This window comes from Molossus molossus, unplaced genomic scaffold (assembly GCF_014108415.1).
Source record: "Molossus molossus isolate mMolMol1 unplaced genomic scaffold, mMolMol1.p scaffold_m16_p_9, whole genome shotgun sequence".
NCBI lineage: Eukaryota > Metazoa > Chordata > Mammalia > Chiroptera > Molossidae > Molossus > Molossus molossus.
The window spans coordinates 18,282,145-18,426,323 of record NW_023425403.1 but is presented as its reverse complement, the minus strand read 5'-3'; the positions used below and the strand labels follow the sequence as shown (position 1 = coordinate 18,426,323).

The 144,179-nt window shown below is 42.8% G+C and overlaps 1 pseudogene; it reads left to right on the top strand.

Annotated features, from left to right (window-relative positions):
- Positions 1-64,244: 64,244 nt before the first annotated feature.
- Positions 64,245-143,699, top strand: LOC118623027 (annotated as a pseudogene).
- Positions 143,700-144,179: the final 480 nt, after the last annotated feature.

Here is a 144,179-nt window from a genome sequence, read left to right as displayed (position 1 = left end):
GAGCGGGAGGGAGAGAGGGGTGAAGAGAGAGAGAGAAACATTGATGTGAGAGAGACGCATCAACTGGCCACCCACATAACCCCGGCCGGGGACAAACTGCAACCGAGGTACGTGCCCTTAGCAGGAACCGAACCCGGGACTCTCTGGTCCATGGGTTGATGCTCTAACTGCTGAGCCAAACCAGCCAGGGCTGTTATCATGTTCTTTATTCCTTTATTTTAACTGTTTTCCCAAAGTATGTATTCATGTGTCGGGAAGAAAAGAAATTTTACTTCTACCTTTCCAGGTTCTACTGGCTGGTTTAAGAATTAAAGTCATACTAGACAGATTAGTAGGAGAAAAAACAAAGTTAATTTTGTATATATGGAGGTTTCATAGATATGGTACTAAGAAGAAGCCAAAACAGGCAGCTTTTCTACTTTTTAGACAAAAAACATAACACAAAACATAAATTTGTAAGGAATTGATTAAGACAGAGAAACCTAGGCTTGGGCACTTAATTAGTGAAGAATCTAAGCAGAGTTTGCTTACATAGTCTTCTCAGCCCTGAATTTCCTATCCCTGGCATAAGGTGTCTCTTTACCTCCTGGTGCATATGGGAGATGTAGTTCCTGCTTTCAGGAGAAACAGATGAGGGTTGGAGAGTTCTTTTTGAACTGGCTATTTTTCAAGTAACTTTAATTTAAAATACTCAATATGCAACGTGGAATATTTTGGGGTGGCTGTCCTGAACCCGATTACATAGCTATAATGATATGTGAGATGAACTTGGGTAGTTCAGAGATGAATATTTTCTATCCACATAGTTATGTATTTTTATGTGTCCTTAAAAATGTTGAAAATAGGCATGTCAAAAGAGTGAATTTATAGAAATGTATACTCTAAGATAGTATAAAATTTTCCTTTAAAATAAATGAATTAAATTTAAAAGTAAGTCAGTTGAAATACAAATATCGGATAAACAATAGTATACTACTATGAGGATATTACAAAAAATCATGAAGTTGATAATAGAAAGACCAAAAATTAGGAAACATTAATTTCAGCAATATGAGAAAAATCAATGTGCAGGTCAGAGCATGTCATGGATTGTCTAAATTATTCTTTGTGGTGGCTCCCATGCATCCAGCACCTTTAAGATGAGAAAGAATTGAAGCTGACTCTATTCAGGTCCCTAAATGACCACTTGATTAGTGGGCATTTCGCTAGATGACCCAGTTGCCAAAAGCCAATTAACTGCATGATCACCTAACCAACTGACCAAGTGAATGCTAAGAGATGACTATCTTAATTTTTTTATCTTTTTAAATTGATTTTAGAGAGAGAAGAAGGGAGAGGGAGAGAGAGAGAGAGAAACATTGATGAGAGAGAACATCAATTGGCTGCCTCCTGCATGCCCCCACTGGGGATCAGGCCCATAACCTGGGCATGTGTCCTGACCAGGAATTGAAATGGTGACCTCTTGGTGCATGGGTCGAAGCTCAACCACTGAGTCACACTGGCTGGGCAAGAGATGACTATATTAAACCTGTTTTTTTGGGGTTTTGCCTTGGAAAGCAGAAGCAATTTGTAGGGGAAAGAAATTGGATAGTACATAAGCCTTCAAAAATAGAGAAGAATGTAAGTAGCCTGAAGTAAGACTCACTGTCTCCCATTACACAATGGAGAAGTATTCTCATATCTGAAATTGGAAACAATTCAGATTCACATTCAACTTAGCTGGACTCAGAAATTCATGATGATGTGACTACGGTGACACTGAGGAAAACCTAAAATAAAATAAAAAAATTTAAACCTTCAGTAACAGTTGAGCACAGTGAATTGGTTTTCTCTGAAATGGCTTTTAGTGAGTTAGCAGCTTGACAAACTGGCTTTCCACAAAACAGTTTTGCTTTAGAATAATAGTTACTTTCCTTATGGCGTACTGGAATACATTTTTTTTCTGGTAGTCTTTCTATCTTTCCTAGACTGCTCACGTTGGGAATGGCCCATGAAGGTGTGTCTGGGTACAGCGCCTGTTCTCACAACGCCACTCAGGGCACAATCTCTAGTTCAGGTGTCAACTGAGTCCAGTCAATGCAAATATCTGTCTGCCCATAAATAAAAATGATGAGTATGAGATCGAGTCATCTACCTATGAATAGATAAATTTAACTGGGATTTTATTTATTTTATTTTTTTAGTTTACTTTAATCCTCACCCAAGGATATTTGTCCATTGATTTTCAGATAGAGTGGGAGTGAGGGAGGGAGGGAATGAGAGAGAGAGAAACACTGACGTAAGAGAGACACATCGATTAGTTGCCTCCTGCACGACCCTGACCAGGGCCAGGGATCAAACTGCAACTGAAGTACATACCCTTGACTGGAATCTAACCCACGACTCCTTTGGTCCATGGGCCATCTTGGGCTGAACCACACTGGCCAGGGCTTAACTGGGATTAAAAAAACAACAACATCCCTGGCCGGTTTGGCTCAGCAGTTAGAGTGTCGGCCTGCGGTCCGGAGAGACCCGGGTTCGGTTCCCGCTAAGGGCACGTACTTCGGTTGCAGTTTGTCCCCAGCCCTGGTTGGTCGTGCGGGTGGCAGCCACTTGATGTGTCCCTTCACGTCGATGTTTCTCTCTCTCTCTCTTCCTCTCTCTCCCTCCCACTCTATCTGTACAAAAAATGGAAAAATATCCTCGAGTGAGGATAAAAAAATAAAAATAAAAATAAAAAAATAATTAATTGAAAAAGACTAATTCAACTATACATCATGAACTATATACACTTAATTAAAAAGTTTAATTAATAACTTTATTTTTTTAATATACATACCTCGGTTCTCGAACGCCTCGGTTTTCGACCAAATCGGTATTCGACCAGGAGATTCGAGAAACTTTTGTCTCGGAATCCGAACAAATATTTGGAACTCGAACTTCCGAGATGAGCCGAGTTGAGCCGAATGGCGTTCATTCGGCCCAGTGCGCCTTGCTTGCGTCATCAGTGTGAGTGCAGAGAGAGAGTCACGCTTTGTGGAGTCACGCTTTCCTATTGGGGTTTCATTGCTTCGGTTCTCGAACAATTCGGTTCTCGACCGTCCTCCTGGAACGAATTATGTTCGAGAACCGAGGTATCACTGTACAGTGAGAATACTCATAAAGATTTATATCCTTTTTTCTCCACCACCAAGTCTCGACTTGACTTATTCTTTTTTTTATTTAAAATAATCAAAATAATTTTTTAAAACTCTTTATTGTTGAATGTATTACAGATATTTCTCCCTTTTTTCCTCATTGACCACCTTCTCCCCGTTCCCGCCACCTCCTGCCTTCCCCACCCTATTGTTGGTGTCCATTGGTTGTGCATACATGCATAGAAGTTCTTTGGTTTATCTCATCCCTCCCTCGCTCCCTCCATCTTTCCCTTTGAGGTTCATCCGTCTAACAGCCAATTTGTACTTCTTAATTTCTTTATCGTTTTCCACTGATCCCCCAGCCCCTGCCCACCTGGCAAGCAACAAAAAGTTCTCAGTATCTATGAGTCTGTTTCTGTTCTGCTTGCTCATTTGTTTATGGATTCAATCGTTGACAGATATGTATTAATTGCATTTTATTGTTCATATTTTTGTTCTTTGCCTTCAAGAAGACCCTTCAACATTTCATATAATACTGGTTTGGTGGTGATGAATTCCTTTAGCTTTTTCTTGTCTGGGAAACTCTTGATATGGCCATCGATTCTAAATGATAGCTTTGCAGGATAGAATAATCTTGGTTTTAGGTCATTGTTTTTCATCACCTCGAATATCTCTTGCCACTCCTTTCTGGCCTGCAAAGTTTCTTTTGAGAAATCAGCTGACAGTCTTGCTCAGGAAACATGGTGAGACACACAAGGGACTTAAGGAGACCTCTGAGGAACTTAGTGAGAACATCAACAACATCAAAAGGGGCCAGTCAGAAATGAAGGTTGCACTAACTAAAATAAAGAATAATTTACAGGGAATCAATAATAGAGTAGGTAAAGCCAAGAAGCAAACCATCGATTTGGAATATAAGGAAGCAGAAAACACCCAATCATAATACCAAAAAGAAAAAAGAATCCAAAAAAATGAGGATAGTGTAAGGAGCCTCTGGGACAACTTCAAGCCTGTCAACATTCGCATCATAGGGGTGCCTGAAGGAGAAGAGAGAGAGCAGGAAATTGAAAAACTATTTGAAACAATAATGGCAGAAAACTTCCCTAACTGGGCGAAGGAAACAGACATACAAGCTCAGGAAGCACAGAGAGTCCCAAACAAGTTGAACCCAAAGAGGCCCACACCAAGACACATCATCATCAAAATGCCAAAGGTTAAATACAAAGAGATAATCTTAAAAGCAGCAAGAGAAAAGTAGTCTCTTACCTACAAAGGAGCTGTCAAAATAATTTTTTAATTAAAAATAGTCAAAAACTTTTAAAATTTAAAATAATCAAAATAATTTTTATTTAAAAAAATCAAAACAATTTTTATTTAAAATAATCAAAACAATTTTCATTTAAAATAATCAAAACAATTTTCATTTAAAATAATCAAAACAATTTTCATTTAAAATAATCAAAATAATTTTATTTAAAATAATCAAAATAATTATTTTTTATCTAAAATATTCAAAATTATTTATTTATTTATTTTTTACTTCCTTCCTTTCTTGATGTGACCAGTAGAATTGTTTCTTTTCAAATCTGGTCAGAATTCTCATTTTATATTGAGCCTCCAGTTTCTAGTGTTCTTTTTTTTTTTTTTAGCGAGAGAGGAAGGGAGAGGGAGAGAGAAATAGAAACATCGATGAGAGAGAAAATCTACTGGCCGCCTCCTGCATGCCCCTCACTGGGGATTTGGCCCACAACCTAGGCATGTGCCCTGATTGGGAACTGAACTGGTAACCTCCTGATGCATGGGTCGACACTCAACCACTGAGCCACACCAGCCGGGCTCTAGTGTTCTTTTCATGTATCTTCTTTGTGTTTCTAGTCCCAGGTTGTTTTGTACTGAGGTTGTCACTGTCATATATTAAAGGTCGACAATAGTCTCTTGTATTATAAATGTTCAAAGTGCTGGTTTTAGATACTGTCTTCACCAGCTATATTTAAAGGGGTTGCTTTCTTCCAAGGATCCCTTTTAAATGCCTACCACATAATGGGAATGTCTCCTCTCTTTGTTATGTGACTTCACATTTCTCCCTCTGATTCAAACTTCTGTATGGCAATAGAAACAGTTAAAACTTGGCCATTTCAAGCAGGAAGAGTAATTTCCTGATCTCACTGGACAGATATAAACCCTGTTCTGTTCTAAGTCAATTAACACCATGACACTTAAGGTCAAACATCATTAAGTGCTCTATTTGGCAGCAGAACTTCAAGGTTTTGTTGTTTAACCATTTCATACTCACTGTCATTAGCATTATGTGGCACACAGTATATGCAGAATCAGTTAAAAAAAACCTTCCCAGTGTATTATTTAAATATAATGCCATGTTTGTCTCTAAACATTTGATCTTTCTAAGAGATATTTCTTATTTTAATTTAGCCAGTCAGTGCAGTCAAGTAGAACCAGCTGTAGATATAGAAATATAGGGGGTCAGCATAGTTTTCAGAGTATAGGTTTATACCATACCCACATTTTCCTCCTGAAATTCTATAATGAACGATATTTCAATCATTACTTTGAATTTAAAAACAGATTTATTACTGTAAAAAGTCATATATTATGCTACCAAAGGTTAACTCTGAACTGGGTTTAGTAAACAGATACCTTGAAGAGAGAGAGGCTTCTTTTTTTTTTTTTTATCCTCACCCGAGGATATTCTTCCTTTTTTTGGTTCAGGTAGAGTGGGAGGGAGAGAGAGGAACAGAGAGAGAGAGAGAAACATCGATGTGAAAGGAACATCGAGTGGCTGCCACCTGCATAACCCACCAGGGCCGGGGACAAACTGCAACCGAGGTACATGCCCTTAGCGGAAACCGAACCCGAGTCTCTCTGGACCGCAGGCCGACGCTCTAACCGCTGAGCCAAACCGGCCAGGGCGAGAGAGAGTCTTCCAGTAGATGGCGTAAGAGTAGAAAAATGTGCCTGGTGCCTTGTGCAGTGGGGTAAGGGAGCCGGGACTGAGAAGCCAGTGGACATGGTGGAGAAGAGAAGCTACCAGCAGGCACTGTCCAGTTGCCAGCACTCTGAAGGGCTGTGCCACCCTAAGACGTTGCCTTTGACAGCAATAATAAAGCCTACGGAGAACCTCCGTGTCTGCACTGGTACTGACAATAGAACTTTCTGCAATGATGGAGATATTTTCTATCTGCGCTATCCAACGTGGTAGCCATTAACATCACGTGGTTATTGAGCATTGAAACTGTGGCTAGTGCACCTGAGGAACTGAATATTTAATTAAAACTTTTAAATATAAATAAGCACATGTGACTAACAGGTCTAGACCATGTTCCTTTGAGCACTCTGCTATGTGTTGCCAAGACCAAACAAAATTCTAATTCTTTAGGTTCCTCCTTCTTTATTTTCTTTATTGAAAAAACATTTCTAAATGAGATATATCAAATTAGTATTAATGCTATATACTATATCCATATACAGTTGACTTGAACAACAGAGGTTTGAACTGCACGGGTCCACTTGTATGTGCATTTTGCCAATAAATACTGTAAATGTATTTTCTCTTATGCTTTTCTTTCTTCCTTTTTTTTATCCCCACCTGAGGACATATTTGCATTTATCTTCAGATAGAGCGGGAGGGAGAAATGGGGGGAAGAGAGAGAGAGAAACATCAATGTGAGAGAGACACATCAACTGGTTGCCACCCACACGACCCCACCTGGGGCCGGGGACAAAATGCAACCGAGGTACGTGCCCTTAGCGGCAACCGAACCTGGGACTCTCTGGTCCACAGGCAGACGCTCTAACCGCTGAGCCAAACCAGCCAGGGCTCTTAAGCTTTTCTTAATAACATTTTCTATTCTCTAGCAGATATTTTGTATCTGCTCTATTCAATATGGTAGTCATAGTTACTTCTAAAGCTTGTTAGGTAGAGTAGTTGTGTATTTCTACTGCATACTGTATACTACTCGAGGTAACTATTCCTAGATGAACACTGGGATGGACTGACCCTGGTATGACTCAGTTCAACCCCCAAGTTCTTACAATAGACCATTAGCAGATTAAGGAATCAGAATTCAACATAGAACTCAGTTGTAATGTATTACTTCTCAAGCTTTATCTATCAATGTCATTATACAAAAATATTAACTGCCTGAAAATGTAAGAGCTATGAAAATCAAACATAAAAAAGTATTCAAAGAAATTCATAAGTGTAATATTAATTTTAGAGAAGGCAGAAAAGCATAATACAATTGACAACATAGTTCTAAAGAAAACCCCAATTAATGAATTTTTAAGTGTTCTTTTCAGCTGTCAAATTCAGTCTTTGCGAACCAAAGTTTAGATGGCAGTAAAATGAGCCAAAGAGGAGAGACTACGTACCCAATTAGAGCCACAGTGTCAAGAGAAAACCAGATTTCTGAACAAGCAAGCAAGGTCAAGGGTCAGCTATTTTAGGAGAAATGGTACCCAGAAATATGAGCTTGAAGGCAATTCAAAACTAACATTAGTCTTCAAGAGAATACCAGGTGATACACAAAGTCCAAGTCCGTGGTAACGGGCCAACTAAGTGTGTGGGCAGTGGCATTGACAATGGAAGGGTTGCTTAAGAGAAAATGAAGAAACAACAGAAAAATCCAGCCACTGGGGAGACTGCAGTACAAGAGAGGAAGTAAAGTCTCTGACGGGACAGTTTGTGCTATAATCTGAGTGTTTGTGTCCTCCCCAGATTCTTATGTTGAAATCTTTCTTCCCCCTCAGGGAGTTGATATTAGGAGGTAGGGTCTTTGAGAAGAGCAAGATCATAAGGGTGGGGCTCTCAATAATGGGATTAGTGTTATTATTATTTTTTCTTTATTGATGTTAGAGAGAGAGAAACATCAATGAGAGAGAACATTGATTGGCTGCCTCCTGCATGCCTCCCACTGGGGATCGGACCCACTACGTAGGCATGTGCCCTGCTCAGGAATCAAACTGGCTACCTCTTGGTACATGGGTGGATGCTCAACCACTGAGCCACACCAGCCAGCCTGGGACCAGTGTTCTCATAAGAGACCCCACCGAGTTCCCTAGCCCCTCCACCACGGGAGAACTCCGAGAAAGAGTGGGCTGTGAGCAGGGAGAGGGCCCTCACCAGAACCTGGCTCTTGGACTTGCTAGCATTCAGAACTCCGAGAAACAAATTTTGGTTGTTTATAAGCTATCCAGTCTGCTATTTTGTTAGACCACAGCCCGAACAGTACAGGAGACTAGCTGCTGAAGAACTAGGATTTTCAAAAGGAAGCCAACTGCAAGTCCTGACGATGCAGCTGGGATGAGCTAAACACAAGACTGACTCATTAATGAGCAAGTGAGCGCTCTTCCTTAGAATCAGAGAGTGAGAGCTTGGCTGGTGTGGGTGAGGACTTGGACCAAAAGAAGCCTCAGTTCAGACTTTTAAAATGAGGAAACCACCTGATCTGCAATCTTATTGAGAAGAAATAATGACCCTAGAAATGTGCATTGACATCTTTTCTGTGGCTGGCTGATATAAGGCAGAGGAGCCAGGGCCCTTACTTGTCCATGACTAGACATCGAGTGGGGCAGTGGTAGCTTGGCAGACAGCAAGGAGGACAGCTGCCTAATTTTCTCACCCTTCCATCCCTTTACCTAAAGGCATCATTCGGGTTAACCGGAGGTCATCGCTCTGGTCAGTACAGGGACATCCTTTGAAACCAGTGTTTTCTGATAGCAACAGCAGATGATCCTCTTTTCATTTCCATGTCCCCTTTCTTCCCTGTGAGAACCAAATGCTACAGTGTCCTAGGCACCATCAGTCTGCCCCCAGGAAGTTGCAGAGTATTCCCCGTGTTTGCTCCTGGGATGGGGTGGACTGTGAGTACAAAGGCCGCACTCCCACAGCGCGTGATGAAATGGCCCCGTTATCTCTGCTCATGAAGGGCATGCTTGGGAAAACTCTCCCGTTTGCTATGTATGGAATGTGTTCCCCCCTCCACATGTGTAAAAGTCACAGCAGTTGCACATAAGTGTTTATTTAGCTTGTGTTCTTTATGTGAAAGGAGCTTTGGCTGCTGACAGGAGTCAGGATGGGGAGTAAATGGGTGGGCGAGACATGTCTTGGTCCCACTGTCCAGAAGTCAACAGTAAATTCTGTTTAGTCCAGTTCCGCCTCAGTTTCCCACGTATGTTTGAATGTCCCTTGAAACTCTTGTAACTCGTCAGGTTTTAGTTTCTTTCTGAAACTATTAATTGGGGAAGAGTCATAGAACACTGGAGCTATTATTAATCTCATAATTATCATAAGAAAAGCTGCAAAACATTTTAAAGAATATGCCTGGAGAAGTTTATAGATATTTTCTGTAATAAAGAATGAAATTACATTCTGTCTAGGTGCATAACGTGCCCAGGGGGTGGCAAAGATGCTCCTGAACAGTAAAAACAGCATTGCAAAGACCTTTCCAGAGTCACGCTATTTTAAGAATTATGTTCTCAGATGGTGATAAATCTAACCATTGGAATAGTGTTTTCTCAGACCTAATTTAAAAAGTGTTAGCTTCTGGAAATCTCTTACTTTTTCCTTTGTTTATAATGATTTTGAACATTTATTTGTTATCTATGATGAGATTTGAAAAGAGCAGGTTTGGGCTAAGGGAGCGAACTGCCTTTGGTTAAATAAGCATTTGTTGGGTAAATCGATGCATGGCTTTAAAAAGTTATCAGAGGTGAGAAGCTTCCAGAACCAAGAAAAATTACAAAAGAAACTCATTTTTATAAATGGTATTTTCTTATATAACCCACTGGAAGACACCCAGTTCTCGCTTCTAAGAGCTCTTATGAGTCAATTTGTCATTTGATATTTTGTAGAGTTTGCAATACATTGGAAGAAGTGAATTCTCCTACTAAACTTCAATGATAAACTAAATTAACTTGATTTTATACTTTAGTTCCTTGAGGGAAACGATTTCATCTCTTCATTCTCCTTCCTCAACCCACTTCCAAGTTTCGTACACGTACTAAGTACTTAATAAGTATTTGTAGAATTAAATTGAATTTTGGAAACTTTTTTCTTCTTTTGGATATGGAACTAAAAAACTAGAAAGTCAGAAAACTTTGCCAGTACCCCGCTATTAACCCCGCAACCCCACAAGCATCTGCCCCTCCTTTCTCTCCTCCTTCCCTTCCAGCTCCTCCCTCTTTTCACCCACCTCCCTTCTCTTCCCCTCTTCCATAGAGATTCTAACCAAGAAGTCTATACTCACAAAGAACAAAAACCAACAGCTACCAATTTATTAATAACTAGGCAAGGAGTCAATAATGCCAATGCAAGGCAGAATTGTAGAGTAAGGTATAAGGAAGGAAGGCTTCTCCTTGTTTCCCTGTCCCTGAGTCTAAGATTGTCAGGGAGTTCACTTAGCATTCCAAACACATCAAGAGCCCTGGCTGGTGTGGTTCAGTAGCTGGAGCATCGGCCAGCTCACTGAAGAGTCTCAGGTTTGATTCCTGGTCAAGGACATATACCGGAGTTGCAGGTTCAATCCCTGGTCAGGGCTTGTGTAGGAGACAACCAGTTGATATGTCTCTCTCACATCAATGTTTCTCTCTCTCTCTTTCTCTCCCTCCCTCCTTTCCTTCCACTCTCTCTAAATGTCAGTGGGGCCCTGGCCGGTTTGGCTCAGTGGTTGGAGTGTCGGTCTGTGGACCAGAGAGTCTTGGGTTCGGTTCCCGCTAGGGGCACGTACCAAAAAAAATAAAAGTCAGTGGGAAAAATATCCTTGGGTGAGGATTAATAACAACAACAATTAAAAAAAAAAAAAAAAACATCAAGAAGAATATATAAGAAGATCTTACTGCGAGACAGCAGGCCCTATCAAAGCCCTGGGCCGGAAGCACAGAACCAACCATGTAGACACAGGAAACAGCAGTGGGCCACTCAGCTAGCCATTCTCACCACAGGTAAAAGTAGTGCAGGGAGAGCCTCATGTCCTCTCCAACCAGGAAACCATCGTTCCACTTTGTCTTTGTTTGTTTATTTGTTTGTTTTTTATCCTCACCCGAGGACATTTTTCCATTTTTTGTTCAGATAGAGTGGGAAGAAGAGAGGAGGGGGGAGAGGGCAAGAGAGAGAGAGAGAGAGAGAGAAACATCACTGTGAAAGGGACACATCGAGTGGCTGCCTTCCGCAGGGCCCAACCAGGGCCGGGGACAAACTGCAACCGAGGTACGTGCCCTTAGAGGGAACCGAACCCAGGTCTCTCTGGACCGCAGGCAGATATTCTAACCACTGAACAAAACCAGCGAGGGCTGGTTCCACATTGGACAGGAGCTAGTGGAGGACTGGGGATGGGCAGAAGAGAGAAGTGCTTGCTTCCCCCGGGGACAGAGACAGGAAGTGGGAAGCAAGGACTGAAGGTAACCAGACAGGGACACATAGACACAGAATTGAAAAGTGAGTTTAGGATTCTATTTGATCTCTCTTCTCCAGGGGAAACCAAGCCACAGAGCTGGGATTTCCCCCTGGGCACATTCAATACAAGAAATGTCACCACCGGACTTTTGCTGGACTCCCTCCCAGCTTCAACCTCTCCATTTTATCTCCCTCTACTCATCCCGCTGCCACCCAATTAGACTCCTTTTCAGTTCCTTAAATAGCCTCTGTACCTTTCTGTCTCCATGTCTTTGATTACTTCATTCCCTCCCATGACTCTGTTATGAACTTATATATCCTTCAAGACCTAACTCAGATACCATTTCCCTAAGACAGTCTGCAACTGCCCAAATCAAATAGTCAAGCCTTCACTGGTGGGTCCAAAGTACAACTTACAGAGCAAGGATCTAGCATCTGCATCTCAAAGCTTACTCCAAGCTCTTTAGCTTTGACCTTTAGCAAGTCACTTACCTCTTTCACTTACCTGGTTTTCTCATATGTCATATAAGGAGTTGTCATGTCACAGTAATACACATCAAGTAAATTATAATATAATGTCTGGCACACAGTAAGTCATCCATAAGGAGCTTACTCTTACTGCTTGTAGCCATATTTTAACATTGGTTATAAAACATGGTGAATTATACTTATTTGTGGACCCGAGTTACCTCCTCCTGCTGGATTATTCACTTGCTACAGCAGCAACAACACCTGCCTATTTTTGTGTCCTTCCAGCCCTACCTCAGTGTCCTGCATGATGCACACAAACAATATACATCTGATCAATGTGCAAAATAGACTTGACTCTTTATATCAGTTTATAGCACACTAAATCATTAATCCTTACTTACCTAGAAAGGGTACCATATAAATAACTAATCAGTATGATAGAGCACTACATGTATTAATTTATTCAAAATATCAGATGACCTAACTTTATATTTCTGTACACATCAAATGTATTTTTAAAAACAGTGCCTCGTTTGAATCAAGTATTATGTAACCCATTAATTATTTATTTTAACTTTTGCTTCACCACTGCCAGAAGGTCAGACCTTGCCAATTTTTTTCCTCCACTGGTTAAGAATTTCTTTAGATTTAATCTGATTTTTCTATTATAGAACACTTTTCTCACCAAGGAAGTTTAATGGACCCAGTAAGCTCGTGGAGTTTGTTGACATGTCATTCATAACTGAGGGAAGGATGGTTCTTCAGGGCCGTAGCCTGTGCCTTTCTGCCTCAGCAGGGCAGGCTTATTCCACATCCGGTCTGAAATTGCATCTAAACACCTCTGAGGAGTACACAGACCCCTTTTGTAAGTGCCTGTTAGTTTCAACCACACCACATGCCACTGAGGCTCAGTTTGAAAAAATATATAATTTGAAAAATTGTGAGTAGAGCCAAGTTTGCCTCCCACTATCTGCACCATCTTTAAAGGCTGGGATTTTTCCAGGACCTGGAAGTCACCGCCAGGGCTCCTTTGTTCCAGGGGTGCACTTCTAAAGGAGCGATTCCAACCCCAACAGGCTAGGGATGCACAGTGGGCCCCGGGCAAGCAAGGTTCCCGGAGTCTTCTGCAGCCGGCTGAGGCGGGGACAGGCTCTGGGGCACGAAGACCAGCCCACTACTCAGCAATCCGCCTCCTGCGATTTCTCAGACCCTCCTCCTCTTCTTTTCTCTCTTCCAAACAATCCACGTACAGACTTTTTTTTTTTAAAAACCTTCCTCTAGTTCTGTACGTTCCGTCTCCCCTCCACCCAGAAAAACATAAATAAAAGTTTTAAGGTTCTCTGAGCCAGCGGGAGTCCTTGCCCCTCCCTGCAGTCCCGTCCTCCTGGATGCCGGGTGGGGCGGAGGGCGGCAGCGGGCAGCAGCTCCCTCCCGGGTCGGGTCAGGTCGGGTCTGCCGTCAGCTCACCAGGCCTGTCCCTGCTGCGCACGGTCAGGTCCTCACAGGCCTCCAGGAAATAAACGGAACGTGTCTTCCTCACAAAGATCGTGGGGATCCGTGCAGTTCGTGGATCTTTTCTATTTTACTTTCTTCTAAAAGGCCTTTGATTTTTCAAAACACATACAGTATAAGCCTGTTTTGATGGTTTTAGGGACATCAGTGTCTGCGTGCACAAAATATTAATGCTCGAGAATCTGGCTCTGAGTTTGCACATTTAAAAATTAATGAGAGATCAATTATCCACAATAAAGCAGGGGTGGGCGGGAAGAATGCTGGCTGCCCTAACACCGATCTCCCTCTTCTTCAACAATAATAAAACCCTTGTCACTTACCTGAGGTACCTGACCCCCTGGAATAGAGACATCCTTTCTCAAGTTCCCCAGCAGCTAAAGGAGGCCATGTAACTAAATTCTGGCCACAGCGTTGTAAGAAGAAGCTCTAGATGCACTTTGCAGAGCATGTCCTTAGAGCCCAGGGCACGCCTGTTCTTTAGCCCTTCCTCCGTCCTGCTGCCTGGACCAGGGGCGTGGTGCCAGGGACAACATCCAGGGATGACCCGGTAACAACACGGGACCCTTGCGCAACACGGCCACAAACCATTCCTGGAGTGTCTATCGCTGGACGTGAGACAGAAATACCTTCCTACCCTGTTTATGCCGTTGTTGATTTCAGTTTCTATTTCATTTCACCGAGCCAACCATATTTTAAGCAGCGGTGGACTTCTGGAAGCTACTGAAGCATAAGCATCAGGAACTGTCACTTGCCTGGGACTTCTCCAAGGAGTGAGGAGGGAAAAGCCCTGTGTTCTCATGGTCATTTTGTAATCTTTTCCTTAAAAGCTTCTCCCCCATTACATAAAACCCATGACCCTGAATCTGCCCTCATTGTCGGTAATTCGACGAATCTCTTGTGTGCCTCTGCTGGTAAGCCAACCTCATACAGAGCACGGGAAATAGCTCCGAGTTCCCCCTGCATAGGTCAAGTTCAATGTACTTGGTAAAATTCAGGAATATCGGCCTATTACTTCTTAAAGCATATTCCTAGATATTAATGACTATTCTAAGGAAAAGGAGTTTCATGATCAAGCAATTTGGGGAATTACAATATTAACTAACACATTTTTGTCTAGGTTTTTTTTTTGTTTTTGTTTTTATCCTCACCCGAGGACACTTTCTTTTTCCCCATTTTTTGTTCAGATAAAGTGGGAGGGAGAAAGAGGAAGGGAGAGAGAGAGAAACATCAATGTGAAAGGGACACATCGAGTGGCTGCCACCCGCACGACCAACCAGGGCTGGGGACAAACTGCAACCGAGGCACATGCCCTTAACGGGAACCGCACCCCAGTCTCTCTGGACCACAGGCCGATGCTCCAACCGCTGAGCCAAACCGGCCAGGGCTTGTCTAGGTTTTTTGTTTTGTTTTGTTTTTTAAAGCCTCACTCGAGGACACTTTTCCATTTTTTGTTCAGATAGAGTGGGAGGGGGGAAGAGGAAGAGAGAGAGAGAAAAACATCAATGTGGAAGGGACACATGGAGTGGCTGCCACCCACACCACCCAACTAGGGCCACGGACAAACTGCAACCGAGGTACGTGCTCTTAGCGGGAACCGAACCCAGGTCTCTCCAGACCACAGGCCGACGCTCTAACTGCTGAGCCAAACCAGTCAGGGCTTGTCTAGGTTTTTAACTATAATATCTGAGGGGATTTAATATGCAAGTGTGCATGGAGAATCTCCCAGAGAAGAGAATGCTATTTCCTAAACTTACTGGACTACCTATCTCCTTTTACAGGAGTAGTTCATGGGTTAGTTTGCAGTGGAGCACGATTAGAAATACTCAGCAAGTCACAGCAGGAAATCCTTATAGAGCATTTCTTAGGGCAAACTATGTGTTTTATTTGTCTAACATTAGCGGAACAAGGTGTATTTTTCTTCCGCATTTTTAAGTTGCTCCCAATCATATATCTTTTTAAATAAAGGATTTACAATGTGCATTTTTTGGTATACAGAATCTGTTTAAAACATGGGAGATTGAGATTTTTAAGAAAGGATTTTCGATAGTTCAATGTTGAGGAAAGGGTAGATTACAGGGGGAATTCGGATCATACAACTGTCTCTTAATGACCACTGATGAAACAAGGCAGTTTTCCAAACTCTTTGTTCTATTTCTACTTAAACCCAAATGCCTTTTAACTACGACCTTCTAGAATTTCCTGTACAAATATAGTTGGCTGATTGACTTCTTTAACATTCCCAAATATTCTGTATCATTTTAATGATTACATAAAGTATGACTTTGTTCTCAGCACTAGAAAAGTAAACAGAGCCAAAACACTACAGAGGATAATTCATACATTAAACAAACAAACAAACAACTCAGATGGGGCAGAATGCTTTCAGGATACAGTACTTAAAGACAAAACCTGGGAGGGCAGAGTCACCACTCCTGAAAGATCTCACACCCCTGATCAGAATATTTTACACAAGGAGCCAAGAGTTCTCCGGTGCGTTTGATGAAGCAGCCTGCCCTTGTTCCGAGTGTGAGAAGCCCACATGGTTTTCCCACACTCTCTGGATCCCTGAGGACATCAAGAGAAATTACATCACTGACCCTTCCTTGGTGGTTTCTATCACCTTCTCTCAACTTTAATGTAATATGATCTTACTTATGACACATTTTTTTTTCCTGGAGCAGAACAAGTCCTTCTAACAACATTTTTCACTGTTGGGGAAGGATGGTCCCAGGCAAGGGCCGGATATGTCTCCCTTTCATCCAAAGACTCAGTGATAAGCAGTTCCCCGTCTTTACTTTCTCTAATAACCTGTCTTAAGCCAGCTCATTTCCTTGAAAGGAGGGGATAGCACATAATATTCTACATTGGAGGTCATGTAAAGCGAGAACAATCACTCCCTAGGGGATTTTTTAAATGTAAATTTTCTTATAAACTATAACATACATACATAGCATTAAAGGCATCGCTCAATGACAGTATACCCGGTGAACTCACTCGTTGGCCACAACTAGAATAAGAAATTGAGTTTTGCCGGCATTCCCAAAGACTCTCCAAGGCCACCTCCCAGTCACCCCGCACCTTATTCCACCCCAGAAAAGAACCATTTTTCTGACTTCTGTTACCATGGATTAATTTGGCCTTTTTAAATGACATACATCAGATAGTATATACTCTTTGTCCCTGGGTTAACATTCTGTTTGCTGAGGCTGCTGAAGCAGTGATTCGTTCATTTTCATTACTGACTCATACTCTGGGTATGAAAGTGCTACAATTTATTTTTCCATTCCATCTTGGATGGACCTTTGGGTTGTTTCTAATATTTGGCTAGTAAGAATGCTGCTGCAATAAAAATTACGGTGCATGTCCTTTAGAGAGCACATACATATCTCTGTGGATATGTATCAAGAAGTGCAATTTCTGGGTTATTAACAGTAGTGCTGGTGCAGACTTGCACAGGCTTATAAGAGCCTACTGTTAAATCTTTAGGAAATCGGTAACCCAGTTTTTAAACATAGGCATTATTAAAAGTTAAGTTATATAAATCTACAATTAAATTAATAATTTAAAAAATAGTAGTAAATACTCAAAACCTTTTATTTTCTAATTTCTTACTACCTTTTGTTTTTATCTTTGCTCTCAAAATTATTTACATTTATTATATCCGTGTAGTAGAAATTCTATATATTGGCATGCTACTATGATTCTCTTCTCAACTCTGCATTCAGGAACATCATGTTGCTAGCACTACATTGGTTGTGGTGGTAGTATTTACACCATGAACAATGGCAATCATTTAAAATCAGGATACGATTTAGTTTTTTTTTTTTATTGATTATTAAGACTTAAGGAAGATGGAGAAAATGTTAATAATGCAAATTAAATGTAAAATTGTATCACACCTATAGCCATTACATTGTAAATAGCATTAAAAATTTGAAAAAATATTTTTTTGAATATTTGTAAACTATTACCTAATTCAGCATAGAATTGTTCTCATAACTGACAAATAAATAAAGTTCCAAAATATATCCATTGGTTTCTTTTTTGTCTTATTCATTAATATAAACAAAAATACCATTCACCATTTATGTTGGAATTACACTTGGAGAGTGCTAAACCTTTAGCAGTAAACCACTGCTCACAAGGTAGAATCAGTTTTAGTAGAAAGGGCCAGTTTTCCAATTCACACTGCCATCAGCAGTATGTATATGAGAGATTTAGTTGCTCATCATTTAAGCTAATATTTTGATGCAAGTCCTATTATTTTCTTTTAATTTTAGTCATTATGGTTCATCTGCAGCTGTATCACTATTTTTTTTTTTTTTCATTTCCCGAATGATTAGTGATGATCATCTTGTTGAATGTTTATTAGCTATTTGGGTATCCTTTGGGAAGCATCTGTTTTTGGATCTTTGGGGCATTTTCTTATTGGATTGTCTGTGGGTTTTTTTATTGCTTTGTAGGATTTCCTTACACATTGTTTGTTAGATATACATCTTATGTCTGATGTCTTATATCTTCCATATAGTTTTGTCAAATATACATCTGTCCATTCTTTCCTTAATGGTGTCGTTTAGATCTTAACTTTAGTGTAGTCCCATTTATCAAACTTTCTCTTTATGATTTTAGTGTACCATTAAAAAATATTTGCCTATACCAAGGTCATGAAGATAGTTTCCTATATTATCTTCTAAAATCTTTATTATTCTCTCATTTTTAAATCTATGGTGCCTCTGGAATCAATTTTTGCATATGGTGTGACATGAGGGTCAAAATTAATTTTTTTTACATAGGTATCCAAATACCCTCTGATTTTTCTTATGGATATCCATATACCATTTGTTGAAGACTCTCCTATCTTATTGTAATGTAGCGTAACTGTTGCCATAAATCAAACTGTATATGCATGTGTTTCTTTCTGGGCTCCCTATTTTTTTTCATGTGCCAAGACCACAATGTTTAAAATAAGTGTTGATATAAGTTTCTATGAGTCCTCTAGCTTTGTTTATCCTCAAGATTGTCTTGGTTATTCTTGGCTCTTTGTATTTTCATAAAAATTTAGAATTAGTTACTTCTCAACTTGAGGGGAGGGGATGTCATATAACGTAATTTGTTGACATATAAATCAACAAATGTGTGCATGTTGGTGAAAAAAGTCTCTTGCAGATTTCATGATGCATTAGATTTGTGAACTGTATGACTTGGCTGAGAGTAACAGAAAACTCCAAACCAACTGGTTTAAATGCCAAAGAACTTTGTTGTCTTACTTAACAAGAATGTGTTTAAGAGAATATGGCTCCTTTTATGGTATGATCAGTATCTCTTGGTCCACTTAAGTATAAGTTTGCCCTCCATGTATTTTGTTTTTATCCAAAGGCTGGTAGGAGAAGTTCTAGGTAACATGTCCATAAACAACAATATCCAAAAGAAGAAGTATTATTCCTTTTTTGTGTTTTTCTCAAAAGTCCCCCCACCAGGCTTTCTGTCTTGCCATATTGGCCACCTTTGTATCCCATGTCTTTATCTCAATCAATCACTAGTTAAAAGACTGAACCACCATGATTGACTTAGATAGAACCTCAGACTAAGTTTATTTCCTGTTAGGTGCGTGATCTTGCAAAAATGGTGTTTACCTGGACCAAAACAAAATGGTAAATATAGGTACAGGGCAAGCATATAATAATTTCTGCTACAGACAGACCATCCCTTTGCTTACTCAACATCCAAACACATTCTTCTTCTTCCATCTACACTTGCAAAGATAACCATTGCTGTGTGGGTTACAATTATTGCTTTCTCAAAGGAAAACTAACCAATATCTCTTACAGTTAATATGTCCAACTCCAAATCTAGTGTCTCTGGATATTGTGAAGTCTTATCAGGTTCAGATATAGCTTCTCATGATATAGCAGCTTATACAGAGATTTAGTAGTGTGGACATTGCTAAAAAAGTTGAACAATCTCTGGCTATTGGGGGCAAATACTGGGGTTTCTCCAACAGAATAGTTCTCTTAAAAAATGTCATAAGAGCCCAGCCAGTGTGGCTCAGTGGATTGAGTATCATCCCATGGCCTGAGAGGTCCCAGTTTGATTTCTGGTCAGGGTACATGCCCGGGTTATGGGCTCAATCTGTAGTAGGGGGTGTGCAGGAGGCAGCTGATTGATGTTTCTCTTTCACTTTGATGTTTCTATCTTTCTCTCTCTAAAAAGTCAATAAAACATATTTTAAATAAATAAATAAATATGTCATAGGAATAGATTTGATTTGTTTCTTATCCATTTCATGAACTGATGACGACAGTCAGAGCATGTGCCTACATAATCTTTGAGTCAGAATTCATGCTCCATGGTCATGATCCTCTGTGATTTATTTATTTTCTTGGTCTGCAATCAATAGCCTCTGCCTTGGCTTTACTATAATAATAACAGCCTTGTGTAGGCAAAGCATTAGCCACAATCCAGCATTTGCCTACAATTTTTTTTTTCTTGTCTTGGTTAGAGAATAGTTAGTGCGCAGTATTTTGTCAGTGTGGGAGAGAAAAGCTTTAATCTCCCCTAAGTTTCCAGCCCCCCTCTCAGCTTTGAAATGGCCATCTTCAGCCTGAACTCATCTCTTTATTGTAGGGTTTTGTGAAAGCTAAAATGTAGAACATACTCGAAAGCATCCTGGATCATTTATACTAGTTCTTTTTTAAAAGATGTTTTTATTGATTTTAGAGAGAGAGAGAGAAGGAGAAAAACATTGATGAGAGAGAAACATCAATTGGCTCTTCCCTGCCTGATCCCTACTGGGGATCAATCCCATGACCCAGGCATGTACCCTGCCCAGGAATCAAACAAGACACCTATGGGTGCATGGGATGATGCTCAGCCAACTGAGCCACACCTGCCAGGGCCTGCTAGTTCTTTTGATACTACACTCTGTCCTTCCTGTAACCAAAGGCACAAAAGGTAACTAAAGGTTTGGCAACGGCAGAGCAAGAGTTATCCAACCAAAAATAATGGAGCCCTAGGTCCTCCACTCAATCAATTTCACATGCTAGGGTCTGGTCCCCCACAGAATCCCATTCCTTGTGTTATTTTATTATTTCACCACAGTTCATAGTAGCCAACAAGGAAAACCAGCTATATATTGTTTAAACAGAAAAGAAATATGATGTAAAGTTTCTGAGTAGGCACAGATCTCTATGTGAGCCAGAAAACTAAGCTTCTCTTAGGCAGAAACAGGAGCCAAAATCCTGCCTTGAAATGGGTCTGGTGGTGACAGCACTCTTGTCACTACTGAGCATAGAGGCTGCATAGGAGACTGTTCACACCAGTGGAGCTCGGCATCAGATGTCCTTTCCAACACTGCAGCTAATGTCGACCCTGGAGATCTGACTGACAATGTTTTAGGGACACATTGCATTGTGGTCTTTTCTTCCAGAGTTTCAAAAAGAGTGCAGGTCAGTCATACCAGTCTCTCCTGTTTTGGCTTTCCCCTCATCATATCTATTCCATCTCTTCCATATGCCACTTTGGCCAGAAGACGAAAGGTTAAAACTAAGGTGATGCCTCCTCTTTTCCTTTCCTTTGTCCCCTTCCCCATCCCAGAGCTCATCTGGTTTAGGAGTTGGCTTTCCCGTCATAGTTCTCTCTGTTTCTACACTTGCACATTTTACTTCAAGATACTTAGTCTCACTACTCAGCTAACATGTGGTAAGGGTATTTTTTCTTTCTTTTTTTTTTTTTTATCCTCACCCGAGGATATTTTTCCATTTTTTGTACAGATAGAGTGGGAGGGAGAGAGAGGAAGGGAGAGACAGACAGAAACATCGACGTGAAGGGACACATCGAGTGGCTGCCACCCGCACGACCAACCAGGGCCAGGGACAAACTGCAACCGAAGTACGTGCCCTTAGCGGGAACCGAACCCGGGTCTCTCCAGACCGCAGGCCAATGCTCTAACCGCTGAGCCAAACTGGCCAGGGCAAGGGTATTCTTTCTAAACCATGCTTGCAATACTATGGTCTGAGTTAGCCAGGAGTGACACTCAATTTTGGAACCATGAAGTAATCTAGGAACTAGTCATTTCAAATGATAAAAATATACAATGGTTTAATACCCCCAAATATAATACCCCAATATTCTGCATAGATTTGCTAATTGCAAAGAACATTCTTTAGAACATGGCCAACTACGTGACTTTTAGGTTCTTGTGTTGGATGGCCCCAGTTAGAGCTGATTAGATAGATCATCACAACCAGCATGGTTGGGGATTGTAAGAATACTGACATATATTAATTCCCATTGGTTATAAGCATAACAGTAACTGTGGTAAGAAACAAAACTAATCAGTAATATAAATCCAGCACATATAGATTGTCTTAGAAATGTCACATATAACAATTCTAATACATTTTTATGGGTTGAGCATTGGAGAGCAGAGTCAGCAACCTTGCTGAAGATATCCTGTTTCAGGTGCTGGAGAATTCTCTCCAGGTTTAAAATTACTGGGTGGGAGAGAATGGCCATGGAGCAAAACTGAGGAAGATCTTTCTGGGAAGCCCTCAAAACAATGCCTAACATTGTCTGAGGGGTGAAGAAGGATAAAGACTCAGGTAGCAACTGGGGAGCTGCTGGGCATAGCAGGTGCTTGTTTGGATTCCAACATCTCACCATGTAGCAGCCCCGCTTGTTTGACACCATCTGCTTGTCCATCAGTGAGTGTAACCACCCCTGGGCACCTTGAAGAGAAATGCAGGGAAGGCATCTACTTGGGACCTAACTAAACACTAATTAACCAAATGAGCTTCCCTCATGCCGGTCACCAACAGCAAGCTGCCAGGCAGAGGAGCCGTGTCGCTCCTTGGAAGACCCTTCTGTTTGCTCCTTCTCGAGGTAGACTGAGCCCCAACCAGAGCCCTCCTGTCTCTGGACAGTCCCAAAGCCTGCCTATTAGTAAATGACATTTGCATTTCTTTTTATCTCCTCCCTTTTCTTCCCCGTTCTATGTTATGCACTGTTTAGTACTGAGCTCAAACCTGATTATGAAAGTGTCATTATTGCTTCTTTTTTTTATTTTTTATCTTTTTTTGCATTTATCTTCAGATAGAGTGAGAGGGTCAGAGGGAGGAAGAGAGAGAGAGAAACATCGACATGAGAGAGACACATCGACTGGCTGCCTTCCACATGATCCCAATCGGGGCCGGGGACAAACTGCAACTGAGGTATGTGCCCTTAGGGGAACCGAACCCGGGTCTCTCTGGACCGCAGGCCAAAGCTCTAACTGCTGAGCCAAACCAGCCAGGGCTCATTATTGCTTCTTAATTTATGCTTATACATAAGATATTTTATGACTCCAGTTAATTAAAGACACCAATACAGAACAGAAATAATGAAAGAATTTTATCCCATAATAGATCCTTCCGATCTTGAGAGTCAGTGCTTCCCTATTGTGCCGGTCACCACAGAAAAGCTGAAAAGCAGGGCCTGGAAGAGGCTGAAGTATTAACTGGGCCTTGAAGGGACTGAGCACGTCTGCGGGGCTGAGCCCACAACGCACTCATGTGTATAAGCAGTGTTTTGCTTTGACTCATACCAGCAACTCTGTCCAATACTTGGTAAAGAAAGGAAAAGAAATGGGGAGGGTTGAAGGAGAGAAGATTGGCCTTGTCTGCAGATCACACACTGACTCAGCCTGCACACGTATTCTTGTACATGTTCCTCTGAATCAGAGAATGGGAGGGGTCAGGTACTGGAGTACTTGGTAAATGGGAAGGGCTCTTTCTATATCTGGTCAGTAAAATGAGGTGCCCAGCATAAATAATCCCTGAGTTTCCAATCAGTTCACATAATTGGCTGAGCGTTCAGTCACTGTGCCACGTATCAGAACAGTGCTTGTGGCATTTTTAGGAGCACTGGTCGTTGATGAGGCAACGGTGAGAACAATGGCTTAATCTTACACATGCAGACCTAGAAGAGTAAACTGGCTTAGAAACCTAAGTTCCCAACTCCCAGACACGTCCTCATTCCACTCGACCACTTCTGATGTCAATGGACCTCACCACTTTGATTTATCATTGATTTGGGATTGTAAGTCAATTTTGGGTTATAAGCGACAGAACCTAGCTTGGAGTGGTGGGGGCAGGGAAGAAGGCAAATCTATTGGATGGGGCAGAGATGGCCTCAGTACTGATTCGGACAGGGGACACAGTTTCCTCTCCATCTACTGCCTCTGCCCTTCTCTGCACGCTGGCTACCTGCTGTCACTCAGCCCCGTCTTCTCCGTGTTGCAGCAGGCTGGTGGAGGAGCGTATCCAGCTCACTGCCTTAGAGCTCAACAAGCCACAGGGGAAGGAGGCTGTCTTTCATGGCTCTTTTCCAAAAGAAATCTTTCAGGGCAAAATCTCTGATTGTCCTGACCTTGGACATAGGGCCACTTCCCCCAAAAATCGTGGTGATGGAGAAAATATATTATTATGATTGGCCATGCTGAGAAAGATGTCTACAGGCAGACAAATCATTCAGGTTGAAACAGTAAGGCAGGTATTTATTTATTTATTTAATCCTCACCCGAGGACATTTTTGCGTTTATCTTCAGATAGAGCAGGAAGGAGAAAGGGAGGAAGAGAGAGAGAGAAGCATTGATGTGAGAGAGACACATCCAGTGGTTGCCAGCCACATGACTCCACCTGGGGCGGGCGACAAACTGCAACTGAGGTACGTGCCCTTAGCAGGAACTGAACCGAGTCCACGGGCCAACACTCTAACCGCTGAGCCAAACCGTCCAGGGCAGTAAGGCAGGTATTTAATAAATCACTTGCACAAGGGTGTAGGGTTGGTAAAGACCAGTCCCCTAAGAGACAGGTGGGTACCATAGTCAAGGCCACTGAAAATATGAGAAGCCAAGAAACCATTTTTACCAAGAAAATGTCCTGACCTGGCCAGTGTGGCTCAATGGTTAGAGAGTCGGCCCACGAACCAAACTGTCACAGGTTCAATTTCTAGTCAAGGGCAGTACCTGGGTTGCAAGTTCTACCTCTGGCCCTGGTCAGGGCATGTGCAGAAGGCAATCAATCAATGTGTCTCTCTCACATTGATGCTTCTCCCCCCCCCCCCCACCTCCCTTCCACTCTCTCTGAAAACCTATGGAAAAAATATCCTCAGGTGAGAATTAAAAAAAGAAAAGGTCCTCGATATCAGAATATTAATTATTTGAATTACAAGGTTGTATAGTGAAGCAAAAGTCAACCAAATACTCATGAATAAACTGTTCACTCAGGTTGATTGTCTCTGATTTTCTTTTCTGACATTGCAAATAACTGACAGCACAATGAAGCATCGTGGAAATTAACTGCAAAGTAAAATCACGAATTCTGCAAAAGATGCCTTGATGGAAGAGCTCTTGGGAAACTGCTTGAATCATCTACATATCCATTGACAATGAGCATCTCACAGAGTGAGATCAACTTACAATGGAATAGGAGAAAGTCGTTGATGACACGATATGATTTTTATATGAAAGTATTAAGAGTGACCCATGAAATATTGATGAGGTCTTAGAATTTTTAAGCAAAATAATCCTCTTTATGATCACATTGCACGAATAGACACAGGATGCAAATAGTATCATCAGGCCAGCCTACATTTTTGTCAGAAAAGCAATATTTCAAAAACCTATAATGAACACTTTCTTTACTCTTTGTTCAAAGAATTGACACTAGCGATAATGAAAACAAAAATTTTGTTAAAGATAAAACAACCTTATATTTATTATTCCTCTGATTATTTTTCAATATTACATTTAAGAAAAAGCATTTTCAGTATTTACTATAACATTTCAGTCCTCCCTTTAAGTTGAGTCCCTGTGACTGATGTTTCCCCATTAGCAACACTAAGCCTTGCTTACCAGGTTGAAATAATTGCAGAATGTGGCTTAGGGCATTTTAAAGTATTTGTTTCTCTCCTTCCTCTAAGTAATTGTGCCATTTCAGCTTATACCACAATGGCTTCTTGGAGCAGTCCAGCTAACACACAATCTGTGTATTTTCAGCTGGGTGAGTTCAATTTTATTAATTTCAGTTAAATTTGATTATGACTTATTGAATTGTTTCGAAGCAGACAGGTCCGTGTTTAAGCATCGTACTTTTGGTGATATGTTTTTCATTGATTGTATGACCTCTGGGAAAGTCATGTAACCAATTTGAGGCTCTCCACTAACAACTATTCGGGACAGTTGGCTAATATCAAGTGATGCAGTCTACGTGATATCTGGTACATGGTGGAAAATCAGTGCTAGCTGACGTTAACTTTGTTTCCCTGATTACTGTAAGGATGGTGTATGCAGGACAACAATAACACTGCTCAAGAAGCTTTGGCAGACTCAGGTCTCATAACCACAAATAGTGTTAAATACAAGAAGAAAAGTTGAAGCCTATCTAAGTAACTGACAACACGATATAACATAATGGAAAACAATGGCCATATGAAACCACAAATCATTCGAAGAATGCCCTGACAAAAGTGACCTTGGGGGAACTGCTCAGGAAATACACAAACCTACTGATAACATTTGTTAGGCCAGAAGAAAATGTGTGATACGCATTTCCTGCTGGAAGTATCATGTGACTCCGCTCATAGGAATGTATGTGAATGGCACTCTGAACAAATTGTCACACAGCTCCAGTGCTTACCATTACTTCCAGTGGACCCTAACCTATGGTAAGTCTCACTCCATAAATCAATTTTTCCAGAACCTGACAGTCTTGGATTAATCATACTCTAAGTTTTGAACTGAGAGAACAAACAAAATATAAAGCTTAAAAGAACCATAAGTTTTTCTGGATCAGCAAACCTGATATCCATGCTTTTCAGGCCCTTTTAAAATTACTTTTTCATTGAAATAAAACTTACATCACATATTTGAGCATTTTAAAGTATACAATTTTATTGTTTTTAGTATATTTGTATTGTACAACCATGACCACTATCTAATTCCAGAAATTTTCCATTACCCCAAAAAGAAATCTCTCTTTTAAAGTAAATATAATTCTGGAGATGCAACACATAAAATCCCACTCTGTTTATACATTTGCAGATTTTGCAGTTGATTAATTGTATAATAAAGGGGAAACTTTTAAAATAAATAAATAACTTCTAAAACAATAAAAACTTTAATATAGTAGGAACAAAGAGGCCTTTAAAACAGGAAGACAGAAAATTGAAACAAGTATCAACAGTCCGTTATTTGGGGTGGTTACAGTGGTCTGCCTGCAACATAGCCTCCAGTGATCTCTGCCTCCTGGTAGTCGTACCCTGTTTGACTTTTCTCATATCACGTTGGATTGATCTGTGCACCCAACAGAATAGGTAGAAATGATGCTGTGTCACTTCTGAGGTTAGGTTATAAAGACAGTATGGTTTTGCCTTGCTGTCTCTCTCGGATCCCTCCCTCTGGGGGAAGCCAGCTAGCATGTCATGAAGACGCTCAAGCAGCCTATAGAGTGGCTTGTGTATCAAGGAACTAAGTCCTCCTACCAGCAGCCTTGGGAGGCAGGCAGCTTGGAAGCAGATCATCCAGCCCCAGTCAAGCCTTCAGATGATGGCAGCCCTGGCCAGCACCTTGATTAGAGCTTCTGAGAGACCCCAACACAGAACTACCCAGCTAAGCTGCTCCTTGGATTCTTGACCCTTATAAATGATATGTGATTTTAAAGATTTACGGTTTTACAATGCTAAGTTTTGAGGCAATTTGTTACAGAGTGACAGATAATGATTACAGTAATATTAGGGAAACAATTCAGAAAGCCACCAGCACAAGAAGAGGAAGTACCTGTGCTATGTAGAGCAAAGTACCTGAAGCTTATAGATGTATAATAAATGCATCAATCCTTTAACTGGCATTAAGTTCAAACAGGTCAGACTACATCTTCTTTACACAGTCCTTCCCTTGCCACCAGGATGCTTCGGTGCAATCTCTTTTCCCAGTTAAGACATTCTTGTTCAAATAAAACCTACCCTATGCAGAAATCAATAAAAAGGCCTATGTGGTGTTATTTTCTTTTTTTTTTTTTTAATCCTCACCTGAGGGCATTTTTACATTTTTGGTTCAGATAGAGTGGGAGGGAGAGAGAGAGAGAAACATCGACGTGAAAGGGACACATTGAGTGGTTGCCACCCTCACAACCCAACCAGGGCCAGGGACAAACTGCAACCTAGGTACGTGCCCTTAGCGGGAACAAACACAGGTCTCTCTGGACCGCAGGCAGACACTCTAACTGCTGAGCCAAACCAGCCAGGGTTTTGGTGTTATTTTCTCTGGGACCCATTTATTCCTACAGATGGGGGACTTGGATGCCCTCAGTCTCCATGGGGATGGCACTAAGAGAAGGTTGAGATAAATAGTTACCAAAAGGAGCTTCCAATTTTTCTGTTTGTTTTCAATGGATTTTTCTAAAAGGGGTAAAACAAAAACAAAACCATGAAAATTAAATGCAAATGAAATAGTAATTAAAAATAAGTAGGAGGGGTCCAGGAAGAGAGAGTTTGAAAATATTAAATGAGGTGTTAGTACCATCATTATTGTTTACTCTTCTAGGAAAGGGCTGGTTTCTCCTTCACTGCTTATAAATTTATTCAGACCCTCTATTCTTTGAGTTGCTTGAACTACTCTACAGTGTTTGCTCTTGGCATCAAAATATGTTTATATAATTCAAACCTCCAGTCTGTTCGGCTCTTGTTGAAACTTGCTACGCTTTCCTAACTCTTAGTAAAGTAAACGCGTTTTTAGAATTTGGGCCACGCACTTAATCCATGATTGACTAGATGTTTGTCTGATACCGTCAATTTCTGTCACCTTGTCAACAAGTTACTGGAGGTGGAGCTAATTTTCTTTTTGCTGGAATGTGACCAAAAATGTGTTTAATGATTGTGAGTCCTGGTTTTCTTAGATATGCAGTAGCTCTTAGATGGCAACTTTGAGAATAAGCCAGAGGCTGTCAAATTACTAACATCAGCACTTGGGAGCCAGAGAAACTCATCTCCTGTTTCACAAATAAAAGTACAACACGGATGCATTTTGTTAATTGGGCATGAAGGCCAGACATGGGATCCATGGGCCCACGGGTTTTTAAAACAGGCCAGAAAGTAATCAAGACAGTGCTCTGGGGCTCTCTGGACCAGGTGTGAGACAGAGCGATGATGCCTTTGAGCCCGGCCTCTATGCATCTTCCTCTCTTGTTTCTTTTCTGTTGGTCTTCTGAACTGCCCTTTTTTGGTGCTCTTGCTTATTATTATTTTTTAGATTTTGTTGCCTACATTTTGAACAATTTCAATGACAAAGAAAAGCCCACGTAAGATATCTTTATATGCAACATCAAGATTGAACAAGTGTTAAAATGTAGATTCTGTGTTTGAAGAGAGAACACATTCTAGACAAAGTCAACGCCCTAGCCCTGCTGTGGACACCCCCTAGGATTATACCCAATGACCTTCACTCTTGTATAGTCCCCTGCCCTTGAGTCACAGAACCTATGGCTTGTATCCAATTGACAGAATGTAGGGAAGATGATGGAGTATCTCTTGATAACGTTACATTATATGGCAAAGGTTAAGGGATTTTGTATATGTAATTACAGTCCTTAATCAGTTGAGTTTAAGTTTACTAAGAAGGAGCTTATCTCTTTGGGTCCCAATCTAATCAGGAAGCCCCTTCAAAAAGAATCTCTCCCCTCATTGTTGGCTTTGAAAAAACAAGCTTTATGAATCTTACAGGTGCCAGAGAATGAATTTTACCAATGTCCCAAGAGAGCTTGCAAGAGGAGTATTTTCCAGTGGCACTTCTGAATGAGAACATGGTCTAGCTGACACTCTGATTTCAGCCTGTGAGACCCGGATCAGAGAACCCAGCTAAGCTGTGCCTGGACTTCCAACCTACAGAAACTGTGAGACAATAAATGGGGATTGGTCGAAGCTATTAAGTTCATGGTAATAGTTATTCAGAAATAGAAAACTAATATAAATGTTGATCTCATTCCTCTCTATTTTTCCCTAGATATAACCATAGAAAGTGATGTCCAGCCTTACTAAAATGAAGGAAAATGAAAATTAAAACAAGGAGATGCCATTTCACACCCTACAAATTGACCAAAATTAAAATGCCTGAAAACCTCAAATGTTGGAGTAATAGGAGGTTTTATATACTGCAAGTGAAAAAATAAAATTGGACCACCATTTCAAAGAGAAATTTTATAATGCCTAGGTGACCTAGAAAATTCAATTTTAATGTCTTTTTATACTTTTACTACATGTAGTCTACATAGGTTTTATTATATATTATTCATAAACAGTATTTGGTATTTTGTGTGTTTTAAATTTTACCTAAATAGCACACTTTAGCAACTTGATTTTTTATTCGGTATTATGTTATCAAGATTCATCTAATCTTGATACATATAGATTATTCTGAGTAAATTATTCTATTCTATTATACTACTACAATTTACCCATTCCCCAAACTATACTAGGGTGAACACACTGGTATTCATCTTGGGGACAGTTTCTCTAGAGCATATACTTAGAAGTAAAATTGCTTAGGTCTATAGGTATTATAAAATTTCCCTCCAAAATGACCATACCAGTTTTCATTTCCTGCTTCCAGTGTGTAAGACTTCTGATTATCCCAACAGGTGGGGCATTTTCATTGTTGTCAGTTTGATGGGTGTGAAATGACATTTCATTGCTTTAATTTGTGTGGGAGGCCATTTGCATGGCATCCATCTTGTTCGAGTCTGCTCTGCTGTCTCCGGCCCCAGGGCGGGGTTTCTCTGAATACAGTGTCTGCATTCCTCTAGATAATTGTTTACTCCATTCTTTGCTTATCATTTGTTCCACTTGGGGTATTTACTGGAATTTGCTTCAGGTGGGATACTCATTAACTGTTTCATCTGTTTTTCCCCTCTATATTATGTGAACTCCCCCTGAATAAACGAGACTTGATCAGAACCCTGTCTTGTCTCCGTTTCTTGTGTCTCTTGTCCCTCCTCATCCTCACTCCCCCTCTAGAGTCCTCCTTGCTCGACCTGCGGGACGGGTCAAATTTGTATTTCCCTTCAATCTAGTAAGGCTGAGCCTCACTTTATTTCAGTTTGATCGTTCTGGTTTCTTGATGCTAAATTGTCTGTTCTTGTCTTTTGCCCATTCTCCTACAGGGTAGTTATTATTGTCCTTGTTTTCCTGTAGGCCACTTTGGTATATTTACTGGTTATATGCACTGCGCATGTATTCAGTTCTCTTTCAGAAAATATAATTATGGTGAGCCTTGCTTGATCTTCTCAATTACAAAATGTGGATTATACTGCACAACTCACAGATAAATGAGATAATATACATGGAAGTTTCTGTCCCAGTGCCAGGTACAGTGGCAGTGTTTAGTAAATGTGAATTTCTTCCATCTCTCTTTTGTTATTTATTTTTTTAATCCTCATTTGAGGATATTTTTCCATTTATTATCAGGTAGAGTGGGAAGGAAGGAGAGGGAGAGAAAGGAGAGAGAGAAACATCGACCTGAGAGGGACACAGTGACTGGTTGCGTCCGCACAACCCAACCAGGACCGGGAACGAACTGCTACCAAAGTACGTGCCCTTGACCAGAATTGAACCCATGACCCATTGGTCTGCTGGCCGATGTTCTATCACTGAGCCAAACAAGCCAGGGCTCCTCCATCTCCCTTTTAAAGAATTCTGGATCTAGTAATAGGGCAATAGCTAAGAGAATGAGCTCTAGGGTTGAACTGAGGTCTTGTTGAATCCCGAGATTACCAATTACCAGCCCTGCATTCTTGGCCCACACTGCTTTGAGCTCTCTAAGCCTCAATTTGCTCACTTTTAAGATAGGGGTCATAATGCGTGCTTCATAGAGCTATTGTGAGGACTAAAGCTCTGGCCTGCACAGCGCCTGTCACAGAGTGAGCCCTCAAAACAATGGTAGCTACTATTACTGTTATCGTTATTGTAAGGGAAAATGAGAATTGAATAGAAATAACAAACATGAATCAGAATATGATAAAGTCTCTCTATAAAAGTTGTATTGGTCCGGCCAGTGCAGCTCAGTGGTTTAGCATCGACCCATGCACCAAGAGGTTGCTGGTTTGATTCCTGGTCAGGACACATGCCCAGGTTGTGGGCCCAATCCCCAGTGGGGGCATGGAGGAGGTGGCCAATCAATGTTCTCTCTCATCGTTGTTTCTATCTCTCTCTCCCTTTCTCTCTCTCTAAGATCAATAACAAAAAAAATATTTAAAAAAAAGTTGTATTGGCTAACTGCTATGAGAATGCAGAGGGTTGACGGAGATAGGAAAGGCATTACAGGGGAAACATTTAAATGCAGTGTGGATGAAGGGTGGTCAGATATATGGTAACAAAAGGAAACTAGACTTCAGGTAGTGAGCACACCACAGAGAATATATCACAGATGTTGAATTGTAATGTTGAAATTTATATAATGTTATTAACCAACAAATGTAATTTTTTTAAAAAAGAAAAAGTCCTTACATATGCTCAACATCAGTAATCATCAGAGAGATGCAAATTAAAACAACAATGAGGTATCACCTCACACCTGTCAGAATGGCTGCCATCAACAAATCATCAAACCGCAAGTGTTGGCGAGGGTGTGGAGAAAAGGGGACTCTAGTACACTGCTGGTGGGAATGCAGGCTGGTGCAGCCACTATGGAAAACAATATGGTGTTACCTCAAAAAATTAAAAATTGAACTTCCATTTGACCTAGTGATTCCACTTGTAGAAATATACCCTAAGAAGCCTGAAACCCCAATCAGGAAGAATATATGTACCCCCATGTTCATAGCAGCACTATTTACAATAGCTAAGATCTGGAAACAGCCCAAGTGTCCATCAGTAGACGAATGGATAAAAAAGCAGTGGTACATATACAAAATGGAGTACTATGCAGCTGTAAGAAAGAAAGATCTCTCATCCTTTGAGACGACAAAGGAAAGTATTATCCTAAGCAAAACAAGCCAAGCTGAAAAAGACAAATACCACATGATCTCACTTATTTGTGGAATATAATGAACATAACAGTCTGAGGAATAGAGTAGACCCAGAGACGTGGAAGTAGGGCACAGACTGACAATCCCCAGAAGAAGGGGTGGTGGGGGGGAGGGAAGAGATAAACTACAGAACTTATATGCATGTACGCATAACCAATGGACATGGACAACAAAGCCGGGGATGGGGTGGCAGGGGGTGGGGAGGAGGGTGTCAATGGGGTAAAAAAGGAGAAACATCTGTAACAAAAATAAAATTTAAAAAAAAGAAGAAGAAGAAGGGTGGGTGGAATATGAATGGTCAAAACTAAGCAAAGTAAACAAACAACACCTCTGGTACTCCGCCTGTGCAGCTATATGATATCACCTGAGAGGGTGCTGTGGACCGTCTGAAGAGGAATGTTCAGACCAGATCACGGAAGTGCTTGGATGGCTTAGGACTTTGAAGTTAGATAGTGATAAAAGAGCATTTAATCTTTAAAGATATCAAAGTACATTTTGTACTAACTAGTACCCCGTGTCCTTATAAGAACCCTGTCTGTGTAACTGTGGAGTGCTTTTTGCTATGGAGCAACATGGTCACATAGGGGTCAGTGAATGAGTTGCCCAGAGGCGGGAGTAGTGGGGACTGGGGACTGTCAAGGATCCCAGCAGGTATGTTGGGGCAAACAGGCACCGTGTCAATGGCCCTGTGGAATCCACATCGAAGCTTCTTAGTTACCAGCCACCCCCATACTGCAAATCAACAAAATATGATTTTGCCCCCCCCCCCTTAGAAGGAATCATTTCCTGAATATGACCCAGAAAAGACAAAGAAGTACATAGCCTTCTCTTATAGGCATTCCTTAGAGGTCCAGATAATAGTTTCAGCCACATTTTAAAAAAAAAATGTGGATGAAACAGTTCTTTCAGAAAGTTTTGTTTTGGACAGAATGTGCACACTTATTTTCTACCAAAATCATTGAATTTGGTTGTACCAAAATATTCTGAATTTACGATCATCTTTATTTTTAGTGTTTTATCTAGATTGTTCTTCTCCCAATTTATTATCACATGATCATTAACTTTAAAAGATGCTTTGGTCTTACTTATATGAGAAATCTAAAATAATCAAACTCACAGAAACACAGAGTAGAATGGTGGTTGCCAGGCACCAGGGTGAAGAGGCAAAGCGGGAGGCATTCTAGTCGAAAGGTGCAAAGATTTAATAATACAAGATGCATTACCTTAGAGGTCTACTGTACAGCACTGAGCCTAGAGTTAACAACAATGTATTGTATACTTAAAGTTTGCTAAGAGGCTGGCTATTATGTTAAATGTTCTTATCGTACACACTAAATAATAAGAGGGTGGGAGAAAACTGTTGGAGATGATGGATATGTTTACGGCACAAGTTGTGGTGATGGTTTCATGGGTATATACTTATCTTCAACTTTATTAAGTTGTATACATTAAATATGTACAGTTTTTGTGTGTCAACCATACCTCCAACAGTGGTTTAAAACATGCTTTGGTTTTATGTTATTGTTTTCTTAGCAATTGAACATTCCAAAACCTATTTACTTACTCTAGGAGGACAGCCTTTCAAAAGACCACTAGAACACAGCTGCCAAAGCCTATGCATTCAAATTATGAGTCTCAGGTTAGAACTTCTCCTACTTTCAAAGAAAGTTCTCAGATTCAGCATGGTGAATGCTCTTTCTCCGCCAGAAAATGGTAAACAATTCTGTGAGCAAAACCAGAAATGAATCATTCTACAAGAAATTTCTATCTCTTGAAAAAAATGGACAGCATTGACCATAAAGTTACCAGATTGTTATCCTTTTTGGTCCAAAATGATCCTGCTGTTGGTGACTTCCCAGTGGCCCCAGACGGAGCTGAAATGATCTTTGTAAGACAAGTCATTTTTCCTCATTTTCTACCGAGTCTTTTGTAGCATCTGTCAAGAAGTATCTAAATAGCAGGTTTACTCACATTGTCTATTTGAGAACCATTTCTTGAACATTTTGCTCTTTCCTCTTATCCTAATTGAATGGACAGAAAGCATTAGAAGATTTTTGAAACAAGGTTATATTGTAATCAAAATTTACTTATCTGGGACTCTATTAACAAAATGATTAATTCATCAGAACAGCTAGTCTTTGTTTCAGCCAGAAAATAAAGAAAAGAAGTATAAGACTTGATAGCTAGTTGATAGCTAGTCTTTAAATCTTCACTTCAAAAGATGTTTTAAGATCTCTGAGAAGTTAACTTGGCTTCTAACAACAGAAATATGTTTTCTGTAAAATCACGATTCACAAATGACGCTTATTTTTCATCATGGGAGTTTTATCTTTGTTAATAAATTAAGCGAGACAGTTTTTTTATGTTTCTATTAATTTGCTGTAATTTTCCCCAAGTAGCTGCTCCAGATGGCATGTTCAAGACCAGAACACAGGGTATTAAATATTTTTAGGATATAATGCCATCTCTAATAATACTTCCTTCTAGATAACATGGCCAGTGTTTTTCTTCCTAATACCATCTAATTAACCAAGAAGTATCTGCAAGTAGGAAAATTCCATATTCCCTTCAGAATTAGGGCTCTTTTTTTTTTTATCCTCACCTGAGGACATTTTTCCATTTTTTGTTCAGATAGAGTGGGAGGGAGAGAGAGGAACAGAGAGAGAGAGAAGCATCAATGCGAAAGGAACACATCGAGTGGCTGCCACCCGCATGACCGACCAGGGCCGGGGACAAACTGCAACCGAGGTACGCGCCCTTAACAGGAACCGAACCCCGGTCTCTCAGGACTGCAGGCTGACGCTCTAACCGCTGAGCCAAACCGACCAGGGCAGAATTAGGGCTCTTTTTATGTAGACTTCAGCACCTGCAAAGCTTGGGCAGAAACACAGCTACAACAGTGAGCAATTTGGCCTTGTTGGTTAATAAAACATATATACTTCTAATCAAACACTTAAAAAATTTTTTTTTGCTTATTGGTGTTTAGAGACAGATGAAGGGAGAGGGAGAGAGAGATAGAAACATTGATGAGAAACATCAACTGGCCATCTCCTGCATGCCCCCCACTGGGGACCGGGCCCACAACCCAGGCCTGTGCTCTGACCGCGAATCAAATCAGCAGCCTCTGGGTGCATGGGTTGATGCTCAACCACTGAGCCACATTGGTTGGGCTGTTCCAAGCACTTTTAAAGGCACTGTTTGGGGCAAAGTGGCTTCAGAAGCTGAATCACTGGTGTTTTATGATGCCATTTCAGTTGCTACAAAGTAAACTTTTAGGCCCAGACGTTTTCCTCTCATGTTTTGCTTTGTGTTTTATTTGGTCCAAATCCTAAGAATTCAATTGAGCACAAGACTCTGCTTAACAAGTAAATCTCTACCTGGTTGTGGCATAGAGGCTTGTCCCTGTTGTCATCCGCTAAATGTCACGAAAAGAAGTGGCTGATGTGGGCAGACTTGCAGAAAGTATCTTTAGATTAGCTTTTGCAAAACTTCTCTAATACTTTCTATTGTTTTCATGAAATTCAATACTCTTAACATTATGCCCTTCAAATATGGAAGCGAAGAGTATTCACTGGGCATAATCAACAAAGAAGGACATGGAGCCCTCTGCTCTGCCCTAGACTCCCACCCTTGGCCATGGGTGGCACACTCTCGCTGTTGGCAGAGGGAGCCTGCGACAGAGGAGATGTGAATAACCACTCTTGGAACATGACTTGGCTGTGTTCAGGCCCTGCCTTCAGTTTTCTGGCTGCATATTTGGGGGGAAGTCACCGGGACTAAAAGCACCGTGTGAACAAGCAAGGTACACACTGCAGCAGACTGAGTCTGTGGCCAGGCTAAGACCGTCCACAGGCGTTCCCCTCTGCAGGGGATATAAAACAAAACAAACCTCCAAGGTAGTTAAACTTAATCCAGCCTAAAGAATAAAATGATTCTTTTGGGATTAAGAAGAGAAAATTCTCATTTGGATAAAAGTGTTTTGCTCTCAGATTGCTCCTCTCTCTGCCTTCTCCCAGAGATGGTGTCCGTGTAGACGAGGGGTTCTCAACCTGTGGGTCGAACAACCCTTTCACAGGGGTCACCTAAGACCATCAGAAAACACATATTTCCGATGGTCTTAGGAACCCAGACCCCGCTCCTCTATCCGTGTCCAGGTGAGTCCGCCCACGTGCAGATACGCCCACATGCAGATACCCCCATACATGACATGAGGAACTATTAAAGGGTCGCGGCATTAGGAAGGTTGAGAACCGCTGTAGACAAAGGTAAGGGGTGGCCACACAGCTTGTTGAGTTTGGAGAACGGGGTACTCTGACCTTGTGTGGACTCTGAAGGACAATCTGGCAACATCTGCTGGTGTCTAGAGTGGCACTGCCTGACCAACCGCTTCCAGACCTGCTGCTCGGGCTGTTGTTCTGGGTCGTTCTTTTGAGCAATGCTCTGGCAGCCCCGGTCAGCTCTCACAGGCGGCCTCATCTCCCAGGCCAGCCAACTCCCAGGTCAGTCTTTTATCCACCTCCTAGTTGCCTGGTCAGATAGCCCTCCTTTAGCCTCTGCTGTGGGTCACTTTGCCTTATCCTAGCAGCCCCGTGACAGGGCCACTGGCCTTCAACACAGTGTCCTTGTCTCCTGAGAATGGAGAGTAGCCTGGGAAGCTCCATGCCAAGCCGTTTCTGTACCTGACTCTGCTGCACCGCAGATTTATTTGGATGGACTTCTCTGTCTGGTATTCGGCTGCTTATGAGGTGTTCTCCTCCCTGAGATGTAGGCCAGAGACGGAAAAGAGTCCAGGCACTCACCTTATGTGACAAATTTCCAAGGGTGACATCTCTGGCTGTCACCCTCTCCTCTCCCTCACTCCCCAGGCCCCTTACATCTCAGGGCTGGAAAAGGGCAGGTTTCTCTCCCCCTTTTCGGCTCCATTTGCCTCTTATTTAAAACTCTAAGTCAAAGAAAAAGATAAATGTATTTAATCCTTTCTTATGGTCAGAGCTTCTCCTGTTTCAGCTAGGCTACATTTCTAGTGTTTTGTTTTGTTTTGTTTTTGTTTTAATCCTCACCCAAGGACATTTTTGCATTCATCTTCAGGTAGAGCGGGAAGGAGAAAGGGAGGAAGAGAGAGAGAGAGAGGGAGGGAGAGAGAGAGAGAAACATCGACATGAGAGAGACACATCGAGTGGTTGCTGCCCACACGACCCCAACCAGGGCTGGGGACAAACTGCAACCGAGGTACGTGCCCTTAGCGGGAACCGAACCCTGGTCTCTCTGGACCGCAGGCCAATGCTCTAACCGCTGAGGCAAACCGGCCAGGGCTCTAGTGTTTTTTAAAGCCCTAAATGTTTTGCTTCACTTAAACTAAACCATAGTTTGAATGACAGAGAACAAACATTATCTGTCATTTTGTCGTTAGTTTTGTTTTTTGTTCCTTTTATAGAAATCTTAGTCTCCCTCCGGCAGTTGGTTGCCTTGGGTGTCCTAGGATCAAGGCCATGTACTGGGAAAGTCAGAAGTTAAAAAAAAACACATATGTAATTGTCAAGTTACTTTCCCCACTACATTTATGCTATCCCAAAGCTTCAGAGATATATTTAGCAGAATAGGTATAACTTTTTTTATTATTACTGTTCCTCACCCGAGGATATTTTTCTATTTATCATCAGATAGAGTGGGAGGGAGGGAGGGAGAGAGAGAGACAGAGAGAAACTGATGTGTTAGAGCCACATCTGACCAGGGCCAGGGACGAACCAACACTGAAGTATTTGCTCTTGACTGGAATCGAACCCACCACTCATTGGTCCATGGGCCAACGCTCTAACCGCTGAGCAAACCAGCCAGGGCAGAAACCTGATGCAGTTCTCTAGATGAAAACACTAAGCTTTACCTAAGCGTTTCCAGCGGGGCCTGGCGGCTCCAAAGCCAGCCTCCTCTGCTGCGTGCCCTGAGCCCTGCCCAAGGGCTGGGAGCGTAGATCCGGGTCAAGACACAGGAGTGGAGGTCAGGAAGGAACCACAAATGGCATCGTCCCACCCGACTCAAAGTTAGGGGCCTGAGCAGAGGCAAATGTGGCTCCTGTCGCCACTGGTGGACCAGGAGATCTTGGGTGCCCAGTAGTTCAGGTTAAGACTGGGCCATTCAGTAGAAAAGATCCGGCACATCTGATTGCTTATTCAGTTACAAACAGATGACTGCATCACGACGGAGCAGGCTGCGAGGCACAGTCTCTGATTCTTGATGTCACCGGGGAAGCTCAGAAATCCTTCTGTGATCTTGTGGAGAAAAAGCAGATTCTCGTTATTTTGACTTCCGTATCTCAAGCTGTCTACCTCGACTTGGGTGAATGTCAGACGGTTTGAACACAGAGAATTTAAAGCTTAATAGGTTATTATCTTGATAGTTAAACAATTCATTTCAAGCCTGCTTCATTTAAGCTTATAAACACAGAGCTGTGTTTTCTGTTGCAGAGTTTACGCCACGCAAATTTTATTTTCCTCTCGTTTTCACTGATTTTCTAAAGAATGCTCACAAATGAACAAGTATGTTAGAAGAAGAATGAGCTCCCACACTTGGGCCAGGTGAGGAGGGTTTCCCTGTGTGGGTTTGTCCTCACTGGGGGTGTCAGAACCTGAGCGGGGTGGGAAGGACATGCTTAGAGGGTGGCCTGGCATGGGGTGTCCGAGCCCAGACTGGGTGAGAGGGAGTCTGAAGGAGGCTGGCAGCCTGGGGTCAGGGCTGTAGGAGCATCGGCAGGGGGCGTGGGGAGGCAGAGGTAGCAGCCAAACCTTCAGGTGTTGGAGCCCAGAGGTAATGTAGAAAGCATCCATGTGGGGGTGTGGGTGGTGACAGCAATCAGATTATTTACCTTCCGGGGACTTGACCAAATAAGCAGATCTGTTCAGGGTAATGGGAGACGTTTCTCACTGTTAGAAAGGGGGTGAAAACTACACACATCCAGTGGTGTTGGATTAGAACTGGTAGTGTCCGTGTGAACATACGGTTTTTCAATATAGAGAGAGTTGATGAAGAACTAGAACTAGATTTAAATATACACACGGACATGCATATATTGCCCGACTGTCTACTGACAGGGTCTGGGGCAGTGAGGAAACCCTCAGGGATTCAGAAGAAAGGTCTTTGTGCTGCCCTGACAACTTTAATGTGAAAAAAAAAATTTCATATTAGATAATAAATATGCACATAATTAAAACAAAAGATCCTTAATGTGAACGTTAGACACAGACCCTGACACATTTATTTCTAGGACTATTGTAGATGATTAGACAAAACTAGCAACTGTGCTAGTCTGATATGAAACAAAAAATGTAGCTAAGGTGAAGCTTGAGGTCCAGTTTCTCTAAATTGTTGTTACTAGATTATGATCATTACTTTTCAATGTAAAGTCACTGTAAATGTATGGAAGTTCTAAGACTAGTACAAAGAATTGCCTTTTAACTTCCCCTAGATTCACCATTTGTTAACATTTTATGAAATTTGGTTTTTCACCTCTTTCTATTTTTTTTTTCTGAGTTATCTGATAAGCTGCAGACATAATGTTCCTTTCTCTTTAAACAGGTCTGCCTGTGTCTTATGAGCAAGAATTTTCTTTTACCAACCACAGTACACTGATCACATTCAGGAAATGTAGCATTGATGCGATATAGATAGTCCATATTTTATTTTTGTCAAGTATCCCAACAATTTCTACTATTCCCTAGTGCAGAATTGAATACAGGTTCATACATCACAATTGGTTGTCATGTCCCTTTAATCTGGAATCACAATTTTGAGAGCTGTTCTGTGAACTATCCCTCCACGTGGGCATGGTGTTCTCTCTGGATTATGTTTCTTTGTCATAGATATCGCTTCTTTTTCTGCCTCCTTGAGTTCTACCAAATACCAAAAATAGACACTTATTTTCATGGGTGGATTGATTGGTCACAACACAAGCAGCTTCTTTTAATTTTTTTTAACGTTGTTGGATCCTATTACTTTAATTTTTCATAGATCAATACTGAAGAATTTCAATTTAGAATTATATAAGAACAACAAATGGATTCACTGGAAAGAACTAAACTCACAGTTGCAATGAACTATTCATCACTGAGTAAACAACTAAGACTAACTCTATACAGCAAAATGCAGACCGTGGACTTACAAACCATCCTCCCCACAGTGGGAATTGGGCACCAGTGACCGATTATGTCTTTCTAAGGCATCTCATCTAGCGTGGAGCAGTGGGGGTTCTGTCTGTCCTTTGTCGTGCTGGCCTGATGTTGAGCTGTCAGGCTGGTTCCGTCCCTAATAATAGCTCACTGTTGGGTTATGAGGAGACTTGTGGGTACATGAAGTGAGAAGGTAGCGAACTAATTGCAAGAAAAGATGAAACAACTTGAGAACAAAGGGGTTATTAAGGAAGTTTAATTTCAGGGAAGGTGGGGTGGGAGGTGAAACAAAGCAAGGTTAGGAGGATTATGCTAAATATAAAACAGATCTACATGAAACACAGGAATATAATGTGGTAATTATGTAACAAAACATTCACCTCATTTAGCAGTATTATAACCTCATGGTTCTCATAGTGACAGTATTTTTGTCCCTGCCAATTTGGGTAACTGTTAGCTTATAAACTCTGAACATGGTAATGTACAATTTAATAATATTTGAAATCTGTGTCCATCTCAAAGGCTGTTGCCCTAAACATATGCATATTTCTGATAGATTTTTGATGAATTATATTATACAGAAACTAAGCAATATTAATACACATATCCTTTGACTAAAACAAACCACCCTTTCCCCAAATGGAAAGGCTGTTCATAAATGTTTAGGTTAGCATTTGATGTTACTTATGAAATTTGAGAAGAACTCTCCTAAGAATAATGGTATTTTGTTTTATTTATCCGATTCAGATTTTGAAGACTTAATAGATGACGGGTCCTGCTTCGCTTCGACTTCCCAGTGCATGCTGCCACCTGGTGTCCTCTGCCTGCCTCCACCCTGTAGGCAAGTGAGCCTGGTCTTTCCTGCTGGGCAGGACAGGGCCGTGTGCACTACCTGCACCCCGTGCACGTCTGACTGCAGATGCCTCACTCTCATCCCCGACTTCCCTTTCCTGCTACTGTTCCAACATTTGACGTATACGGTTCCTGACATATCAATACCTATTAGTCAACTGAATGAATGATGCTTGTCACCCAGACCAGAAAATGTGAAGCCATTTTTAATCCGTTCTGTTTCATTAAAAGACCAAAACCCTTTACCCATCGCCACCCCCGAGTTCAAATCTTCATAGCTTCATGTCTACACTAGTTCTCACTTATATGTTTCTCCTTCCAACTGCAATGGCCCCTCCTCCACTTTCTGCCAGCCTCTCACTTTGCTGAATGCCGGCAGCCTTGCCTTCTGTACCACAGATATATGAACAGGGCAGTTAGAAATAGGTATGGACGGCCGTGGCCGGTTTGGCTCAGCGGTTAGAGTGTCAGCCTGCGGTTCAGAGAGTCCCAGGTTCGGTTCCCGCTAAGGGCATGTACCTTGATTGCAGTTTGTCCCCGGCCCTGGTTGGGTGGTGTGGGTGGCAGCCACTCGATGTGTCCCTTTCACGTCGATGTTTCTCTCTCTCTCTCTCCCTCCCACTCTACCTGAACAAAAGACAAAAAAATGCCCTCAGGTGAGGATAAAAAAAAAAAGAAGAAAAGAAATAGGTATGGACTCAACTTTACTCTCCCTAAGCCCCATTTTCTTCATCTGTAAAAGGGGAGTAATGATGTCTCACCCCAGGTGTATATGTGGAAACTTATGGAGTATGGGTGAGCAAGGATACTATTTTTAGATTGCTTCCATTTGAGTCATTGGTCAGGACAGAATACTTTTTAAGTAGAGAATTACTCTTCTATTTAGAAAATATTTTGATGTGTCTTTGGGGTCTGACAGGCGTTTTACATCCCCTACCCCGCAAGTCCAGATCATGGAAAAGGGTTGATTTCAAAGAGAACTGATTTTCTCTGATTGGTAAAATATTTGAAATCCAGATATTTATAGTCCAGGAAAAAAGGCATGGGGCGGGGAGCATATGGTTGAGGAGCCTAAAATTCAGCTAGAAAGAGGAATAAGTGGAAGAGGTATTTGGAGAGAACAAAAGAAAATGTCAGATGTGAAATATTAATCCTTCTGTTGTTCTCTCCTCTGTACTATACTTCGTGCCCTTTTTCCCCTCTGCCTTTCAGAAAAGTGTGTTGCTATAATGCATGTGTTGCTATAATGCATGAAGCACGAGCTTCATGATTGGGATACAGAGGGCAGAAGGAGCCCTGGCTGGTTTGGCTCAGCGGTTAGAGCGGCGGCCTGCGGTCCAGAGAGACCCGGGTTTGGTTCCCGCTAAGGGCACGAACCCCAGTTGCAGTTTGTCCCCGGCCCTGGTTGGGTCATGCGGGTGGCAGCCACTCGATGTGTCCCTTTTATGTCGATGTTTCTCTCTCTCTCTCTCCCCTCCCACTCGATGTTTCTCTCTCCCTCTCTCTCCCCTCCCACTCTATCTGAACAAAAACTGAAAAAAAAACCAAAACAAAACAGAGGGCAGAAAGAGCATCATCAGCACTGGACAGCTGGAAGGGGGCAAACCAATCAGGGACAAGGAGTCTTGGGAGAGGAGGCGGGACTTGACACCCACCACCCACCCCACTCCCTTATACATACACACTCAGAAAGCAAGCAAATATTGTAGAACGTGTCAGTCTTGGCACATTATGAGAGATGGAGGCTAGAGGCATTTTAAAGAAACCAGACGCAGTGAAGTCCAAAGGACTTGGGAGCATCTAAATTATATGTAAACATCATTTCACCTCTTGCTTAGGACAAGGTAAGCATCAAACAGTGAGTGGCAAGGACAGTAGCTAGGTCACAATCATGCTATTAGCATTACCATTTATTCAGGAGTGAATCTTGCATGTGGGTGTTCTATGATATCTCCTAAAGCGTTGAAATGAATTCTGATGACCTCTAGTGCATAATTTTCTATCTTCACATGTGTTTCTCTCTAGTACAGTGTAAATTCTGAGACCAGAGACCAGAGTTACGTCTCCTCTATGTGCTCGAAGCTCCTAGTCTGATATCTGTACAGAGTAAACTCTGTACAAAGTTTTTGGTTGAGCTGTCCTGATATGGGATGCTAACTCCTTGTCTATGCATCCATTGATGAACAGGAACAACTGCTATATGTGTACATTATTGGGGGGGCATTTTTACATGTTTATAGTGGGATCCTTTTCAGATTGCTGAGTCAGCACTAAGAAGACAAACTACCTGTAAAAATTGGAGTGCATTTCACCACACCACCCACCGCATGACATTTAGTAAAACCCCGATCTTATTAGTTCCCAATCCAATTACCCAAACCCAGCCTCCATCCTTTGTGCCTTAGTCTCCAATTTCTAGGTCCTTCTTCTTGTGGATTGCCCCTTCCCCCAACACTGTGATCAATACCCCCCAACCCTCCCCCCCCCACCAACTCCAAATCCATCTGAAACCTGACTCTCAAACCCTCACCCCTCAATCATTCTGCCCAGAAACAAATCCTGCCCTCCTCCCAAGCAGAATATCCTACCAAGCACCCCCTTGGGTCCCAGCATCATGAGGCCAAGGACCTGGTCTTGCTCACTGCTATACCCCAAAGCCCAGGGGAGTGCCTGGCACAGAAGAGGAATTCCGGAAGTATGTGTTCAATAAAATAAATAAAGAATGAATGAATTTAACCACTGCTCACCGTGAAATACTTTATGGTATAAAAACACAACATGAAGCTTTCAAGCAAAACAAAAATAACGGAAATATTTAGCCTGAACTCCGCTTGTACAATTTTTAAGTGTCTTTTAAGAGCTTTCTAATATGTGATAATGTTTCAAGTTTCCAAGCCATGGTTTCCAACATAAAACGGAGACACAGACAAAAGCTCGGAACGTGAAAATCTTTGGACGTATAGAAAAGCGAACGGAGCAGAGAGGCTGCCGTAAGGTGTGGATACGGCTTTAAAAGATCACGTCTCCTACTTCAGCTTCCAGTGAAAAGCAAACAAACTAACTAAAGTCCAAAAGTTTTTTAAAAAATGGTTTTTAATAGAAATCTTCCACCACATTTCTGGACCTGAAGTAGGAAAAAATAATAGTGGGCCTTTTTAGAAACTTGATTTTGTTTCAAGTCCTCTAGCCTCAGTTTCTAAACAAATAAACAAAGTTTTCAAATAAAATAAGCCACAAAAATAGCATCCCAAAGCCCCAAGGCAAAACTTTGCTAAATGCTTTTTAAAAACTTACCGAGCCCAGTTTCCAATTAAAACAAACAATAAGAACATACAAATAAATGAACTTTTTTCCTTAAAGAAACTTCCCCTATATTTTCTGAAACTTCCCCTCTAAAGTATTTTTTAAAAACTCTTTTCCAATTAAATCAAAATCTTTTAAGGAATGAAAACCTATCTTCTACTTGGTTGGAGCCCCAGTTACTGACATGACGTCTGTGTCATAGACAACACAGCCGGGGTGTGTTAAATGTCCACTCTCAGATGCTACTCAGGACACCAGCAGCTTCACAGCAACTTTGTCACACCGTGACCACAGGGAAGTTTAAAGACACTTCAGTGATGTCTTCAACTTGATAAAGACTAGTTTTCAGCAACAGAAAGGAGGGTATGTTCTCTTCCTTTGACCACTCAGGAGAGAACTCACAAGCAAACTGCCACCAGCTTCGTCAAAAGGAAATTAAGGAGTAAACACAGTAAGAATTTTTGATATTTATATACAATGATCAGTGTGACAAGAAACAGCAGTCTCACGTGGAATAACTGCCACAGCACTTTGGACTACAGGCACTCTACAAAGTTCACAGTGCTGCCATCGGGAAAGGCTGGGCACACTGGACCATGCTCTGGCCCTTTAATTCCATCTCCAGCTCATTTTGATTAAGTATAGGCATCAATGTATTTGTGGTATAAGAACACTCTCTTGCATACATTCAAAGTCATACAGTTTGTTTCTCTGTGGGGTCACACTCTCTGGGGTCTAGCAAGGCCCACAATTTGGGGGGATTCATTTCCAACATGCCACAGCACAGACCACCACATCTGGGTTTTTGACAGAACACACATTTAACATTATAATTCCATTGTTCTTGATCTCCAACTTTCTGATTACTGCCTGGGCCTTGTCCTGAGTCAAATAGTTCTCAGAATTACAAATGGTTTTACAACAGGCGCATTTTGCGAGCTGATAATTTCCAGTTAAAGAAAAAGCATATGCATCTACATTTTATCTTTGTCCTTAGGCAGCATGATAGTACACATACATGTAATTAATACCCTCAAGCCACATGGCATTTTTATCACTATGCACTAACATGAAAAGAGTTTTAAGTAACATTCATCAACTAGCAATAAAACTTCCCAATCCACAACGATACACCTTTATAGTCACCTCTGATGGTTTTCTAAAAGTAAAAATCTATCAGAGAGAGAGAGAATTGATTGATTTTAAGAAATTGTCTCACATGTTGGTGGGGGCTGGCAAATCCAAGCTCTGTAGGGCAGGCTAGCAGGTTCAAAATTGAAGCAAGGTTTGATGCAGTCTTGAGTCCAAATTCTGCAGGGCAGCTGAGTGAAACTCAGTTAGGTGTTCCACAGTGTAGTCTTGAGGAGAATTTTGGGAAATCTCAGTCTCTGCTCTTAACCCCTTCGACTGATTGGGTGAGGCCCACCCACGTTATGGCGGGCAATCTGCTTTACTCAAGGTCTACTGATTTAAATGTTAATCACAGCTAAAAATACCCTCACAGCAACATCCACACTGGTGTTTGACAAAAAAATTGGGGAACCATAGCTTAGCTAAATTGATACATAAAACCAACTATCACAGAAGCTTTCACAACAGGAGATTATAATAAACCATCAATTTTTTTTTCATTTGCAATGAGATGTGGGGGTGTTGCTTTTGTTCTTAATTACTGAAGTTTTAGGTTTAAGTTTTTCTTTAGCTACTAGAAATAGTTTGAGAGTTTAAACAAAACCATAGGTAAATGAGTTTAAGCCATTTAAAATGTTTCTGTGGGGATTATGGCTTGTTCTGTTTTTATTCTTCTTCAAATAAACAAAGCATCTACTGTACTCTGTGGACTGTCACATCATGGGTATTTGAATTGTGGGTGTTAATCAAGGTGAATGCTTGTTGGTTTGGCTGGAGGAAGGGGACTTGGATAGGACTGGGGGGGACTAGGCTGAAGATTTGGGGGAGTTTGAGAGTTGAGTAGGAGGACAAGGGTTCAGGAATGGCTTGAAATGAGGGATTTCATTGGTAGAATTGGTGAATGGTTGGCAAATCGGATTGGAAGGCAAAGGGGCCTATATAACAGCTATTATGAGTCCTTGCCACTTGTGGAGTAGATAATCTAGTAATCCCCCCACTAAAACATCTAGGTATGCTGGCTAAAAGATATATTTTAATTTGTTTATCAAAGTAGCTCCAAGACATTATGATAGAACTGAAAATGGAGACACTGGAGTGGCGATGGTCCGGCTGCCGGGATGGTGGCTCGTCTCAGTAACCCGGTGGTCTGCTTCTGCTCGGTTCTCAGGGCCTCTCCTTTCATACCTGCCCAGACAGGCAGGACGTGAAGGAAGCCTCACGTCCCTGTCAGGGGGAAGCTGGAAGCAAGAGGCCTACGTAAAGTGAGACCCTTCCAAAGACTCCTCCCCAGCAGCACGAGACAAGCAGGCAGGTACATCCTGTTCCTGCATTCACTGGGCCAGGACCAGACATCCCCAGAATATATGTTCTCCATTACTTAACAGTTAATTGCCCCTTGTCTTGTCTCTCATACAGAAAGCCCAAACCAAATACAATAGTATTTATCTGCTATTGCTGTTCTATATTCCTCCAACATGTACCTCTCGTTATAGTCAGAACGACTTCCTCATGGCCAACTGAGCAGACCCCCTTCCCAGATTAGAAACTTGGAGATCAGGGCACATGACTGCCTGTTCAGTGTAGCAGCCCTGATTTCAGTACATAATAAACATCTTTTTAAAAATTTTATTTTTCAGTTACAGTTGACATTCAATATTATTTTATATTAGTTTCAGGGGTACCACACAGTGATTAGACAACTGTATAATTTACACTGTGAGTCCCCCCTAAGATACTTCAAGTACCCACGCAGCATCATACTTGGTACAATATTATTGACTATATTCCCTATACTGTAATTTACACCCCCATGACTACTTTGTAACTGCCGATCGGTACTTCTTTTTTTTTTTTATCCTCACCTGAGGACATTTTTCCATATTTTGTTCAGACAGAGTGGGAGCGAGAGAGAGAGAGAGAGAGAGACATTGATGTGAAAGGGACACATCGAGTGGTTGTCACCCAGATGACCCAACAAGGGCCGGGGACAAACTGCAACTGAGGTACGTGCCCTTAGCGGGAACTGAACCCAGGTCTCTCTGGACTGCAGGCTGACGCTCTAACCGCTGAGCCAAACCAGCCAGGGCCCGGTTGGTACTTCTTAATCCTATCACTCTTTCACCCAATCCCCCAGTCCCCGTCCCCTCTGGCAACCATCAGTTTGATTCCTGTATCTATGAGTCTGATACCATATGGTTTCACTTATATGCAAAATCTAAAGAGCAAAATAAATGAACAAACAAAACATGACAAACATCTATGTGTCTGCTTATCTTGTATTCCAGTCAGGTGGTCTTTCTTCCTTTGTGTGTATGTGGACTGTGAACTTGCCATTTATTAGAAATCCTTGTTCTGTTGCGGTGTTCTATAGTCATTACTAAATTTAATTTTTATAGTAATGTTGCAAGGTAGGTAATATCAACTTATTTTAGAGACAAGAACATTAAAATTCAAAGAACTCATTGCTCAAAGCTAGAAATCGTAGAGTGGGATTTAAGTTTGGATCTGTCTAACTTTAAAGCACTTTGTTTTATTTTGTTTTTTTACTATGCACTATTGCCTCTCACATATCTTATGCAGAATATGAAACCCAGCTCAAGCCTTCCACATTCTCAACCAGTGAAGTACTGGAGCTGGCTTGTCAGCCAATTATGAGCAAATCTTCCCAACTCCACACTTGGTGAGTTCATATCATTAATTTGAAATGAGCCATAGTGGAAGTACTTATACCACAAAAATCAGCAAATACTACATTATCAGTGTTTTTCAGAGAGCTGATTGTTAAACATTTACCAGTGCACCATTGTCTTCAAATTATAGAGACCTCTCCTCTTTCTTTGTTCCTGGTTTGTAAATTTTAGAATTAATTATATTGCCTTTTAAGTTTTATATCAATAAATCTTATACACGCAGACCATTTAGCAAGCACTTTGATATCTTAGGTCCAAGATGCTGTAAAACAATTGGATTTCAAAAGACTGAGAATAAGATGCTTTATAAAATGCTAAACTCCCCAGCAGGGGGAGCCTAATTCCCAAACATACACCCTTGCCTTCTCTTGGAATATAGCCTTGATCCAAATGAAAAACTTGGGACCAGCTTTGATCAAATTTCTCGGGAATTTAAACATGCATTAGGAATAAATACAAATAAAGACTAGTCAAATGAAGTTATATTGGTGCTTTTTGAAATAAAGGAGAACCCCATAAAAATAATCTAGTAGAAACATCAAATTAAGAACTCAGGATCTTAAAATGTCACAGCAGCTTTTCCAAAAAGAAAATCAGAAGTACTATGCATTTGAATTCTCTTATCTGGGCCTACATGGAGACCATGTAATTTTCAGAAAGCTTATTAACTATGCAAGGACCGTAACTCCCCCCCCAAACAATATATAAATGTAATGTAAGTACAATCTAAATCTCAACTGAATTTTTAATAAGCTGACAAGGCTATTCTAAATTTTATCTGAAATAATGAAACAGCAGTAAGGCATTTAAATACTAAACAATTAGAATAATTTTGACAAGACTTGAACTTCCAGGTTTTGTATTATATTGTACAGCATAATAAACTGTGAAACTTGTGCCAATACATATAGATCAAAAGAACATAGATTATAAAGATAGACCTGAGTACTTGGGGTTTGATTAAAGTAGCATATTAGATTGGTGAGAAAATTGTAACTTATTCAACAAATGGTGCTGGGATAAATGCTTCGGGATAAAAAAAAATTACATATTCCTCACTGTATTATAAAATAAAGTCCAGATGGACTAAAGATTTCAACACAATATTTTATATATGTATATATACACAATATATTAAATATAATATATATCCTTCAGTATTGTACTCTATGAATGGCTATATAGAGTTCTTGTACAAATGGACATTTTAAGCAAAGGGATCACATGTGATCAGGTTCATTTGTGACCACCTCTCCATGTGAAGAAATAAAGTCCTGCAAAACCACCTTTACATCAGCACGCTCTCTCTATCTCCGTCCATTGTCCCCATTGCCCCTGGAGGATGGCCTGGCCATTTACTACCGATGGGCTCTCGCTGGTGATGGAGAAGAGGGTTGCCCGCAGTTCGTGATGTAAGATGAAACAGAAATTCTCTCCTCCAGTTACAATGGATAAAACATCAGGGATTTCTTTTCTGTTTTTAATATGTTTTTATTGATTTTTTTTATTAATTAATTTTTGTTACAGATGTTTCTCCTTTTCCCCCCACTTTATTTTTATTTATTTTTATTTTTTTTTATCCTCGCCCGAGGACATTTTTTGATATTTGGTTCAGATAGAGTGAGAGGGAGAGAGAGAGAGAGAAACATCGACGCGAAAGCGACACATCAAGTGGTTGCCACCCGCACGACCAACCAGGGCCGGGGACAAACTGCAACCAAGGTACGTGCCCTTAGCGGGAACCGAACCCGGGTCTCTCCGGACCGCAGGCTGACGCTCTAACCGCTGAGGCAAACCGGCCAGGGCTCCCCCCACTTTATTGATTATTTTTGAGAGAGAGAAATGTCCATGTGAGAGAGAAACATCTATCGGCTGCCTCCTGCACGCCCTCTATTGTGGATCGAGCTCACGACCTGGGCATGTACCCTGACCAGAAATTGAACCGGGACCTCTCAGTTCATGGGACAGTGCTCAATCCACTGAACCACACCAGCCGGGCTCTTTTCTTTTATAATTATAAAAAAAAATTGAACATTCACAAAAGTAGAAAGAGAATAGTATTACCACTCCGATGTATCAATCACCATTTCAACATAGATGATTTTTTTCATCTACCCTCGTTCCTTTAAATATTATTATTATTTTTATTCAAATATCAGATTTCAAATCACTTCTTCCATAGATATTTCAGTATGTACATCTAGAGGATAAGGACAATACTATCATCACACCCAAAACATTAATTTTAATTTCCTAATACTGTTATTAAATATCCAGTCAGCATTTAATTCCCCAATTATTATTATATACAATTTGTTACTATTTATTTGAATCCAGACTCAAACAAGTTTAAGGCTATATTCTAATCAGCTTCGTCTTAGCTACATGTTCATAACTGTACTAGTCATACCTGTTCTAGGGACGTGTGAGCATGACCCACGTGATTGGCCAACCATGAGTCATATGCCCCTGGTCATGGTCAGGATTTTGTTACAGAAGTGAGGGGACTGGAGAGACACAAACAATAGCCAGTATAGCCCATACAACCAAAATTTAATCATTTTATAATGTTTCCTTTTCTAATGAACCTCATCAGTCTGCCCCTAAGAGTTTTGCTTCCTGTGTAGTGTCAAATTGGCTGATGGCTAGTAATAGCCACCCTCAAGAATCCCCTCCGCTCTTTCTGAGAGTGTTCAGGGGGTTCTTCTCCTGCGTATTCCAGAATGACTTTCTCTGGCTCTTGTCCCCCCCATTGCCGTACCTTGCTGCTGCCTCTGGTTTGGTGCCTCCTCTCAGTATTAGATTCAACTTCACGGTATTCACACAGTTCATCAGCTCTGATTTTCCACCAAGGTATTCCACGTCCTCCATCTCCGTTACTTGGTGTAATTGTTCAGCTTCGCTTTGTTGTGAAAAGAAAGATCTGTCTCTTGGCCCTCATAACAGAAGGCAGGCCACATGGGAAGGCAGATTCATTGTTTCATTTGTGAAAAATCTGTCCAGAAAATTCTGTGTATCTTATGAAAGACTCCACTTTCAGAACGGAGCCTAAAGTGTTATAAATACTTGATTGTTTTGTTTTCACTTAGTGAATTTTGAGTTTTGTGGTGGAAGGGGCCCTGGGCTCTAGAGTCAAACACTGGCTCAAAATGATGTACCACATAAAGCTGCGTGCTCATGGGAATGACTTAAAAATTTTTTTAAATTAAAATATACAATAGACATACAATATTAGTTTCGAGCATGCAACATAGTGATTCAGCACTTAATACCTTATGATGTGATCACCATGATAAGTCTAGTAACCATCTATCACCATACAACATTATTATAATATCATGCACTATCTCCCTTGGGTTAAACATTACAGCTCCATGCCCTGGCCAGTTTTGCTCAGTGGTCAGAGCATCGGCCTGCGGACCTGAGAGGCCCAGGTTCAGTTCCGACTAAGGGCACGTACCTCAGTTGTAGTTTGTCTCCAGCCCTGTTTGGGGTCATGTGGGTGGCAACCAGTTGATGTGTCTCTCTCACATCGATGTTTCTCTCTCTCCCTCTCTCCCTCTCTCCCTCCTCCCCTATCTCAAGATAAATGCAATAATGTCCTCAGGTGAGGATAACTAAAATAAACAACATTACAGCTCCATGACTCATTTTATAACTGGAAGTTTGTATCTCTTATTCCCCTTCACCATTTTCATCCATCCCTGACTCCTTTCCCCTCTGGCAACTATCAATGTGTTCTCTGCATCTATGAATCTGTTTCTGTTTCTGTTTTTTGAGTATGTTTTTATTAATTTTTTTAGAGAAGGGAGAGAGAGAGAAACATCGATTGGCTTCCTCCTACGAAACCCGGGCATGTGCCCTGACTGGGAGTCGAACCGGGACCTCTCAGTTCATGGGGTGATGCTCAATCCATTGAGCCACACTGGCTGGGCTGTTTCTGTTTTTTGTTTGTTCATTTGTTTTGTGTTTTTTTAGATTCCACATGTAAGTGAACTCGTGTGGTATTTATCTTTCTCTGTCTAGCTTAGCATACAATACTCTAAGTCCACTGGTGTCACAAATGTCAATATTTTCTTCTTTTTTATGATTGAGTAATATTACATTGTGTGTGTATATATATATATCACATTGTTATTCATTCATCTATCGATGGACACTTAGCTCGCTTTCATATCTTGTCCATTGTAAATAATACTACAGTGAATACAGGGATGCACATATCTTTTTGAATTAATGTTTTTGTTTTCTTCAGAAAAACACCCAGAAGTAGAAATGTTGGGTCACATGGCAGCTCTATTTTTAATATTTTTGTGGAATCTCCCTACTGTTTTCCATAACGGCTGCACCATGGGAATTACTTCATGTGTCACCTCATATATAAAATCAGGATCATAATAACCACCTCTGAGGGTTGACTATTCTATTCACTGAGTTAAGGCATGTCAGTTGCATGAAACTGTGCCTGGAATCTGGAAGGTGCTCAACGATGCAAATTCCCTTCTTATGATCTCGTGGATTCATTGAATCAGCATTTCCCAAAGTTTGTTTGCTCAACACCAGGTTGTAATCGTCATAATACAAAGAAAAGGTTCTGTGATTTCGTGAATGTGGGCAAAACTGGGTTTTACAGAGAGTGTATTTTCTTTGTGTTTCTGTTTCCTTTGTTAACTGCAGGACGTCTATACTTTCGGGTGGATCTCCAGGGAAGCATTTCCCAGCCTTATCTGAATAAGGAGTTCTCCGTCATGAAACACAAGCAATCTGCTGGGTGCATTTAGGGCCAACTGAGTGATAATTTATCCGAGAAATAAATCCCTCAACCCGAACTGCTCTTCTTGTACCTGTACCACAGTTTTATGATGAGATTGGTTCTCATATAATTTTTAAAAGAACTGTTTGGTTTTTTTCTTAGTAACATTAATATATTGGAAGGAAAAAGACAATGGCTTGCTGTATACAAGCCATTGTCTTCTCCTGTTAAGATATGTTTCTCCTGTTACTAAAACAATCAGAAACAGATTTGGTATATAATAGCCTTACCCATTTTCACAAAGGTTTAGAAATTTAAAAAATGGAATAAACCCCAAAGGGTATTCAGCGTCATCCCTGCCAGGGTGGAACTACTTTCACAGAGATGCTTTCTGACCCTGTTAGGCTAATAGTTTTGTATGGCAGCACTCAGGAGCGGAGTTTGCTCTCACCACCTAATCTGAGAGTGGAGTGAGGCCCTTTCTTTTCTCTAGCATGACATGGATGAGGACTTGGGTAAGGCTCTGCGACTTGGGAAAGCTTCTAACTGCTTCCAGCCTCCTGCAATGACCAGGAGAGCAAACATAAGCCTCAGTGAAGGAAGGAGAGGGCAGGGAGCTGGGAGCTGGCAGCTGGGACCTGGGAGCTGGGACCTGGGACCTGGGACCTGGGAGCTGGCAGCTGGCAGCTGGGACCTGGTTACCTCGATATGCAGTTTTGCCGAAGGTCCATGGCTTGGTTTAAGGTTCGGCTGTCATTGTCTTCAAATTCTTAATAATTTTTCAACAGCTGGTTCCACATTTTACTTTGCACTGACCCCTCCAATTATGTAGTCCATCTTGTGGGGAAGAAACTTTGAAAAGAGGGTGTGACCTTCTCAATGTTTGACCGGACGTGAGTTGGCTAGAATCTAGCACTGACCAAGGTCATATAAGATCAGAAATCCTGATCTAAATGCCACACACAGGAAAAAAAAAATTATTATGCTAAACGATTTGACAGCCAAAGAACAAATTGAAGTGATAAATACACATTATGTGGGGGAGCCCTTCCGAACCAAGAAAATATTTGATTCATGATCTTTCCTCTGAAACCCTGAGTAACATACAGGACCTGGAAGGACAGCCTGAGGTTATTATTCTCTTAACACAAACCCTCAATGTGCTCAGCCATTCATTTTTCTTATGGAGCGTTGCCATGGTGAGGTCTGTTACACCTGCCAATCACATCATTCATTTATAAAGTAGTTGAATTTTAGCATAAAAGGAAATATAAAGAACAATCATTTTAGCCATATTGGGTGAATTATCCATCAGGATGAAAATGTTCAAAGCAGCTCAAGGTCAAAATCATAATTCCACCACTTTTTACTCATGAACAACATTTGGGCCCTGGCGGTTTGGCTCAGCAGTTAGAGCATTGGCCTGCGGACCAGAGAGTCCCGGTTCCGTTCCTGCTAAGGGCACGGACCTCGGTTGCGGTTCCTCCCTGCGCCCAGTTGGTTGGCAACCAGTCCATGTGTCTCTCTCACGTCAATGTTTCTCTCTCTTTCTTCCTCCCTCTCTCCATCCCGCTCTATCTGAAGGCAAAATGCAAGAATGTTCTCAGGTGAGGATAAGAAAAAAGAATATTTGGGTGGCACTCTATATGCATAGTTTACGACCCTATTCATGCTGCTGTTGCAGAGAAAAATTACAGAACATAAAAATATTCATTGAATTTGATTTTTAAAAACTGGAATCTATAGCATAGACCAAAGAGAAGACTTGTTTCCCAGTCGGTTTCAAAGAGCAGTAAATAAAAGGGAAGAACTTTTATGTTGGGCGAAGGTGAGCAAACCAGTGCCAGGGACTAAAGCATCATTGTGGGAGGCGTGGAGGAAGCCAGGGGCTGTACGCCCCAGCAGTCTCGTGGCAGCACTGCACACGTGCAGAGGCCAGCGGAGCCGGCCACCTGGCCGCCCAGAGACCAGACAGCCGAAAACTTACTTTCCGTCCACTGTGGTTCATCGTTTGTCTCCTAAAGACGTCAGACATATAAGATTACTTTGGCATCAAGCATTTTTTTTCCTATTTAACCTAATTTCATTTCCTATTTCTATTCTTAACTGTATGTTCCATTTGTACACATTGATCTTTCAAAATTGCTATCGGCAACCTCTTCCAGATGAATGAGGTCTTCCACTTGGTCAGCCTGCTGGTTTTGCTGGGGAGGGTCCATGAAATGCACCCACACATCTTGGTTTCTGTTTCTGTGTTACCCTCTGCTCAGCAGCTGAGGTCCTGAAGGGACAAGAGCAGCTGTCTCACGGTTTGGTTGAATTGGGAGGTTTTCACGTGTGGCTTGCAGCCATTCACAAGTGCTATTTTGACTGTGGCTAATGGCCCGATTATAAAGCATTCTGCAGGTCTCTCTGTGTGGGCTCTGTCCTCCTGTTTAATTACATAGCAGAGAGGAGAGGGGCTCTGGAGAGCCATCTGCAGATGCTGGGAGCTAATGAATCACTTCTGCAACACCACCTTCGCTTCTTCGCTCAGGATTGTTCTCCAGCATGTGGTTCCAAAACAGATGTGACTCCTGTTTTGCTTTTGTTCTGAAATAGGGCTGCAGCTGCTTGCTTTTAAAAAAAATCTTTTTCAGTTGCCTATCTTTTTCACATGATACAGTCTAAGAAGTCACAGTTTACTGAAACTATATAAATAACTGTGTCCTGAAAAAAACATTTAATTTCTATTAGAGTATAACCATCAGGCCATCAGATTCTGAGTCTCAATTACTTCTCAAGGATTTGTGAGTCAGATGTGTCAAGAGATAATTCAGCAGAAGCCTTATATATATGTTTGTGATGTGAATATAGTCATAGTTAATATCCAGCTTTCTTATGATTAGTATGTGTGTGGTAACTTTTTCTAACTAGTTACTTATAACCTATCTGAGTCTTGATATTTAAAATGAGTTTCTGGTAGACAGCTTAGAGTTGGTTCTACTTTTATTAGCTAGTCTAGTAATCTATGCCTTTTAACCTGGAGTTGTCCATTTTACATTTAATGTAATTTTACAACTTCTATGGTTTGATACAACCAAATAATTATTTGCCCATCTGTTCTTTGTTTCATTTTTTCTCTTCTTCTTTCTTTTGGATTAAGTACTTTTTTGTATTTCATTTTATCTCCTCTATTTCCTCATTTAGTTGCATTTCTTTATATTATGTTTGGTATATTTGTGTGTTTTTTTTTAATCCTTGAACAGATTTCTAATAATTCTTTTGAAGTCCTTGTTTACTAATCCTGGATCTGTTTCTATTAATTGATTTTTCTGATGGGTATGGATCATATGTTCCTGCTTCTTCAAATAGTTTATTCGATATTGGGCATGGTAAATTATTCCTTTATTGAGTATTCTATTGGCAGAAAGATAATTTACCTGTGGTCAACTTGATCTTTTTGAGGCTTATATTTAGGCTTTGTTAGAGTAGGTCTAGAATAGTCTTAGTTCACAAAAAAGTTTAGCCCTGCTCCTGAAATGTGGCCTTTCTGGGGTCTCTTTCGAATGCTCAGATACTCAGCAAGGTATCCCCAGTCCGGCTGGTCAGAATTCAAACGTCTCTCAATTCCGTGGACGCTCTGGTACTTGTTCAGCTTTGAAGTCCCTCCTTGTTGTTCCTTCCCTGGTGGGTTTTGTTTGCTGTTTGTTTTTGTGTTTTTTATTTTGAGAATACGTTTACGAAAGCAGGGAACAGTGCAACAAGGAAGGGTTTAGGACAGAAGAAGCAACGGGACAGAGCAGGCGGGCTGCTGTCAGCTCGCTGGGGTCAGAGGAAAGGGGCTACTCGGTAGCGTGGGAAGGAAGACGCCAGCAGCTCAGCTCCGTTCCTCCTGCTTTCTTCCTATCGGTCATTCAGCAGAGGTTGAAGAACATCCCATGGTGATGTCACCGAGCTAGAGATGGGAAAATAGAAATGGATCGACTGAGATACGACTTTGGAGAAGTGACAGAGGAAGAGTGAACACCTCCACTCACTGAGGACGGGGTGCAGGCCCTCTGGGTACCATACCACCAGGGCTGACCCAGATTTTGCCAATCTAAACATAGCATTTGGGGGTCTTCTTGCAAAAGTAATACACAAAAACAAACTTAGGTACAGAGCCTTAGAAGAGGCCGGAATCAGATCACATTACTTTCTGACCTATAGACCTAATTAAAAAAAAAAAAAAAAAATCCCTGCCTGGCTGGTGTGGCTCAGTAAATTGAGCATTGGATTTCTGATCAGGGCACATGCCCGGGTTGCAAGCTCGATCCCCAGTAGAGGGTGTGCAGGAGGCAGCTGATCAATGTTTCTCATATTGATGTTTCTATCTCTCTCCCTTATGCTCTCTCTAAAAAATAAAAAATAATCAATAAAACATATTTAAAAAGAAAATCCCTTTCACACTTGGAATAAAATACAAACCTTTTACCTTGGCCTTGAAGGTGCTAAATCATTTGACCCCTGAGAGAAGTCCCTTTTGGAATCTCATATTAAGTAAAGGGACATATATTTCCCTATCTGAAATATCAACCAAATTGGTTTTTGACTGGCAAAGTCAGGGAAGAAATCACTAGATCAGTGGTTCACAAAATTTGGTTTTCAACAGACTACTTGGAGTACCCTCCTTCCTACAGATAGAGGGACTCAAACTTTTTAAAATCCTCAATTCTTTCCTATACAATAAAAATGTCTTCCAAATGTAAACTTACTGAGGAATAATCTTGAAGCAGGAACTGTGTCTGATAAGTGAAAAAGAAATAAGCATAACCCTTTGGGAAAGAAGAAATTAAGAATAAAAATAACTTGGCAGGGTTGATGAATCTAACACATTGTGTTAGCAATAATGAAGATGTTTTTGTTGGATGAATAATGCATAATTTCTTCAGCTCAGATTGTTCTCTCTGTATTTCTTCATTTTCTCTTTTGCACATAGATATAAATTAGTTACTAGAATTGCTCTGCTGAGGATGCTGCTCAACAATCAGTTGTAAAGTTTCAGAAAAAGTCTAACGGAAAGAAAACATAGTGGAAACTCAGTCCCCACAGAATCCAGGGTACCCTTGTGAACCAGACCTGAAGAAGGGCAACTCACCTGGACTCCTTTTCACGTCTGTCTTAATTACTGAACTAAAACCCTTAAGAGTATCTAATTGTTTAAAATAAAGCATCATTAGGCTCCTTGCCCCTTGAACTTCAGTCTTGCTCCAAGTAGAATGATATGTACAGTATTTAAGAACAGGAATGAACAGTCTAACACAGAATGGATAACTGAAAACCCAACCTTCCCTTCGGACTAGTATCGTGTGTGTGTGTGTGTGTGTGTGTGTGTGTGTGTGTGTGTGTGTTTTGAAGTGGTGATACAAAGCAGGTCAAGGGGAGAGACATGGGTGTTCCAAACAGGTGGGTGGAGTGGGGTGGACCAGGGCTTGGTTCCAATGCATTCAAGTGAATTGATTTTCTCATCTCATTCTCTCTCTCTCTTTTTTAATCCTCACCTTAGGGTATTTTCCCATTTATCATCAGATAGAGTGGGAGGGAGAGAGAAACATCAGTGTGAGAGAGACACATCAATTGATTGCCTCTCACACTACCTGACCAAGGCCGGGATGCATGGCAAATAAGGTACATGCTCTTGACCAGAATTGAACCCACAATTGATTGGTCCACAGGCCAACGCTCTAACCACTGAACCAAACCGGATAGGAACTCATCTCATTCTTTGAGAAGGTATTTAGTGGTTGCTACTAAAGTTCCACATATGCCTACCTATGACCCAGTAATGCCAGTCTTATTTACCCTAGAGCAATGAGTGCATATGTCCTCCAAAAGATGTCTATAAGACATTTATAATAGTCCCAAATCTAAAATTAGTCATCAACAGAAACATACGTTTTTGTATATTCATAAATAGAATGTAACAACATATCAGTGAAAAAAGACAAACTACATCTGACATGGTTCAGTCTTAAAGACATAATTTTGAGCAAAAGCAGCCAATATGTCCTGTAGGATTCCATTTACATAACATTCAAGAACAGGCAAAACTAATTGACAATTATAGAATCAGAAAAGTTGTCACCTCTGCAGGGTTGAGTATTATGTGGCAGAGGGCATATGGGAGCTTTTGAAGACTCTGGAAATATTTTATTTTATTTTTTTACATTTTTGAAAATTGATTTTAGAAAGAGAGAAGGGAGAGAGAGAAACATCCATGAGAGGGACTCATCCATTGGCTGCCTCCTACACTCCCCCTACTGGAGATCGAAACCCTGACACATGCACTGACCAGGAATCAAACCAGTGACCACTCTGTGCCTGAAACAACATTTAACTAACTGAGCCACACCGGCCAGATGAAAAAACTTTGTATTTTAGTCTGAATAGTAGTTACATGAACATATACGTATATAAAATTAATTGAATTATACACTTAAAATTTGTACAGGTATGTATGTTATAATGCAATAAAAATAATTTTTTAAAGCTAGAATAGGAAATAAAAGCAGAGTAGGGTGCATCAAGTTTGAGAAACTGCTATAGCAAATACACCATATCTATGCACAAGAGAAGAAAAACACTAAAATTGAGGAGAAAATTATTTCAAAAAAAAGAACTGTAAGAGCATGATGTTAAATATACATTATTTTAAATAAATTAATTAAAGCAGATAATCATCGGTATCATAAATATTCACTATGTTAAAATACACTTAACATATTTAAATAACATTTCCAATTCTCTTATAAGTACAGTTAGTTTTATTTGCATAACTTGACTTTACTAAGGAGCTCAATTCTACCCTGCTATTCTAAAATAAATCTGGGCCTCTTCGCTGCATCATTTTCACTTCGATAATTAACATCTAATTTATAAGCATCTCAACTGTTGAAGCATTTCGCAAATAGGGCAAACTAAAATAACCATGGCTGTACTTAAACATCTTGGCGATACAAATGGTCCTTTCCAGTTTGATTTAATAATTTCAAAATCTCATCCCCTGTAAACCCTTTCTGACCTGCTTAATCACAAGTAATCACTCCATTCTTCATGTTCCTGTAACATTTTGTTCTAACTGCTATCAGAACACCTGTCTCTTTATGAATTATATTTGCTAAACTGTGAGTTCTTTGAGGACAGAGAACAAGCCTTATGAATCTTTTAATGCCTTTTGCCTTGTACACTGTGGGCATTCAATAAACGTCTGTTGAGTGGCTGAATGTGTTAATAGACAATTCTCTCTAGAAACTCTCCCTGAAAGATTTGAGAGGCATTTACCACGTGCGAAAATAAAGACTGCACAACTCAGCCGTTGTTTTCCTAAACTCCTCACCTCAACTCACACTGCCCCTTCTGCCTGGAATGCCTTTATCCTACACACCCATCCCCAGAGACCTTCTCTTGGATAGCTTCCCTTCTTTCTTCATGATTCTCAGGAGCTGAGAGTCTCAGATCTGCCCACCACAGACCGGATCAGGAGTCATTGGTGTGTGCTTCCACAAAGCACGTGTGGGTCGTACCAAGCTCTTACCACATTGAACAGCTATCTGCTTTATATGTCATTTCCCCTTGTGCTCAGCCAGACCTCAAAACTCCAAGTCAGGATTGAAGTTCAGCAAAAAGTGCAAAAGATATTCAGAATAAAGGTACAATTAAATAGCAGCTACTGCTGCCTGGTACCCTGGGAGGGTGGGGAATAAGAAGCCCTGTGGGTTGAAGAGCTCAGAGCCACAGGCTCAGTCTCCCCTCTCTCATGGGGAGAAGCCACGCCAGCACCAACAGGCCACCTTGTACCAGACACGGCACATTTCTGCCACTGGCTCCTTCTGCGGAGACCTGAGGGTAAGGTCCTCAGCTCTCACTATCACTTCTAGGGAACAACCGGCAGTCCAGTGTTCCTTAGCTCAGGCTCATTTTGCATCTGTGCCCCCAGGGTGAGGGGCACACTCTCCCTAGCCTTGAACCTCTTCAGCACCTTAATTTGAGTCATCTTAGATGGCATCGCTGTGGCCACCCTTTGTGCTTGTTGCACCGGCAAAGGGCTCAGGCTTTTCCCCAAAGCCAGGCCTCTGTCCATAACTGACCACCTCCACCATCGGATCATGGCAACACCTCTGCTGTAATGGAGGCTTCTCACCAGCTACTAGCATGTCCTGGCTCACAGTGTAGGGAGCAGTTCCCACCAACTCTCGTAAGCTGCCTGCTACATGTCTAGATAGGTGCCAGTCCTCGGGTGGGAGGCCACCCTGCTGGGACTCCCCTTCCTAGGAGCCTTCCCGTGGCATGAGCGGGAGAGGGGCCCTGGGATTTCAGAGGGTGGCTGCGACAACATGGTAGCTGGAACAATGCTCAGGAACAGGCCAGGATCACTGTCACCACCAGTACTTAAGCTTAGCCTCTGTTCCCAACTATTGAACCATGTTCTCCTTCACCCAAACCTTCTCCAAATTCATCTGTGTTTTGGTCCCATTTGGTAATGGCCAAGAGAGAGACTTGGTTGTGGCAACAGGTCTTCTACTTCAATCCCTTCCCAAAATGCCCCACGCATTGAGGGCACAGAGTCCAGCTGCTCTGGGCTGGATGCTACGGGCTAGAGTCAGTCTTCCACGGTGGCCAGAGAAGCTGCCTTTAGCCCATTCCTTTCACTGCCTGCTAGAGCACAGTCACTCTTGCCTACCCTAGCGACTCGACAATGGGCTGCACCAGGCAAGAAGTGGCTGGTCCAAGGTCAGAGACAAGAAAGGATGGCAATTAGGATTGAAGTTGTCTTCACTCTTGATTTCTTTCAAGTCAGGAATGGGACTGTGTAACAGATCTAGACACAAGCAGCCCGGTGAGTGGCTTCACCTCCCCACTACCTAGTTTAGTCCTCACAGGAGTGTGTCAGTAGGAGTCTCAGGTGGAAAGAGGAAATCATCTGTCATGAGCTTGGTAGGAAGTTCATGAACTTGCCTTTTATTTATTAACTTTTGATGTTTTGTTGATTTTAGACAGAGAGGAAGGGAGAGGGAGAGAAACATCTATCAGCTGCCTCCTACATGTCTCTTACTGGGAACTGAACCTGCAACTGAGGCATGTGCCCTGACCCGGAATTGAACTGGCAACCTCTTGGTGCATGGGTCCACACTCAACCAAGGAGCCACACCAGCGAGGCTGCACTTACCTTTTAAATATTAGCCTGGCACTCAAGGCTCTGCCTATGACCAGATAAGGCAATTCTGGGTTCGCTCATCAGGCCGACAAAAGGCGTAGCCCTGCCTAGCCGCATCCCTCTCTCCTTGGAGCTCCTTGAAGGAGAGTCAAGTCTTCTACCTCTAAATCCCCAGTGCTTACCGCTGTACTCAGCGGAGAGGAGGTAGGTACCCTGAAAATGTTTATCATCAAATGAATTCACTGATTTGCTTTCAGTTCCACTCCCTAGGGTGGATAAATATCTCCGGAGAGGGTGACCCAGTGCAGAAATGTCATCAGAAGGTCATGGGGAGTTTCTCCTTTGCTCCTTCATCTCTAGGTCTCAGGTATGGAGAGATGGGAGTCCTCTCCCACTGGCTCTTTTGTCTGAAATAATCGTCACAAAGACCGGTCAGTGTCCATGAGCTCAGAGAAGTCCCTCCCACTTACCGGGGAAGAGCAAAGAAGCGAGGCCCTGTCTGGTAGCTGCTCCGGGCACTTGCTCCTTCAGATCTTGTAACCAGCCCTCTGTGCTGCTTCCCACAAGCTTCTCCGAACAATCAGGTTGGCAAATTGGAGCACAGGGCCTGGGGGTGCAGCTCAGCTCTCAGGTATGCCACAGGCTCTGAGGATTGAAGGAACAGGAGGCTACCTGCCCCCGGCTGGTAGGCGAGGGAAAGTTGTTTTCTACCTTTCTTTCTCTCCAGCTAACCTGACAGTGGGATCCATCTGCGACCTGTGAGTCAGAGAATCAGGCTCATTATTTCTGAGCTATAAAAAGTCCTTCTGAATCCTGGTTTTTAGTTGTGTGTTTTTTGTACGGTTGAACATAAAATGTCTAAAGGGAACTAAACCCACGCTAATACTAAATGCAAAGTGGATGCACACGATGTATAACAAGGAGCATATTTTTGGCCTCCAGCATATAATGAGCAGTTCAACATCAAGGTGGAAGATCAGTGCTAAAAAAACTAGATGTGTAAATTGAATTAGCATCATTAGGAAACACACCATATTTATGGCAGCACTGCTATTAGCCCACAAACAAAAATAAATCACAACCTAACATCCAACCAACCAACAAACAAAATAAAAACAAGAAAATATCAAAATATAATTTTAATTGATTTTCTAGAGCTAATGCTCTAAAAGTAAAGTTGACTGCTCACGAGTTAACTCATGTTTTCATGTCTAAACATTGCTGACCAGTCATGAGTTAACTCGTGTTTACACTTGCATTAGCTATTTCAATTTTTGAAACTCAGGGTAATATAGGATTATTGTATTTATGACTCTTCACCCTGAGGGTCTAAGTTCGAAAAACAGCACATGGTTCTATATTCTCATGCGGAGTCCCTTTCTCCCCACTCCTCCGGGCGTTGAGACCACAAAATCAAAGGTACTGTAAACAAAAACAATCACGGTGTGGAGCCCTCTAAACTTGGACTACCTCCTAACCACTCGCAGTTTGAACATACACATCAAGGATATTGTAAAATCTTTCTTCATCATGTTCAATCGTGCTCAGTTTATTATAAAAAAGTGACTTTTCTTGATATTTAGCTTTTTTTGCAATTATAGTTTTACAAAAGTTTCAAACATGACGGATCGTGAAGGTGAAGAACTTTTCAATGAATATGCAGACACTTTATCTGATTGTCCAAGTGATTTTGAAATCTATTGTAGTGATGTAGAAACTGATAGTTATCGGGAGACAGTAATGAGTTGGATATTAGACCACTAAAGTGACAAAAAAGAAATGTAATAAGATCTGATAGTGAAAGTGATTTTCGAAGAGTGGATTGAAAATGATATTACACCAACTTTGGAGGATTATTCAAATATTTCGGGTGTAGCTGCCAACCTTAGTGATCCATGGAGCATCAGGGAAGTGACGAAATTACTTTTTAGTAATAACTTTTTTGATTTAGTTGTTTTTCAAACCAATTTATACCACCACCAAATGGAACAATTTTACAAATAATCTACTAAAACTGTACCAAGGACGAAAGTTACCAATACTGATTTAAAGAAGTTTCTCGGTTTGTTGATATTGATGGGACAAATGAAAAAAATCACACCAAAGGGATTACTGGTCAGTGGACCCTTTGGTTGAAGCTCCAATATTTCCTAAAACTATGAGCAGAATGAGGTTCAAGCAAATTCTTACATTTTTCCATCTTAGTGATAATTCACAAAATACATCTAATGAAGACAGATTGTATAAAATTAGGCCTCTTTTGGATTACTTTCTTCCAAAATTTCAGTCTTTGTATGTGCCTAAGCAGGAGTTACCTAGATGAAGCAATGATACCATATAGAGAATGTATCAGCTTCAGAACATATAATCCAGCAAAAATAATAAAATGTGGGATTTTAGTGAGAATGCTTTGTGAAAGCGAGAGTGGATACATTTGCAACTTAGAGATGTATTCGGGTGAAGGTAAAAGGCTGCAAGAAACTCTATTATCTGTCTTAGAGCCATATCTTGATTCTTGGCATCATGTATATCAAGGTAATTACTGCAACAGTGTTTCTGCAGCTGAAATATTAGAAAAGAAAATGTTAATCTGTGGTACCGTAAGAGAAAACCATGGCTTGCCAAAGGTACTAAAAGAAAAGTCAAAGAATCTTCAGAGAGGGGAAATGATGTTCTTACGGAAATGACCCACTATCCTTATGTCATGGAAAGGTAAAAGACTAGTGAATATGATACCAACTGTCCACGATGCCTCTATGAAAACAACTGGAAAGCGAAAAAGAAATTCTACGGAAGATACAGTTAAACCTGCGTGCGTATCAGACCACAGCAGATACAGGAAGGGAGTTGATCGAGCAGACCCATATTTGGCGAACTGCAGTATCTTCAAGAAAGTAAAAAGTGGTTTAAAAACGTAACATTCTTTCTGATCAGTTGCGTTTTATTCAATGCATTCAAAATTTATTGTAATTACAATAGACAAAATAAAATAAGACACAAAAAATTTCTACTTGAAGTCGCTAGGGAACAGATATCTGCTGGTTCTAATGAGTGCAGCTCAGAACCTAGCACTTCTGGTCCTTCTGAAAGAGCTCCTGACATCGATTCACCTTTTACACTTTCAGGGCAACTAAAAGACCACGTTTTAGAAAAAATAGTCACTGGTATAAAAAAAATCCAACTAGAACGTGTAATGTGTGTTTCAAAAGGAAAGCTCAGCAAAACCAGATATGTTTGCAAAACATGTTAAGTACCATTACACATAGGTGATTGCTATACAGTATACCACACCAAAAAAAATTACTAAAATATATAATATGTATAAAATGTAATATGTAGCAGATATGTACAAAGTTTCACTTAAATTCATTATGTATAAGTAAAGTATACTGAAGTTTATTTTGATTATTTCACTTTCATACTCAATTATGAAAAAATAGCTGGTGACATGACATAACTTCTGCATAAAATTGGCGGTCAACAATGTGTTAATAACAGAGTTACAGAATGAAGCTATTTGAAACTTAAATCTCTGCTTATAAAAACATATTTCTAATACTATGTTTAGGGTTGCAATGGCTAAAAATGCATCCAACACTAGAAAAAGTAAAGTCAGGGTTGTCAAATGCAAGTCAATATACATTTCTTCTTCTCCCTAAATTTACGACCTAAAGCCTCTTACTGTTCTAAATGCTGAATTTGTTGAAGATGTTCTAGGCAGACCTTACTCAGAGCACGTGATACAGATCTGATCACGTACAGTTCATTCATTCATTCCCTCCACTTCAAGGAGGGTCCACTGTACACGAGACATTTGAGGACCAGCATCCAAGGCCTGGATTCTGGATCCAGCTCTTCTCCTGATTGTGACTCTGAACCAGTTATATGACCTTTCTGAGCTCAAATTCCTTCGTTAGTAAAATTATATGTAAAATTACAGAATGATATTAGAGCATCTCTAGGTAACTTTTACACTGTAAAATTACTTAATTCCGGGTTGAAATTCTCTGTAATAACTTAGACACTAGAGAGACTTCATTAACTCTATCTGGCCACAAGACAACTGAGACAGTGAGTTGTACACCTGAGACTTTAATACCAACACTCAATGATAAAAATTACTTTGTTAAAATATAGAAACACAATTTTATTATCCGTAAAATGTGATAATAATAATAACCCAGTCTGAAGTGTGTGTGGTACTTTCCACTTACATGAACAAATATAATATAGTAGGTGTAGAGAGAAAAACCTACACTGCCCTTCTGTGTGTCTCCTTAATTCTCATGCTACTACCACACTCATGACACTTCTGACACCAGATATGTGGGAGGTTCACCCCCACCAAATAATTCTCTGCAATGCCAGCTGAGTGTCTTACAATTTAACTCAAATCTGACACTGTCTACTGGAGACAGCTCAGATCCCACAGGTGAAGGGCTCAGTCTCACAAGACTTTCTCCCCTCCTCCCCATTTCAGACACCAATACCAGGTCCAGGTTATCACCTGTCTTTCTGACCAACAGGCTACAAATCGGAGGTCCCCATTACCCTCTCCTTGGGTCCAATTAGTTTGCTAGAACTTAGGAAACCAGTTTACTGTTTACCAGTTAATTATAAAAAGATGTGATCAAGGATAAAGATGAACATCCAGATGGAAGAGACAGGTGTGTAGGCTGGGTATGTGGGGAGGGGTGCGGAGCCTCTAGGTCCTCTCCGGGCTCATCTCTCTGCGGGCTCACCACTCTGCGGGCTCACCACTCTGCGGGATCACCTCTCTCCCGCGGGATCACCTCTCTCCCGCGGGCTCACCTCTCTCCCACGGGCTCACTTCTCTCCGGCGGGATCACCTCTCTCCCGCGGGCTCACCACTCTCCTCCGGGCTCACCTCTCTCCCGCGGGCTCACCTCTCTCCCGCGGGCTCACCTCTCTCCCGCGGGCTCACCTCTCTCCTCCGGGCTCACCTATCTCCCGCGGGCTCACCTCTCTCCCGCGGGCTCACCTCTCTCCCGCGGGCTCACCACTCTCCTCCGGGCTCACCTCTCTCCTCCGGGCTCACCTCTCTCCCACGGGCTCACCACTCTCCTCCGGGCTCACCTCTCTCCTCCGGGCTCACCTCTCTCCCGCGGGCTCACCACTCTCCTCCGAGCTCACCTCTCTCCTCCGGGCTCACCTCTCTCCCGCGGGTTCACCTCTCTCCTCCGGGCTCACCTCTCTCCCGCGGGCTCACCTCTCTCCTCCGGGCTCACCTCTCTCCCGCGGGCTCACCACTCTCCCCCGGGCTCACCTCTCTCCCGCGGGTTCACCACTCTCCTCCGGGCTCACCTCTCTCCCGCGGGCTCACCACTCTCCCCCGGGCTCACCTCTCTCCCGCGGGTTCACCACTCTCCTCCGGGCTCACCTCTCTCCCGCGGGCTCACCACTCTCCTCCGGGCTCACCTCTCTCCCGCGGGCTCACCACTCTCCTCCGGGCTCACCTCTCTCCCGCGGGATCACCTCTCTCCCGCGGGCTCACCTCTCTCCTCCGGGCTCACCTCTCTCCCGCGGGCTCACCACTCTCCTCCGGGCTCACCTCTCTCCCGCGGGCTCACCTCTCTCCTCCGGGCTCACCTCTCTCCCGCGGGCTGACCACTCTCCTCCGGGCTCACCTCTCTCCCGCGGGATCACCTCTCTCCCGCGGGCTCACCACTCTCCTCCGGGCTCACCTCTCTCCCGCGGGATCACCTCTCTCCCGCGGGCTCACCTCTCTCCTCCGGGCTCACCTCTCTCCCGCGGGCTCACCACTCTCCTCCGGGATCACCTCTCTCCCGCGGGCTCACCTCTCTCCTCCGGGCTCACCTCTCTCCCGCGGGCTCACCACTCTCCTCCGGGCTCACCTCTCTCCCGCGGGATCACCTCTCTCCCGCGGGCTCACCACTCTCCTCCGGGCTCACCTCTCTCCCGCGGGCTCACCACTCTCCTCCGGGCTCACCTCTCTCCCGCGGGCTCACCACTCTCCTCCGGGCTCACCTCTCTCCTCCGGGCTCACCTCTCTCCCGCGGGCTCACCTCTCTCCTCCGGGCTCACCTCTCTCCCGCGGGATCACCTCTCTCCCGCGGGCTCACCACTCTCCTCCGGGCTCACCTCTCTCCCGCGGGCTCACCACTCTCCTCCGGGCTCACCTCTCTCCCGCGGGCTCACCACTCTCCTCCGGGCTCACCTCTCTCCCGCGGGCTCACCTCTCTCCTCCGGGCTCACCTCTCTCCTCCGGGCTCACCTCTCTCCCGCGGGCTCACCTCTCTCCTCCGGGCTCACCTCTCTCCCGCGGGATCACCTCTCTCCTCCGGGCTCACCTCTCTCCCGCGGGATCACCTCTCTCCCGCGGGCTCACCTCTCTCCCGCGGGCTCACCTCTCTCCCGCGGGATCACCTCTCTCCCGCGGGCTCACCACTCTCCTCCGGGCTCACCTCTCTCCCGCGGGATCACCTCTCTCCCGCGGGCTCACCTCTCTCCCGCGGGCTCACCTCTCTCCCGCGGGATCACCTCTCTCCCGCGGGCTCACCACTCTCCTCCGGGCTCACCTCTCTCCCGCGGACTCACCACTCTCCTCCGGGCTCACCTCTCTCCCGCGGGCTCACCTCTCTCCTCCGGGCTCACCTATCTCCCGCGGGCTCACCTCTCTCCCGCGGGCTCACCTCTCTCCCGCGGGCTCACCACTCTCCTCCGGGCTCACCTCTCTCCTCCGGGCTCACCTCTCTCCCACGGGCTCACCACTCTCCTCCGGGCTCACCTCTCTCCTCCGGGCTCACCTCTCTCCCGCGGGCTCACCACTCTCCTCCGAGCTCACCTCTCTCCTCCGGGCTCACCTCTCTCCCGCGGGTTCACCTCTCTCCTCCGGGCTCACCTCTCTCCCGCGGGCTCACCTCTCTCCTCCGGGCTCACCTCTCTCCCGCGGGTTCACCTCTCTCCTCCGGGCTCACCTCTCTCCCGCGGGCTCACCACTCTCCCCCGGGCTCACCTCTCTCCCGCGGGTTCACCACTCTCCCCCGGGCTCACCTCTCTCCCGCGGGCTCACCACTCTCCCCCGGGCTCACCTCTCTCCCGCGGGCTCACCTCTCTCCTCCGGGCTCACCTCTCTCCCGCGGGCTCACCTCTCTCCCGCGGGCTCACCACTCTCCTCCGGGCTCACCTCTCTCCCGCGGGCTCACCACTCTCCTCCGGGCTCACCTCTCTCCCGCGGGATCACCTCTCTCCCGCGGGCTCACCTCTCTCCTCCGGGCTCACCTCTCTCCCGCGGGCTCACCACTCTCCTCCGGGCTCACCTCTCTCCCGCGGGCTCACCTCTCTCCTCCGGGCTCACCTCTCTCCCGCGGGCTCACCTCTCTCCTCCGGGCTCACCTCTCTCCTCCGGGCTCACCTCTCTCCCGCGGGCTCACCACTCTCCTCCGGGCTCACCTCTCTCCCGCGGGCTCACCACTCTCCTCCGGGCTCACCTCTCTCCCGCGGGCTCACCACTCTCCTCCGGGCTCACCTCTCTCCCGCGGGCTCACCTCTCTCCTCCGGGCTCACCTCTCTCCCGCGGGCTCACCACTCTCCTCCGGGCTCACCTCTCTCCCGCGGGCTCACCTCTCTCCTCCGGGCTCACCTCTCTCCCGCGGGCTCACCACTCTCCTCCGGGCTCACCTCTCTCCCGCGGGCTCACCTCTCTCCTCCGGGCTCACCTCTCTCCCGCGGGCTCACCACTCTCCTCCGGGCTCACCTCTCTCCCGCGGGATCACCTCTCTCCCGCGGGCTCACCTCTCTCCTCCGGGCTCACCTCTCTCCCGCGGGCTCACCACTCTCCTCCGGGATCACCTCTCTCCCGCGGGCTCACCTCTCTCCTCCGGGCTCACCTCTCTCCCGCGGGCTCACCACTCTCCTCCGGGATCACCTCTCTCCCGCGGGCTCACCTCTCTCCTCCGGGCTCACCTCTCTCCCGCGGGCTCACCACTCTCCTCCGGGCTCACCTCTCTCCCGCGGGATCACCTCTCTCCCGCGGGCTCACCACTCTCCTCCGGGCTCACCTCTCTCCCGCGGGCTCACCACTCTCCTCCGGGCTCACCTCTCTCCCGCGGGCTCACCACTCTCCTCCGGGCTCACCTCTCTCCTCCGGGCTCACCTCTCTCCTCCGGGCTCACCTCTCTCCCGCGGGCTCACCTCTCTCCTCCGGGCTCACCTCTCTCCCGCGGGATCACCTCTCTCCCGCGGGCTCACCACTCTCCTCCGGGCTCACCTCTCTCCCGCGGGATCACCTCTCTCCCGCGGGCTCACCTCTCTCCCGCGGGCTCACCTCTCTCCCGCGGGATCACCTCTCTCCCGCGGGCTCACCACTCTCCTCCGGGCTCACCTCTCTCCCGCGGGATCACCTCTCTCCCGCGGGATCACCTCTCTCCCGCGGGATCACCTCTCTCCCGCGGGCTCACCACTCTCCTCCGGGCTCACCTCTCTCCCGCGGACTCACCACTCTCCTCCGGGCTCACCTCTCTCCCGCGGGATCACCTCTCTCCCGCGGGCTCACCTCTCTCCTCCGGGCTCACCTCTCTCCCGCGGGCTCACCTCTCTCCTCCGGGCTCACCTCTCTCCCGCGGGATCACCTCTCTCCCGCGGGCTCACCTCTCTCCCGCGGGATCACCTCTCTCCCGCGGGCTCACCTCTCTCCCGCGGGCTCACCTCTCTCCCGCGGGATCACCTCTCTCCCGCGGGCTCACCACTCTCCTCCGGGCTCACCTCTCTCCTCCGGGCTCACCTCTCTCTCACGGGCTCACCTCTCTCCTCCGAGCTCACCACTCTCCTCCGAGCTCACCTCTCTCCTCCGGGCTCACCTCTCTCCTCCGGGCTCACCTCTCTCCCGCGGGCTCACCTCTCTCCTCCGGGCTCACCTCTCTCCCGCGGGCTCACCACTCTCCTCCGGGCTCACCTCTCTCCCGCGGGCTCACCTCTCTCCTCCGGGCTCACCTCTCTCCTCCGGGCTCACCACTCTCCTCCGGGCTCACCTCTCTCCCGCGGGCTCACCTCTCTCCCGCGGGCTCACCTCTCTCCCGCGGGCTCACCTCTCTCCTCCGGGCTCACCACTCTCCTCCGGGCTCACCACTCTCCTCCGGGCTCACCTCTCTCCTCCGGGCTCACCTCTCTCCCGCGGGCTCACCACTCTCCTCCGGGCTCACCTCTCTCCCGCGGGCTCACCTCTCTCCCGCGGGCTCACCTCTCTCCTCCGGGCTCACCACTCTCCTCCGGGCTCACCTCTCTCCCGCGGGCTCACCTCTCTCCTCCGGGCTCACCTCTCTCCCGCGGGCTCACCACTCTCCTCCGGGCTCACCTCTCTCCCGCGGGCTCACCTCTCTCCTCCGGGCTCACCTCTCTCCCGCGGGCTCACCTCTCTCCCGCGGGCTCACCTCTCTCCTCCGGGCTCACCTTTCTCCCGCGGGCTCACCTCTCTCCCGCGGGCTCACCACTCTGCGGACTCACCTCTCTCCTGCGGGATCACCTCTCTCCCGCGGGCTCACCTCTCTCCCGCGGGCTCACCTCTCTCCCGCGGGCTCACCTCTCTCCTCCGGGCTCACCTCTCTCCTCCGGGCTCACCTCTCTCCCGCGGGCTCACCTCTCTCCTCAGGGCTCACCTCTCTCCCGCGGGCTCACCACTCTCCTCCGGGCTCACCTCTCTCCCGCGGGCTCACCACTCTCCTCCGGGCTCACCTCTCTCCCGCGGGCTCACCTCTCTCCTCCGGGCTCACCTCTCTCCCGCGGGCTCACCACTCTCCTCCGGGCTCACCTCTCTCCCGCGGGCTCACCTCTCTCCCACGGGCTCACCTCTCTCCTCCGGGCTCACCTCTCTCCCGCGGGCTCACCACTCTCCTGCGGGCTCACCTCTCTCCTCCGGGCTCACCTCTCTCCTCCGGGCTCACCTCTCTCCCGCGGGCTCACCACTCTCCTCCGGGCTCACCTCTCTCCCGCGGGCTCACCTCTCTCCTCCGGGCTCACCTCTCTCCCGCGGGCTCACCACTCTCCTCCGGGCTCACCTCTCTCCCGCGGGCTCACCTCTCTCCTCCGGGCTCACCTCTCTCCCGCGGGCTCACCACTCTCCTCCGGGCTCACCTCTCTCCCGCGGGCTCACCACTCTCCTCCAGGCTCACCTCTCTCCCGTGGGCTCACCTCTCTCCCACGGGCTCACCTCTCTCCTCCGGGCTCACCTCTCTCCCGCGGGCTCACCTCTCTCCAGCGGACTCACCACTCTCCTGCGGGCTCACCTCTCTCCTCCGGGCTCACCTCTCTCCTCCGGGCTCACCTCTCTCCCGCGGGCTCACCACTCTCCTCCGGGCTCACCTCTCTCCCGCGGGCTCACCTCTCTCCTCCGGGCTCACCTCTCTCCTCCGGGCTCACCTCTCTCCCCCGGGCTCACCTCTCTCCCGCGGGCTCACCACTCTGCGGGCTCACCACTCTGCGGACTCACCTCTCTCCCGCGGGCTCACCTCTCTCCCGCGGGCTCACCACTCTGCGGACTCACCTCTCTCCCGCGGGCTCACCTCTCTCCCGCGGGCTCACCTCTCTCCCGTGGGCTCACCTCTCTCCCGCGGGCTCACCTCTCTCCTGCGGGCTCACCTCTCTCCCGGCACCTCCATGTGCTCACCTGCCTAGACTCCCTCCAAACGTCATTTATTGGGATTTTTTTTAAGGAGGCTTCATCGGACAGGGATAACTGATCATTAACTTCATTTCCAGTCCCTCTCCCCTCTCCAGAGGATGGGCGTGGGGCTGAAAACACCAAGACTAATCATATCTTGGTCATTCTAGTGACCAGGCCCCATCCTGGAGCCACCAAGAGTGGCTTCATGGGAACAAAGACACTGTTCTCACCCAGGAAATTCCAGGGCATTTAGGAGCTCTGTACCAGCAACTGGGGACAGATATATACACATGTGTTTTTTTATTCTCTCACAGTAGCACTATAGAAATATCAGCAAGTCTCTAACAAAGCAATAATGACCCACATGATAGGTGTCAGCTCATTCCAAATTAAATTTTCATAACACCTAAGTTAATGATTAATTTTATTGTTTATGATATACACATTATTCTGCTCATCCTAAAGTTAAAAAAAAAAAAAATCACCCTGGCTGACTTGGCTCAGCGGTAGAGCATTGGTCTGCAGACCAATGAGTCACGGGTTCGATTCTGGGTAAGGACACGTACCTCCCTTGCGGTTCATTCCAGGCCCTGGTCGGGGTCGTGTGGGAGGCAACCAGTCGACATGTCTCTCTCACATCGATGTTTCTCTCTCTCCCTTTTTCTTTCTCTCTCCCCCTCCCACTCTGTCTGAAGATAAATAGAAAAATATCCTCGAGTGAGTATTAAAAAAATCCATCAAATTGGTTTATGAGTGGATTATAAAAACTGATTTCTGTGAGCTGGTTACTTATCGATGAATATCAAGTCCATCGATAACCAAGCGTTTGAGAAATTACTTCTGACCGTATGAAAGTAGTGTTTACTTTACCTTAATCCTCTTTAAGATAACAATAAATATTACTTTAATAAATAATATATTAAAATAGTATTTTTCCTTGCAGTGGCTAACTTTTTCCTATTCAGAAAAATTTAGCAAAGGTACGACAACACTCCACCTAGGAACAATCCCTGAGGAAATCTGTCACCAAGAGGTCCATGTTTCTTCCAGGAGTGACAGGCACTGCAGGAAGTCATATCACCCTCCAGACAGAAATCTCAACTTGTTTTAAAAGACAAGGGCAGTATCTGGGGTTTAAGCATATTGATCATATATCTTTATCTCCACACACATAACAACTTCCGTTGCAGGAGACAGAGGGTATCACAGATTCACTCTGTGACTGTGACTTGTAACTCTTCATTAATCACTACTGTCCAATTATTTACTTAAGAGCAAAGGATAAAGTGTTCATCTACACCACCCATGTTTATAATAAATGATAAGAAAAATATGTATCTGATATTTATTATGTACCAAATACCTCCTACTTCCCTGCTAACTGAGCTATTGCTATCTGGATATTTGTTAATACCATGCACAAAGGCCTACCAAATCAAAACAGAAACCCTGCAAAAGTGGACCCACATGTGCATGGCAGTGAAAACATTGACAGTATGTGTAAGATAAGCATGCGCGCACGCACATATCCACACATGCACAAACGTGTATCTGTCTGAATGTCTATACATTCATCTACATCTAAGCTTTGTCTGCAGAGAAAGAAGCCTGGAGTGAATGATACCTTGGCAGCAATAAGTACATCCAACACCCAGATCATGGGTTTTAAGGGCATTGTTTGCCTTTCTTTTTTTCATTTCTTTATTTCTTCCTTCCTTTCTCTCTTTCTTTCTTTTTTTAATTTTTAAAAATTCTTTTTAGAGATAGAAGTAGGGAGAGGGAGAGAGAGATAGAAGCATCAATGAGAGAGAACATCGATTGGCCGCCTCCTGCATGCCGACTGGAGATTGGGCCCACAACCTGGGCATGTGCCCTGACTGGGAATCGAACCAGTGACATCTTGGTGCATGGGTCGATGCTCAACCACTGAGCCACACCAGTTGGGCGCCCTTCTTTCTTTAAATACCAGGATAAGGTCCTGAAATTTATGACCTCCCCAACTATGCTCAGCAGGTAAGCTAACAGATGAAAAACTAGCGGCTAAGAAATGCTACCATGACACAGAGCTGGTAAATGGCTGAGCTGAGATTTGAATGCGGCTCTCTCTGACTTGGGGCCCAGTCTCGCAGCCTTGATCTTTGACACATGCAGCCTCTGTCTTGTTTCCAGTCAGCATGGACGAGTTTATGTTGCTAGACTGTGTTCACTATTGGCTTCACAGTCGGTGATTCCTCCCATATCAGTCTCGTTATCCTCATGATTTAAAAGAATATGAGGAACCTGGTCTAGCAAAAGTTTGTATTTCAAAAGTATTTCTATGAGATCTGGCATTTTATTCAACTTCTTAGAGCTTGGGGCTTTTGGATAGAATACAAATCACAAGAAAGAAGTCGTGTATTTAAGGTGAAAGCAGTTGTTGGGTTGTTTTTGTTCATCTGTCTTTTGTGTTTATTTTGGAAATTCAATAGTGAGTAGAATGCAAAATCTCCCTTCCTTCTTTTTGAAGCAAACACAAATTCTCACTCCAACCTGAACCCTTTTTATTTTTTTTGGTACGTGCCCCTAGTGGGAACCAAACCTGGGACTCTCTGGTCCACAGGCCAACACTCCATCTGCTGAGCCAAACCAGCCAGGGCCATTGTTCTTTTACATTTTTTTTTTTTAAATCCTCACCTGAGGACATTTTTCCATTTTTTGTTCAGATAGAGTGGGGGAGAGAGAGAGAGAGAGAGAGAGAGAGAGAGAGAGAGAGAGAGAAACATCGACATGAAAGGGACACATCGAGTGGCTGCCACCCGCACGACCAACCAAGGCCGGGGACAAACTGTAACTGAGGTACGTGCCCTTAGCGAGAACCAAACCTGAGTCTCTCTGGACCGCAGGTCGACGCTCTAACCGCTGAGCCAAACCAGCCAGGGCCAACCTGAAACCTTAACGCCCCTCCTAAATCCCCTCATGAATCTCCTGAGATTTTTATTGAGCAACCAAGATTTGGGGGTTTGTTTTGTAGCAGTTATACTCCCATAATTAACACAGACATTGGAATGTGGAAATGGAGCACGCTTTAACAGACTTAAGTCTGAGTTAACATGTAGGCAGTGGGGGGTGAAGACCCTGGAAACAGAGGCTGGAGAACCTGAGACCCCTGTTGAGCAAGGGCAGGACATGGACACGGTTGCCTGGGACAGCCGGGAAGGTGGTCTGCCAGCTGCCGACTGACCACAGAGGCTGGAAAACAGAATGTTAACAGGGAGTGTTGGCTATTACAGGCTGTGCTTGGTTCCGAGCGGAAAAGGTGCGCTCAGGCAAGAATCGGCCAATTTGCAAGCAGAAGTGAAAGGGGATAGTCGAGAAAGCTGAGGCCGTGTAGGGTTGGAAAGCTGACTGCTTCTAGACCTCAAATGGTAGAAAAGAAAACTGACCAATATTTGGAGTGACAAAGGGTCAGTAAGGCCCAAACCCAGCTGGACTTTATAGTAGTAAAAATAAACCTCTGTTTGGCCACTTTTTGCAAGTTTTGTTCTTTCAGCAGTTAATGTACCCACAACTGGTACCTATTCACCATCATATTTAATCACGGAAACACCTCTTCTTCCCCACCAGGAGCTAGACCCGTATATATTTATAACTAGTAAACACAACTATAAACAGGCTCTGTAAGAACTTCATCTTAGAGGAGTGAAAGCATTTGAATTTTAATAGTGTCACTGGTGCTGTGAGCCTTTGATTTAGTGACACCCGGTATCTAGTACTGATATTACCGCAGTCCCTGATTTTACTCTCCGACATCCGTTTCCTCAGTCCCTAAACCTGTTTGCTTTCTTGCCGATAAATTTAAAATTTCAGCTGTTCAGCAATGTCGTATATTCTTTTTTAGTTTAGAGAGTGAGAGAAGAGACCTTCAGGTTGAAACAAATAGGTTAGAGTCTTCCTATCACCACCGTTTTAAGCCGTTGTCACTAGATTGTGTGGGCCAGCGGCAGGTATATTATAAAAGAAAATGATGAGGGGATCCCAAAATGATGGTGGAGTGAACAGAAGCTACACAGACCGTCTCCCAGGACCAAACTGGAATTACAACAAAAATAAAGATAAATCGTCAGGAAAAAGCAACAGAAAAGCAGCTTGGAGGACCATACAACGAGGGACACTGACTCCATCCCGGTAGGCTTGCGAAGGCGCGAGACGGGGCTGGGAGCCCACGGTCGGCAGCTCGGCAGCGGCCTTAGCTGTAAGCGGCGCCCTCGGGTCACACTCCCAGGCGGCCCCACAGCGCAGCCGGGACAGAGGCTGAAACAGCCACAGCCACTCACCTTGGGCTCCGGCAGAGGGAGGGCGGACTGGACTGGAACTGTGTGGGGACACTCGGGATTTGGAGGGCACTCAGAGCTTTTGCTGAGTTACAGCCACGCAGAACAGTGACCATATTGCTCTTTCCCAGGACTCTGGGGAGAGGCAGTGGCCCCTCCCTCAGAGATTCAACCCAATCAGGTGGTGATTGAAATGAAAATTGAGACTCATTAACAACCGGCATCTGCCCTACCCTCGGGAAATCCCCTTACCCTGAGCACCTGAGGGAGTTTTTTTCAACTGAAAACCAAAGGCTCTTCAAGTAACCTCTACTAATAGCCTCCAGGCAAAAAGCTAGAGGATAACTGAACCATTCCTGGGCTTGCAACTCTGCCCAGGAAAGTAAGATTTGACAGTGGTGTTTAACATGGGTCCTCCCTTGCTCATCCAAACCCAGGAGAGGGAGCCACAAATAGCACAATTCCAAAACCCACAGGGAAAATTTACTGGGCTCCAAAGCCCACTGTGATGGCCAAATGGTGAAACAAAGAAAGAAATGCCAAATGACAGAACAAGAGACATCTACCGAAGATGAGGTAAATGAGGAGCAGTTAAGCAAGTTAACAGAGCTAGAATTCAGAGCCATGATCTTGAGGAAGCTCAACAGCATGAGTAAGGGCATCAACACCACGAGTAAAGACATAGAAATGTTGAAATTCAATCAACGGGAAATTAAAAACCACCAAGAAGAAATGAAGAATGACATATCAGAAATAAAGAACACATTGGAAGGTCTAAACAGCAGAGTAGAGGAAGCTGAGGACCGGATCAGTGAATTAGAAGACAGGGTAGAAAAAAATCAATCAATCAGAAAACCAAAAGGAAAAAAACAATTAAAAAACAGAAAACAGCTTAAGAGAACTGTGTGACAACGAGAAACATAATATTATTCGCATCATAGGAGTCCCTAAAAAGAAGAAAATGAGCAAGGGTTAGAGAATATATTCAAAGAAATAGTGACAGAAAACTTTCCTAATTTGGTGAGGGAAAAAGGCATTCAAGTTCAAGAAGCACAGAGAGCCCCAAGTAAGAAGAACCCAAACAGGCCCACACCAAGACACATAGTAATCAAACTGCCAAAAATTAAAGACAAAGAGAGAACCCTAAAAGCAGCAAGAGATAAGCAACAGGTTACCTACAAAGGAACCCCCATAAGGCTCTCAGCTGACTTCTCAACAGAAACACTACAGGCCAGAAGAAAATTGCACAAAGTAATCAAGGTCATGAAAAACAAGGATCTGAATCCAAGACTGCTCTACCCAGCAAGGCTATCATTCAAAATGGAAGGTCAAATAAAGAGCTTCCCAGACAGCCCTGGCCGGTTTGGCTCAGCCGTTGGAGCGTCGGCCTGTGGTACAGAGAGACCCGGGTTCGGTTCCCGCTAAGAGCACGTACCTCGGCTGCAGTTAGTCCCCGGCCCTGGTTGGTCGTGCGGGTGGCAGCCACTCGATGTGTCCCTTCACATCAATGTTTCTCTCTCTCTCTCTCTTCCTCTCTCTCCCTCCTGCTCTATCTGAACAAAAAATGGAAAAAAGTCCTCGGGTGAGGATAAAAAAAAACAAAACAAATCTTCCCAGACAAAAAAAGGCTAAGGGAATACATTAGCACCAAAACAGCACTGCAAGAAATGTTAAAAGGACTGCTGTAATTAGCAGGAGAAATGGGAAGAAAAATAGAACCACACTAAACAAAAATGGCAATAAATAAGTACATATCAATAATCACCTTAAATGTAAATGGATTGAATGCTCCCATAAAAAGACACAGAGTAGCTGATTGGATAAGAAAGCATGACTCACATATATGTTGTTTACAAGAGACCCACCTCACAACAAAAGACTCACGTAGATTGAAAGTGAAGGAATGGAAAAAAATCTTCCAAGCAAATGGAAAGGAAAAAAAAAACTGGGGTAGTAATACTCATGTCTGATAAAATAGACTTCAAAATGAAGGCCATAACTAGAGACAAAGAAGGCCACTACATAATATTGAAAGGATCTATTCAACAGGAAGATATAACCTTGATAAACATATATGCACCCAATATAGGAGCACCAAAATATTTTAAAAATCTTCTGGAGGACTTCAAAGGAGAAATCGATAGCAATACAATCATAGCAGGGGACTTCAACACCCTACTGACATCACTGGATAGAACCTCTAGACAAAAAATTAGCAAGGAAACAGAGACTCTAAATGAAGCACTAGACCAAATGGATTTAATAGATATCTACAGAGAATTACACCCCAAAATTACAGAATTCACATTCTTCTCAAGTGCACATGGGACATTCTCAAAGATAGACCACATGTTAGGGCACAAACTAAGTCTCTACAAGTTCAAGAAGACTGAAATCATATCAAGCATCTTCTCAGTTCACAATGGCATGAAACGAGAAATCAATTGCAAGAAGAACATACAAAGTCATTTGAACACATGGAAGCTAAATAGTATGTTATGAAACAATGAATGGGTCACCGAGAAGATCAAGGAAAAAATCAAAAACTTCATGGAAACCAATGAAAATGAAGACACAACAACACAAAATCTATGGGATGCAGCGAAAGCAGTTCTGAGAGGGAAGTTCATAGCACTACAGGCCTACCTCAAAAAAACAAGAAAAATCTCTAATAGGCTATCTAACCTCACAACTTAAAGAACTAGAGAGCAAACAAAAAGAAAACCCCAGCCCTGGCCGGTTTGGCTCAGCGGTTAGAGCGTCAGCCTGCGGTCTGGAGAGACCCGGGTTCGGTTCCCACTAAGGGCGCATACCTCGGTTGCAGTTTGTCCCTGGCCCTGGTCGGTTGTGTGGGTGGCAGCCACTCGATGTGTTCCTTTCACATCGATGTTTCTCTCTCTCTCTGTTCCTCTCTCTCCCTCCCACTCTACCTGAACAAAAAAATAAAAAAATGTCCTCGGGCGAGGAAAATAAATAAATAAAAGAAAAAGAAAACCCCAGAGCAAGTAGAAGGAAGGAAATAGTAAAGATCAGAACAGAAATAAATGACATAGAGACCAAACCAACAATTCAAAGGATCAATGAAACAAAGAGCTTGTTTTTCGAAAGGATAAACAAGATTGATAGACCCTTAGCTAGACTCACCAAGAAACAAAGAGAGAGAACCCAAATACACAAAATCAGAAATGAAAGAGGAGAAGTAACAACTGACACAACAGAAATACAAATGATTGTTAACAACTACTGTGAACAAATATATGGCAACAAATTCGACAATCTAAGCGAAATGGACAAATTTCTAGAAACACATAGTCTCCCAAAACTGGACCAGGAAGAGATAGAAAACTTGAACAGACCAATAACAACAGAATAAATTGAAGATGTAATCAAGACTCTCCCAGCAAAAAAAAGCCCAGGCCCAGATGGCTTCACGGGGGAGTTTTACCGAACATTCAAAGAAGAACTAACACCCATTCTCCTCAAACTATTTCAAAAAATTCAAGAAGAAGGAAAACTTTCAAACTCATTTTATGAAGCCAGCATAATTCTAATTCCAAAACCAGAAAAAGACACTACAAAGAAAGAAAACTACAGGCCAATATCCCTGATGAACATAGACGTCAAAATCCTGAACAAAATACTAGCAAATCGGCTCCAGCAATATGACAAAAAATTATCCACCATGACCAAGTGGGATTCATCCCAGGGATGCAAGGCTGGTACAATATTCACAAATCAATAAACGTGATACACCACATAAATAAAATGAGAATAAAAACCACATGATCATATCAATAGATGCCGAAAAATCCAGCATCCATTTCTGATAAAAACGCTCAGCAATGTGGGAATAGAGGGATCATATCTAGACACAATAAAGGCCATATATGAAAGACCTACAGCCAACATCATACTCAATGGGCAAAAACTGAAAGCATTTCCCTTAAGAACAGGAACAAGGCAAGGATGCCCACTTTCGCCACTCCTATTTAACATAGTACTGGAAGTCTTAGCTACAGCAATCAGACAGGAAGAAAAAATAAAAGGTATCCAAATTGGAAAGGAGGAAGTGAAACTGTCATTATTTGCAGATGACATGATACTATACGTAGAAAACCCCAAAGACTCCATCAAAAATTTACTAGACTTAATAAATGAATTTGGCAAAGTAGCAGGATACAAAATTAACGTCAAGAAATCGACGGCATTCTTATACACCAAGGATGAACTCACAGAAAGAGAAACTAAGAAAACAATCCCATTTACCATTGCTGCAAAAAAAATTAAGATACCTAGGAATAAACTTAACCAAAGAAATAAAGGACCTATTCACAAAAAACTACAGGTTATTGAAAAAAGAAATAGAGGAAGATATAAAAAAGTGGAAGCACATACCCTGTTCATGGATTGGAAGAATTAACATCATTAAAATGTTTATACTACCCAAAGCAATCTATAATTTCAATGCAATCCCCATCAAAATACCAATGACATACTTCATAGAACTAGAACAAATACTTCAAAAGTTCATATGGAACCACAAAAGACCCCGAATAGCCACAGCAATCTTGAAAAAGAAGGACAAAGTAGATGGGATCACAATACCAGATATCAGGCTATACTACAAAGCTACTGTAATCAAGAAACCCTGGTACTGGCACAGGAACAGGCATATAGACCAGTAGAACAGAACAGAGAACCCAGAAATGGACCCAAGACATTATGCTCAATTCATATTTGACAAAGGAGGCAAGAGCATACAATGGAGTAAAGACAGCCTCTTTAATAAATGGTGTTAGGAAAATTGGACAGCTACATGCAAAAAAAATGAAACTAGATCATCAACTTACACCATACACAAAAATAAACTCAAAATGGATAAAAGACTTAAATGTGACCCGTGAATCCATAAAAATCCTAGAAGAAAATGTAGGCAACAAAATTTCGGACATCATACACAGCAGAATTTTCACTGATACATCACCTAAGGCAACAGAGACAAAGGCAAAAATGAACACACGGGAGTACATTAAACTAAAAAGCTCTGCACAGCAAAAGAAACAGCCATCAAAATGGAAAGGCAACCCACTGTATGGACAAGCATCATTGCCAATGATATATCAGATAAGGGGTTAATTTCCAAAATATATAGAGTACTCATACAACTCAACAAAAGGAAGACAAAGAACCCAATTAAAAAATGGGCAGAGGAACTGAATAGACACCTCTCCAAACAGGACATACAAATGGCCAAGAGACATATGAAGAAATGCTCAACATCACTAATCATCAGAGAGATGCAAATTAAAACAACAATGAGGTATCACCTGATACCTGTCAGAATGGCCGCCATCAACAAATCATCAAGCAAGTGTTGGTGAGGGTGTGGAGAAAAGCGGACTCTAGTACACTGCTGGTGGGAATGCAGACTGGTGCAGCCACTATGGAAAACACTGTGGTGTTACCTCAAAAAATTAAAACTTGAATTGCTATTTGACCCAGTGATCTCACTTCTAAGAATATACCCTAAGAAGCCTGAAACACCAATCAGAAAGAATATATGTACCCCCATGTTCATAGCAACACTATATACAATAGCTAAGATCTGGAAACAGCCCAAGTGTCCATCAGTAGACAAATGGATAAAAAAGCAGTGGTACATATACACAATGGAGTACTTCACAGCTGTAAGAAAGATCTTTTATCCTTTGAGACGATGTGGAGGGACCTGGAAAGTATTATCCTAAGCGAAACAAGCCAAGCTGAAAAAGACAAATACCACATGATCTCACTTATTTATGGAATATAATGAACATACCAGTCTGAGGAACTGGGTAGACACAAAGACGTGAAAGTGGGATACAGACTGACAACCCTCAGAAGAGGGGGTACTGGGGGAGGGAAAAGATAAACCACAGAACTTATATGCATGTACGCATAACCAATAGACATGGACAACAAAGCCGGGGACGGGGTGGGGAGGATGGGGAGGAGGGTGTCAATGGGGTGAAAAGGAGAAACATCTGTAACAAAAATAAAATTTTAAAAAATAAGTGAAAAAAAATGAAAATAAAAATTAAGTAGCTTACAAAAAAAAAAAAGAAAATGATAAAAGGACTAGAGATATGGCAAACATCATTCTTCAATGCAATTCCATTGCTCTTAGGGTTCTGGCGTTGTTGGTGAGTTAATATTTAATGGCAAAACACTCCTATCACAGTCATTTTGCTCTTTAAATGAATAATAAAAAGGACTTTTCCCCCTTCTAACTCTGGTAGCTTCTAAACAGTATGAAATGAAGGAATGAAGAATATAGTTAATGTGATCAATACAAATGCTCAAACTGACAAAGAATACATTTTGAAGTCTAGAGTCTCCTAAATAATTGTTTTAGGTAGAGACCATGTGTTCACAATAATACATACATAATAACACTCAGGGGCATAAGTTAAAAAGGAGAAACATTTTAAATGATTTCTAAAATAAAACTGGTCTTTACTGGGGAGACGGCATTAACCGAATCGTATTAATGTTCAGAAGAGCAAATTCTTACTAAAAGCATGGTATGCATTTTTTTGGCTATATTTACCTTTGAAGGTGAGTTTCTTTCCCTGGTTGGTTAGAAGTAATTCACTGGAGTCTGCGAGTCGGCGTGAGAGCAGCAGGGCCGCGTGCACAGTGAGGCCTGGAGACCGTCCTGATGTCCTAACGCCGGTTCCAGGCTGAGCGCTGTCCCCTGAGCGCTGTCCCCCTGAGCGCTGTCCCCTGAGCGCTGTCCCCAGAGCCACCTCGCCCCCTCCCCCCCCGCATCATCTCAACAGCTTCTCGGTCCGTCACCTGAATATTGTCTTTGCCCCCTGCATGCTACAGAGCCACCAGAGAGATTTTTCTAAACTAGAAGTCTAATCAAGTCACCTCTCTGCTCCAACCCCTCCAGCGCTTCCAGTTTCTCTGGAAGAAAAAGCCTGTGTTCTGATCACGGCCCCGAGGCACCTCGGGTACGGACTGCCCTCCTTGCTTGGCAGAGCTCCCCTCTCTCCGCCCTCTGACTTGCTGCTGTCTGTGCTGGGAACATTCTTCCGGGCACTGGGCTACCTCTCCCCAGCCAGGCGTGGTTCCCTGCACCGCTACGCTTCCTCCCCAACTGCTGCACTCAAAAGCGACCTGAACTCGCTAGTGCCTTTCGCCTTCCAACATTCCATCAACTTACCACGCACGTCTTTGCACCCACGGCCCACTAGAACGGAAGCTCCATGAGAGCAGGGATTGTGCATTTTGCTCAGGAACGTATCCCCGTTTTCCAAAAGTGCCTGGCCCATTGTAGGTATTCCAAACTATCTGATGAAGGAATCAAGAATGTGTGATTAATAAGCCATTTCACGTCTAAAATTAATATTGTGATTTATACAGAGCTTTGTTCATAGGAGGCCTTGGTATACTTTTTTTTTTCTTTGTCAAAATAAGACTATCTTATTGCAAGTACTCTTTCTGATATCCTCAATTCTTAACCGTCATTGGCCATTTCTAAACTCAAGAGAAGCACATATTGATGTTTTCACATATTTGAGTTAATACAAATGCATGATGTTCACAGACATTACATTGATAACTTGACCTTTGCATTGGTTTCACCGTATCTTCAATTTCTTCCATTCCATAGTGGGTACAAAGTGTTTATAACAAGATGTTCCCTACAACTTGCAAAATTGTTTCTGTTATCCTGGTAAGATATTTATTTTTTAAATGAATGGTCTCACGATAGCACAAAATGATGTCACAAATAAGATTTGTGTTGTTGATGCTGCTGTTTTTTATTCTCTTTTTCTTTGCTAGGCTTTGCCTTTAGTTGTTGGTTCTTTCGAGATCTAATTTTAAGACTAAAGGCCATTCAAATATGTAATAGTATTCTAGCATTGGTTTCACAAGAGGATTTACTATTTATTTGCATATGTTCTCCAGAAGCCAGGTTTTATGTCACATTCATATGTACTGTCACTTAGCTAAGAAATAAAACTGTATAATTAATTTCTTCTGTAAAACAGCATTAATAGGAAATGTGGGGAAGTTGTGTTTCACGTGGCATGACGACACATTCAGCTTCCAGGGGAAGGTTTCGTGCGCTACAATCTGTCATAAGAAAGAGCAGGTGGATTGTAGTTTTCTTTTCTTCTCTTTTCTTTTCTTTCTTTCTTTCTTTCTTTCTTTCTTTCTTTCTTTCTTTCTCTCTTTCTTTCTTTTTGGTTAATCCTTACCCAAAGATATTTTATTTTTTCCATTGATTTTTAGAGTGGAAGGGAGGAGGGGGAGAGAGAGAGAGAGAAAGAGAGAGAGAGAACATTGGTGCAAGAGACACATTAATTGTGTCTCCTACTCACACTACAACTGGGACCAGATATTAAACCTGCAACCCAGGTAATGCCTTTGACTGGGAGTCAAACCCACAGCCGTTGGGTGCATAAGCCAATGCTCCAACCACTGAACCATACCAGCCAAGGTGCATTGTAGTTTTCTAACTATATGCGAACATTCCTTAGTCAAATTCTAGTCCTGATATTGCTGAAAAGGTTTTTTTGTGTTTTTTTTTTTAGATATAGTTAACATTTACAATCAGTTGACTTTAAGCAAAGCAGAGCATCCTCTGTCATGTGATGGACCTCTTCCAATTCATTGGAGCTGACACAGAGGTTTCCTAGAAAAAAGGTGATTCTACCCCCAGACTGCAACACAGAAATTCTGCCTGAGTTTCCAGCCTTCGGACTCAAGGCGGCAACATTGAGTCTTACCTGAATTTCTAGTCTACGGGCTTGCCCTGCAAATGTGAGACTTGTCAGCCCCCCAATTACATGAGTCGATTCCTTAAAACAGATAGATAGATAGATAGATAGATAGATAGATAGATAGATAGATAGATGAATAGATAGATAGATAGATAGATAGATAGATAAATAGATAGGTAGAAGATAGATAAATAGATAGGTAGGCAGGTAGGTAGGTAGGTAGGTAGGTAGATAGATGAGAGAGAGACATAAAGAGAGACAGACAGAAACAGACAGAGATGAGAGAGAGTGAGATCCTCTTGGCCCTGTTTCTCTGGAGAACCTGACTAATGACCACTTCAGCATGACCCTCTTACACTGACCCTGGGCACTGCTTCTATTAAAATAAGGCCGCCATCACCCAACCAATCTCCCCAATGAAGCCAGAAATAAGGGCTTAGTCTTCACAGGTTTATTTATCTTACACTCACTCAGAAACCAGCTTAACTATCATTGTTCCCTGATTCATCCCACTAGCAAGACAAGGTTTAACAATGCCAAAAACCTAGGACACTGATGTCATCAGGTCTCAGGAACAGCACAAAACCAGCATATATTCAATAGCTAAATGTATTCAATGTCGCATTAATTCTTCAAAGAGAATTAAATTACAGCATTCAGAAGGAAGAAGCTGACAGCCATTTCCTTTTCATTACCTCCCCAAATGAAATGATAACACACAGAATTTTTAGACTATCTTATACACAGCCTGAATGAAATGAATTTGGAAATGGCCAGATTTTATTTTATCTTATTCCAGGGAGATAGAAGATGCATAACACAGACACGCAGGAAAAAGGATCTGAATGTACGTGGGGGGTGGTATGCCCACCAGCTTCCACAGGAAAACAAGCATTCCTCAGAGACCAAGAGAAAACCATGGTTCGTTGTGTTTTTTGAAAATTCAATAAAGAAGCTTCTGTCTAAGATGCTGAGTGTTACTAGCACTAAAGAGAAATATAAATTAGAAAAGTGATGAAAACATTACCACCTATCAGTTTATAAAAATTAAGACTGGTTACATGTGGGCCGACCAGGATGTGGTACACGCAGCTGATGCCAGTTTCAATGATAATATTTTGAACTAGAAATCTGTCACTATTATTTCTATTAACATTTAGAATGCACTCAACCTAACAGTCCCACTGGGAAATAAAAGCATTGGGACATGAGGATTTATGTACCAGGATATTTATTAAAATATATGCATAGTTATTTTTTAAAAACTGAAAATAACCTACATGTCTATAAAGAATGGTTGAATAAATTAAAATGTCCATGATATGAAAATTAAGCATTCATTAAAAGTAATAAGCTATAGCCCAGCTGGTGTGGTTCACTGGTTGAACATCAACTCATGCACTAAGAGGTCGCCGGTTCAATTCCCAGTCAGGGCACATGCCCTGGTTGTGGGCCAAATCCCCATTGGGGAGCATGCAGGAGGCAGCCAATTGGTGTTCTTTCTCACTGATATTTCTATCTCTCTCTCCCTCTCCATTCCTCTCTCCCTAACATCAATAAAGAGAAAAAAAATTTTTTTATCCTCACCCGAGGACATTTTTTTCCATTTTTTGTTCAGATAGAGTGGGAGGGAGAGAGAGAGGAAGAGAGAGAAACATCGACGTGAAAGGAACACATCAAGTGGCTGCCTCCTGCAGGACCCAACCAGGGCCGGGACAAACTGCAACCAAGGTACGCGCCCTTAGCGGGAACTGAACCCGGGTCTCTCTGGACCGCAGGCTGATGCTCTAATTGCTGAGCCAAACCGGCCAGGGCAAGAAAAAATTTTTTTAAAACTTTTATTAACCCTCTGTCATGGTTCATAAAGAAAGATGGATCTAAAAAAAATAAATTCTGGTAATATTTTTGGATAAAAATGTTTTAAATTACCCTCTTTATGTTATGCTGAAATATATACAAAGAAGAAGAAGAAAATGAAGTAAAATTAGAGCTAAAATGTAAAGCTTTATTTGGTCAACTTATGTCATTACACACAGATGGAGAGTCTGGAAAGGGAGATCACTGTTCCTGATGAGCCACTGGTGACCCTTTTACATATTTCTGAGTTCCCATGATGAGAGTCTGACCCCTTGGGGTGTCAACAGGAAAGGGTTACTGAGTTGGACGAAGCAGCTAGTGGGCCCCCCGTGGGGCAGGTAGCACATCACCATCTCATCCAAGCTCCAGAGCAGGACTGTGAAGCCATGGGTTGGACCTGTCAGCCTCCTCTTCCCTGTCCCTCTCTGCCCTCCATCCCAGCCCTGGCCTGGGGGTAAATAAGGCAGAGAAATATTTCCTCCTGGGGTGCAGAGGCCAGACAGAGGAGGTGTGACTGTCCTGCTGAACCCTTTGCTCTCTCTCAGAGCTGGGTAGTCCAGAGAGGGGCAGTCCTTACCCAGCTAAAAGGTTTTTAAGATCCCAGAACATCTTTCCATTCCTGTTTGTCTTCTCTTTCAGCTAACTGTCAAAATGGGTGATATGCAACTCATATATGGGATTTGTGCATTTTAATCATGGCTTTCCAAAATAGAAAGACCTTGAACTGTTATTGATTTTATTACCAAAGCAATAAATACTGACACTTCAAGCATCAATAGAAGGATAGAGGGAAGCCAGTGAGAGAACAAGTGGAGGACAAGGTGTGAGGAGAGAGAGAAGGATAACAAAATGGGCGTGGCGCCCTGGCCAGTTTGGCTCAGCGGTTGGAGCATCGACCTGCGGACCAGAGAGTCCTGGGTTCAGTTCCCGCTGGGGACACGTACCAAAACAAAAACAAAAACAAAACAAAATGGGCGTGGCTACAGAAGCATTGTGAAGGTCTCTCTCAAAAGTGCCCTCACTACCTAGCTGTGTCCTTCTCCATTAAGCCCTGGATACAAAGCTATTTATTAGAAGAAGTGTGAGCTGCCTCTCATTCTTTGCTTTTTGCATGATTCAGCCTATTTATCTTGAGATTTTGGCTTCATTTTCGGAAGCAGATGTTTAACCTCCTGTTTCTTGAGCTAGTAATCTCTATAATTAAGAGTTCTGAAAGAATACGGGAGGGGCTGCAACCTAGTTCTTGGATAAAATTGTATCTGTGCGTGGGAAATGTATTTCCTTCTGATTACTTTAATTATAATCTTGAGTGTCTATAGCACTTGTTTAGCATTTAAATTTTTAACAACATAGCTTCACTTGAAAAAGATTGCAGAGATTCTTGAATGACTTCTTTTCAATAAATTTTCACTTACATATTTGTAGCAAGTGAATTTTTATGAACTATTTTCAAGTTTTAAATGTTTGACAGACTAAGCTAGGCAATGGCTCAGTTCTGCCACATAAAAACTCAACCCTGAAGTTTTAGTAGCTTTAACATGATTGCAGCTTCATGTAAAGTGAGGTGAATCAGTAGTTTGTCCTCTATTTCGAAATGATATCGTCTGGCGCACAGGACCTCCAGGGTCACCTTAACAGGGGAATAGAGGGCAAAAAGAGTGTGAGATCTTATATGCATGGGGACCTATAGTCACTTGCTTCACTTCTTCACAGATTTTAATGGGCAGACCCTCAGTCCAACATAGTTGCAAGGGAAGCTGCAGTAATTAGTAGAGTTGATAGATATCTCTTAATCCAAAGGAAGAAGCAAGGGATGAAAGACAAGAGGGGAAAGATATTTGTTAGGTACCATCAGCTTCTACATTAAACAGAAGTGTTTCAAATAAGTCCACAAAGTAGAAAAATAGAGCAGGACGAGAACTATTTAACAGTGTGCTTTTTTGTTTGATGTTGCTTTGACACTATATTGAAATCCATTGACAGTATTGAGGAGGGCTCTGATTTTTACTTAGAATATGTGCAACAGTGATAATGGGTGGCTAGGTGTGGAGCAAACAGTGACAATGGGTTCAGTTTGGAATGAAATGGAAGTTATGAGTGGCCCCTGTGAAGGAAAAGACCAAAGGAACATAGGTAGCAGAGTGGGGACATGAAAAAGAGAATAATGTTCAAGTAGGAGGTTTTCTGGAAGAAACACGAGAAGTCAGATTTTCAGTTTCAGAAGGTTTCCTTCACACATTGCTCCTTCCCTCATTCTTATTCTCTATGATTGCCTCAATATTTTTTTTTTCTTTTCTCCACTTTCCCTGCTTCTCCTAATTGGTCGCAAAAATGTTTTGACAATTTAATCCAAGAAAAAAGAAATAGAAAATTAGTCTCTATAGGCTAGTGTTGTCCCAATTTTTATAAAGAATACAGAAATTATCCAGAGACTTTAGAAAGTTAAGCCTGAGGTCCACTCCTGTCAGGAATAAAAGTAGCTCATAATTAGACAGGAGAAGGTGAACTATGACATGGGACCTAAGGGCACGATATACAAAGTACAATGGAAGTATAAAGAACAGAGTGAATATATCTGCCTGGGGAAACAGAGACTTGTCATAGAAGAGATATTTGAGTGTGTTTCAAAAAATGAGACACATATAAAGTCAAAGAAGCCTGACCTAACATGGCGTGGTCTATAAGAGTGAGCCAAGTTGGAAGTGGGAAAATGCTGGGAATATAGGCTGGGGTCACAGTGTGCACGTCTCCAATATCCAAATTGAGTATTTGAGCACAATTGGGCAAATTATAACCAGCCATCACAGGTTTTAAAGTAAGGAAGCCGAATGGTTCTCTGAGAAGTTTCCCAAAGTGGTTTTGTAGAACAATGTTCTTCACTAATGTCTGTGGTCAACATGGCTTAGGAAATACATCATAGTATATCTCCTTCTTGGAGACTCACAAAAACTCTAATGAGCATGATATACATTGAGAATTCCTAAAATAAAGAACCTTTGTTTAGCTCAGTATTTCCAAAATAGAACTATGTGTATTAGTTTTCTATTGCTGTGTAGCAAATTACCACAAACACAAGCTTAGCAACTTAAGACAAACCCTATTTCTTAGCTCCCAGTTCTATAGGTTAGATGTCCAACAAGGCATGATCGGGTTCTTTGCTCAGGTTAAAATCAAGGACCCATTGTGAGCCCTCATCTGGAGGCTCTGGAGGAAATTTACCACCAAGTTCATTCTTACTGTTGGCAGAATTCAGTTCTTTGCCATGGCAGAACCGATGGCCTCAGCTCTCAGCTCCGACAGGTCCCTTTCAGGCTCCTCCCACGTGGCCACCCCAACCCCGAACAGTTCACAGAATGGAGGTTTGCTTTACTCTAGGCCAGCCGGAGCGCATCTCCCCCTTCTGGCAAGGGGACTCATGTGATGAGATCAATCCCACCAGGATGATCTGTCTATTTTAAGGTCAACATCTTTGGGACTTTAATTCCATCTGCCAAATCTCTTCACAGCAGTAAGTTTGGCATTTGATTGAATAGCCAGAGGCCAGGAATCTTGAGGACCCATCTTAGAATTCTACCTATAATAACAAGCAACTCTTTTTTTAATGAAAATTTTGTTAGGATACTGCAAAATAATTTTCCACAGCTGCCTACTTTGATTAAAAACTATATTGAAGTTGTAGGCAGCATACCCTGGAGACAGCACTGGAAATGAGAGGTGTGGAAATATGGGAATGGGTTAAGAGGCTTTGTGGTTATCAAAGCAAAATGAAAAGTATTGGGAACTAGACTCAATGTAACTTGATGAGCCAACAAGTAAAGTAAGGAAGTTGAAAGATTTCATATTTTTAGCCCAAAACATTAAGTCAATTGTGATGGTATCAAACACAGTAGAAATTAAGGACAAGAAATGGGATCGATAAGGAAGAAATCATGAGTTTGTTTTTAATATGTTGAGTTTGAGGCCTTCGGTATAAATGTGAAGAGAAAAATTTGAAACTGAGGAAACATAAGGACTGATGACATATGTTAGAGGTTATCACAATGGATACGATTTTCTAAGTTGGGCAAATAGAAGGAGAATGGACTAGGACTGGGGACAGAGTAAACAAACAAGTTAATCAAAATCTAAGCAATGCCGAGTTACTGTAAATCCATAAAATTATTTACTTCTTAGGGAAGAAGAATGCTACAGTCAAATGTATCTTAATATTAACAAGGAATGTTATAAATTATCCAATGAGATTCTTGCAGATGGATGAAAGTCATCTAGGGGCTTTGAGAGCTGCATAAATCCCTGTATTAAAGCAGTGGTGGTCCATGGTTCTCTGTCAAAGGAATCAGCAGAAGAGAGCACTTGTCTTGGAGTCAGCGGGTCTGGCTTTTCCACTAAAAGTGGGTACACATAGTCGATTAAACAACACACACGTCTTTAATAAATGAAAAACTGGTTGGATGTCCTTGAACCATTTCAACCCACTTTCCAGGTCTCTGTTTCTAATCAATATGAATGTTGCATTAAATAGTCTGAAAATCCTTTCTTCTTCAGAATTCCAAGTATTATAAACTGCAGGGGGTGGAGTGCTCCTGCAAAGCACCACACAGTCCGCGTCTTTATTCTGCCGTTTAACATTTTTATCTATGATTTGGAAAAGTACATCTTCAGCAATTATGCAGTTGAACAAATCTGAAAGACAGCTAAATGACAGATGGTTGGCAAAAATCTGGAAATAAAGACACAATTAATTAGCCATACTTTGACTAAATGAAGATTATTGTGGGAACTTAGAATATATTCTCAATAAATATAATATCAAAGATTGTAATATGGCTTTCAGACAAAGCGCAGACATCTTAGGTGGTGAGTTCCTGAGCGGTGGATCACCCCACTCCCGGTCAGTGGGCTCCAGGAGGTGCTGAGCAGAAACCCGCCTCCTCCTTCCTGAGTGAAGGCAGCGTCACCACACTCTCCACCCTGCAGTCTCTATGCTCCAGAATCTCCTACTGTCTCATTTTCCACATGGCCTTTCCTTCAAACCAAAATTCTCTTCTACAAACGATCTCAATTACGTGCTGTTTTAAAATATTTTATTTATTTTTTAATGTAATGGCCATGTTAATACAGTGGAGTTAGCTTTCATGTTAAGGGTGGAAGGTGGGTTCTAAAGTCAAAGATAAAATATCCTAGAGTCAAAGCTATCTGAAAATTCTGTAGAAAGAGACCACATTGAAAACCAGCCTCTGGGTGTTTTACATGTCCAGCACAGCTGTTCCTCAATCGTTGGGACAGATTGTTATGTCTTCAGTTAAGCATTAGATGAAGTGGTCGGCTTGCATTCAGGGGCCATAGTGTATGAAAAAACACACATCTTAAAACTTTCGACTCGCACGGAGCACAGAGGTTCGTTCTGTAGGCCACTTGGCTTCCTACCCCATTCTCACTTTTAAAAAATATATATATGTTTTTATTGATTTTTAGAGAGGGAGAGAGAGAGGGAGAGAAACGTGAATGGAGAAACATTAGCTGCCTCCTGCACGCCCCCTACTGGGGATCGAGCCTGCCACCCGGGCCTGTGTTCTGACTGGGAATTGAACTGGTGACCTCTTGATGCATGGTCAATGCTCAACCACTGAGCCACACTCGTTGGGCTAATTCTCACTCCTAAACAGACATATAGAGTAAAATGTGACTGAAATTATCTAATTAGTATCTATCTGTTTATCTATCTATCAGTCTACCTATATATCTATCTAACATTTACTTATCTCAAATATACTCCTAATAAGATTGCACTGTATGGGCAGGAGATTTGAGAAAGATGGCAGATTGAACCTATCCTTCTTCTTCTAATTCCCTAGAAGTAACGTTAAATATATATATATAAATGTGCTGGAAAACAAGACAATATACTCTCAATTGAACAGAAATGATCCCTAAAAACAAGAGATGGGATGTTTGATTAAAGGATTATAACCCAAAACATAAGTTAAAGAGCACTACTGTGAAAGCTGGATTTAGATGCGCTTGAGTTGGTTGGCTGGAGAGCTAGAGGGAGCCCTGGGACAACCGTCAGTGTAATGGCTGGGGAACAGCAAGAAGAGCATCCAGGTCAGTCAGCCACTCCCTGCACCAAGCAATAAACTGCACAGTCATGATCGGTCATGTCCAGAAATCTCACTGGCATTCAGGGCTCAGCAGCACACCCCATCCCCCCCTGACAATCCTTGTGGATAGGCTATAATTTTAAAAATATACAAAGCAGCCCTGGCCGGTGTGGCTCAGTGATTAAAGTGTCAGCTTGCAGACCAAAGAGTCACGGGTTCGATTTCAGGTCAAGGGCACATACCTAGGTTGCAGGTTCGAATCCCAGCCCTGGTTGGAGTGGTTCGGGAGGCAACCAATCAATGTGTTTCTCCATCAGTGTTTGTGTGTGTGGCTCTCTCTCCTTCCCTCTCTTGCACTCTGTCTAAAAAAATCAATGGACAAATATCCTCCAGCAAGGATTAACAACAACTATATATATGCACACACATACACACACAAAGCCCACTGTTACATTTTAAAAAATCAATAATCATTGAACACAAAATATATTGCAAATTTAACTTCTTTTGCCCCTAAATTTGGCAATTTTAAAAAATATATACTATTATATATGAATGAGAATGTGGAGAAATAAGTTCTTTATTTCAGTAATGATAGGAGCAAAATTATTACAGATCTTTTTTGTGGGTCATTTTAAAAGATTTTAAAGATGCATATTCTTTTAATTCAGCATTTCCATTCTTGATATCTATAAAGAGAAATTCTCACATGTGACAAAGAAATCCTTACATCTGTACACAAAAAATAATGCAGCATTATTTGTAATAGCCAAAAAAAAGAGGAACAACATTCATGTCCATCAACAGGACAATGGTTAGATAAAATATGGTATGTTTGCTAGGGCTGCCATAACTTAATACCACCTACTCAGTGGCTCAAACGACAGAAATGTATTTTCTCACAGTTCTACAGGCCAGATGTCCAGGATCGAGGTGTCTGCGGTGTTAAATTCTTCTGAGACCACCCTCCTTGCCTTTTGGATGGCTCTTCTCCACGTGTCTTCTCTTGTGTCTGTGTCCTATTGTTGTCCATTAAGGACACCAGTCATATTAGATTAGGACCCACCATAATGACCTCATTTAATCTTAGTTCCCTTTTTAAAGGCCCTATCTTCAAATAAGTCACATTCTAGTTGTTGGGGAACAACAACTAGAGGTGCTGAGGATTAGAACTTCAACATATGAATTTTGGAGAGACAAAATTCAGCTCATAGGACTATGGAATACTATGCAATCATTAAAAAGAAAGAGGCTAGACGTTCAGACATAGTTCTCTAATATATAAAGTTAGGTTTAAAGTACAAATTGAAACTGAGATAGAAGAGACCCTGGCCGGTTTGGCTCAGCGGTTGGAGCATCAGCCTGCGGACCAGAGAGTCCCAGGTTCAGTTCCCGCTAGGCCCTAGCGGCTAGGGGCATGTACCAAAAACAAAAAACAAACAAAAACCAAAAAAACAGAAAAAGAAACTGAGATAGTAGAGATGATCAAGGGGAGGTTTGTTTTACATGTACTTATAAATTTTTTATGAGAGTACATTCCCAAATTATTTCTGAACCTCTCTTTAAAAATTTCAAAACCAAAACAACACAAAATAATGTATGCTCCTGTAAAATGTAATTCAGAAATACAGACAGTGAAGATGAAAATTCCTTTCCTTCTGCCTTCATCCAGTGCACAGCTTGCAGTGGACCCTCACAGACCGGTCTCTACGTTTATCCAAACACAGATACATAGACAGGGTCAAGTCACCACAGAATTTATCAGCCACATGGGGATACTTTCAAAAGTGGAAGGGGACACTATTAATAGTTACACTTGCATAAAAGGCATAAACCAAGACTATTCTGGCAAACCTGGAAGGAAGTCAGTCTGCATATATACATGTGGGTTTTTTCTGTTGTTTTCTACATCAATGAGATCCTATTTTCTATATTGTACTGGCTATATTTTTTTCCTCAGCCTCGCCTCTGGATTCTTTTCCATCAGAACATACAGGTCTTCCTTATCTCACCCTTTCCAATGGCTATAACATAGTGTATGTACCACAGTTTACTTAAACTCTTACAGATGGGCGTGACATTTTAAAAACATGTTAAACTAGTTCTTTTGTTTTCATTGAAATACCTGCACATGGTAGAAGGGAAAAAAAAGACTCCTAGAGTGGAAGTTAGGGTCTCCTCAACTGTTTCCATTCCCCCGAAATAACCATCTTTACCTGCTTCTATTTTACAGTACTTCTGGTGGTTAATTTCATAACCTAACATAATTTCATAGCTTCTACATCTTAGTATATTGAGAAATTAAAATGATTAAAATCCCACTGATGCATAAATGAGTATAGACTTCCAAGCTACCTGCATTTCAAATGTCTTCATGCAGCCCTGGCCAGGTGGCTCAGTGGGTTGGTGTATTTGATTCCCAGTCAGGGCACTAACCTAGGTTATGAGTTCCATCCCCTGGTTAGGATGCATATGGGAGGCAACCAATCAATGTCCTCTCTCACATCAATATTTCTCTCTCTTAAAAAAAAAAAATCAATGAAAATATATTCTCATGTGAAGATTAAAAAAAAAAGTCTTCATGCAAACTGATTGGCCACTGATCAAAAGATTAAAAAAAAAAAATCAAAGCCCTGGCTGGTTTGGCTCAGTGGTTAGAGCGTCAGCCTGCGGTCCAGAGAGACCCGGGTTGGTTCCCGCTAAGGGCACGTACCTCGGTTGCAGTTTGTCCCCGGTCCTGGTTGGTCGTGCGGGTGGCAGCCACTCAATGTGTCCCTTTCACATCGATGTTTCTCTCTCTCTCTCTCTCTCTCTCTCGCTGTTTCTCTCTCTCCTTCCCACTCTACCTGAACAAAAAGTGGAAAAAGTGTCCTCAGGTGAGGATTAAAAGAAAAAGAGAGAGTTTTAGACAGGATATCCTCTGGGGAGGCTCTTCTCTCTGGGGCTACTGTTCATCCCTCCCCAGAGGGGCCACCTTCCCTACTTCCTCCAACCTCACTGCCCTCAAACACAAGGTCATCCTTTCTGAGATGTTTCTTCTAGCCTGGATGGATTGGCCATTTGTGTGAAATTTTTCATTTATCAGCTGGTGACTCTCTTTAACAATGTATATCTGCCTATCCATTTATGGAGAGTATGGGGAAAGGAAAGATAGATCCTCCCAAGCCACCTCCATTATCTCTCCAGTTCTTGCTGTTGATGCACACCTGCAGGCAGCAAATCTGCTCTCACTGCGTCTATTTTGCTGAAGTCAAAGCCTGAAAGCACTACAGATATTTCCTCTTTGCCCAGAGGTGGGTCATGCCTAGTACGAAACTTCCCTATCAGAGGAGGAAGATGACTCAGGCCCAAGGCTTGTCACGGTAATTAGGTTTAGAAATGAATGATTGCATTAAAGGGATTAAAAATCTTTTCCATTTCCCTGATCCAATCTCTTCTATTAACTTAATAGAAATCTTGGTCAGAGAAATCAACCAGGAATACTATGTAATTTGCTAATGAAAAAATTGCATCGGAATAACAAGAAGGTTAGGATCCAGCTGAATATCTGTATACAGCTCCTGGCACAGCATAGGAATACTGTCGACAGATGAACAAGGAAGGGAGGGAAGGAGAAAATAAAGGAAAACCCAACTCAGGAGGACTTATGAGCCATCATAACTATTAATTTATGTAGCTAAAATTATGCTTTGCCTAATTCAGCCCTTTAGTGAAAGTAAATTGCAACATAATACCCCAGAAGTGTTATGTCCTTTGACTATCCTGATTCTATGGCTTTCACATGGATGCATCCTGCTGGGTCTGTTTGTACATGTGGATTTTGATGAACGGCCAGAGGAGCATGTTGACTGGGCTGAGAGTTTCCTTACTAAGCAAATGCCAATAGACCATGCACTCTGGTCCAAAACCTGTGGACCCTGGACACAGAGAAAAGCATATTAAATTTGGAAGGTGATGTTTAGAAACTAGAACCATGTTCTGAATTTAGTGAAGCAGTCTCTGAAGATGCTCTGTTTTCCTGTGAGAAAATAGAAGATTTGGGGGTAGGTGTGGTCTGAGTATTTTTACACAGAGAGCTTCAGCTAGCTTCCTGAGATGTTAAGAACTAAATTCAAGAATATTATTCCAAAACTGTAAACAACTTCCAAATTCTGGATCTTGGTTTCTTCTTTATGCTTAAATATTTGTTGAGTTCTTTCTACAATGTGTGAGACACTATGTTTTGGGTTCCAGGGACTAAAAAACAATGAATAAGGCAGAGACCTTGATCTCCAAGGGGCGTGTGGAAAACAGAACTGAAGAGCAAGGAAGGAAACAGTATTTGGGGTGATGGGTGATGGGTGAAGGGCAGAGATGTAGAGGGATGGTGAAATATGACTTAGCAAGCCAAATGTCCCAGGTTGGAACCCTAATGTTTGCTCATCATTGGCTTGTTAATGGAGTGTTTTCCAGCTCTCAGGAATAGAAGTTTGAGTAAGGAGGTGGATTTAAAAATCCATTCCAGCAACTTCAAGACAGTGGTGGAGGAGGTGGATGTTACACTCACCTCCTCTGAGGACCAAACTGGAATTACAACTAAACTATAGAACAATCAACTGGAATAACCCACTGAAGGCTAGCTAAAGGGAAGTCTTATAACTAAGGGTTTACAGAAGAATCCACATAGAGACTGGTAGTAAGGGTAGAGATGCAGAAAAGGCTGGCCACACTCCTATGGGTGGTGGCTGAGATTCCGAGGTATAAAGGTCTTGGCAGACTGAGGAGGTGTCAGTGACTTAATTGCATGGCTTTGTGGCTGGGGCCATTACCCCCACCTTCCCGTGAACCTGACTGGTACCTCCCCTTCACAGGATATCTGCTAGCCCCACTCTCTGGGCTCCCAGTTGCCCCACCCTCCCATCTCCTGGTGGCTTCCCCCTGCTGAGACCAGGATCTGGGCAGAATTCAGAACAGACTGAGTTGTTTGGCTCTGAGGCAAAGGAGGGGCACTTCTCCAACCTTCCCCTAGGTCTGACCAACACCTCCCCCTCACAGGAGATTTATTAGCTCCACCCTCCCAACTCCCAGCAGACCTGTCCTGCTGAGATTGGGCACTGGGACAGACTAAGTTGTGTGGCTCTAGGACTGGTGACATTTTCCCTCATATACCCAACCCATGTAGAGCCCTCCATTCACATGGACAAATCTCGCTTGGTCTGTTTGGGCTTGATAAACTCTGTTGGCCTCACCCTGATGACCCCCTGAGATCCTGCTCCACAAAGGTTGCAGAAAACTCCCAATCAGAACAGCAAAACAGAAAAAAGATTATTATTATTATTTTTAGATGAGGATAGTTTAAGAAACTTTTGGAAGAACATGAAGCATAAGAACATTCACAGCATAAGGATACAGAAGGAGAAGAGGGAGAGCAAGGGATCGAGAACCTATCTGAAGAAATTATGACTGAAGATTTCCCTAAATCTGGTGAATAAAAAAGACACAGAAGTTCAGAAAGAATAGAGTCCCAAACAGGATGGACCCAAAAAGGCCCACACCATGATACATCATAATTAAAATGGCAAAGGTTAATTTATTTTTGTTACAGATGTTTCCCCTTTTTCCCCATTGACACCCTCCTCTTATCCCCTCCCACCCCATGCCCAGCTTTGTTGTCCATGTCCATTGGTTATGCATACATGCATATAAGTTCTGTGGTTTATCTCCTTCCCCCCAACTCCCTCTTCTGAGGATTGTCAGTCTGTACCCTACTCCCATGTCTCTGGGTCTACCCTGTTCCTCAGACTGTTATGTTCTTTATATTCCACAAATAAGTGAGGTCATATAATACTTGTCTCTGCTTGGTTTGTTTCACTTAGGATAATACTCTCCAGGTCCCTCCATGTCGTCTCAAAGGATAAGAGATCTTTCTTTCTTACAGCTGCATAGTACTCCACTGTGTATATGTACCACACCTTTTTTATTCATTTGCCTACTGATGGACACTTGGGCTGTTTCCAGATCTTAGCTATTGTAAATAGTGCTCCTATGAACATGGGGGTACATATATTCTTTCTGATTGGTATTTCAGGCTTCTTAGGGTATATTACTAGAAGTGGGATCACTGGGTCAAAGGGAAATTCGAGTTTTCATTTTTTGAGGTAACACCATATTGTTTTCCATAGTGGTTGCACCAGTCTGCATTCCCACCAGCAGTGTACTAGAGTCCCCTTTCTCCACACCCTCGCCAACACTTGTTGTTTGATGATTTGTTGATGGTGGCCATTCTGACAGGTGTGAGGTGATACCTCATTGTTGTTTTAATTTGCATTGTTCTTATGACTAGTGATGTTGAACATTTCTTCATATGTCTCTTGGCCATTTGTATGTCCTATTTGGAGAAATGTCTGTTTAGCTCCTCTGCCCATTAAAATGGCAAAGGTTAAAGACAAAGAGAAAAATCTAAAAAGCAGCAAGAAACAATTAGTTACCTACAAGGGAGCTCCCATAAGACTGACACCTGATTTCTCAACAGAAACATTTCAAGCCAGAAGGGATTGGTATGAAATATTCAAAGTGATAAAAAGAAATGACTTACAACTAAGACTACTTTATCCAGCAAGGTTATCATTTAAAATTGATGGAGAAATTAAGAGCTTCCCAGATAAGAAAAAGTTAAATGAGTCCATTACCACCAAAACAGTACTACAAGAAATGTTTAAGAGGCTTCTTTAAGAAGAAACAGAAGCAGAAGAAGAGAAACATAGTTAAAAGAATAAAATGGCAATAAATATGTACCTAGTAATGATCACTTTAATTAATGGTTTAAATGCTCCAGTCAAAAGACATAGGGTAGCTGAATGGATAAGAAAACAAGACCCATATAAATGTGATCTAAAGAGATCCACCTCAGAACAAAAGATGCACATGAACTAAAAGTAAAGAAATGAAAAAAGACATATCATGCAAATGGAAATTTTTTAAAAAGCTGGGGTAGTAACACTTATATCTGACAAAATAGACTTTAAAACAAAGGCTATAGTAAGAGACAAAGAAGGACACTTCATAATGATAAAGGAAGCAATTCAACAAAAAGATATGACCTTTGTAAATATTTATGCACCCAACATAGGAGCTCCTAAATATGTAAAGTAAATCTTGATGGACATAAAAAGAGAAATTGACAATAATATAGTAATAGTGGGGGATTTTAACACCCATTGAAATCAATGGGTAGACATTCCAGACAGAAAATCAAAAGGGAAACAGCAGCCTTAAATGACACATTAGATCAGCCCTGGCCAGATGGCTCAGTTGGTTGGAGCATTGTCCTGTACACCACAAAGTTTGCAGGTTAGATTCCGAGGCAGGGCACACACCTAAGTTGTCAGTTCAATCCCCAGTCAGGGTGCATATGGGAGGCAACGGATTGATGTTTCTCTCTCTCTCTTTCCTTCCTCCCTCTCTCAAATCAATAAACATATCCTCAGATGAGGATAAAAAAAAAAAAAATGACACACTAGGTCAGATGTAGTTAATTGATACCTTCAGAACATTCCACCTCAAAGCAGCAGGATATACCTTCTTTTCAAGTGCACATGGAACATTCTCTGAAGGAGACCACATATTAGGACACAAAACAATTATTAATAAATGTAAGAAGATTGAAATCATATCAGTAGATGAGTGGATTAAAATAAAAACAAAACTGTGGTACATTTACACAGTGGAATACGACTCAGCTGTTAAGAAAAAAAGGAGCCCTGGCTGGTTTGGCTCAGTGGTTGGAGCGTGGGCCCGCAGACCAGTGAGTCGCCGGTTTGATTCTGGTCAAGGGCACGTACCTCCATTGCAGTTCATCCCAGGCCCTCGTCGGGGTTGTTCGGGAGGTAACCACTCAATGTGTCCCTCTCACCTCGATGTTTCTCTCTATCTCCCTACTCTCCCTCTCTCTTGGGAGGGGAAGATAAATAGAAAAATATTCTTGGAAGATAAAAAAAAAAAGGAAAGGAAAGGAAAGGAAATCTTACATTTTGCAACAGCATGGATGGACCTGGAGAGAAGTATGTTAAGTGGAGTAAGCCAGTTAGAGAAAAACAAGTACCTTACGATCTCACTTATATGTGGAATCAAATGAACAAAATAAACTAACAAACCAAGTGGAGACAGACTCAGAGAGATAAAAAACAGACTGACAGCTGTCAGAAGGGAGGAAGTTAGGGGCTGGGTAAAAAATGTGAAGAGATTAAACAAAACAAAAAACCTCATAGACCCAGACAACATTATGGTGGTTATCAGCAGGAAAGGGGTAGGGTGAGGGGAGGTAGAAGAGGGTAAATTTAGAATAAATGGTGATAGAAGAAGACTTGACTTGGGGTGTTGAACACAGAATACAATAGACAGATTATGCATTATAGAATGTACACCTGATACCTATACTAACCAATATCACCCCAATAAATTTTTTTAAACAAAATAAAATTTTAAATTTAAAATAAATAAATATCCATTCCAGTGTCTGGGTTACATGTGCTGAGTTCTTCCAAGCACTGTCAATATCTTGAATCAATAGTTACTTTCCATCTCTGTTGGCAAGTAAGTGCTTCAGATGTTGTAAGCTAAGAGCGGGGTGATGAGGATGTAAGAGAAGGATCTGTCCCTGCACTGAATCCCTCCAACAAACTGTTTCCACTTCAAGGTCTTCAAAGGCAGCTGAGATAAATGCATTTTGACATGTCCTTGCTGGAAATCATCGGACAAGGGCATCTCTGTGAAATTCCTGGAACCATGAGACTAATAGACTGAAATACTTTACTGCTGTCAGGTTGAAAGGCTCTCGGAACATTGAATTTAAGTAAGAACATTAAGTTTAGGCTTTTTAATCTTGTGCTACAGGGTAGGACCTGACTGATGAGGGCAGGGAGACGGAAATGAAAATATACCAAACGAGCCTTTTAGATCATCTTTACTGTACTCTGATCCATCAGCATATTCCCGTAGGTTTGGCCTTCAGAACCCACCTGTGAGTCCTTATCAACTGTGTTGAGAGGGCGAGGACCAGTGGAATAAGTAAGGCTGCTTATTTGGGGAATGCTCTCCCACTGCGGATTCTTTCTTTTTCATGATTGTTCTTAAAAGATTAAAAATAAAAGCATAAATCACAAATATAGATCTGGACGTCGAAAGTATAAGAACTGGTTTTTATTGATTACATGCCGTCTGTCAGGCACAAGCCAGGAACGTCACATTCCATGTCTCCTTGACCCCTCCAGACACCCGTAAAGGAAACAGTCTCACTAACTTGTTATATGATGCAAGCTACATGTCTTTGTCCTTTAAAACCCCGCAAGTGTTACTTAGAGAGTATAAATTCTGGTCGCCGGAGGGTGTTTGTTGATCTTGAGATGGAGTGAAGTGTGGTATATATTGGAGACACTAGTGCAAAACTCGTCTGCTTAAGGCAGAAAAAGCGGAAGGACAAGAAGGGAAAGAAAACGCTGTTTGAGTGATCACCCAAAGAGGAAGGAGGAAACCGGGAGGCAGCCGCTGCGAAGAGACACAAGGAGAGAAAATAAATGTTCATAGGGTTTTTTAAAAGGAACAGTTTACTTGCCAGATGTTTATACTATAAGCCATTTCCTCCATTTTCACCCCTGCTGCCCCGACAAGACCCTTATTTTTATAAAATCCACATTGGACTTGCTTTGTGGATAAATGTTAAGTCTCGCTTCAACGAGGGCATGACTGGGCACAGTGGTTGCCAGGGCCAGAGGGGGAAGCAGCCGCCTTTGAACCTCACAGAGTTGAGACACCAAGGGTTTTAGTGACTTCCTCAAGGTACCACCGCCAGGACGCGGGGCCGGCACCTGCTACCCGGTCTGCTATCAGTCAGTCTCCTCTCGTGTCAATGCCAGTGGCTCATTGATGCAGTCCCCGGGCCAGCAGGAGCAGCAGCCCGGCCTGGGAACCTGTCAGAAATGCACATTCTCAGACCCAGACCCGCAGAATCAAAACGTGGGTGTGACCCAGCAACCTGCATTTTTATTTTATTTTTTTAAATTCTCACCCTGAGCACATTTTTGCATTATCTTCAGATAGAGCAGGAGGGGAGAGAGAGAAACATCAATGTGGGAGAGCCACATCAACTGGCTGCCACCCACACAACCCTAACCAGGGCCGGGGACAAACTGCAACTGAGCTATGTGCCCTTAGCAGGAACCGAACCTTGGTCCCTCTGGTCCCCGGGCTGACTCTCTAACCGCTGAGCCAAACCGGCCAGGGCTGCAACCTGAATTTTTAAGTCCTTCAAGTGACGCTTATTCACGTCAAGTTTGAGAGCCAATGTTCTATACTATAGACTCTATACCACACTGTCTTCCCCAGAGGTTTTGAAACCATCAAGGTCAAACCCTTTGTCCTACAAACAGAAAGTTAAGATTCAGAAACCTGAATCGACTTTTCCAAGGTCAAGCAGCTAGTTTTTTAAAAGTAGTTGAAACTAGAACTCAGATTTTTTGGAAGTTTTAATCCAATCGACTTTCCACATTTTTGTCAAGGTCTCCAAATAACTCAGTCTTGACGAGTCCAGTAGGGACTTCTCAGTTCCATCCAATCAGGCCTCTTGGCAGTGTGTAAAGTATTGATCACTCTTCCCTTCTTAAATCATTTTGATCACTTGTCTTTGGTGACATTACACTCCAGCCCTTGTCATCAGAAGCCAGCCTGACTGATGCTCCTGGTCAGGCCCTGATGTTGCCAGGAGCTGGCCCTTCACTCACAGCTGGGCTCTGGTGTTCTCTGCTTAATTACAAACAATTTCACAGACCACCAACCTCAAACAAGGCCACCCTGTGACCACCAGGCATCAAAACAAAGAAACAAAACTGCTTCATAATGCTGTCTTAACATAATCCTACACATGAACATTGTCTAAAACCTACAAAACGCCTAACACGTCTGGCCGGTGTGGCTCAGTGGCTGAGTGTTGACCCACGCACCAAGAAGTCACTGGTTTCATTCCTAGTCAGGACACATGCCCAGGCTGTGGGCCTGATCCCCAGCGGGGAGCATGCACGAGGCAGCCAATTGATGTTCTCTCTCATCGATGTTTCCATCTCTCTCTCCCTATCGCTTTCTCTCTCTCTAAAATCAAGAAGAAAAAAAATAAAAAATGCCAGCCCTGGACGATTTGGCTCAGCGGTTAGAGCATCAGCCTGCAGACCAGAGCGTCCCGGGTTCGGTTCCCACTAAGGGCACGAACCTCAGTTGCAGTTTGCCCCTGGCCCCGGTTGGGGTTGTGTGTCTGGCAGCCACTTGATGTGTCTCTCTCGCATTGGTGTTTCTCTCTCTCTCTTCCTCCCTCCCTCCCTCTGCTCTATCTGAAGATAAATGCAACCAAAAATATGTCCTCGAGTGAGGATTAAAAAAAAAAGCCAAACACCTCCTGTCCTGGCTAAGCCAGGGAACTGCTACTTCTTCATCAATTACAGCTTTACCCTCGCTCTGATCTTTCCTTATTCTCCATAGATTCATTCAGAAATCCAGCCATAGAATTTCCCTCTCTTCCTGACAGCAACCAATCCAGACCAAAGCTCTGCTTCACTCTCCCCAAACCTCCTAACACACAAGTCTAAATCTTATTATAGAGCCATTCTAACATCCCCTGATTAACGCCCACAGCTCTGCATGGTGCATGAACTCCCTTGTTGCGACGAGTAACAAGCTCAGCTCTGTTCCTTAGCGCTGTGTCCCTGGTCTCTGGTTGGAGGGCACCGACACTGCGCATTTCTGTCCTTTTGCTGAATCAGCTTCCTCTTCCAAGTTTCTAGAGCTTAGTTGATTTTTTTTTCTTTTATTAAATAATTCATTTACTTTTCCCATGGAACATCATTTTTACTTGGAAGAACAAATGACAAAAACTATGGTTATTCAGACTTTGGTATTTGGCAAACATTTTCTTGAAAATGGGATGAAGTAAGCCTGTTACCTCAAAGGAAACAACCAATAGTGTTTATCAATAATGATAACATTTAACCTTTATTTAAAAACTAGAATCCTGGCTGGTTTGGCTCAGCGGTTATAGCGTTGGCCTGTGGACCAGAGAGTCCCGGGTTCGGTTCCCTGTGGGTGGCGGCCACTCAATGTGTCTCTCTCACATCAATGTTTCTCTCTCTTCCTCCCTCTCTCCCTCCTACTCTATCTGAGATAAAGGCAAAACATGTCCTCGGGTGAGGATAAAAGAAAAACAACCTAGAATTTTGAAGAACTTGTATTCACCATAATGAGCTTGTCAGCTTTTCAATACTTAACAACCTTTCTGACAAGATCAGTGGTCATATTAATGAGTGGATTTTTAAATTTTGAATGATGAAATGTGTTATTATCTGGAAGATCACCATAACTCAGTGAACCAATATTTGTCAGATGACCAATGCACCTTGTTACAAAATGCATGAGAAAAAGATCTATTAAAAGTACAAGACAGCCCTGGCCGGTTTGGCTCAGCGGTTAGAGCATAGGCCTGCGGTCCGAAGAGACCCGGGTTCGGTTCCCGCTAAGGGCACGTACTTCGGTTGCAGTTTGTCCCCGGCCCTGGTTGGTCGTGCGGGTGGCAGCCACTCGATGTGTCCCTTTCACGTCGATGTTTCTCTCTCTCTCTCTCTCCCTCCCACTCTATCTGTACAAAAATTGGAAAAATGTCCTCGGGTGAGAATAAAAAAAAAAAAAGTTAAAAAAAAAAAAAAAGTACAAGACAGCCCGGCTGGTGTAGCTCAGTGGTTGAGTGTCGACCCATGCACCAAGAGGTCACCGATTCGATTCCCAGTCAGGGCACATGCCCAAGTTGTGGGCCAAATCCCCAGTGAGGGGCATGCAGGAGGCAGCCAATGGATGTTCTCTCATCAATGTTTCTATCTCTCTCTCCCCCTCCCTTCCTCTCTCTCTAAAAATCAATAAAGAAAAAAAAATGTACAAGACAGATCAATGGATTTTAATGACTCAGTGAAGAAAAATTTCATCGATAAGATTTCAGATTCCACATTTTTACTAACCTCTATGAAACAAAAACTAATCAGGTTGTAGTATAGTATCAGAGGAAACTATCCACACTTATTGGAAAAGGCTATTGAAATGCTCTTACCTTTTCAACTACATATCTGTGCGAGGCCAAATTTTTCAAAGTATCACATCATGACAGATTTCAGAAGCAGATATAGGAATTCAACCCTCTTTTATTAAGCCAAGCATTACAGAGATTTGCAAAAATGTAAAGTAATGCCACTCTTCTGACTATCATATGGCAATTATAGCTATATTTATAATAAATGTTATATATGTTAAAATAGAATGTATCTTACGGTTATTTTAAATAAATTAATAAATATTTCTAAATTTTATGCTTTACTTTCCAATGTGATAAATATTGATAGACCTATCTCATATAAACAAAAGTTCTCTAAAGTTCTCTAATTTAAAAAAAAAAATTGTGTTAATTTATTTTTGCTACAGATGTTTCTCTTCCCCCCCCATTGACATCCTGATCCCTACCCCCCACCCCCGCCCTGTCCCCAGCATTGTTGTCTATGTCCATTGGTCACACATACATGCATATAAGTTCTGTGGTTTATCTCTTCCCTCCCCCCAACCCCTCTTCTGAGGTTTGTCAGTCTGTACCCTATGAAGTTCTCTAATTTTTAAGAGTAAAAAAAATGATACAAAGATCAAGAAATTTGAAAAACACCATTTTAAAGCATTTTGTCAAATTAATATATAAACTTAATGCTGATGAAATTATAATACTAATGGTTTATTTTATACAATTCAAGCAATTAATTCTGAAGTTCACTTGGAAAAGGAAATGTACATGAATAACCAAGGAAATTTTGAAAAAGTGAATCAATGAAAAGGGACCTCTCCACTTATACAAAAACATAATATAAAACTATAAAATTACGACTGCAGTATTGGGTGTAGAGCAGATAAATCAATGGGACAGAAAAGTATAGAATGTGACCCTTAAAATGTAAATATGGACATTTATTATGATAGAGGCATTCAAATAAGTAGGGAAAGATTACTCAAAGGCTAAGACAGATTTGGGTGAAAACATTATATTAGGTCCTGATTTGGTTACAGTTTTCGTTGCCAACAAAAAATATCACTCCAACTAACTTAAGACAAAAGGAATTTGCTAAGGGGTGTGTGCAGTTCATAAAACATTGCCGTGACTTAGGAAAGAGAAAGATTCCAGGCTGAATCTCCAGGACTGACGATCAAAACCACACCACAAGACTACAGTCATGTCATTTTTATCACCCTACTTACTCACATGATAACATATGATTTTATCATTGGAAAATAAATATTTTATATTTTCTCTTCTATTTATAGGACTAATTACTGAGTCTTCAGTAATAGAGTCAGCATCAATAATTGCCATCTCCCTAATTTCTCCTCAAATAATTATATTCCTATTTTACTATCTCCATACAAGCATGAATTTGTGGCCAATCACAGAAACCACGAGGGGAAAGGAATGTATGCTAGAAGACCCTTAAAACCCCGTGTTTCCTGAAATAATGCAGCATTATTGTTTTAGAGCAGTTGAGTCGTTACCATTGCTTCGGTAAATACACCAATCAGACAGAAATAGCTTATGAGAATGAACCCCTTCCTGCTTAAAAGTGCTGTGACTGTAGGTTAACTAAGAATCATGGAAGACGTGAAATTGCAACAAAAGGAATTTAGGTCAAATTTAAATTTAAATTTCCCATCTATTAAATATTTGAAGAATTATAAAACTCAGATTAACACCTATTCTAAAAAAGTTGCACCTTTCTCCATCATCGTCAATAGCACGCTAGCCATTCCACATACATTTGTTTTGAATGCCTCGAATATGCCAAGTTCAGTGCCTGTCACTGGGAGGTGTAGAGATAAATGAGACATAATCTTACGCACAAAGAATTTATCAAACCTGTGGGAGAAATGAAATGCACTCATCCATCCATTCAGCCATTCATTCACTCATTTGTTGACAAGTATTACTGAATGCCAACGAATGCAAACCACTGGGAAGAGACTAGGGATACAGTGGTGACCAACAGTCACCTATGAAAGTGCAATAAGGAAATAAACGTTTGTAATAGTTTAGAGTAGAGCAAGATTATTCTGCCTGTGCTATGAAGCAAAGTTTCATACAAGGGGCATTTGAGCTGAGTCATATGTAGGGGTTTACTAGGTAAAGACATGGAAGGTGGGAATTTCAAGTTGAAAAAGCAGTAGGAGCAAAAGGAAGAGAAATGTGATGGTAGAGGGTTTTTTTTGGCATAGTGCCTATGACATAACTAAAACTTGGTACATGATAAATACAATGGGATATAGGCGCTAAACAAACAACAACAAACAAAAATCTACCTTAAATCTCAATAGTTCACATCACATCACAGTAAAATTTATGTTCAGTAAGTGGCCTTCCACATGGAGATTCATGGACCTGTGAATCTAATATGTCTGTCTTCCATCCAAATTGTGTGTGTGTGTGTGTGTGTGTGTGAGAGAGAGAGAGAGAGAGAGAGAGAGAGAGAGAGAGAGAGAGATCATGCCACAGAGGAGGTTGCAGAGAGTAAGGACCAGGACTGGAAGGGCACACAGTCATGGTCCCATCAAACTGCCAAGGAGTCTTGGTTGTCTAGTCTTCCTATGGGCCAAGGAGGTAAATAGACCTGGTTTGTTGATCACTCAGCATTATTTTTGCTACAGAGACAAGATTATCTACAAATTCTTATTTAAAGGGACTATCGTATGGCATTTAAGTATTTAGTATTTAAGTATTGATACACTGAACATAATCACCATCATCATGTATATTGCAAGAAAATGCTGAATAACTATTTTGTAAGATGATGTGCTAGACTCTGAAAACGCAACAACTGATAGAATATAGAGAAGGGCCAGGGATCAGGACTTACACAAGGCAAGAGAAACACCACCATGTAACTGTGGTTAGTGCCCAAACACAGAGCAACATTTTATATGGCTTTAGTTTATAGTTCATGCAACATTACTATGAAAAAGAAGCAGATAAAATGTTCTCTGGATTTCCTCACGTAGCTTTAAGGTGGACAGGCTTAGAGAGGGGCCCAGGCACAGAGTAAGCTGCACAGTGTCGCCCTTTGAAAACTCGGAGCTGAGAAAACGGAAGACCCTGAACAGAGAAGCTTTCGCTGTCTGAGGGAAGAAGCAGTTTCTACGGCTGTCACGGTGATCTATTCAGTGAGGCTTCTGAAGAAATGGCTTGATCTCCTGACAAGTAATGATCTCCTGATCATTACAAATATTGGAGTTAGAGTTAGAACCAAACCGTTCTAAGTCATAACTCTATCATTTATTGGCTTTGGGCAAGTTACTTAATCTCCCTTAAGCTCAGTTTTCCCATTTGTTTTTTTAAAAAGGATAATAATAATAATGCTGCATCAGGATCTCCTGAGAATTACAGGAGTTTATGCATCATTGTAGTTGTCTAACACCTGGCACATGATATTTTTTAAATGAAAAATTATGATGATGTTAAAGAGTTAGTGTTTTTGGAGATTACTTAACAATATGATATGTTACATGAAGATACAATGTAAAGTAAAAATGAATGGAATGTCACTCCAATTTTGATTTTTAAACTATTGGATTGTTGACACAGAGAGGAAGGAAATGCAGGAAAATGTTAATGATGGTGTCTTTAAATGGTACAATTTTGGAGTTTTTGCTTTTTCACACAGTTCTGAATTTTCAGATATTTTTAGAGTAAACATTTGTTTCTTCCATATGCACTCAGTATCTCAAAATTCCTTATATCCCTTAAATTTTGTATGCACACATAATTGCTTTATTAACATGATATGATTCTTTTATGCTATTTTCTCAAAAAGATAAGAAGACCTCCCTAAGGAAACTCCTTTCTTTATTCTTGTGCTCGAATAATTAGCCAGCAACATTAAAAATTAATCTCCTGAGAAGCAAATTTTTTTTTCCTCCTAGATATTTTTCTCTCTCAGTAAATAGCAAAGAGCTAAAATATCTTTTCAAATCCTTGTTTTTCTTCTTCTGTCTCTAACACGCACCTGGATGCTGAATCGATACATGTTGGAATAATTCCAAATACTTTCTAATGGCAATCAGAAATACACAACTCTAGAACTCTAAACAATTTTAGACTTTCTTTAAAGCTGGAGCTAAAATATACTCAATTTATACATGTACTGTAGTTTATGGATTTAGATATAAGCTGAATTTTTTTTTTAATGTTTATTTTTAGACTTCCAGTCAAGATGGCAGTGTAGGTAAATGCGGTATTGCATCCTCCCACAACCACATCAAAGCTACAACTAAACTACAGAACAATCATCATTCAAAACTGCCAGATTGAGCTGAATGGAAGTCCTACAACTACGAAATTAAAGCAGCATCCACATCCAGACTGGTAGGAGGGCGGAGGGGACGGGCTGGGCCCACACCCATGTGTGGGGATAAAAATAAGGAGGACACCTCGGCTGGGAAGGTCCTTCCTGAGGACTGAGGGGTCCCCGTCCCACACCAGGTACCCCACTCAGGGTTCCAGTGCCAGGAAGAGAATCCCCATCACTTCTGGCTGGAAAAACCAGCGGGAACTGAGGCTCAAAGAGGCTGAGGCGGCTGGAGCCCCAGGCAGCTCCTTAAAGGGCCAGTGCACGGACTTAGCGGACTCTCTCCCTCTAAGCTCGGAGGGGAGGCAGCTCGAGGGGCGCCAGAGACACACAGGGAAGAACTGAGCTGTTTGGCACTGGAGCGAGGGCTGGAGAAGGGGCTTTCTCGGGGACAAACGTGCTGTCTGAGGCCTTTGTTCCTTTTGTGAGCCCTTCCCTGGGGTGGCAGACAGCCGCCATATCTGGGACTCCAGCAACCTGGCTCACACTGGGAGCCCCGCCCTGCTGACTCCCTGAGGCCCCGCCCCACCCCACCCAACTTTCAGGCCCACCGAAGCTGTTGCCACTTGCTTAATCATAGGATTGGCCTGTCTTGGGTCCTGCTTCAGGTTTTCCTAAATTCTTTCAAACAAGCAGCATCTGGTCTCAGATAGCCCCATACCGCTCATTAAGTAATACACAGAAACAAACACAGGGAGGCAGCCAAAATGAGGAGACAAAGAAACAGGTCCCAAATGAAAGAACAGAACAAAACTCCAGGAAAATAAGTAAGCGAAATGGAGATAAGCAACCTAACAGATACTGAGTTCAAAATACTGCTTATAAGGATGCTCAGTGAACTTAGTGAGGGCCTCAAGAGCATTAAAAAGGACCAGTCAGAAATGAAGGAGGCACAGTCAGAAATGAAGGAGGCACTAACTGAAATAAAGAATAATTTACACAGATTCAATAGTAGAGTAGGTAAAGCCAAGAAGCAAACCATCGATTTGGAACACAAGGAAGCAAAAAACACCCAATCAGAACAGCAAAAAGAAAAAAGAAGCCAAAAAAATGAGGATAGTGTAAGGAGTCTCTGGGACAACTTCAAGCGTGCCAACATTCGCATCTTGGGGGTGCCAGAAGGAGGAGAGAGAGAACAAGAAACCGAAAACCTATTTGAAACAATAATGGCAGAAAACTTCCCTAACTTGGTGAAGGAAACAGACATACAAATCCAGGAAGCACAGAGAGTCCCAAACAAGATGAACCCAAGAGGCCCACACCAAGACACATCATCATTAAAATGCAAAAGGTTCAAGACAAAGAGAACTTCTTAAAAGCAGCAAGAGAAAGGCAGCTAGTTACCTACAAGGGAGTTCCCATAAGGCTGTCAGCTGATTTCTCAAAAGAAACTTTGCAGGCCAGAAGGGAGTGGCAAGAAATATTCAGAGTGATGAAAAGCAAGAACCTACAACCAAGATTACTCTATCCTGCAAAGCTGTCATTTAGAATCCATGGCCATATAAAGACTTTCCCAGACAAGAAAAAGTTAAAGGAGTTCATTACCACCAAACCGTTATATGAAATGTTGAAGGGTCTTTTTGAAGAAAAAGATAAAATGTATGAACAAACAAAATGGCAATGAATACATATCTACCAACAATGGAATCTACAAACAAAATGAACAGGCAGAACAGAAACATTCTCATAGATACAGAGAACATTTTGTTGTTTGCCAGATGGGAGGGGGGTTGGGGGAATGGGTGAAAAAGGTGAAAGGATTAAGAAGAACAAATTGGTTGCTAGACTGACAAACCTCAAAGAGAAGGGGGTTGGGCGGTGGGAAGGAATGAACCAAAGAACTTATATGCATAACCAAAGGACACAGACAACAGTGTGGGAAAAGGCGGGAGGGGGATGGGAGTGGGGAGGAGGGGGTAAAATAAAATAAAATAAAAATGTTTATTTTTATTTTCATGTAAGATGGCTTTCTCTTTTGCACAACATTGCTTCAGTCAAATTAACTCTTGAGTAAAGAAAATTGTTTTAACATGTATTCAGTTTGGATATAGAAAAATTGGGCTTGACATTCTTGTTCTCTTTGGGTTATACTGATTTAATTTCCGATCAGATAGAATTGACCTCATGAGGGAAGGCTACCTACATGACGTTATACTTGTCTGTATGTGGCTGGAATAGCAAGTGTGGAAAAGCTTTTGTCTTGGAGAACAAAATGATGGACAAGTTTGCTCCTGCAATAATAAAAAATGTACAGGCCAAGGACTTTTCTACCTGTCTATCCCTTGGTAGTGACTTCAACCTTTGGGCATTTCACTTGCAATCTTTCTCTTAGGAAGATATTTTCTTCTGTCTTGTTATTCTTGTTGGATAATGGCTGTTTATTTTGCTTTTAGACAAAAATAATAGAACACAACCCCCCAAAATCAAAACACCCTTATCTGGACTTTTATGACATTTTGATTATTCATATTTTTATACTTTTAATTACCTTCCGACTGATTATCTTTTTAAAATTGAATTTATTGGGGTGACATTGGTTAATAAAATTATATAGATTTCATGTGTACAAGTCAATAATACATCATTCGAATATTGTAATTTATGTTCACTATCCCAAGTCAAGACACCTTCCCCTATCTTTATTTGCTTTTTTTTTCCTTTATTGATTTTTGGAGAGAGATAGAAACATTGATGAGAGAACATCGATTGGCTGCCTCCAGCGTGCCCCACACTGGGGATTTGGCCCAAAAGCTGGGCATGTGCCCTGACCGGGAACTGAACTGGCAACCTCTTGGTGCGTGGGTCGACGCTCAACCACTGAGCCACACTGGCTGGGCTTTATTTGTTTATTTTACTTCCTTGTCTTCTTCTATGTTAAATGGATAAAGGGAAGTACAAATTCCAGGTCAGCAGGAATGAGCACAGTCATATGCCAAACTAAGGACGCTATTGTCCCTGATTATCTGTGCCCAGGTTCTTCTGGTCTCGAAGGCAGAGTGCATGCCCTGGTCTCTGCTGCACTCCTTGAAAAATGGGATGAGCCTATCTTTGCCACATTAGTTTATATCTTGGCTTGAGGGCTGTATCCAAACATAACCAGTTTCATCCCAGTAATACAGAAGATGAAACCATCTGGAGAAGGAAAGAAAAGCAAGTCTCAAAGGCTTTGTTGTGAACACATCAAACTCATTCTTTATCCAAACACCTGAAGAGACTTGGTATTCTTCCCCTTTTCAACAGCCTTTGTCAACACTGCATGAGAGGATCCCAGCCCTGGAGGGACTGTGAAGTATCTCTGAGGCCTGACCTGCTCCCTGAAGCAGGATTTCCTCTGCAAACATCAGCACTAAGTGGGCCGGCCTCTGCGTCCTTCTGGCCAGAGACACAGCAACTGCACATCTTGAAGGAGCCCTGCTTTCTGGCAGTTGCAACTTCAAAAGTCTTTTCCTCTTGTGGAGTCTAAATGTTCTTCCCTGTAACTTGCTTTCACTGGTCCAAGTCTGCCCTCTGGAGCCTCTCAGAATAAGCCTCCTTCCTCTGACAACGTATCACACGTTTTTCCTAAATTCCTCACATGAATTAAATAGAAGCTACTGCCCACTGCTAACTCCACAGCCAATCTGTTGAAATCCAGCTTGGAAAATAGGAACCTCCTATTCAACCTTTAGATCACAAATGAACCAAATCCCTCGTTTATTTGACAACTTTCTAGATCCAAGCAAAAATGCTTTCTGTTTTAAAAACTGTGAGGGAGCCCTGGCCAGTTTGGCTCAGCGGTTAGAGCGTCGACCTGCGGTCCAGAGAGACCCGGGTTCGGTTCCCACTAAGGGCATGTACCTCAGTTGCAGTTTGTCCCCGGCCCTGGTCGGTTGTGCGGGCGGCAGCCACTCGATGTGTCCCTTTCACGTCGATGTTTCTCTCTCTCTCTCTGTTCCTCTCTCTCCTTCCCACTCTACCTGAACAAAAAAATGGGAAAATGTCCTCGGGTGAGGATAAAAAACAAAACAAAACAAACAAAAAAACTGTGAGGGACCCCACTGATCACCTAATTCACGCCCCTCATGTTTCAGGTAAGTAATCTAAGGGTCAGAGATCTTGTTTGAGATCAGGGTCAAAGAACTGTGGTGATTAGAACTCTGTTAGAACTATCGTAGAATAGCATTGTTCCCAGAAGGTAAGAATTATACTCTGACAATTGCAAATAGTTTTCTAACAAAATATTCTTATTGCACAGTTTTCAGAAACTATTTTATGGTAAGTTAACTTCTAGTAATATTATTAGCACCTAATCTTTTTTTTTTCATCCTCACCTGAGGACATTTTTCCATTTTGTTGTTCAGATAGAGTGGAAGGGAGAGAGAAACATTGACGTGAAAGGGACACATCGAGTGGCTGCCACCCGCACAACCCAACTAGGGCTGGGGACAAACTGCAGCTGAGGTATGTGACCTTAGCAGGAACCGAACCTGGGACTCTCTGGTCCTCAGGCCAACGCTCTAACCGCTGAGCCAAACTGGCCAGGTCTTAGCATCTAATCTTAAATACTAATTAGTTCTAATTTTTTTAGAAGTTGTATCCCCAAAAGTTTCAAAAATATTATCAGAGAAAAATAAATACCACTTCAAAATTCACCCTCCACTTTCTCTAGATTATCAAATCTCTAGTAATTACACACACACACACACACACACACACACACGAGAGAGAGAGAGAGAGAGAGAGGGGTGCACACACGTGCACTCATGCACGCTCACACAGTGAATCTATGTCACCATTCTTCCTAGAGCTGACTTTTATGTAAACTCAAGGTTACCACTACCAGTGGGTAGATGTAACCAAGATACTTAGCCAAGGAGCAGACATTTCCCTTTGCCTAGCAAGTATTATGTAAATACAAGTAATTTAGCTACAATACACAATGGGGCACATGCGGCTGTGTCTGTGTTGTTGACATAGCCACGAATAGTTTTTTGGTAAATAAATGCTGTGGTCATTGTAGCTTTTATACTTCAAAAAACTGGACTTACTTTCACTTCTCCTCTTGAGAATTTAAAATCTTATTTTTTAAAAGAGGAACAAAAGGACTTTCCACATGTTAATAATGCTTCTCACCTAGCTGGTAACAGCAGGCATACAATATCAATAACGTCCATGAGGACAGAGCCATGGCTACAAATAGTGATGAGCTTAGCTCCAAAATTACATATCGTCTCTTTCTCCTGAAAATATATAGAAGAATAGAAAAATCTAAATTCCATCACCCAGAGTAAACCACTATTAACGTTTTGGTATATTTGTCCAGTATTTTTTCCTATGTATATATGTAAATATGCAATATTTACAAAGCAGTGATCAAAAAAGCTTTTTCACTTAGCATATTGTTTTCCAGGTTATTAAAATGTCTTCAAAATAGTGGCTCTGTGTTTTTCTACATCCTAGATGTTCGGTGTGTGTGTGTGTGTGTGTGTATGACACATTCTCTGTTGTTGGAGTTTATGTTTTAGTCTTTCTTTCTGTACTGTGACAAATATTCCATATTTCCAATTCCCCGCTCATTCCAAGGCAAAAAACAAAACATATAAAAAAAAAATCAGACCTGAGGTTCTTTTCTGAGAGTACTTCTTGAGAACGCCATAAGAAAAAGAGAGAGAAAATAAACCAGGAGACGTGTCACTTCCTGTTCCAGCAAAAAGCTGACTCCAAAAACTACAGGATCACAAGTACAAGACGATGAAAGAGCCACATGGCAGCAATCAAGACAAAGGGATGCAGAAGCAACAACCAAATGGCTACAGAGATGAAGAGGAAGTAGGAAAATGACCTATTGGATAGTGCAGGGTGACAGTTCCCCATGTGACAAAAGAAACAGTGTCGTTTTACATCTTCAGGAAATGTTATGAACCACAGGGAAGAGGGATACTTGACATGTGCTGATGAGAACAGCCAAAGTATTAGTGTGTATGAGAACTGTTGCCATAAAGTGTGTTCTTGACAATGCTACTAGGATAACAAGAAGTTACATGTTGTCATGTGGCAAAGAAAACAGGATGCATTTGGAGGTAGATGACCCTTGGATTGTGGTCATGGAAACAAAAGCAAACAGCATAAAGTGGCAGGCAGTTGTTGAGATCAACATTTGAGGGAATCCCTGCTGTGTACTTTACTCAGTACTATGCAATACAGAAAGTGTCCTGCACTTAGATGTCAGAAGATGCATATGTTCCCTCAACAAAAACATACTGAACACCTCCATTTGCCTGGCTCTGGGCTAAACTGAGGACGCAAAGAAGAATCCTACACCTGTGTCCCCTGTAGGAGAGACCGGGCCACATGAGCGCTCATGACAAGCTGTAACTTTCCTTCCAGGTACTGGTTTCAGTTTGGAATCACACATTTTATCTGTGATTACGTGATTAGCACCCGTCACCCCACTAAAACACAAGTTACATGAGGGTAGGTATTTTATTTGTTTTGCTCACCATTGTTTTCCTGGTACAGTGCCTGGTACATAATAAATGTTCAACCAAAACTAGTTAAAATTATTTAAAAATATGGAATGGCTTTGAAAGGAGGGGAAATGTGGGTAAGACACAACAATGGTTTTCAGTCTTCATTATAGTAAGAATAGAGGAGCACCCCAAATGATTAAATAGCTGTACTTAGACCGGGGCTCTATGTAGCCAGTGGTCAGAGTCGAAAGCAATGGAAAAGCTATGCAAGCAACAGGAAGCACATTTTGAGGCTTACAGTACTGCATGCAGACTCATGAAATCAAATGCATGCCGAAACCAAACATATGCATTGAGCTTTAAGTGCCACACACTGTGATGGGCCATGCGGACAAAATAAATAAGGGAATGGTCAAAAGCTCTAAGAAAATAACTTTCCTGAATTTCGATATAAATGCCATAACCTAAGAAACTAGAGGTATAAAGTTTAGGGCTCCATTAGCAGGGGAAATCTTAAGATTTTCCTTCAGCCCAGAGAGGCAGGTTGGGGCCAGGCTGTGAGGGCTGCTCTACCCTAGTCTATGGGATTTGTGGTGTTTAATAAGCAATGGAGAGCTGGCAACAGACCTCAAGCAGAAGGGACATAAAATAATTTGGTTTTTGTATTTACTGATTATATTTTCTTCCATATTTCCATTAAATAAATGGTTAAAAGAACAGCTGCTAAATTCTGGATCTAATTTTCATACTGGTTCAGAGAAAAATGTTACTTTTTAAGAAAAAAGATTTATTTTACTTTAAAAAAGTCCATTGGAAAATGTGATTTGATTTGTAGAAATTTGTTTACAGATAACACCTCCAAGAGGTATCTCCCGTGTTTTATTACGAGGAAAGGAGACGCTAAAAGGAGAGACAGGATAGTTACGGTGCTACTTTGTGTTACAAGCAATCAGCATGTTATCACGCGGCTGTGCTCATTCAGGTTATAAAGCAGAGAAAGAGGTTATCTACGTTGATATTACTTTGTTATGAAACTACAGGAGGAAGTAAGGAAGAGCAAGCAATAGTGTCCACAGCCGTAAGCAATTCAGAAGGTTCTGGAAGAGCAGTGACAAGGAAACACAGCAGCCCAGGTCACATGGTAAGTAAGGTGAGCCCCTCAATCGTCAAGGCATCCACTGTGACTCAGTCTGCATGTGGCTCTCTTAACTCTGTCTTCGCTCTCCTGAGGCAGTGAACAGAGTGGTTAAGACCACAGGCTCTGGAGCACCCACTGCCTGGGTTCAGATCCAGACCTTGCCTTAGGACACCTGAGATAGAATCTGACCGGGACTTACCGTCTCTCCCCGACACAGTGCTGCGCTCTTCCCGCCTCTCTCTGTCTTGCTGACCCCGGGACAGACCAGACAGCTCCTCCCGGGCTCAGGAATCCTTGGCTGAGTTAGTCACATGATGGACAGTACGGCACCCTATGTCTGAGGGACCACAGTCGCTGCCTTTCTCAGGACAAACACTCAGAGAACCACGGCCTGCAATCTGCTCCCCAAGAGCTGTGTGCTAGACAGAGTGAGTTAATAAATGAACAGAGCTGACTAAACCGCACACTAACAATCATATATAAGAATGTGATATGTGTAATATGTTATTACATAATTATAGCAATACAGTGTTATATAGTATATAAATATATGTAATAATAAAGGAACGGACTTAACCAAGCAATATAAAATGAAGTTAAGTGTAAGTTTAGAAAGAAACAGATCATTTGTTGAAACCATTGGTCACACACTTCATAATTAACAATAAGAAAGAAACCTACAGTTTCTATGAAGAATGTACTTAAAAATTTTATGTGTGGCGTCACTAGCCTATTTGTTATTATTTTGTTTCCTCTTTTCTTTTTTTAATACAAAATGTCCATTCTAACAAGCTAAAGTAAGAAATGTCATTGGATTGGTTATGTCTGCCTGAGAGTAAAAATTATTTTTAAAATTTTTTACATGAAAATTGTCAAACATCATAAATAAGGAGATATTGATAAAATAACCACCCCCCCCCCAACGCCATGTATGTGCTTAAATTGGCAACTGCCAATGTTTGACAGGCATATTCTATCTATGTCTTTGCCCTCTTGTTGAAAGATGAAAGTGAAATTCTCATGTACAAAAAGAACAAACATGTTAAAAGGTCCACCTTCAAAGGGAAAATGCTATGCTTCCAAGTGTACACATTTTCTTTATCGCACACTTTTCTTTCTACTCCCTCAGTCATTACCCAAATTCTGTCAGTGGCCATGGGAACGTCTCTTATGATGGCCTCAAAGAAAATGATCTATTTTTTTGTCCTGCCTCTAAATAAGGAAATGGCAACTCAAGTCCACAGACCTCTAGGGATTCCACTGATCTGCTTTAGCCAATCTGTGAAAATTCAGAAAATGTATGCACATATATATTTTTTTTCCATATTTTATTCAGATAGAGTAGGAGGGAGAGAGAGAGAGAAGCATCGACGTGAAAGAGACACATCGAGTGGCTGCCACCCGCACAACCCAACCAGGGCCGGGGACAAACTGCAACCGAGGTACATGCCCTTAGCGGGAACCGAACCTGGGTCTCTCTGGACCACAGGCCAACGCTCTAACCGCTGAGCCAAACCGACCAGGGCTGCACATATTTTTACATTTGTTTTTATACAGAAGAGTCTAAAGCTTCTATCAGATTCTCACACAGGCCTATTACCTACAGAAGGTTAAGAATCTCTGCCTCTGCATATCTTGAAAGCATAGCAAACATACTTCCTCATGTCCAATTCCTTAGCCAGTTCGTATCAACATCTGGCACCTGTCACCACCTCCAGGATGCCTTCCCTGACCACCTCACCTATAACTGATTTCCCTCATGTTTTCCTGCATAATTTAAACCAAGCTACTTTTGTATGTGTCACATTCCATCAAGATCTCATTCACTGAACAAGTATTTATTAGGCACCTACTGTATCTATACCAGGCACTGTACTATACTTATTTAGGTGTGCTTTGTCTCTATTGCACTGTTTGTAGAGGGCAAGGACCATTACAGTATCCAGTGTGTATCCCAGGATATACGGTTGTTGTAGCTCTATTGAATGGAAACAAAAGTGAGCAATGGCGCTTCTGTGGCTTGGCATTCAGCTCCAGAACATGTAAAACCAGGCTCACAATTTTTTGCTTTTCTTTTTAAATGCAAAAAGAAGACATTTATAGAAAAAGGAAATGTCAGTTTGATTATCCTGGGCATGGTGATCAAGATGTCCAAGCAAAGGTTCCCTCCCCTACAGCAATATCCTATGGCACTAGAAAACTATTCCAAAATCACAAACGATGTATGCTGATGTCCACTCCCTCTGAGTTCACCAGTGTCTGTGGGAAACATAATTATAGTTGGCTCCCCACCAAAAAAAAAACTCGCCTGGAAAAGCAACTCAATATGAAGTCCCACCACCTACATGGAGTCAGGAGTATCAATTTCATACACAAAAGGCAGTAGAGCTAATTTTTCAATATTGGACACTAGCATCTTTTAAAGTGCACAGACCCCTGGTGATTACTGAGTTGTTTAATAATAGAGCTTGAAGATCATCGTGCTAAGGACCTGGCAGAAAGTAGTTAACCCTACTGTAACAGAAGCCGTGGTGTGTGTGTGTGTGTGTGTGTGTGTGTGTGTGTGTGTGTGTGTGTGTGTTCAGTTTTAGGTAGAACTTTCTAACCTAAATTCCATCCTTCTTTCTGATAGATGCTATTTTGATGGGGCTAGTTTTGCAAAACTCTTAACAGATAAGACATTCTGTTTTAGTAAACAGCTCTGGAGAGTCTAAGCAGTGGCACTTTAGACTTAACCCCTTTGATGTTTGGTTATCCAATAACTCAGTGGAGAATGTCCCTTGGAGTAGGTGGTTGCAAGGAACAAGTGAGAATAGACGCGCGAAAGCGTCGCGTTGTCAGGTACTGCTTTGCTGCGCTGCGGGCCAGGTGTACTCGCCCGGTCGACCTCTCCCAAGCCAGGAGGAGACCCGTAGAGCGCGGGGAGGAGGCAGGAAGGTCACCCCCATCCCGAGGCAGAGCCTCACTTCCCGGGCACTTTTGGGCGGGGCGTTCCAACCGACTAGCAGGGAGGCGACACTCCTCCGGCTCTGCTCCGCTCCCGCCGCCCCTCTGAGGCTCTCCGGGGGCCTCGGTCCCCGGGCTACCCGAGCGCTAGCGCCGTCTGCAGAGAGGTGAGGGTGGATCGGGGAGGCGTGGAAGGCGATGGGGGCGGGGAACCGCGCTCCCGGAGCTGCGGGAGGTCGCAAGCTGCAGTCTCGGTGGCCACCCCAAGGCCCCCAAGCCCCAGGAGCAGCGCTTCCCGCGCGGGGCGTGCCCGGGGAAAGGCGGGGCCCAGCCAGGATCTGGCCACGGCGGGAGGAGGAGCTTGCGGAGGGGCCGCCCCCTCGCTGTGCCCGCAGATCCGCTGCCCAGGAGGCCTCCCTCCGAGGGCCTGGCGGTAACTTCTCTTTGGAAGCCCTGATACTCGCCGGGTGCGCGCGCTCCCACTCGGACACCCGCAGCCCCAGCACCCATCGACCCCGCGCACCCTCCGTCTGTTTTTCCCTTACTGCTTTCATTCTCACACTCTAAAATAGGTCAAGGGGTGGAAGTTACACCTGGTGCAGCCTCAGGCTCTGATGCAAAAGCAGCTTTTTCTCCCAGGCTCCCGGAGGGCATTGCAACTCTTCGGCTCGGCGAAGCTTCCTGCCCCCAGACCATGCAGAAAGCTCGGTGCCCGTAGCTCTAACAATGGTCTGCAGAGGAGAGCGGCGGGAAGCCTCTTGTCCAGCCTAGGTCAGCCGGCTCTGCGCCTGCCCTCCCTCGGGGACCCGGAGGAGGGGGCGCGACAGGTCATCTCACTCGCGCGCGCCCGCGACTGGAGCCTGACCGCCTGGGTGAGTTTCTGTGCTTCTTTTGCTACTCCTGTCGCCGAGGGTGACCTGTTTACCTTGCAAACTTAGACGTGATCTAAACAGGCGAGCCTGCCATGCAGATGGGGACTGCGGAATGTGCTTCAGAGGAACACCTGATAAATCAGAACTCCAGGCTGCAGGGGACATGCTTAGTGTCTTAAACGTGAAAACGAATTTGTGTTTTCACGGAGCACATGCATTTCTTTCCCTTTAGAAGCTATCATTTGGGAATTGATTTTTAACTAGCAGCAGGCAGTGAGCTTGAAGTCAGAAAGTTTGTCAGAATATTTTTTAGTTGATCTGAAAGAACTTACTGAAATAGTCCAAGAGAATAGCAAAAATACAGTTTAAGAACGTATCTCAAAATGGGATGGTAGGATTTGTATAGTGTTTGCTATGTGTATGTTTTTTTAAAAATATATATGTATTACCTGGACTCTTTGTGATAAATGTTATAGCCATACAATGCTTTATGTAGAAAGAGGGTGAGGCTATAAATATCTATGTGCAAAGCTTTATATATTGCTTGATATGCATGCATTTAAATGTTCTTGGAACATTTTGTGTGGGCAAAGAGCCAGGATATATCTATATTGTTCTGAGGTTAAGGCTATTGGCAATGTTACAGGTAACGATTGGCATTTAACGCCTTGTTTCAGCCACTAAAAGTACTATTATTCACGTGACTTATGAGCCTATCGAATCCTTGAACGTCATTACTGGCTAATAAATGGTTAATTTGTATTGACGTTTAGGGGAGGGAGAATGGTAGGTTTTTCTGTCCTTGACACCTGGCTGAAAATGCAGTGCACACAGGGAAGCTTTAGAGTAGCTCCGAGGGGAGGATCACCCCTGACTTGTAAGGGAGACCTTGGCCAGTTGGAAAGTATCTCCTCTCTAAGGAAACTGCTCCAGAGAGATGCTGCACGGTGAATACATTTGGCCAATTTGAGAAGGGCATTCTCTATAAACTCTTCTCTAGAGTCAAAAGAAATCCTACTTCTAGAAAGATTCAATTACTGCAATAATGTTCTTTGGAAATAATTGATCCTTTGGTGTGTATATTTAACATAGCTAAAGCACCAAGGTAGTTCAAAGGTTATAATAAAATTTTACTTATTGGAGGGACGTGAAGTTGAAAATGCTGTCTGCATGGTTAACTCTGACTTGAAATGGAGGGGCGAGGTGGTGGGGCTGTCCCACTCAACCTTAAATCTCCATTTCTGGGTACTTACTATGTCAATTCTTATGGTGATTAAGAGGACCCAAAAGAAGGTATTAAATCTCAGAGTATTTCTGATCGGTGGGTATGTGGATACTTTTATGCATTTCACTCGCAAAGAATTCGTATGTACCTTCAGAAAGCTGGTCTCCCAAATCTGAAACATGATGACGAGGACTCCATCACTGCTTTGAAGAAGGCACTGGACAGCTTGGCAATGTACAGGATCTCAATGTTGAAGGAAAAAAATGCTACTTAAACCTTGCGTTTACTGCATGTTGATGTTCTGGTTTGTATTTTAAATAGGAATTAGTTGAGTGAAGCTCTCATTACAGTTTAGTCCTTCGTATAATGCACTGTTGAGATGAGGCTGTCAGAACTTGTCTTTGCAATCTTGTGTGTTCGCTCGTAGATAAATTAGGAAGTGTTCTGAGAAGAGTAGCATGAAAGTATTAAGATACTGGGGATTTATTTAAGGACAGATGGAAAAAACTAAATATCAAGCTGATTCTGGTATAGTTCGGTCCCCGGGAGGGCTGAAAATATAGAGGTGCTAAATGACCAGCTGAGTGTCCTTCAGCTTTTGTGAGTCTCTTCTCTTCGTGTCAGAGTACATAGCAGACCTCCGGCTAAGAGGTCTGTAAAAGGAGTTGACGTCATTCACTTTGGGGACTTACTTCCCTCCTAGAGAAACTTCTGACCACTCAAGAGAAGGAATTTTGAGTTTGCACTCCATCACCTGGAATGAATCCCAGCTCTGAGCCATTTCCTTGTCTGTGAAATGGGGCTAATGATATTTCCTAAGGTGGCTGGTTGTGCCGGGCAAATGGAAGAATTGGTGTAAAACGCTAGGTACATTGATTGTGGGCGCACTGTGAGCCACCTGGAGAAACCTGTTGCCTTAAGTATCATTTCCTGGGGGCTGCGGAGGGGTTGCTACATGATTGATGGTAAATGAGTCATCCCCTGTCTTGGTATACTTATTATGCTCTTAGAGTACACAGCATAGTTACATTAGACACCTAGTCGTCAGTGTCCTTTGGGAGTTAGATGCTCACCTGTCAGCCTTGCATCTCCTTCACCTTAGACAGGCCTCTGCTCACCCAGGTTACAGAAATGAGCCTTGTGGTTTTGGAGATAGCCATGAGATACTAAGGGGAGGGAGGAGATGACCCACTGACATTCTAAAATCGAATCTAAATATGTCATTAACTAGTTCTGTTAATGCATGAGAAGGATGGCCCTCATAAAATGCTAATAATCCCTCACTTTCCCACGGACAGTTAGAAAAGGTAGAGCACGTTTGTCATTATTTAGAAATGGAATGTTCGGACTTGGGGGACGAAGCAGCAGTGACATCCACGCACAGTCATTCAGCATCCCCTAGGCACGGAGGCACCGTGCTGAGACTTCAGGACCAATAGCAAGGCCAACAGACCCGGCCCCTCATGGAACAAAGGTCTGCCTTGTACATGTACGTAGGTGAACCTATAATGATAACTGCTGTCTACTCTGCAGGGGCATGTCAAGGGCCGAAACGGGGAGTTTGGCCTGTGGAGGGAGGGAGGTCAGGAATGTTTGTTTAAGGACACAGTTTGGGGGCTGGGAAGGAAGGTCCTTGGGGAAGGAAGAGCATTTAAGACCCAGCGAACAGCACCTGTGAGACTGTGCAGAGTGTGTGTGTGTGTGTGTGTGTGTGTGTGTGTGTGTTTGGGTGGCTGGGTGCTGATGGGGAGGATTGTGGAGAGAACAGTGCCTTTGAAAAGGAGACAATGTGTCAATGAAGCAGGAACAGTAGGCCTGGGCTGTGACACACATTTTCTGTTTTTTAGGTTAAGAATTACAGTCTCAGTAGGACTCTTAATTTCTTTCTGTAAACATCTTACCTTCGGTTGTTTTTCAGACTGCTCTATGGAATTATAAAAAGGATATGTACAATCAATTTTTTTAGCTGACCAAAACCTAAACCAGTATTTATCATAATTGACTATCAGCTCTTGTTTTTTTTTTATCCTTACCCGAGGATATTTTTCCACTTTTGTTCAGATAGAGTGGGAGGGAGGGAAAGGAAGAGAGAGTGAGAAACATCGATGTGAAAGGGACACATCGAGTGGTGGCCTCTCATATGACCTCAACCAGGGCCGGGGACGAACTGTAACCGAGGTACATGCCCTTGGCCAGCATTGAACCCACAACTCATTGGTCCACAGGCCGACACTCTAAATGCTAGCCAAACCAGCCAGGGTGACTGTCAACTCTTTACATTACCAATTGTCTGACTTTAAAACCAAATATATGTACGTATGTATGCATGTGTGTGTGTGTGTGTGTGTGTGTGTGTATTATCTCTATAGGATAGCTGGAAACATGCAAAATAAGTACATTTCTCCTGTTCGACTCTGTGTGTCTATTTAAGAGCTGTAGGGACTGAGTGGCTTCCCAGCCTGTAGTTGATTGAGAACTGCCAGCTCTGTGGCATTAACACAGGTCCTGCAGGGCAGCAGCAGGAAGCACCGTCACCTGTGGTGGATTGACTGCCATCAGGGAACATCCAGGCAAGATCATGGGCAGAGTAGTTGTCTGAACCTCTTCCCCACATGCGCAGGGTTAATTCACTTTGTTATTCCCTGTTCCCTTCTCTTTCTTTCCTCTCTCCCCTCTTTGTCATTTTCTTCAATGTTTTATTTTCTGTCTCTCTCCTGCAGTCCTTTATAATTATGCTTTGGTATCAACCCCAGGCCCTAAAGAGTGTTGGCCCTGATTTGGGTAGTTCTGGATAGTATGGCCTGCGACCTTCTTTCTGTTCCTGAAGGTGTAACCACGTGTGACAGGTAGACACAGCCCTTTTCCCTTTGGTGGTTCTCCCCAGGCAGGCATGCCCTGCTGTCCTGTGCGTTGAATGCTCTCAATTCTTCCTTTTCTTTCTTGTGTCAGTCAGCTTGCTGACAACAGAAACTATCCTAGCTACTTTACACAGGAATGTGGGAATCAGGTGCTCACAAGGGAAGGGAAGGGAAGGTTGCAACTTAAAGGAGAGAAGAGGATCCAGGCTGAGCTCAAAGGATGGCTCCCAAGGGTGGTTGCCATCATTGCCACCTTCTGGAGGCTGGGAATCAGAGCTACCACCAATGCTGCGGACATCAACAGCAGTGTTTGAACTGGGTTCCAGTCACCAGAGAAGCTGCTGCAAAGTGACTGTACACTGCTCCACCAACAAAAACAAGCCAACAAACATCTTCCTTAGATACCTTCCACCTCGGTTCCCATCCAGCTCATTTCACCGGCAGAACCCAATCTGTGCCCAGAACCCTAACTGCAAGGGAGTCTGAGAAATGTAGTTTATTGCTTTTTTGCCTCTGAGAACAAGAAATACACAGATAAAGGAGACTGGAATGAATGCTGAGTGACAGTGTCAGGCTAACACTTAGAGATTTACAGGTAGATGACATATTGTAAGAATTAAAACGAAGATCTAGTTGCTAACCAATTTCCATGTCAAACAGATGGATATTATAGTCATTACAGTTGAAATTGCTGGAAAACATCACACAAATAAATAACTAGAAATTACCAACTGCCTGCCTCTGCAGGTGGTTCTATTTGAATGTGAAATAATATTTCTTTGTTTTAGTTTAGTAATCAAAGTAAAATGTCAGGAAAATCATTTTTTAAGAGTCTTCCCCAACAAAGCCCAGATATCTTATCCACTTAATGAATTGCAATACAAAGAACATGGCGTTCAGAGAAATAACCCCTGGCAGGCTGGTTCTTTCATTAGATGAATTATCTGTGTTTCTATCAAATGTTTTTTTGCTCTGTAACTTTAATGTGCTTTGTTTTAAAGGATTACAAAGGTCGAAATGGCTTGTTGATTAGAGATTAAAATAGGTATATGCTTGAATTCTCTAATCACTTGTTTCTTACCCTGACACTTGTCACAATCCTTTTTTTGCAAACTATTAAAGTAGATGTGATTGGATCTCTACTATTGCTGAGTAATCAATTATCATTTATTTGCACTCAGAAATTGCATTAGCACGTCTAGGAATTAGTCTTGATTATTGAATGAAGTCATTTTGTATTTGCCTCTGGTACCTGGAGCTAGAAAATGAGAAAAGAGTAGCTGAAGCAAATGAAGGTACTTAGTGAATCTGTTAGTCTGTTAACATATATTTTTAGTTGATGTTTACATGTCAAAAGGTGAGACACGTCCTGGCCGGTTTGGCTCAGCGGTTAGAGCGTCAGCCTGCGGTCCAGAGAGACCCGGGTTTGGTTCCCGCTAAGGGCATGTACCTCGGTTGCAGTTTGTCCCCGGCCCTGGTTGGGTCGTGCGGGTGGCAGCCACTCGATGTGTCCCTTTCACGTCGATGTTTCTCTCTCTCTCTCCCCCCGACTCTATCTGAACAAAAAATGGAAAAATGGCCTCGGGTAAGGATTAAAAAAAAAAAAAAAAAAAGGTGAGATGCCATTCAAATATCTTCTCTGGTAGATGCTGAAAACATTAAATCCAGAATGACAAATGTTGCCTGGGATAAACCACTATAATATGGATGTTCCTTTGCATCCAGTAGTAACAACAAGAGTTTAACCACTGGCACGCCACACCACCAAAAATAAACATCAAACTAAAAACAGTGTTCTTGCTCTGTAAATGCAGCTTCAAGACAAATCCACTGTTTTCTATCTCAAGTACCCACCAGCCTGTTGTTCCTAAACCCCATTTATGGTGTATTCTCAGGAGGGTACTGTTTGAATCTAACATTATATTTTTATTTGATTAATCGTAAGGGAAAATAAGTAGTGTTAACCTTTCTGTCATAGTAACATAGTCATGAACTCTCTCATTTCAGCATCTCCCCCTGCCCCCAAGTTTTCTCTTTCATTTGTACATGTGAACACTCAAGAAAAAAAGCTGGATTTTCCTCCCTTTGGATTATGAGGGTGATGAATTCTTGTCTTTATGGGGCTAAGTTATAGGACACAATTCCTTTCATGGATCGAAGATCAAAATGATCCTTTGATTTGCCAACTGTATTATGCGCTAGAGAAACGTCTGAATCTGCACCCGCTCTCTGGCGAGGTCATTGATGTGCCAAAGTAAAGTATGGAGAGAGAGCACGGGGTATTTTGCATATTTTTTTAAAGCAACATTTGACAAGAACCAGGAAGACTAGGATCTGAATATCATTGAGTGGTTTGTTTATTCACTGACTCAAGATGTGGAGCCCCTTTGATACTGGGCGTGGTGGGATGTAGACAGCCCTGCCCTGCAGAGGCTGGGCCTGAGGGGGACAGCGGTGAAGGGTTTGGGGATCACACTCTGACCTCGAGTGTGGAGAACAGTGGCTTTTTCAGAGAAAGTGCTGTGTTCTGTCACAGTGAGGTCAAAGGTGGAGTTAATTGACACAAACTTATTTCTGAGGTCAGAGAATATCTGCTGATATTATTAACAATGACGAAAAGGCAGCCAAGAGAGGCAAAAACTGCCAAGTGTCTAGGAGTGTGTCTCTTATCTGTTCCCTTTAACCCAAAAAACAGTTACTCGTGCGCGTGTTGAAAGTTAGAGGTGTTTAAAGAAATAATGAGTTTGTAAGAAAAGAGGACTGCTTTTGGTACTTTTGTCAATGTTCAGGAAGTAATCAATAATCTTTTAAAAATGTTAAGAGTAATAATGAACATAACAGCCTGAAGAACAGGGTAGACCCAGAGACGTGGAAGTAGGGTACAGACTGAAAATCCCCAGAAGAGGGGGTGGAAGGGGAGATAAACCACAGAACTTATATGCATGTATGCATGACCAATGGACATGGACAACAAAGCTGGGGACAGGGCGGGGAGGGAGGGGGAGGAGGGTGTCAATGGGGGGAAAAGGAAAAACATCTGTAACAAAAATAAATTAATTAATTAAATTTAAAAAATAAAATAAAATAAAAATGTTAAGGGTACCCAGCTAGTGTGGCTCAGTGGTGGAGCATCGGCCCATACACCAACCAAGAGGTTACCAGTTTGATTCTCAGTCAGGGCACATGCCCAGGTTGTGGGCCTGATCCCCAGTGGGGGGCATGCAGGAAGGGGCCAATCGATGTTCTCTCTCATTGATGTTTCTCTCTCTCTCTCTCTAAAATCAATAAAGAAAAAAATATTTTAAAGATAAATACATTTTAAAAATAAATTAAAAATGTTAAGGGTGCCAACAAGGAAGGAAAGACATCAGTCCTACTCAGGGACAACTCCTTTGACCATAAGAAGTTGAATTCAATTCCAAGGAATTAGTTTTTCCCTCAGAGCTTCTAGATGTCAGCTCAGCCTGGGTGATAATCTTGATTTCAGCCTTGCTATACCCTGAGCAGAAAACCCAGCCATGTTATGCCAAACTTCTGACCTACAGAATCGTGAGCAAATAAATTTTTAAAACAATAGTGATAAGTAAAAAAATAAAAACCTATAACATTCTACAGGACATTGAGTTTATAATTAGAGTAACTTGAGAAAATTTAGGCACATTCTGAATGTTAAGACATTTGGAAATGCAGTGATTTATGCAGTTATGAAATACATCCAGGATGACCATGTGACTTACTGTTTAATCTATGCCACTTTCGAGTGTGGAAGGGGCACTATGAATGATTGCCCTGGGAAAAGAAGTACAAATCGGGGCAGCCCCGGAAACCAGGACTTACCTCACCCAAGATGAAGGTGCTGGTTATGTAGCATTATGGCATTAACTGCAATATTGATTTTTTCCATTGTGGTAAATGCACATAGCATAAAACTAACTTGGTCACCATTTTTAAGTGTACAGTGCAGTGGCATTAAGCACATTCACTTCGCTGGGCAACGGTCACCACCATCCATCTCCAGAACTTTGATCGTTTTTGCAAAACCGAAACTGTTCCTATTGAATAACAACTCTCCTCCCAGCTCCTGGCAACCACCGTTCTGCTGCTGCTCTGTGAATTTCACTAGCTACCTTATATTAACGGACTCCTGCAGTATTTGTCCTTTTGTGACTGGCTTATTCTTCTTGGTATAATGTCCTCAAGGATCATCCATGTTGTAGCATGTGTCGGAGTGTCCTTTCTTTTTACGGCTGAATACTATTTCACTGGATGTATATACCATATTTTGTTTATTCATTCATTTGTAGATGGGCCCTTGAGTTGCTTCCATTTGGCAATTGTGAATAGTCCTGCTATGACTGTGGGTGTGTGAATTTCTCTGTGAGCCCTTGCTTTCGATTCTGAATTTTAAATGAAGAAATTAAAAATGGAGGGGGGCAACATTCTTTTCCTCTACGGATCTTTCTGGCCATACTTCCTCAGCACAGTACTCGTCAGACGGGAGTCCCGCTGTGGCTCTGGAGAATTCGTCAGAAAAAGCAGCTGTTGCAGATACTCTAAGGAAACTGCCTACTGGAAGAAACCACCCAGGGTCTCAGGTTTCATCCCCACCAAGAAAGGAAGCTAGTTTCTCTCTCACAAGTACCCATATGCAGTAGCCACACATGTTTCTAAGTGAAAGGGGTTGGCATCTAGAATGTCAGAATCAGAGCCGAGTGAATGGCCGGAGCTACCAGAGAACGAAGAGATCAACAGCGTGAGGTTGAATAACAGAGTGACCAAGGACGTTTTGGGAACATAGGGGACCATGAACTTCCTGGAAACAGACAACAGAACCAGCAGCCACCTGTTGGTGTGGAGGCTGAGATGAAAGGAGACAGACTACAGCAGAATGTGAACCTTCTGACACAAAGGAAAGTATTCTTGCTTTGGTTGTGGAAGGAGAGACCAGAATGTCAAGAATATTAATGCATCTGAGCCCAATTTAGATCATCTATGGAAATAGAAGCATCAAGATATAACCGTTTGTCTGAAATTTTAAGTACTTTTATTTCCACTGGGGATTTTTAGTCCTGGAAAGGAATGTCGACACGTCTGAAACAAATAAGGACTTGCCACATTTACTGGCAGGCATTGCTCTCTCTCTTCAAGTCTCTGTGGCAGATGTCCGCCCTCTGTGGAGTCAACAGAGGAAACCAATTCATCTATAACAGCAGCCTTGAAGAAACTTGATACACTTTTAGTCATTAGTAGTAGCCAAGCTTCAGAAAATAACGTCTGCAGGAGTTGTCTGCCAGTCCGCAAAGACAGCTGACAGCCAAATAGGTGTTAAGGAGCTTTGAGAGAAAAACGGACCCGAAGTGATTCTCTTCTGGCTTCCCAGAATGAACAGGTCCACAAGTCAGCTCCCATCAGACTGCACGTGTGTCGGTGAGGACTGAGACATTAGCAGGCAGGTCCTATGAAAACCTGCGCATGGATGTTTTAACAGCTTTATTCATAATTACCAAACATTGGAAATAACTAAGATGTCCTTCAGTAGGTGAATGGATAGACAAACCATATTTTTCCATATTTTTAGTGATGACAACATCTATCAAGCCACAAAGAGATGTGAAGGAACCTTCACGAATATTGCTAAGTGAAAGAAACCAGTCTGAAAAGGTTAAATACTATATGATTTCAACTATATGACATTCCGTAAAAGGCAAAACTGTAGATAGTAAAAGATCAATAGTTGCCAGGGTGAGCCCTAATATAAACTATGGGCGATTGTTATTAATGTATCAATATTGGTTCATCATTTGTAACCAATGTTCCACACTAATGCAAGATGTTAATTAAAAATTGTTTAAAATATATATTTCTTTACATTAACAGACACTTCACCTGGTTCTAAAGTAGAAGATGTAAAAAATGTTGCCTGGCCCTGGCCGGTTTGGCTCAGCAGTTAGAGCGTCAGCCTGCGGTCCAGAGAGACCCGGGTTCGGTTCCTGCTAAGGGCATGTACCTTGGTTGCAGTTTGTCCCCCGCCCTTGTTGGGTTGCGCGGGTGGCAACCACTCAATGTGTCTCTTTCATGTCGATGTTTCTCTCTCTCTCTCCCTCCCTACTCTATCTGAACAAAAAAAATGGAAAAATGTCCTCAGGTGAGGATAAAAAAAAATGTTGCCTGTCCAGTGTGGCTCAGTGGTTGAGTGTTGACCCATGCACCAAGAGGTCTCCAGTTCTATTCCTGGTCAGGACACATGCCCAGGCTGTGGGCCCAAATCCCTGTGCAGGAGGCAGCCAGTCGATGTTCTCTTTCATCGATGTTTCTCTCTCTCTCTCCCTCTCCCTTCCTCTCTCTCTTAAAACCAATAAAGAAAAAAGAATACAAAAGAAAAAGAAAATGTTAACATAAGGGTTCTAGGTGGTGGCATGTCAGGGGGTAGGGAACGGAAGTGCTAAGTCAAGGAAATTAATAAATGAGAGCAATACTGTCACCCTAATCCCCACTGAGCATCTGACTTCCTACACCACCCCTCACATGCAGAAATTCCCCATGCTCCCAGCAGGTGAGGAAGACTTCTGAGCAAACTGCTCCCTTGCCGCCCAGCTGCATGATGGTTAAGGACTTGGGCCCACAGACAAACAAGCCTGAGACCAGAGGAAGGCCCAGTCCCGAAGCTGCACGGCTGTCCGTCATCAGGCCTCCATCCTCCTCCCATTCTCTCTTCCTGCTGCAGACATTGACCGGATTCCCACGCAGGAAGCTCGGGCATTGCATGGAGTTGGCGGGAATGCACACCTAGATCTTGTTTTGCTGGGAACGAATGGCGGAGTTCCTACACGGCGTGGGAAAGCGGCTACACCATACACTATCACCTTATAAAAGCCATATGGACACACGTGCACACTCGTACATATGCCGTATATGTGGAAACCTGAGAGCGGAATGTTGAGCCCGGTATTTGTGAAGATAGTTTCCTAGCCAGAGTGATTTATGATCTTTTGTCTGATAATTTGTCTGTTCTACTTGTTAAGATCTGGACCTTCGGAAATGAACTGGTAGGGTGTGCCTACAGAAGTTTTTGTTCTCCTTAAGGTGATATATTCTGGCATAAAATGGATGATGTTGTGTATGGGGTACCACTTTAGAATGATAGGGAGTCTTTAAAAAGCAGAAGGCAAGAAATCCTACCACTTGTGCAGCCAAAAGCAGGTCAACGTGACACTCTGGCTCTCTGTGCTGGAGGCATCGAATGCCCTGTTGACTCAATTGTCAGTTTAGAAACTTCTAGCCACTTAGTTTGATATTTTGAAATATTCCCAGTGTGCTGTGTATTATGATTCATCCATTGAAACAGAAAATTGAAGACTAATTGAATAATTTTAATAATGGAGAAAAATTTACTCTATATTTTGACATGGGAATTTTCATTACAGGTAAATAGTAGTCACTCAAGTGTTTATACAGGTATTTGAAAACTTTGTGCAAAAACTACTTTAGCTAAAGCTGTGACTGACTGACCCGTTTTCCTGGATCTGGTTATTGGAAGTGAGTGGTGACGTGGTAGACTCTGGGCATGTGGAATTAGTATCATGGATTCCAGTCCTTGGTCCTTAAGATACTACTAATATAGTTTTCTTTTCTTTCCTGGTTGGCTCTCAAGTCTTTATAAATGCAACCAATGGCATTGGTTTTCACCAATATGACACAGAGCTTCACCGCCCCACCCCCTCAGCATGATGCCATTTCCCAGGGACCCTGCGCCACCTTTCATGCCTTCTTCCACCATGAGTCCTTCACTTGAGAAGCACCTTCGCTGCTGGAGGCTTCTGTCTCGCGGGATGACCAACGGCTTCAGAGAGAGTAGAGTGGTCAGCCCCAGATGTGCCAGCAAAATGACCATCCGGTGGAATTCAGTCATAGTTCTTTCTCGTGTGTCATTGCTATAAAACCTAGTGATAGAAGCATGGGGTGGGACAACCTGAGAGACCAGTGACCTCAAGTAGGGTTGTATATATAGCACTTTATACAGAGAAGAATGAAGGAGGAGGAAGTAGGCAAAGCTTATGGACCCCTCTTTGAAAAGAAAGAAGAGCCTGGCCGGTGTGGCTCAGTGGCTAAGCGTCGACCCACGCACCAAGGGGTCGCCGGTTTGACTCCCAGTCAGGACACATGCCCAGGTTGTGGGCCAAATCCCCAGTGGGGGGCATGCAGGAGGCGGCCAATCAATGTTCTCTCTCATCAATATTTCTCCCTCTCCCTCTCCCTTCCTCTCTCTCTAAAAATCAATAAAGAAAAAAAATTTTTTTAAATAAAAGAAAGAGTCTAAAGTTTGAGGTCAGAAGCAGGATCTAGGGATGGCTTATATTTGTGTGTGGTTTTCTGTTTCTATGTAAGGAGAGGGAACCATCTCTCCTGACTAAGGAGCAGAGGCCTCGGGGAGAGAGCCTGAGGGTGGGAAGAGGGGACGGGCTGATGCTCCCGGAAAGAGACAGCAGAGGAGAGATGCTAGCCTTTGGAAGGACTCCGATCATTCTGAACTAAAAGGGGGTGTGTTAGCTTGTAGGGCAGAAGGAGGGAAATTGAAGAAATGTACATTTTCTTAGTGAAGTGGGAGCAGAGGTAGCTTGTTAAGGCACTGTTTGCTGATCTATTTGTTAATAGCTCAGGCTTTCTGGGGAAATGGAGTTTAGTTCATAATATAAACAATAAAAGGTTAAGCTTTGGTTTTATATCCGTTTGCCCATTTTTCACTATTTTCTCATGCCTGAAGCTATGCAGCTCCTCGTTTTCTAACAATTTTGGAGGCCACCAAACAAAGATGATTGAAGCAGACTATTTGGCCATACTGAGGTGAAAGCTACTTTTAAAAGTTTGTCATTATTGTTATATTAATTATTTTTGCTATTTAAAAACTATTTTTTAAAAATATTGTATTCATTTTTTAGCATTTCACAGTTTAGCGTTGGAGTTGGGGTACATCTTCTCGTTGATGGCGTGCCACCGACTTTCTAGGTACAGTAGCTGTGCACATGACAAGGCGGGTGGTGTCTTAGTGCGGGCTGCCACAGCCAAAGACCTCCAGCTGGGTGGCTGAAATGTCCCCGGCGGGTCGCAAGCCCGCCTCACCCCGGTTCTTGTCTTGCTTATAGGAATTAATTTAAACCAGAGACAACAAAGAGACAAAGCACAGTTTAGTGCAGAAGTAAATACACTCGAATATAATCTGAGTAGGCAACTCAGCTGGTCTGAGTGCCTTCCCTAATGGGTGTCTTAAAGATCATATATCCTTATTTCTTTGGTTTCCAGACTACCCCTCCCACATGTTGGGCCCTCTGGGAGGGTTTCAAACCTCCCCCTTCCTCAGTTTTGTGGCTGCCCTGTAAAAAATTCTACATGTAGTCTACTGACCTTGTGCTCTTAGAATTACTTTTAGTTTGGGGCATGCTGTCTGGTGTGAGATAATGTCCCCTTTTTGTTCCCCTCTGGCCATTGTAAGCAAAATAAGCTTCCCCTTCTTTCCCCCATCCATCCTGGCCCTTTAGCCAGCTGCCTACTCTAACAGAAACACTAGAAATTTATTTTCTCAGAGTTCTGGAGGCACGAAGTGTCACATCAAGGTGCCAGCCCATCTGGTTTCTGGTAGGAGCCCTCTTCCTAGCCTGCAGACGGCCACCTTCTCTCTGGGCCGCCACTTGAGCTTCCCCCTGTGTGCACATGAAGAGAGAGCTCTCTGCTGTCTCCTCTTCAAAGTGCACTAATCCTGTTGGATCAGGGCCCCACCCTTACTACCTCGTTTAACCTTAATTACCTCCTTCTGGGCCCTATCTCCAACTACAGTCACTCTAGGGCTTTGAATTTCAGTATATGAATTTCGAAAAAGAAATAAAAATTCAGCTCATGAAGATGGCACCCTAAATTCCATTGGATATTGTATTTCTAACTATCTTAATCTTAACAAGTTATCACCAAGAAATATTTCCATCTTGCATAGGGCTTCAGGTTAAGTCTTTTGTCTTATTTATTTTTGAACTTTTGATTTTTTTTTTTTCTAGATTATGATGAAACCCTATAAAGGTTAAAATGGGATTTATAGTTTTAAATTAGAAATAATAGACTATGTATCATCATAGGCTTATCTCTGGAAAAACAAACACAGTCATAAAATAAAATATGAAAACTGAAAAAATTAAACTTTCCAAAACAGTCTGGTTTATTCTGGGCACAGACTTAATAACTCCTGCTGCTAGGAGAAGTATAATTTACTGCCACAAGAAAGCTTAAAATGTCAAGTATAGTCTGATAAAAGACATGCAAGCTGTCTGCAAATTAGAACATTCTTTCAACTGATGTATTTCCTACCTCTGTGCAGCGTTCATAATTGTGGCACTTAGAATTGAGAGCTCTGTGCGTGATGTAAACATTCACACCCTTGCCCTGAATTGGTTCTCATAGGTATTAAGCAGGTGTGGGTTGCTATAGACATTGGTAGGAACTACAAGATGCAAGGTATTAGGAGCTCAGGATAAATGAAACAGAAGTAGCCTTGAAGAGAACACACAGCAAGGAGATGATGTCGGGAGCTCTGGTTAAAAGCAGAGGTGGGCAGAGGGCCAAGTGCCCAAGTACTTAGCAGGAGGTTGCAGGTGCAGCAACCTTTTCCAACATCCAGATCATGACTCAGATCCAAGAAGGCCTGAGTGTTCAGCATAGGTGTCACCACACTGGTTTACCCGAAGCTGACCCCACTGATGACCTGAGAGTTCTTTCCTTTACATTTTAGGTAAGATTCCAAAAGATTTGGTTGTCTGATTTTTTTTAAGCCCAAAGCCAAACAAAAACAGCGAGTTTGAAAACAGAAGAGTTTACTAGAGACAGAGTGCGACATGGTTGCCCATAGCAGGGCTGGACATGCAAAACCTAGTGCCGCGTAGTGGAGAGGCTGGTACTCTGGGGAGCACCGCTGCTCTGTGATACTTTGTCATAGTTTGCCCCTGTGTTAGCAATAAAAACTATCTTCTTTATAGACTATCTAGAAAGACATAAAAAGTGTGTGGGAAAGATTTCCATAAAAGTGATTAAAATAAATAATACCTTGCTATTGAAAGGGATCAACCTCAGCTATTTCTAATGTTAAATTATGTGACATGGGCTTTTATTAAAATTGATCTAAATTTTGAGTTCAGTGCCTATTAAGCATAGGACTTCTGCGACTAATACAAGAGATGGATGGCACACACTAATATCATCCTCCCTCCCCCTCACGTGGCCAGAGCTCAGGGAGCAGTCTGGCTTCTAGGACCTGTGACCAGAGGACTCATCACCTTGGAGATGGGCTCCTCTTTGCTCAGAAGCTGGGCACAGTGGGAGGTGCACAGAAAAGGGCTAACGGCCTCATTTCCCCAGATCAGAGGAGCAAAAAATAAAGTTGACAATACTTACATTACCCTGCTTACATTTTCCAGTGTCCCTTTCAATCTTTATGTTATGAGAGTATAATCCAAAGGCATTTTATAATCAGGTAGTGTTCATGGTCTGTACCACCCCCAATGGTTAACACCCTAGAGGTATGGGAAGTATAGGTAATATAATTTTAGGTAGTGTGAAAAGAAACTTTTTTTTTACAGTGCACAAAACATTGGATTGGGAAGCAGAAATGTTCTGTGGGTTTACGCTCAAGTATTGCTTAACTCTAGGGTCCTAGGAAAACCATTCCTTGCTTTTGTTTTCTCTGTGAAATAATCATCTAAAGACACATACGGTGCCCTGGAATCTTAGAACAGTTAAACTAAATACTAATGAGTTGGGCAAAAGCACAAGTGAGATATCATCCAAGGTTTTAAGAACAGGTGTGTTCCATAATAGGACTAGACAGTGGCAGAGCTAGGACTTGACCTCAGGACCTTAGCACGTCAAAGTCATATTTTTAACTCCTGCTCAACCCTACCTACCACTTCCACACAGTCTGTACCTCATCCAACCACAGTGAAGTCACAGGGACAGTGACAATGACTTGCTCACCCCAGAGGTTTTCCTTGTGGTAGAGTTGACATTAAGATGACTTTTTCCTGTTAACATTTGACCAACTCAGGCCATCTCCATCGAGAATATTTTTAACTTTTCTCCACTAATGCACTATACCTACGTGAATCCTTTCTAATTAAAGTGTCTTTTTAACACTGGTAGTTTCTAGGGAAGGGAAACTCTCTGGGGTTTCCATTTTTCTCATCAAGTATGGAGGCTGTCGCTCCCACAGTAGAATAACAATCACTAATCTACTTAGAATGCCAGAAGAGTACTAAATACATTTTTCAGAATATTGTCTTTATACTGTATAGTGATTGTCAATATGAAAGTAGTAACTGAGTCTAAACTGTTAACAAATTTTGAACTTGTTTTGAAACATTGTTACAAGTTTAATTTTGCCATTGTTGCAGAGGCTCTAGGACCTTGTAATACAGCTTCTAAAAAAAAGACAACGATATCAATGAATTTTAAATGAGGTGCTACCTAAATCACAGAAGACATACGTACTAATGGAGTCTAGGGGTCTGCAGAAATGTATGAAGTTGCTGGAATGCAGCCTGTTGGATGAGGTTGAGGTCAGGAAGGGGAACAGAGTAGGCAGAACTTCCCAATTTCTGTCCCTTTAACCTAGAGAGCCACGGGCTTGCTCTTTGGAATGGCTGTAAAAGAAGAATTTTCCTTTTATAAGCAAATATTGATCCTTTGACAATTTCTGATTTATTTGTCTTAAAGATCTACCATAGCTTCTCCATTAATTACCCAAAGCTGTCCCTGCTCTCTAATCTAAGGTCTGAGTTTTTATGGAAAGCAATCGGGTTAAGAGGAATCTTAGGGACTTTTTGAGGTGTGAGCCGATGCCCACATTGACTCAAAGTTCAGCTGCCTCTTCTGGGCAGGACCAGTCCTCAAGATGGTAAGGTCAGGCAGAAGGTGACCCAGAAGTGCACCTCCACTTTGCCGGGTAGGTCTTTCCCGATTACTAGAATTGCTGAGCTGTGATGGATCTACTTGTTAAGCACACTGGGCCGGCCTGACCAGCATCCAGGGAGAAGCAGCAGGGCTGCAGGGCTCAGGAGTCCTCACAGAGGCACACCTACATGCTTGTGTAAAACCATCCTGCCCGGTGGCTACGCCCACACTCCTGTGCGCTCCAACCGTGCTGTCCTTTTGTGCTCGCGTAGGCTTGTAAGTTGTTGTGTTATTGATATATAAATAAATATATACACAAGTATATATATAAAGACAGAAGCATTTGAGATTCTAGGCTCCCTCATTGATACTAAACATCCCTGCACTTGAACGCTTTCCTGGTGATACTCCAACAGTACTTGGCTTTTCACACACACACACACACATTGTATTTTGCTTCTGTGAACAAAACTGTGTGAAAACCACAAAAACAAGAAATATACTCTTAACTTTCGTAGACATCTGTCATTAAACACAGCAGCCTGTTCTTTCACTGTCCTTGAACCTCTGTTTCTGAGACTGTTTTGTGTAAGGCTGTTTCCCCTCTGTTCTCTTCATTTCTAAAGTGGAATTTGATTGACTTTTCTAGTGCACTGTGTGCTCCATCACACATAACCATAAAGAGAATGTTTATGGCAGGTGCCCCCCACTTCACCTTGCACCCTTCTTCTGCTTAGCACATGGTTCTGCCCTGGGCATGGGGCCCTTTCCGGTCAGCCTGCGCTCCACTGTTCGGAACTACTGTTCGGATCCGCTGTTCCGATCTCACACTGACCCTTCTGGGCTGTCTTAGGCCTTTAGATGTGAGTGAAAGAGAAAGCTTGGCCGTCCTGACCTGGTCTTTTCTGACCTTTGCAGTAAATTTCAGTGTCTTAGACATTTAGTGCAGCTGTCAGTATTAATACTATCTCACAGATTAGGTCTTGAAAAGATCCAGCCAAGTTTAAAAAGTATTAGCTACAGAAAATGTTAATTTCATTTGGAACCGGAAGTAGGAATTGGCACCAAAGCTCTTGGTTAGCCTGCTCACTGTCCGTCACCTCACACTTCCCAGGCTTGGTCTGTGCAGAGAGCGTTCGGGGACCGAGAGAAGAAACTCAGGTCTGGTTCAGGCTGTCAGTGCTGTAAAGCTCTCCTGTGCTTTGGGGATGTCAAAGCACGTTTTATATGAAAATCAGAACCTTAAGGGAGGAAGGGTACTTTCTTTACATCTGAGAGTAACAGATACCTAGAGAAGCTAAGTGACTTGCCCAAGGTCACATTGCCAGTGACAGACCTGGGCCCAGGTGTTTTTCTCCCAGTACAGTGTTTTTTGATCATAACCAAATGCTCGGAGATCCACCTTTGAAGTTTTCTTTGTGAGCGTTTTTGTTTTTTGGGGTTTTTTTTGGTACGTGCCCCTAGCGGGAACTGAACCCGGGACTCTCTGGTCCGCAGGCCGACGCTCCAACCGCTGAGCCAAACTGGCCAGCGCTCTTTGTGAGGTTTAATATATTTTATTGGTGTTTCCATTTTCCAGTTGTGTATTTTATTTACTGCCTGTGAAGGAGAAACACTCCTGTGCGTCTCCTCTCAGTACTCACTGCTGTGGGCTTCTGCTCACCGGCCGTGTGGGGTTCTCTGCACATAAGGCAGTTCTGCAGCACCAGCCGGCGGCCCGACATTTAACTCAGCCCTGACACCCCCTACCTGGAGGCAGCATCAGTTCCTACAGGTCGAGGGCTCAGTCCCACGAGACTGTCCCCTCCCTTCAGTCATCAATCATAAATCCAGGTTATAGCAGCTGTGCTCCTGACGTACCTGCTGACTTTCTGACCAACCCCCTTGGGTTCTAGTAATTTGGTAGAGCAGCTCACAGAGAACTCAGGAAAACGTTTTACCTAGGAGATGAGGCTTCTCAGGAACAGCCAAACGTAAGGGACGCACAGGGCAGGGTCTGGACCTCTTCCAGGTCCCAAGCCGCTGGCCCTTTGGAGTTCGAGGTAGGCCACCCTCCTGACACAGCGATGGTTCTTGTCCATCAACATGGATCTCCAGACCGAGTCCTTTTGGGTTTTTATGGATTAGATTGATTGGATCATTGGCCACTGACATTTGAACTTAACCACCAGACCCTCTCCCCTCCTCAGAGGTGTGGACCTGGGCCATCCATTCAACCCTTTAAACAGGAGGTTAGTTCCCCTGGCAACCAGCCCCCTCTTTAGGGACTGTATAAAGGTCACCTCATTAACATAAACTCAAGTGAAATGAAAAGGGACTTGCCATTTATTAATAACAAAAGACACCCATTTCACCTTTCTCTCTGGAGCTACTTCAGGAACTGGGGATAAAAATTAAATAGAACAGGACACTCTGTACTCTGTGTCTAGTTTCTCTGGCTGACTGGCCCGCCACCCGCGCCACAGCACCTTGGACACCCCGAGGCCAGTGGTCAATTTCGGGCCAGGCCCGCCCAGCTGTTAGAGATGCAAAAAAATTATTGGACAACAAAGGCACTGGGATTAGTGTTCCTGAAATGAGCCACAGGTCGTCAGATTTTGCTAAGATTCTTAACCACACAGAGAATCCTGTGCGGGAATTGCTAGCTGTTCCAGAAATCTCCAAGGTGATACTTATGCAAGGAGCTGGGTCTGGCCGGTTCAGTGCGTCTCCCTAAACCTGGCCGGACTGGAAGCAGGAAGGTGTGCCGACCAGGTGGTGACGGGGGCTTGGCCACCTAAAGCCACAGACGGACCAGGAAGTGTGGGGCTGCGAACAGTCCACCCTAAGCCTGGGAGGTACGCAAACATTCTAGGCCCAAGCACGTGGACCTCAGCCCGCGGGCCTCCCGTGTGTATTACTGCGCCAGCGAGACTGGGCAGGGCGTGGAGTTCGACTCTATCCCTGACGTCAAGGGAGCGGTGCTGCTCTGCGACACGTCCTCCAACTTCCTCTCCAAGCCAGGGGGCAGTCCCGGGTGTGGGGTGATTTTTGCTGGTGCGCAGAAGAATGTTGGCTCTGCGGGGTCACGGTGGTGATGTCCGTGGTGACCTGCCGAGGTCCGCCCTCAGAGAGTGCCCCTTGGCCCTGGAGTACAAAGTGCAGGCTGGAAACTTCTCCTTGTACAACACTCCTCCCTGCTTCGGCATCCACCCCGGGCTTGGTCCTGGAGTGGATTAAGAACAGCGGCGGCGCAGCAGCCATGGCGAAGCTCAGCTCCATCAAATCGCATTGATTTATGATATCATCGATAATTCTCAAGGGTTCTCTGTAGGTCCAGTGGAGCCCCAGAATAGAAGCAAGATGAATATTCCGTTCCGCATTGGCAGCACCAAAGGAGATGATGCTTTAGAGAAAAGCTTTCCCAATAAAGCCCTTGAGCGCAATCTGATCTCCTCTAAGGGCGCAGGTCTGTGGGAGGCATGCGGGCCTCTCTGTATAATGCCGGCACGATGGAGGGGGTCCAGGAGCTGGCAGCCTTCATGAATTGGAGATGCATCAGCTGTGAACAAATCCTAACCAATATATACTGTACCCTTGAACAATGTCCAAAATTTAAAGTAGCTTAACGGCTTCAAAAACTTAACCATAGTATTTTTCTCAAAGGAGCATGCTTATTATAGATTCTTTTTCTTTTCTTTTCTTTTCTTTTCCAAAAAATGGCAAAATATCCACAGCTCTGCAAAGCTGGTAGGACTTAACAGACACCTTAATTTAGATTTGAACTGGAAGCGTTTTAAAAAATCTCTCTTTAGCTTTTCTAATGGTTTCACCTTATGTTGTCTTTGCTGCTACTTTTTCTAGTTAGATCTCGGTATTCAGACTTGCCTGTGGACTCACACAAAGTGCAGTTGATGTTTCTGGAGACACACAGACTAGTAGCATTGAGGGTGGGTGGGGTCTGCGGGGTCTGCTAGGTGCTGAATCTTGGTCCTTTTCAAAATGACAGCAGTGGGGGCTCCTGGGTTCCACAGTTGTTAATTCAGGT